General features: G+C 42.9%; 5 protein-coding genes and 1 long non-coding RNA gene across 12 annotated transcripts; 2 read left to right on the forward strand and 4 right to left on the reverse strand.

Annotated features, from left to right (window-relative positions):
* Window positions 1–8,406: 8,406 nt before the first annotated feature.
* dcps (decapping enzyme, scavenger) lies at window positions 8,407–17,881 on the reverse strand. Its single transcript, XM_021617623.3, has 6 exons — window positions 17,590–17,881; window positions 16,977–17,127; window positions 12,519–12,664; window positions 11,678–11,791; window positions 11,386–11,496; window positions 8,407–10,943 (listed from the first exon to the last, which is right to left on the reverse strand). Exons 1-6 carry the CDS (start codon window positions 17,791–17,793, stop codon window positions 10,677–10,679), a joined length of 993 nt encoding a protein of 330 aa, XP_021473298.1. The 5' UTR covers window positions 17,794–17,881; the 3' UTR covers window positions 8,407–10,676.
* A 2,138-nt stretch (window positions 17,882–20,019) lies between these two features.
* Window positions 20,020–25,487, reverse strand: LOC149979948 (uncharacterized). Its single transcript, XR_016483596.1, has 2 exons — window positions 24,789–25,487; window positions 20,020–21,859 (listed from the first exon to the last, which is right to left on the reverse strand). It is a non-coding gene; the product is annotated as an uncharacterized LOC149979948 (long non-coding RNA).
* Window positions 25,488–27,893: 2,406 nt separating this feature from the next.
* Window positions 27,894–32,397, reverse strand: LOC149979949 (uncharacterized). Its single transcript, XM_090186042.1, has one exon. The coding sequence runs from the start codon at window positions 32,284–32,286 to the stop codon at window positions 31,531–31,533; it is 756 nt and encodes a 251-aa protein (XP_090042168.1). The 5' UTR covers window positions 32,287–32,397; the 3' UTR covers window positions 27,894–31,530.
* Window positions 32,398–37,898: 5,501 nt separating this feature from the next.
* On the reverse strand, window positions 37,899–46,855 carry LOC149979950 (uncharacterized). Its single transcript, XM_090186041.1, has 2 exons — window positions 46,663–46,855; window positions 37,899–39,220 (listed from the first exon to the last, which is right to left on the reverse strand). Exons 1-2 carry the CDS (start codon window positions 46,853–46,855, stop codon window positions 38,409–38,411), a joined length of 1,005 nt encoding a protein of 334 aa, XP_090042167.1. The 3' UTR covers window positions 37,899–38,408.
* Window positions 46,429–56,371, forward strand: nhlrc3 (NHL repeat containing 3). 2 transcript variants are annotated; one of them, XM_021617624.3, is made up of 7 exons: window positions 46,429–47,178; window positions 49,440–49,595; window positions 49,813–49,963; window positions 53,005–53,205; window positions 53,462–53,553; window positions 54,718–54,830; window positions 54,974–56,371. In XM_021617624.3, the coding sequence occupies exons 1-7, from the start codon at window positions 47,086–47,088 to the stop codon at window positions 55,227–55,229; spliced, it is 1,062 nt and encodes a 353-aa protein (XP_021473299.1). In that variant the 5' UTR covers window positions 46,429–47,085; the 3' UTR covers window positions 55,230–56,371. The 2 variants fall into 2 exon arrangements, 1 of the variants encoding a protein (XP_021473299.1); XR_016483595.1 differs by having other exon boundaries at window positions 46,492–47,178; window positions 53,462–53,983.
* Window positions 56,372–59,104: 2,733 nt separating this feature from the next.
* On the forward strand, window positions 59,105–94,598 carry emsy (EMSY transcriptional repressor, BRCA2 interacting). 6 transcript variants are annotated; one of them, XR_016483597.1, is made up of 22 exons: window positions 59,892–60,077; window positions 61,011–61,198; window positions 65,999–66,107; window positions 66,246–66,345; window positions 66,489–66,563; window positions 68,949–69,124; window positions 69,713–69,862; window positions 70,051–70,310; window positions 70,534–70,777; window positions 70,999–71,223; window positions 71,342–71,491; window positions 72,206–72,379; window positions 82,083–82,219; window positions 82,589–82,765; window positions 84,131–84,320; window positions 84,661–84,834; window positions 85,486–85,592; window positions 85,691–85,849; window positions 89,493–89,650; window positions 92,166–92,735; window positions 93,373–93,801; window positions 93,982–94,598. XR_016483597.1 is itself a non-coding variant. In XM_090186043.1 (21 exons), exons 2-21 carry the CDS (start codon window positions 61,031–61,033, stop codon window positions 94,177–94,179), a joined length of 4,023 nt encoding a protein of 1,340 aa, XP_090042169.1. In that variant the 5' UTR covers window positions 59,672–60,077; window positions 61,011–61,030; the 3' UTR covers window positions 94,180–94,598. The 6 variants fall into 6 exon arrangements, 4 of the variants coding, with proteins under 4 accessions (XP_036845711.2, XP_090042171.1, XP_090042169.1 ...); XR_016483598.1 differs by lacking the exon at window positions 61,011–61,198 and having other exon boundaries at window positions 59,105–60,077; XM_090186043.1 differs by lacking the exon at window positions 85,486–85,592 and having other exon boundaries at window positions 59,672–60,077.
* Window positions 94,599–132,446: the final 37,848 nt, after the last annotated feature.

Consider the following 132,446-nt stretch of genomic DNA (forward strand, 5'->3'; position numbering starts at 1 on the left):
CTACATCTATGCTTGTGCCTCTTTACTCAACATTGACAGGAGCGCTCCAAACAATGGACAATGACTAAATTGACAAAACTCGTAAATGGAATGAAATAACCTAAACTTGAGCGGGCTAAAACGGAAATAGTCAATTTACCTATTTGTTCAGCACTTTTGAAATGTACAGCGACAGAACTCAGATCATGGGCCAGTTTTACAGTATTCTCTCTGTACACCAGAACCGCAAGATAAATAAAGGGGGCATATAGGCAGACAATGAAAGCTCTTACAATATTCAATGATTACATTTCTCTAAAACAGACTATAGGCTACATGTGCACCACCAAGTCAGAACAGTAGGCTAAGTTATGAGGGGGAAAGGAACCACATTATTAGGGTGAGGCACATGGGCTACTAAAAGCTTACTAGACAACATACACAGTGTTACTTTCTTATCCACAGTATGCATATATCCCTGTCATATTACATCATTTATGCAGCAGCATACAACACATTTTTGGGCTCACCTTGTTGTGATGTGCTCACTTGAACAGGAAGGTGGTGTGGTGGTCCTTCTTGTGGGTAAATTTAGTCATCAAAGATACCCTTAAACCTAGACCATACACCTACTCCACTGAATAGCAGGCTAGTGATTGCTTTCCAATGTATGCAGTTAGCCACTGATTCCTTTCAAACCAATCATTGTTGAATTTGCAATTTCGAAATAGTTGTGTAATGTTTATGTCCAATGACCACCAATACGTTTTATCTATAATTTATCTTCATATGACAAGGATTTAAAAGGATTTGCCAGTAGATTGTGGACTTGATTCATGAGGATGACTACTTGTCTATCTACTTTATAACTACGGTAGATATAACGTGATTTGACGTAATTTTATCTGTGACATTGAGCCTTCTTGGATTGGCACTTTTAATGTAACTCTATGGTAGCAAGGGGCTTGAATTTCCGAGCTCTCCCCGTAGGTTTTGTGGTGACATAGTGTCCCCATGAGTGACATAACACTGAGCCAATCACGGTGCAACTAGAGATCATTACCAACCCCTACACTCCTTTATTTAACTAGGTAAGTCAGTTAAGAACAAATTATTATTTACAATGACGGCCAAACGGACGACGCTGGGCCAACTGTGCCCGCCCTATGGGACTCCCAATCCCAATCACGGCCTGATGTGATACAGCCTGGATTCTAACCAGGTTACTGTAGAGACGCCTTTTGCACTGAGATGCAGTGCCTTAGACTGCTGCACCACTCGGGAGCCCCTAATAGCATACACATCATTCATAAACCAAGCACACATCTCATTTATGCTCCTATATCCATGGCCTACTCCTATGCTCTCTCTACACACCGTCCTTTATCTACAAGTTTTCATGCAGCCTCACATGGAAATAACATGTTTGGCAACAAACAGTTGGTCCATAAGAGAAGGGCTGACTACATCATATCCCAGTGTATAGAACAGATAAAGGCTACACTTACAGTACCATTCAAACACATGGCGACAAACTGTCCATAACACAAAGACAAGGCGGACCTATAATCTGTCATTGTCGCCTATAGAAAAGGGGTCCAATGCTTTGCGGTTCTGCTTCGGGACGGCCTATGTTAAGATTGAAGATTAGTTGGGATTTATAGTGTCATTGGAGTCACACGTGGCAGTTGGTATCGTACAGAATACCGTTTGGGATTGAATATTAGGCTATATCATCCATTCACTGTAATTTCTAGACAGACAGTATGGCACAAAGCCAATACAAAAAAAAAAAATAAGCAAAATAGAATTAATGCATGTTGTGTGGTACCCTAAATTAACACATAACTGTTGTACTTGTTGTTATTGCACTTAATAGCACCACCGCCAATTTTGCTAATAACTGCTGTTTTTTAGGAAGATTTTACTTGCAATAACTGTGATATGTAGTTGTTTTACCTTCCTTATCTGAATGCACTGACTATAAATCACTCTGATATAAACTAAATGACCAAAATGGAAATGAATGTTACACTGCTGAAAATAACAAATTACCCGTATAAGAAAGAAACACAATTAACTATCGTTTTGTCAGGTGGATGTGAAACAGTGACTAAACCGGAAATCACACAGAGGAGGAAACAGCACTAAGACCACACTTTACTTTAAGAGCATTGGGCCAGTAACCGAAAGGTCGCTAGATTGAATCCCAGAGTCGACTAGGTGAACAAAAATCTGTTGATGTGCCCTTGAGCAAGGCACTTCACCACAACTGCTCCTGTAAGTTGCTCTGGATAAGAGCGGTTGCTAAATGACTAAAATGCCAAATGTCTCTGTCAAAAAATACTAAAGGTGATGCAGAACCCGGCATCAAGCACATGGCTCCCCACTGGAAACAGGGTTCATTTCCTGTCTCCACCCTTCCTCCTGTGTCTCCCTCATTTCTATCTCCCCATATGTGTCCATGCCTGTCTTAACAAAGCATGAAAAAATACCTTAAAGTAGAGTGGATATCCACTCTCTTTAAAAAACAAAGGTGACTTAAACGTTCAATATGCAGAAATCGCTCCCGCCATTTCCTGGTAGCGAAAATTCAGATAGTTCGCCTAATTTCAGTTTATGTGACAAAGCAATAAATGTAAAGAATTATTGTACCATCTAAACTTCTTTGAAATATCCTTTCAATAACAAACAATATTGCATTTTCAGCTGTTTGAAGTTGCTGTACAAAACAAAGTAAAAGACGCAAAAACTAAACTTAAGAACAGAAAGCATATAAATAACACACATAGAACAGATCTACCACTTCTTAGACTTGCTTTCAATGAGAATGACAGATCTATAACTAAACATTTCTATGTGAAATTGGTCAGATTAATGGTGTTTCACAATGAAGACAAACACTGCACCTTGAATCTGTATCTCTACATCAGATAATAATTTTGTAGTCACTCCCTATCAGTTTCTTGGGAAGCACCTGCATCAAGGATAAGATGACTTCAATGTGACTGTTCACAAACAACCTAAAAAACGTTGTCACTTAGTTGACTGAAATTCACCCCAGTTGACAAGTCAGAATTGCTCAGTCTCACTTTATGTGATTAGTCACATTTCTTTAGGGATTATGACAAAATGTGATTCCTCAGGATATATCAAAGGTTATGGTGTTCATTATTGTTTAAAAAAAATTATGCACGTTAAAAGTGGTCTTCTTTTGAGGTCTCACAATTCTCTCTGGGCTGATACCCAAGCAATGACTCTACACCAAGACTCTCCAACACTGTTCCGGAAGAGCTACCGTCCTGTAGGTTTATTCCAACTCTAATCTAGCGCACCTGATTCTAATAATTAGCTGGTTGTGTTGCTGAATCAGGATGGTTACACCAGGAGTTGGAGCGAAAACCCACAGGAGGGTAGCTCTCCATGGACAGGATTGGGGAGCACTGCAGAGAGATAAGCTGACACGGGACTTAATATACACCTGCTTACAAACTAAAAAAGAACAGCCTTAAGGTGACATTTAATTTTTGAACTATCCCAACACAGTTAAAACAGTATGTGTGTGTTAAATGTGTGAGAGAGAGTGTCTGTATGTCCTGTGAGAAAGTGAAGTGGATGTGAGGGAGACTACTCTTGTGGTGAATGTGTGAGAATAAATGTTTCCACCACCATCACTACAGGCACACTACTGTGTGCACAACAAAGGGGTTTGAAATGAGTATTATTGAGTTGTCTGTTGACTGAGCCACACAGGAGCTCCCAAATACCTATAGATTGTAGTGAGATGTTGGTCCTAGATGCTGATCTTGGGTCAGTTTAGCATTTCTCACATGAAAGGTTAAGGTTAGGATTGAGGGAGGGGAAGCTTATCCTAGAGCTGTACCTAGGGAAACTTCACCTCAGCAAACCCGATGTCTGTAGCAGTGAACTCCTGGATGAAGACCTATAAAGTTTACGGCATGGAACTAGCCCATTGTGACGGAGCACGCATCAACAAGATTAGGCTTTAAGGCCTGCTCTGTGATCACTTATTTTGACCAAGGCCCAGTGCACTAATTTATAGGGAATAGGCCATTTGGGACAGAGTCGATGTATCATTTCAAAAGAAAATGAATACAATACAATGTAGCAAAAGTAACCTCTTTAGCGTCTATCTGGCTGCTATAGGCCTACACACCATATTTAATGTTTCCCCAATTAGCACCAGCTAATTACATGTCTGTAATGGATTGGTGAGTCTGCATTGAATCAAACTACTATTCACCGTCCCTTCTTTTATCTAGCATGTCACATTTGAGTTGTGTAAAAATAAAGTCAATTTAATACTCTTATATCCTTCACCAGTCTGATAAATGTAGTCTGATAAATCCAAACATCATCATATAAATTAGTGTAGGCTAGATTAGGTAAAATGTAATGCTGCAATTTTGGTAGCCTAACAAAAAATTGCATGAATTCGATAAATTATACACATTATTCAGTGATGCCATCCCAGCTAGCACAGTGGATCTGGGCCGATTCCCGGTTGAGTTGGGGCACTTGGCGGAAATAGGCAGTATTACTTATGGCTAGTATGCAGGGATTGTGCTCGGGCCAATTCCGGTGTGAGTTATCTGGTCCAAATGTATTACTTGGGGCTCGGGCCGAATGGGGCTACTATCTGGCAGATGATTACACGGGCTGCTTTATATAATTAACATTTCATTATTTCTTTTTCCTTATTTTCTCATTGTTTCTGTGATCAAAAAATAAAATTAACATTTAAATGAAATTCTTAAAGAGTCCTCTGTAGTATTTTAGTATTTTGATACTTTGTGCAAGCCAATTGATAAGCATAAATAATGTTGTGGATCGAGCCTCCCTCTAACACCATATCCAAACCTGACTCAAGCATGCGGCATCTTGCGCAAATTGATTTTGACCCCCACACCAAACGCGATCACGACAAGCAGGTTGAAATATCAAAACAAACTTTAAACCAATTATATTATTTTAGGGACAGGTCGAAAAGCATGAACACACCGCTCGCATCGTAAACATAGATGTTATTCAATTATTGCACATCAACAAGCGTCTGCGTTGCCAGGCACTAAAATAGAAGTTGCTTCAATTTGTGGTGCAGAACGCACTGCAAGTCCTGCCTCTCCCAACTCCTCATTGGCTTTTAGAAGCATATGTCCACGTGCCATCTCCTCATTGGTTATACCCACTTTGGTGATTTAAAGATGAACTGAGTTTGGTCGGTTGTCGTGGTAACTATGAAAGTTAGATGCCAATCGCCATATAAAGTCAAAAGAAAAATCCTGAAAGGAGGAGAGATGACTAGAAACGATTCGGCTGACCGTTTTGTGTGGATTAATTGTCATAGTAGAGGACCTTGTGCATTTGAGGTAAAATAACAACGCATAGTTTATATCCCAGAACAAATTAGCTAGCAACAGCAAGCTAGCTAAAACGGACAAATTAGCTAGCAACTACAAGCTAGCGAGCTAAATTGCCATGAATGTTCAATGCTTTTCAACCTGTCCCCAAATTAATATAGTTGGTTCAGAGATTGTTTTGATAATAAAACCTGCATTGGCCCAGCGCCGTTGGAGGGTTTGGCCGGCCGGGATGTCCTTGTCCCTACATGCTGTAGCGACTCTTGTAGCGGGCCAGGCGCATGCAAGCTGACACGGTCATCATGTGTATGGCGTTTCCTCCAACACAAAATGTTTTTTTGTGGATGGGTCTAATTTGTATGTATAAAATGTGTAATAGTCATATTTAAAATTATTACAATTGGGTCATTTTGTATACATGTATTTAAATGTGCATCAGCTGGGGAGATTCTGGTAAGATGCCGGCAAAGTCGGCTCAATTCTGTTAGACAGAAACGCTCAGTGTACTTGAATGACTGCCCAGAATAAATTCAATCAGTTCTGGCCCCGGGAAGAGGGCCACTTCAGGCCGATTCCTCATTGCTAACTGGGATGTTTTTTGCACACACATTGCCAAAGATTCAGAATTTTATCAGCAGTCCACAACTTGTTACATATAATAAACATGTATTATAACTCATGTCTTACGGTAAATAGATTTAGAAAACCAAAGAAAAGCATAGAACTTACCTTGGAAAACCACAAATATTGTTCCCTGCAGCTGTCAGCTGAAGGTAATTCTATACAGTGGGTAAATGCATACAAGACTGAGGATGCGTCTATGCGTCACACTATTCTTTAGGGTCAAATCTGACAATTCAGAAAGATCACAATATTTGAAGACAGATGTAGCCAAAAGTACACACCTCGAAACGCTGTTGTCAAGCAACTGCTTTTATACAGATAGACATTCCTGATGACTTCTAGGCTACACTTAAACGCATGCGCCATGCACTGTAAAATGGTCATGCAGAAGAATCGTTTGGTTATAACCAACTGTACTAGGTCGAGTCGGTCCATCCCTTCTAAATACCCGTTATTTAGAAATGTTTCCTAAATATGCTATTCAGGTATTAAAATGGTTTCTCTAAACTTGGTTGTTTTTCCTCCCAAAATGTTTGTTAGTGTAGTCAGTGGCACACGATCATATTCCACCTAACCAGTGGTGTAAAGTAAAAATACTTTGAAGTACTAATTAAGTAGTTTTTTGGTGTATCTGTACAGTCGTGGCCAAAAGTTTTGAGAATGACACAAATTTAAATTTTCACAAAGTCTGCTACTTCAGTGTCTTCAGATATTTTTGTCAGATGTTACTATGGAATACTTAAGTATAATTACAAGCATTTCATTAGTGGCAAAGGCTTTTATTGACAATTACATGAAGTTGATGCAAAGAGTCAATATTTGCAGTGTTGACTCTTCTTTTTCAAGACCTCTGCAATCCGCCCTGGCATGCTGTCAATTAACTTCTGGGCCACATCCTGACTGATGGCAGCCCATTCTTGCATAATCAATGCTTGGAGTTTGTCAGAATATGTGGGATTTTGTTTGTCCATCCGACTCGAGGATTGACCACAAATTCTCAATGGGATTAAGGTCTGGGGAGTTTCCTGGCCATGCACCCAAAATATAAATGTTTTGTTCCCCGAGCCACTTAGTTATCACTTCTACCTTTATGGAAGGTGCTCCATCATGCTGGAAAAGGCATTGTTCGTCACTAAACTGTTTCTGGATGGTTGGGAAAAGTTGCTCTCGGAGGATGTGTTGGTACCATTCTTTATTCATGGCTGTGTTCTTAGGCAAAATTGTGAGTGAGCCCACTCCCTAGACTAAGAAGCAACCCCACACATGAATGGTCTCAGGATGCTTTACTGTTGGCATGACACAGGACTGATGGTAGCGCTCACCTTGTCTTCTCCGGACAAGCTTTTTTCCAGATGCCCCAAACAACCGGAAAGGGGATTCATCAGAGAAAATGACTTTACCCCACTCCCCAGGAGTCCAATCCCTGTACCTTTTGCAGAATATCTGTCGGTCCCTGATGTTTTTCCTGGAAAGAAGTGGCTTCTTTGCTGCCCTTCTTGACACCAGGCCATCCTCAAAGTCTTTGCCTCACTGTGCGTGCAGATGCACTCTGCTGCTGCTGCCATTCCTGAGCAAGCTCTGTACTGGTGGTGCCCCGATCCTGCAGCGGAATCAACTTTAGGAGACGGTCCTGGCGCTTGCTGGACTTTCTTGGGCACCCTGAAGCCTTCTTCACAACAATTGAACCGCTCTCCTTGAAGTTCTTGATGATCCGATAAATGGTTGATTTAGGTGCAATCTTACTGGCAGCAATATCCTTGCCTGTGAAGCACATTTTGTGCAAAGCAATGATGATGGCACGTGTTTTCTTGCAGGTAACCGTGGTTGACAGAGGAAGAACAATGATTCCAAGCAACACCCTCCTTTTGAAGCTTCCAGTCTGTTATTCGAACTCAATCAGCATGACCGAGTGATCTCCAGCCTTGTCCTCGTCAACACTCACACCTGTGTTAACGAGAGAATCATTGACATGTCAGCTGGTCCTTTTGTGGCAGGGCTGAAATGCAGTGGAATTTTTGGAGGGGGGGATTCAGTTAATTTGCATGGCAAAGAGGGACTTTACAATTAATTGCAATTCATCTGATCACGCTTCATAACATTCTGGAATATATGCAAATTGCCATCATACAAACTGAGGCAGCAGACTTAATATTTGTGTCATTCTCAAAACTTTTGGCCACGACTGTACTTTACCATTTATATTTATGACAATTTAGTACTTTTTGCACCACTAGACTTAAGTACATTTAAAACCAGATATTTTTGGACTTTTACTCATATAGTATTTTACTGGGTGACTCCCTTGAGTCATTTTCTATTATGGTACCTTTACTGAAGTATGGCAATTCAGTTATTTTTCTACCACTGCACTTGTCCAAATACATCAAGCATATTCAGATAAGTCACAACTGACAAACAAAAATGGTTGTACAATTCTTTATTTCTGTTCAACAAATATATTTTTAAAAAGTTTAACAAAAAATGAGCAACTGCAAATTCTGAATCCACCAAGGCAATACAGTACAACTACAGTTGAACCTCAAGCCTCAGGACGTATTAAAAACAAAATAATCTATAGGCTACAGAGAAACAAATACAGTGCTTTCAGAAAGTATTCACACCCCTTGACTTTTTCAACATTGTGTTACAGCCTGAATTTAAAACAGATTAAATAGATTTTTGGGTAAAAATGACAAATTAAAAGCTTGAATGTCGAGTCAATAAGTATTCAACTCCTTTGTTATGGGAAGCCTAAAGTTCAGGAGTATTTTTTTTTGCTTAAGTCACAGAAATTTCATGGACTCACTCCGTGCAATAAATGTTTAACATGATGTTTGAATGGCTACATCTCTGTACCTCACACATACAGATAATTGTAAGGTCCCTCAGTCGAGCAGTGAATTTCAAACACAGATTCAACCACAAAGACCTGGGAGGTTTTCCAATGCCTCACAAAGAAGGGAACCTATTGGTAGATGGGTAAAAAAAAGACATCAAATATCACTTTGAGCATAGTGAAGTTAATAATTACACTTTGGATGGTGTATCAACACACACAGTCACTAAAGTTACAGGTGTCCTTCCTAACTCAGTTGCCGGAGAGGAAGGAAACCGCTCAGGGATTTCACCATGAGGCCAATAGTGACTTTAAAACAGTTAGAGTTTAATGGCTGTGATAAGAGAAAAGGGAGGATGGATCAACAACATTGTATTTACTCCACAATACTAACCTAATTGAGTGGGAAAAGGAAGCCTGTACAGAATGAAAAATATTCCAAAAACATACATCCTGTTTGCAACAAGACACTAAAGTAAGTGCCAAAAAATGTGGAAAAGCAATTCATTTTTTGTCCAGAATATAAAGTGTTGTATTGGATTTGCCCCAAACATATTACTGAGTACCACTCTCAATATTTTCAAGCATATTGGTGGATTCATCATGTTATGGGTATTCTTGTAATCGTTAAGGAGTGGGGTGTTTTTCAGGATAAAAAATAAAAACATCATGGAGCTAAGCACAGGCAAAATCCTAGAGGAATACCTGGTTGTTTGCTTTCCACCAGACTGGGAGGTGAATTCCCCTTTCAGCAGGACAATAACCTAAAACACAGGGCCAAGTCTACACTGCAGTTTCTTACCAAGACACAATGTTTGAGTGGCTGAGTTAGTTTTCACTTAAATCTGCTTGAAAATCTATGGCAAGACTTGAAAATGGTTGTCAAGCAATGATCAACAACCAACTTGAGGTTGAATAATTCTGAAAAGAATAATGGGCAAATATTGTACGATCCAAGTGTGCAAAGTTCTTAGAAACGTACCCAGAAAGACTCACAGCTGTAATCGCTGCCAAAGGTGATTCTAACATGTGTGAATGCGTATATAAATGAGATGCATTTCATTTGAAACACATTTGCAAAAATGTTGTTAAAAAAAATATATATATGTTTTCACTTTGTCATTATGGGCTATTGTGTGTAGATGGGTGAGACTTTTTTTTCTCCATTTTGAATTCAGGCTGTAACAAAATGTAGAATAAATCAAGGGGTATGAATACTTTCTGAAGGCACTGTATGTACAGTATCTGGCTAAATTATTAGAAAACAAAATCTGCATGAATATTTTCTAATACTGATTTTTGGTTTGTAAGTGAATGTCAAAGTGACGGACATTTGTGGCCTTTTCTCATTTGGGGAAAGTCTGTCCTCCACCCTCTCTCCTCCATGACCAGGAACCCGATAAGTGGTTGAGGAGATGTCAATTCGTTAATAGGTGAGGATAAACTTGCAAGTCCTTCGTGGAAGAGTTCTGAAATCTGCCAAACCCGCTTTGAATCAGCGTTAGTTTTTTCTGAGGAGAAAAGCATGCACACGTTGAAAATCAATATGCTACTTATCGTTTTATCTATAAAATGTCTGGCACAACTAACTTTATTTGTCTTTATCACTTAACACATGTATTTTTGGATTTACCCCTGTAAACGTCATTCATGCAACACGCGAGTGGAGGAGTAATTTCATACAAGCATATTTTCCTTTTTAAAAAGGAGGCGAGAGAGGACGGAGAAGAGAAGATACAGGATTTTAGCAAATTCAATTGCGAAAAGGCCAGAGTTCCAAACCACCACCATTCCCAACGTGTTCATCCCTCTGAGGTCCTTCCATAGTAGTGTTGTCGTGTTTGGGCATCTAGACACTACAGCTTGCCAGCATCCTTGAACTTGCTGAGCAGGCCTTGGTCAGCCCGCAGGGGGAAGGAGAGGGAGCGACTGTGATAGTACTGGGAGTCTGCCTGGAGGTTCTGGATGACGTCCGAAAGCAGGTGGGCATGCTCCACCCCACAGCCCGGGGCATCGTAGCTCAGGGCGTTGAAGTGGATGTGGAGGTGGTAGTAGGACGGTTGGTAGTGGAGGTACACCTTCAGCTTACTGGCTGCCACACCGTACCGCTTCAGAATGCTCTCCTGTGATAGGGGAAAGCACCATGAAAAACAAGCACAACTATATGACAGAGTAAGGAGTAGTTGCCCCAAGACCCATCAAACTCAACTCTGGACCTCAAAGACAGTTCAACTGCAGTTTTTCCATTGTTCCCCTCTAATCAAGGACTGATTTAGACCTGGGACACCTGGTGTCTGCAATGAATTATCAGGTAGAACAGAAAACTAGCAGGCTACAGACCGTGTAGTGTAAGAGTTAAGTAGTGAGGCTGATCATTAATCTGTACCTATGGGAAACTTCACCACGGAATGTATTTGACAGGAAAAGGAAATGGTTTAATGACAAGAAGGTTGCTAAATAAACAGTCAGTATTCCTAGGCAAATCCCATCCCTCAAACAATCGCAATACGCTCAACAATAAAATGTAAATATGAAAATATGTATGTATTATAGGATCTTTCTCACCTCTCCCTTCTTGTGGATGTTAGTCAGCAATGGCAGATGCAGCGCTGTCAGGTCTCGCAAACTTTTGATGTCCCTTCGATGAACGATGGCAATCAAATGCAAGTCATCCAACTAGGAGGGGGGGGGTGAAAGTAACCATGTGTTCAAGAATAGGCTTGAATGGCATCTCCATTGTCCACTTTGGCCCTATGTATAAAGTGTCTCAAAGTTGAAGTTCTGATTTAGGATAGGTTTAGACTTTTAGATCACAATGAATAAGATTACTTGGACAGGATCATACAAGGTATCTCACCTGCTTTTGATCCCACTTGAAGTCTGGGAGCAGGACAAAGCCGACGTCCTGGTCTGGGTCCTCATAAACGATGCGCTCTGCCTCCGCTTTCTTCTCCAAGATGTTGTACACCCACTGGAGGGGAAAAACACAGCAACAAGAAAATCATTACCACATAAATCATAGAAGTGCAGGTTTACAAATCACAATCTTTCAATATTGGCAACCATTAATTGGATATTTGAGTGATATAAAAGTAAACTATACCTGACAAGTATGAGAAGTTTAGGTTAATTTCCCCATCCTTTGTGGGCTCTGCCTGTCAAGCAGCAGAAGGGCGTATTTGCCGATGTACTGTTAATGTACACTGTTTCAAATACCTGCCATTTGTTGAAAATTGCCCACTCGTGTTCTATGTGGTGATGCAAAGACCTTTATTAGTGAAAGGCATTTCAAGTCTTTTCAGTTAGCCTTTTCATTCCTCTTTGTTCACCTAAAAGAGCCGGCTCCAAACACCTCTTTGTTCAGTAGCCATGATTGTGTTAAATAAACATGGGTGGGGCCTCAGACTGGCCTCTGACAGAGGCCTCCAAATAACTAGTCTGCCCCTGACAGCGGCATCAGGTTAACCCTTTAAGATCGGAGGAAAGCCCTTACTAATGACCTCTCAAGCATCCGTGACGCATTGCCCAATCTGGCTCTTTTATATGGATGGTATTGTAATCCCAGATTGAGGATGATCACCTGTAAGAACCGTGCATTTACTGAGTCGACAATCAAGGCCTTCGGATGTGGAGTGGGAGACTGTGTAGTGGGATACTGTGGGACTAATATTTTCACCTTGATAGCAATGAAATGCTACCTGTACACTGAAGCTCTGACTCTGAATGTAAGGTAGGGTGATAGAGCGGTAGTCCTCCCCAGTCTCCTGCACCAAGTAGGTCTCCTGGCGCAGGTATTTCTTCACATGCTTCTCTGTGGCCGGACACACCACTGTGGTCTTCATCTCTTTGGAACCAAGAAACAAGACAAGGATCAATATCACATCAAATTTCAGTCAGAGATTTGAATTCCATTAGGAAATGATAATGGTGCCACTTCGCATTGCAGAATTATTTGATTTGGTCCAATGTATTGAATCTACAGCTGTCCCCGACTGAAGCAAATCTTGGTCGACCAAGAGTCGTTCTGTTCCAATCGATTGGTCAAGATGTTTAAACTTGTTTTTCCATTTATCGACAGACACACCTTGTGTTTGAATAAAACCAACGACATATGAACTGAGCTTGTCTGATGCTTTAAGCACACTGTTTGATTAAATAATTAGGACACATACACACGACTCAAGAAAGAGCCTGATGGTCACACGCAGTTTTAAAAAATGACAGCGATTGCCTGTGTGACTGGTGCACGTTTTCTCGCTCTCCTCCTAACTGCAGCAAAAAATGCACAACAAGTCTTTATTGCGCTGTCTGTGTTGAAGCTGCAACAATTTCAGCCATTTAGTTTACTTGTTTTTGAATTAGAAATTTTATAGAAATCCCTCATTTATTTAGGAAAAAACATTCCCTATTCCCTCAACCCTTGCTGTCTTTACTCGAAACGTGAGCATTGCATGCGACCAATAGGGCATGACCTATAGCCAATCAGTCACATCAATGAACTGGTTATAACCAACTCCGAACACAGTAATGTTGACAGCAAAATGGATGGGGAGGATGTGAAAAATAAACTTGAAATGGACAAATGTTTACAGGTTGTTCAGGAGGGAAAGAGGAAGTCAGATCTGTGGAAGACATTTGACTTAGTTGTGGAAACTACTGGAGATCTAGAAAAAGTAGGGTTTTGGAGCAAGTGTTGCGTGAGTATTGTGTGCCAAACACTTGCTTTTAGATTACAATATTTTTTCTGACCGGTTGGACCAGTGTAAACGGTAAATACATTTGTGTACTAGAGAGTCTAGTAGATTTGGATAGAAAACACTCTGAAGTTTCTAAAACTGTTTGAATCATGTCTGTGAGTATAACAGAACTTATTTAGCAGGCGAAACACAGGACAAACCATTCAGATTTTTTTTTTTTTAGGTCACTCTTTTCAATGGGTTTTCTTTGGGAATCCAGATTTCTAAGGGACCTTATTGGACCTTGCAGTTCCTATCGCTTCCACTGGATGTCAACAGTCTTTAGAAATTGGTTGAGGTTATTCCTTTGTAATGAAGAAGTACGGCCATCTTGAACGCGGGTCACTTGAAGTGTACTGTTAGATAGAGGCGTGTGACCAGAAAGCTAGCTACAGTTGTTTTCCTCCTGTATTTAACACAGATCATCCAGTCTTCAATTTTATCGAATATTTACGTTAAAAATTACCTAAAGTTGTATTACAAAAGTAGTTTGAAATGTTTTGGCAAAGTTTATAGGTAACTTTTGAGATATTTTGTAGTCACGTTGCGGAAGTTGGAACCGGTGATTTCCTGGATCCAACGCGCCAAATAAATGGACATTTTGGATATATATCGACGGAATTAATCGAACAAAAGGACCATTTGTGATGTTTATGGGACATTTTTGTGTGCCAACAAAGAAGCTCGTCAAAGGTAAGGCATGCATTATATTTTTATTTCTGCGTTTTGTGTCGCGCCTGCAGAGTTGAAATATGGTTTCTCTTTGTTTACGGTGGTGCTATTCTCAGATAATAGTATCGTTTGCTTTCGCCGAAAAGCCTTTTTGAAATCTGACATGTTGGCTGGATTCCCAACAAGTGTAGCTTTAATTTGCTATCTTGCATGTGTGATTTAATGAAATTTTGATTTTTATAGTAATTTATTTGAATTTGGCGCTCTGCATTTCCCCTGGCTTTTGGCCAGGCGCGTCCCACATATCCCAGAGAGGTTTACTTGCCTAGTTAAATAAAAGGTTACTTTTCCCAAACTGCGTCCTGTAATTCTTAATTTTTTTCCAATGAATTGACAGTTATGATGGAAGCCTGGAGTTTTTTTTCTATACCTTTTCTATACTTCAGAAGTGAGGTAAACAGTGCACTTGGGATGCGTTTTCAGGCCATGCTTGCGAAAGTGAACTTATAATTTCCAAACGTTTAGGTCAGTTGTATGCTGTTTGCGATCTAGTACACAGGAAGGGTTAAGTTAAATAGGCGGAAAAAAAGACTAACACAAAAGGGAAACCCAGCCACGAGCTGCCCAGTGACTCGAGCCACCCAGACGAGATAAATGCCTTTTGTGCTCGCTTTGAGGGTAGCAACACTGAAGCATGTATGAGAGCACCACCTGTTCCAGGCAACTGTGTGATCACGCTCTCCGTAGACGATGTGAGCAAGACCTTTAAACAGATTAACATTCACAAGGCCGCGGGGCCTGACGGATTACCAGGATGTGTACTCAGAGCATGTGTGGACCAACTGGCAAGTGTCTTCACTGACATTTTCCACCTCCCCGTGACCAAGTCTGTAATACATACATGTTTCAAGCAGACCACCATAGTCCCTGTGCCCAAGAACGCGAAGGTAACCTGCCTAAATGACTGCCACCCCGAAGCACTCATGTCAGTAGCCATGAAGTGCTTTGAAAGGCTAGTTATGGCTCAAATCACCATCATCCCAGAAATGCTAGACCCACTCCAATTTGCATACCGCCCCAGCAGATCCACAGATGACGCAATCTCAATCACACTGCCCTTTCCCACTTGGACAAAAGGAACACCTATGTGAGAATGCTGTTCATTGACTACAGCTTAGCGTTCAAAGCCATAGTGCCCACAAAGCTCATCACTAAGTTAAGGACCCTGGGACTAAACACCTCCCTCAACAACTGGATCCTGGACTTCATGACGGGCCACACCCAGGTGTTAAGGGTAGGCAAAGCTACATCTGCCACGCTGATCCTCAACACGGTGGCCACTCAGGGGTGCATGCTTAGTTCCCTCTTGTAAGCACGACACCAACACCAGCGTTAGGTTTGCTGACGACACAACAGTGGTAGGCCTGATCAACAACAACGAGACAGCCTATAGGGGGGGTCAGAGACCGTGTGGTGCAAGGACAACAACCTCTCCCTTAATGTGATCAAGACAAAGGAGATGATTGTGGACTACAGGAAAAAGGAGGACTGAGTACACCCCCATTCTCACTGACGGGGCTGTAGTGGAGCAGGTTGAGAGCTTTAAGTTCCTTGGCGTCCACATCCCCAACAAACTAACATGGTCCAAGCACACCAAGACAGTCGTGAAGAGGGCACGACAAAACCCCTCAGGAGACTGAAAATATTTTGCATGGGTCCTCAGATCCTCAAAAGGTTTTACAGCTGCACCATCGAGAGCATCCTGACAGGTTACATCACTGCCTGGTATGGCAACTGCTCGGCCTCCGACAACAAGGCACTACATAGGGTAGTGCGTACAGCCTAGTACATCACCGGGGCCAAGCTTCCTGCCATCCAGGACCTCTATACCAGGCGGTGTCAGAGGAAGTCCCTAAAAATTGTCAAAGACTCCAGCCACCCTAGTTATAAACTGTTCTCTCTGCTACCGCACGGAAAGTGCTACCAGAGCGCCAAGTCTAGGTCCAAGAGGCTTCGAAACAGCTTCTACCCCTAAGCCACCCTGAACAGCTAATCAAATGGCTACCCAGACTATTTGCATTTGCGCCCCCCCACCCACCCATCTTCTATGCTGCTGCTACTCTATTATTTATGCATAGTCACTTTAAGAACTCTACCTACATGTACATATTACCTCAATTACCTTGACACCGGTACCCCCTGTATATATCCCTGCTATAGTTATTTTACTGCACTCTTTAATTATTTGACATTTCTCTCTTTTTTTAAAGTATTTTCTTAACTGCATTGTTGGGCTTGTAAAGTAATCATTTCACTGTGTCTACACCTGTTGTATTCGGCGCATGTAACATAACAGATTTTAATAAGATATCAAATGTTCATATACATCCCCAGGAATATTGACAGCTTTTTTTACATTTTCTGACAAGCGAGCACTTAGATATGGTCATTTTCACATTCATATGTTTGAGAATTACTTACATTAAGGATTTGTGAAAACACTATAGCAATATAGAGTGGGAAAGCGGCCGTGCATTTGGACAATTAATAGACACTGCAGTAAATACGACATAATACATTTGTCATGTCCAGGCCCGGATTCTACACAGACCAGTGAGCCATAGCCAATCATAGGTACAGTAGGACCTATATGCAAATAAGCTCCCTCTCAAGGGAATCACGAATTTTCATATCATAACTGTTCATGTCATTTTGGAACAGATCTAGCCTATGTATCCTAGGGCATACCATTCAAATGAGCAGGGGGTTGGAGTTGATACGTGCTGTAGATATCATTCCTCATGTCCAATTTCAGTCTGGAGCCATTGAAAATCTCCAACAGGGTGTCTTCCCTGATAGGGGTCTTCTCCAGAATGATGACCGCATCCTGGTCGTTCAACTGATAGGGTATCAAGGAAATAATACATTGTTGTTTGAGATTCAATGGACTGTACACCTTGTTAACTAGCTACCTAGACAATCGAACGTTAACAAGGTTAAGTATTTAACTACATGTATTATTGTCATATAGTTGGACAGGACATGCATGATACAAATAAACAATTTTATTCAACAAACGACACCTCGCGACCCTGGGCAGCCATCGCTAAATTGGTTCGTACACTGACGACTGGTCACTTTGACAACAGGCAAGCAAGACGAATTATGCGATGCGAGCTTCTACCAAGCTACTAACATTTGAAGTTTAAGTGGCCGCAACCACAGATTTCCAACCTATAAAATATAGCTATTTAACGTCACCACTTATAAACATCTATACGCTTTTTGGTTTTAGTTTAGCTAGCTATTAGCCAACATTGACTAACTAGTTAGATACCTAGATAGCAGTAACGTTAGCCACCTTTCCGTGTATGAACATATTTTTCTCCCGTGCAGAGTCCCGCAGAACCGTTGTTGTTTTAAATCCGAACAAAGGATTTGCAGATGCTGATTCATTGTGATTATCTTGGTCACTATTCGGGTCATTCTTTAGTCGTTTGGCCTTAACAGTATCAGTTTCATTTCTGTCCGCAAAATCAACCTCACGTTTACCAGCCTCCGCCATTTTTATTCTGAGGCACTTCTTCTTCGGTGGGGTTTTACGACAGACTGACTACATGCTTATTGCCTCGACCTACTGGTTGGGGAGAAAACTGAGAAACTTTAACATAGGAAATAAACGAAGGGTGACTTATTTGGACAATATTCCTTGCAATATTTCAGCTGATTAGTCATGTAGATCCAAAAGCCTTTTAGACCCTTTCACAATGATTTCCAATTTCTGCTTGTTTGGCCAGTACAATTTATCACCTGCTCAATGAATGCAACAAAATACACTTTCTTCACGATCATTAAGGCCTATATCAGGAAAGCAACTGTTGAACAACATTCTCAGCACACTGTGGGGCATACATTGCCATGTCTTCCTCATCTTCATTTGGTCTAACTATGTCCACTGCCTCCTGATATTTGCTACTTCAATCCAGTAGCTATGTGTGGGTAAAATCACTGAGGAAGCCAAGCCAAGCCAGTAAAAAAGCCAAAGTGCAACCTGTTGTGATAATTGCATTGTTTGCTCTATAACCCATTTGTGCATAAGCCATCATGATATACAATAAGGTTGTGACAACAAAAAGACGACAGCCACACAGTAGGGGAATAAATTAAACTACACATACATTTGTTTCATCACAAAACCAGAGAGCAACATCTGTCCAATAGCAAATATTGCATGTAACAAACAGGTATATCACCTGCAGCATGGTCAAACAAGTTCATGTTTTCGCCAGTTTACTAAACAGTGTCGTGTCTTTGGCTATGCCGGATTAAGTGATATGACATGCTATTCTATAAAATAATTTCTCTGTCATTAATATTACCTGATTGAGCTAATCATGTAAATGTAATTAACTAGAGAGTCGGGCACCACAAAATAATATTTATAGAGCTGTTATCTTCCGAATAAACTGTTAAAGACCTAGTAATATTTTACATCAATAGCAGTCAATATTAATCGTCATCTTAATTCAGTCTCATCTGAAAGTTGTGAATTCTTAGTTATCTGCACAAACCCTGGCTCACAAGTTGAATCAGCAATACAAAATTGGGTTTAATTATATATTTACTAAATACCTAACTAATCACACAGAATTACACATACACATAATTAAATCATAACATGATTACAAATTACGTCATAAAGGAAAATGTCCCTAGCGGGCGGAACCGATATGACAGCTTGTTACAGAAAATAAAAGGGTCTGGGTTTGAGTGAAAGAGCGGGAGACTGGGGAACAAAGGGAAGAAGCTGTGCTATCGTAAATACAGTATCTTATGCATTCTAAATTACCACCCATTTGGAATAGGAAAATGCTATAAATATTTACTCTGAACTGCGCTTCGGTAGGTTGGTGGTAGATGGCAGGCCGTGTTGCCCAACCGAGTCCTTTGAAGAATGTCTCTGCTGGTAAATTGTATACGTTGTAGTAACGTCGTTGTGTGGTAGACAGGAAACTCTGCTATGCATTTGCAGCTGCGGTTGCTAACTCAACTGCTAGGAGGTATCACTTCTGTAGTGAATAAGAGTTCAAAGTTCATACCATTCGCAACCAAAGCTCACGCTGATGTTGGCTTCGTTCTGTAGTTATTATCTGAACCATTCTGACATAGGACCGTCGTCCTCACGTCCTCGGAACAGCTATTATCTGAACCCTTCTGACATCGGACCGTCATCCTAATGTACCCGGAACAGGAGGTTACATTTTCGTCAAGGGCTTATATAGTGGAGGGAGAAGGGTGTAGTTTACAGCCCATGTCTCTTCACAGGGGCGGGCCACTGATTGAGCAGAGCCCTAACCTCCATCCATGGCGTAGAAAGGGCCGATTTAGCAAGCTAGCTACTGCAGGACAATAACACAAGTAGACCAGAAACAGAAGTTTTTCTGAAAATGCCATTTTGCTTAGGAAGTGATTTGATTGGTTTGAAGCTAAATCCAAACTGGCCTCCCTTGGTGGGTGTTTTGCTGCACCAGGACAACCCTAAGTTGAGCTCACCTGAATGCTTATTGGCTAAATATTTATATGTTTTTTTTATCAAGGGAGGCCAAATGCTTGCTGGCATCAATCAATCAAATGCTACGACAGCTACATGTTATGTACTGTACTCTTTTGGTCAGACAGCATCAGATACCTGGACTACACATACTGAGACAGAAGAGGGGCGCTGTTTCCCTCACTCAGATGATTTCTCCGGTGAGATTCAGGAAAATTAAGAAAACAGAGAGAGAGAAGATAAATTATTTTATCATTTTATTGGTAAAAAAAAATTGGCAAACCTGGCTTCCCTTGGCATCCATGAATACACACCACTACTTCAATCTCCTTCATCCTAACCGGACACTCCTGGAACAATGATACTTTTGTAACATTGTTGATCCTTAGACTCTACTTAAGTGATAATGCCCGCGAAGCCGGTGTTTGTAGGATATATTGGCATGGGTGTTGTTAGGCTCGAGACAAAGTCGAGGGACGGCAAACTGTGCCACTATATCCTCCAAACACCGGCTTTGCGGGCATTATCACTTATTTTGATTAATTTATTCATACTATTTCATCCTTCCACAAAATATAGTCCCGACACAAATCTAGGGTTTCTACCCAAGCCGGCTGGTCATTTGTTCTATTGGTTCGGTTGTCAGAGACGCAAGCCAGTCGTTCAGTCTTTTTGTTCTGTATCTGTAGACGCTACCCAGTCGTTCGTTCTAAATGTTCCATTGCCATACTGGCTGGCAACATTCTCATCCCTTGCTTGCTAGCTCGCCAACTACGGCTAACTTACAGTCACGTCAAACAGTGCAGCCAGAATAACAGCAAAGTAGACACTTGCCAGGAGTCCAAACTTCCTACACTTGCAACATTGTAGTGGCTTTTGCACATATGCTCTCACCACATATTTTATATATGAGCCATGATTACATGGAACTCTATTCCACAACAGGTACCTGATGCAAGCAGTAGAATCAGATTTTAAATTTAAAAAAAAAAAATATATATATATATATATATATATATACACACACACACACACCTTTTGGAACAGTGGGGACTGTGAAGCAACAAACATAGGCACAGACACATGCATACACACACATGATAACATACGCACTATACACACACGTACACATAGATTTTGTGTTGTAGATATGTGGTAGTGGAGTAGGGGCCTGAGGGTACACAGTGTGTTGTGAAATCTGTTATGAACGTATTGTAATGTTTTTACAATTGTATAACTGATTTAATTTTGCCAAACCCCAGGAAGAGTAGCTGCTGCCTTGGCAGCAACTAATTGGGATCCATAATAACTACAAATATATCTCGAAAACCCTTCTCTGTAGGGTTTTTGCTTGCCAAACATTTTTTTTAGAAACATGTCGATATGCCCCTTATCTTTCATATCAGCAAGAAATACAATTTTAAATAAAAATATACACTTACTGTAGCAGTTTTGCACAGATTAATACATTATGTGTGCCTCCAGTTGAAGAAACTACACTTCCTTCCTAGTTATGCTAACACACAGCCATGTGTTCAGAGAACTCTAGATCGCTAATCAGCACAAGTTGGCACCTTTGCCTTCCTTCTGTCTTCCATAAACAAACACTGTAACATGGAGATATGGCCGTGTGGGAACACTAATCCTAACCCTAGTTAGCTGGGTTAATATACCCCAGCATTACATCTGCAGGGGGAATGTCATCAAACATCACTAGACCCCTGGTCCTTGGAGCCTTAGTGCCTTCTTCTTCTGCTCTTTGGGTAGCCAATCACTCGACTTCAAAAGCAGTACCTCTTGTGGCAAAACTGCAGATACTGCATTTTGTAATGCATTGCTAGGCTACTGTATTTTTTAAGGGTGGCTGAACTTCCTGACTTTAAATTTAAAAAATGTATCATCGACATTTGGAACTATGGACATTTTACAATATTGTCCCATTGTGTCATTTACTGATGGTCCATAACTAGCCCCATAGGGATTACAATTGGATCAAGTGCAGCTGCACTTCGGTGTCTCCAGCTGTGGAAATGTGTCCAGAATTGAAATAAACCCAACCTAAGGAAAATTGTTACAGTACCTGTAAGGGCGTTCGTCTGTAGGAGGAAGAGAAGCGGACCAAAGCGCAGCGTGGTGGTTATTCATGTTTTAATAAATCACTCCACATGAACAAACTAACAAAAACAAGAAATGTGAAAACGCAAAACAGTCCTATCCTGTGACACCAAACACAGGATAGGACTGTTTTGCGTTTTCACATTTCTTGTTTTTGTTAGTTTGTTCATGTGGAGTGATTTATTAAAACATGAATAACCACCACGCTGCGCTTTGGTCCGCTTCTCTTCCTCCTACAGACGAACGCCCTTACAGAATCACCCACCTCTCAAGGACCAAGCGGCGTGGTAAACAGAGGCTGCAGCAACAGCAGCAGCAGGAGAAGCGACTGGTGCAGCAGGAGCAACAGCAGCAGCAGCAAAGGCAGCAGCAGGAGAGGCGACTGGTGCAGCAGGAGCAACAGCAGCAGCAGCAAAGGCAGCAGCAGGAGAAGCGACTGGTGCAGCAGGAGCAACAGCAGCAGCAGCAAAAGCAGCAGCAGGAGGAGCAACAGCAGCAGCAGCAAAATCAGCAGTGGGAGAGGCTGCACTACTTGGAGAAATGGACTTGGGAGGAGATTCTAGACGGGAAAGGACCCTGGGCAGAGCCAGGAGAATATTGCCGCCCTAAGGCCGAGCTGGAGGCAGCAAAAGCAGAGAGGCGGCATTATGAGGAACTAGCACGGCAGAGCGGATGGAAGCCCGAGAGTCACCCCCAAAAATTTCTTGGGGGGGGGCACAGGGGGAGTGTGGCAGAGTCAGGAGTCAGACCTGAGCCAACTCCCCCCGTTTATCGTGAGGAACCAAGGAGGAGCTCAGAACCAGAGCTGGTGTTGGAGGTGAGCGAAGCAGAGACTGTGAAGGAGTTAATGGGGGAATTGGAGGAGAGTGATATGAGGGACTTGCTGGTTTGGTGCATGAGGCACGACATTCGCCCGACGGAGCGTGTCAGGGATTTAATGGCACCGGGGTCAGCTCTCCATACTCATCCTGAGGTGCGTGCGAGGGGTCTGGTGAAGACTGTGCCAGCCTCACGCACCAGGCCTCCTGTGCATCTCCCTAGCCTTGCACGTCCTGTGCCATCTCAGCACTACAGTGCTCCTAGCAGTGCTAACTGTGGCGGGCGTGGTGCTGGTCAGGCACCGTGTTATGCAGTTGTGCGCACGGTGTCCCCAGTACGCGTGCTTAGCCCGGTGCGCTACATCCCAGCTCCCCACATCTGCCGGGCTAGGGTGAAGATCCAGCCAGGGCGGTTGGTGCCAGCCCTGCTCTCAAGGTCTCCAGTACGCCTTCACGGTCCGGTCTATCCGTCACCACCTCCACGCACCAGCCCTCCGGTGGCAGCCCCCCGTACCAGGCTGTCTCTCCGGCCCATCCTTACAGGGGCTCCCTCCTCTCCAGCGCTGCCGGAGCCTCCCGCCTGTCCGGCGCCTCTGCCGGAGCCTCCCGCCTGTCCGGCGCCTCTGCCGGAGCCTCCCGCCTGTCCGGCGCCTCTGCCGGAGCCTCCCGCCTGTCCGGCGCCTCTGCCGGAGCCTCCCGCCTGTCCGGCGCCGCTGCCGGAGCCTTCCGCCTGTCCGGCGCCGCTGCCGGAGCCTCCCGCCTGTCCGGCGCCTCTGCCGGAGCCTCCCGCCTGTCCGGCGCCGCTGCCGGAGCCTCCCGCCTGTCCGGCGCCTCTGCCGGAGCCTCCCGCCTGTCTGGCGCCTCTGCCGGAGCCTCCCGCCTGTCCGGCGCCTCTGCCGGAGCCTCCCGCCTGTCCGGCGCCGCTGCCGGAGTCTCCCGCCTCTCCGGCGCTACCAGGGCCTTCCTTTTCTCCAGCGTTGCCGGAGCTTCCCGTCTGCCCAGCGCCAGCTGAGCCTCCCGTCTGCCCAGCGCCGCCAGCGCCGCCAGCGCCGCCCGTCTGCCCAGCGCCGCCAGCGCCGCCCGTCTGCCCAGCGCCGCCAGCGCCGCCCGTCTGCCCAGCGCCGCCAGTGCCGCCCGTCAGCCAGGGGCCGCCAGTGCCGCCCGTCAGCCAGGGGCCGCCAGTGCCACCAGTCAGCCAGGGGCCGCCAGTGCCGCCAGTCAGCCAGGGGCCGCCAGTGCCGCCAGTCAGCCAGGGGCCGCCAGTGCCGCCAGTAAGCCAGGGGCCACAAGTAAGCCAGGGGCCGCCAGTGCCGTCAGTCAGCCAGGGGCCGCCCGAGCTGCCGCCCCTCTGTCCCGAGCTGCTATCGCCCCTCTGTCCCGAGCTGCTATCGCCCCTCTGTCCCGAGCAGTTGTCCCTCTGTCCCGAGCAGTTGTCCCTCTGTCCCGAGCAGCTGCTTCACCTCTGTCCCGAGCTGTCCCTCTGTCCCGAGCAGCCCCTCTGTCCAGTGGGATCATTGAGAGGGGTGGCCATGGTGAGTAAGCCAGGGAGGCGGACAATAAGGCGGACTAAGACAATGGTGAAGTGGGGTCCGCGTCCCGCGCCAGAGCCGCCACCGCGGACAGACGCCCACCCAGACCCTCCCCTATAGGTCAAGGTTTTGCGGCCGGAGTCCGCACCTTTGGGGGGGGGTACTGTCACGTTCTGACCTCTATTTCCGTTGTTTAGTATTTATTTAGTATGGTCAGGGCGTGAGTTGGGTGGGCAGTCTATGTTTGTTTTTCTATGTTTGGGGCATTTCTATGTTTTCGGCCTAGTATGGTTCTCAATCAGAGGCAGGTGTCATTAGTTGTCTCTGATTGAGAATCATACTTAGGTAGCCTGGGTTTCACTGTGTGTTTGTGGGTGATTGTTCCTGTCACTGTGTTTGTTGTCACAGGATAGGACTGTTTTGCGTTTTCACATTTCTTGTTTTTGTTAGTTTGTTCATGTGTAGTGATTTATTAAAACATGAATAACCACCACGCTGCGCTTTGGTCCGCTTCTCTTCCTCCTACAGACGAACGCCCTTACAGTACCTTTCATTCCGTAACAGAATTTTTTTTCCCATCATTACACAAATCTCCGTTTTTGGACGAGACTAACTTTATGACCAAAGTTAACCTATTTCAGCTGGGTAGTCAATTTTTACGCAATAATAAAGGTTTCGGATTGATATTGATGACACATAGGTCATTTTCAAAATGAGAAGTTGTTTTTTACGGGCAATCACTCATTAAATGCATAGCTGAGTGTTCTAAAATAAAATGTAATTTGTCAAATGCTTTGAAAACAATATGTGTAGACTAACAGGGAAATACTTACTTACAGGCCCTTCCTAACAATGCTGAGAAAAAAATAATAGAAAGACAATAACACAAGGAATACATATGCAATGAGTATCTACATTGTAGAATAATAGTGAAGACATCAAACCTATCAAATAACACATGGAATCATGAAGTAAGCAAAAAAGTGTTAAACAAATCAACATATATTTTATATTCTTTAAAGTAGACACCCTTTGCCTTGATGACAGCTTTGCACACTCTTGGCATTCTCTCAACCAGCTTCAACTGGAATGCTTTTTCAACAGTCTTGAAGGATTTCCCACATACACCTTAGCCAAATAAATTTAAACTCAGTTTTTCACAATTCCTGACATTTAATCCTAGTAAAAAATTCCCTGTCTTAGGTCAGATAGGATCAGCACTTTATTTTAAGAATGTGAAATGTCCGAATAATAATCATCACACTCCCAGTGGGTCAGAGGTTTACATACACTCAATTAGTATTTGGTAGCATTGCCTTAAAATTGTATAACTTGGGTCAAACATTTTAGGTAGCATTCCACAGGCTTCCCACAATAAGTTGGGTGAATTTTGGCCCATTCCTCCTGACAAAGCTGTTGTGACTGAGTCAGGTTTGTAGGCCTCCTTGCTCACACACGCTTTTTCAGTTCTGCCCACAAATTGTCTATAGGATTGAGGTCAGGGCTTTGTGATGGCCACTCCAATACCTTGACTTTGTTGTCCTTGTCCTTTGTTGTCCATTTTGCCACAACTTTGGAAGTATGCTTGGGGTCATTGTCCATTTGGAAGACCATTTGCAACCAAGCTTTAACTTCCCGATTGATGTCTTGAGATGTTGCTTCAATATATCCACATAATTTTCTCTCCTCATGATGCCATCTATTTTGTGAAGTGCACCAGTCCCTCCTGCAGCAAAGCACTGCAACAACATGATGCTGCCACCCCTGTGCTTCACAGTTGGAATGGTGTTCTTTGGCTTAACAAGCCTCCCCCTTTTTCTTCCAAACATAACAATGGTCATTATGGTCAAACAGTTCTATTTTTTTTCATCAGACCAGAGGACATTTCTCCAAAAAGTACGATATTTTTGGAGAAATGTGTGCTGTTGCAAACCGTAGTCTGTCTTTTTTTATGGCGGTTTTGGAATAGTAGCTTCTTCCTTCTTCCTCGTTTTACTGTGGATATAGACACTTTTGTACCTCTTCACAAGGTCCTTTGCTGTTGTTCTGGGATTGATTGCACTTTTCGCATCAAAGTACATTCATCTCTATGAGACAGAACGCGTCTCCTTCCTGAGCGGCATGACGGCTGCGTGGTCCCATGGTGTTTATACTTGCGTACTATTGTTTGTACAGATGAACGGGGTACCTTCAGTCATTTGGAAATTGCTCCCAAGGATGAACCAGACTTGTGGAGGTCTACAATTTTTTGTCTGAGGTCTTGGCTGATTTATTTTGATTTTCCCATGATGTCAAGCAAAGAGGCACTGAGTTTGAAGGTAGGCCTTGAAATACATCCACAGGTACACCTCAGTTGACTCAAATTATGTAAATTAGCCTGTCAGAGGCTTCTAAAGCCATGACATAATTTTCTGGAATTTTCCAAGCTGTTTAAAGACATAGTCAGCTTAGTGTATGTAAACTTCTGACCCATTGGAATTGTGATACAGTGAATAATATGGGAAATAATCTGTCTGTAAACAATTGTTGGAAAAATTACTTGTGTCATGCACAAAGTAGATTTCCTAACCGACTTGCCAAAACTAGAGTTTGTTAACAAGGAATTTGTGGAGTGGTTGAAAAATGAGTTTTAATGACTCCAACATAAGTGTATGTAAACTTCACACTTCAACGGTACAACTCATCCCAAACCATCTCAATTGGGTTGAGGTCAGGTGATTGTGGAGGACAGGTCATCTGATGCAGCACTCCATCACTCTCATGCTTGGTCAAATAGCCCTTACACAGCCTGGAGGTGTGTTGGGTCATTGTCCTGTTGAAAAACAAATGATAGTCCCAACTAAGCGCAAAACAGACCATAAGGACAGATTTCCACCGTTCTAATGCCCATTGCTTGTGTTTCTTGGCCCAAGCAAGTCTCTTCTTATGATTGGTGTCCTTTAGAAGTGGTTTCTTTGCAGCAATTTGACCATGAATGCCTGATTCACACAGTCTCCTCTGAACAGTTGATGTTGAGATGTGTCTGTTACTTGAACTGTGAAGCATTTATTTGGGCTGCAATTTCTGAGTGGCAGTTAACTCTAATGAACTTATCCTCTGCAGCAGAGGTAATTCTGGGTCTTCCTTTACCAGATTGACTGAACTTCATGTCTTAAAGTAATGATGGACTGTCGTTTCTCTTTGCTAATTTGAGCTGTTCTTGCCATAATATGGACTTGGTATTTTACCAAATAGGGTTATCTTCTGTATACCACCCCTACCTTGTCACACACAACTGATTGGCTCAAACGCATTATGAAGGAAAGAAATTCCACAAATTAACTTAACAAGGCACACTGTGAGATTGGAGATTCCCTAAAAACATGCCACTTCGATACATCTACGACTGCAAGTGAGTATTTCGTAGCAGGTTAGGAGAACTTACGCAGCAGGTTAGGATAATTAACGTAGCAGGTTAGGAGAATTAGGTTTAAAAAAGGGTTAGGTAAAATGCTCTCCTAAACTGCTATGAAAAGTCCCTTCCGCTCGTAGCTGTATCAAAGTGGCATGTTTTTAGGCAATCCTGTGTGATTTTTGGATACTGAACATAACATCCGCCTCACAACTTATAATGAATGGAGTTTGCATGAAGGAAACAGACACAAACTTATGATCAATTTTGATGGGAATTACTGGGACAGTGATTATCCCCAGATTTAAAATGGCAGATTCAATGGTAATTTTAACACACAGCAAAATATAATGTTCCACAAATGCAATATTCTAGAATGCCGCGGTGGGGTAATGTATTTGACCGACACATTTCATTTTTCAATACAAATTACAACTTTGTCTACAAATTACATGTAATGTAGAAAGTTGCTGGAGACTGCTTAGAAATCCTTAATATATCTTCAAAAACAACAAATGAGGCCTTCAGAAAATGTAGATTCGTCACATCATACAGATTTGAACAAAGGGCCAGAGACTAGAGTGGTATGTCCTTCCTATTCTCTGACATATTTCTCACAAATCACATTGTCATGCTTCCTCCCTCTGGACCAAAAAAGGGCTGGGCAATATGCTAAATTTAGTATGCATGGAAAGGGTGAATGGGAAAATAAGTTTGAAGTTTCCTCAGCTGTCTGTGTCTTATGTAAAATAAATTAGAAATTCCATAACTTGAAAGCCCCCATTGCTAAAATTAATTTTGGGATGGCAAGCTTTAATATCAGTTCAGCCATTTTGGCACAGTGACTCACTACCCAAACCAGATGCAACTAGTTTCATGTAGCCATGAGAAGTCATGTGATCTTCTACTGCTATCTTGTGGATGAACTGGGAATCAGGAGATATAGACTACATGACCAAAAGTATGTGGACACCTGCTCGTTGAACATCTCATTCCAAAATCATTTGCATTAATAAGGAGTTGGTCCCCCCTTTGCTGCTATAACAGCCTCCACTCTTCTGGGAAGGCTTTCCACTAGATGTTGGAACATTGCTGCCCGGACTTGCTTCCATTCAGCCACGAGCATTAGTGAGGTTGGGCACTGATGTTGGGCGATTAGGCCTGGCTCGCAGTCGGCGTTCCAATTCATCCTAAAGGTGTTCGATGGGCTCTGTGCCAGGCAGTCAAGTTCTTCCTCACCGATCTCAACAAACCATTTCTAAATGGACCTCGCTTTGTGCACGGGGGCATTGTCAGGCTGAAACTGGAAAGGGCCTTCTCCAAACTGTTGCCACAAAGTTGGAACAGAATCATCTAGAATGTCATTGTATGCTGTTAAGATTTTAAGTTAAGATCTTCCTTCACTGGAATTAAGGTGTCTAGCCCAAACCATGAAAAATAGCCACAGCCCATTATTCATCCTCCACCAAACTTTACAGTTAGCAGTATGCATTAGGGCAGGTAGCGTTCTCCTGGCATCCGCCAAACCCAGATTTGTCCGTTAGACTGCCAGATGGTGAAGCGTGATTCATCACTCCAGAGAACGTGTTTCCACTGCTCCAGAGTACAATGGCGGCGAGCTTTACACCACTCCAGCCGACGCTTGGCATTGCGCATGGTAATCTTAGGCTTGTGTATGGCTGCTCGGCCATGGAAACCCATTTCCTGAAGCTCCCGACTAACAGTTTGTGTGCTGACATTGCTTCCAGAGGCAGTTTGGGACTCGGTAGTGAGTGTTCTAACTGAGAACAGACGATTTTTACCTTCAACACTCGGCAGAATCTTTCTGTGAGCTTGTGTGGTTTACCACTTCGCTGCCGATAACACAATAACAGCATTTACAGATGACCGGGGAAGCTCTAGCAGGGCAGAAATTTGACAAACTGACTTGTTGGAAAGGTGGCATCCTATGACGGTGCCACGTTGAAAGTCACTGAGCTCTTCAGTAGGGCCATTCTACTGTCAATGTTTGTCTATGGAGATTGCATGGCTGTGTGCTGAAATAGCCGGATCCACTAATTTGAACTAGTGTCCACATACTATTATATATATATACACTGCTCAAAAAAATAAAGGGAACACTTAAACAACACAATGTAACTCCAAGTCAATCACACTTCTGTGAAATCAAACTGTCCACTTAGGAAGCAACACTGATTGACAATACATTTCACATGCTGTTGTGCAAATGGAATAGACAACAGGTGGAAATTATAGGCAATTAGCAAGACACCCCCAATAAAGGAGTGCTTGTGCAGGTGGTGACCACAGGCCACTTCTCAGTTCCTGTGCTCCCTGGCTGATGTTTTGGTCCCTTTTGAATGCTGGCGGTGCTTTCACTCTAGTGGTAGCATGAGACGGAGTCTACAACCCACACAAGTGGCTCAGGTAGTGCAGCTCATCCAGGATGACACATCAATGCGAGCTGTGGCAAGAAGGTTTGCTGTGTCTGTCAGCGTAGTGTCCAGAGCATGGAGGCGCTACCAGGAGACGGGCCAGTACATCAGGAGACGTGGAGGAGGCCGTAGGAGGGCAACAACCCAGCAGCAGGACCACTACCTCCTCCTTTGTGCAAGGAGGAGCAGGAGGAGCACTGCCAGAGCCCTGCAAAATGACCTCCAGCAGGCCACAATTGTGCATGTGTCTGCTCAAATGGTCAGAAACAGACTCCATGAGGGTGGTAATGAGGGCCCGACGTCCACAGGTGGGGTTGTGCTTACAGCCCAACACCGTGCAGGACGTTTGGCATTTGCCAGAGAACACCAAGATTGGCAAATTCGCCACTGGTGCCCTGTGCTCTTCACAGATGAAAGCAGGTTCACACTGAGCACATGTGACAGACGTGACAGAGTCTGGAGACGCTGTGGAGAACGTTCTGCAGCTTGCAACATCCTCCAGCATGACCGGTTTGGCGGTGGGTCAGTCATGGTGTGGGGTGGCATTTCTTTAGGGGGCAACGCATAGTCCTCCATGTGCTCGCCAGAGGTAGCCTGACTGCCATTAGGTACCAAGATGAGATCCTCAGACCCCTTGTGAGACCATATTCTGGTGCGGTTGGCCCTGGGTTCCTCCTAATGCAAGACAATGCTAGACCTCATGTGGCTGGAGTGTGTCAGCAGTTCCTGCAAGAGGAAGGCATTGATGCTATGGACTGGCCCGCCCGTTCCCCAGACCTGAATCGAATTGAGCACATCTGGGACATCATGTCTCGCTCCATCCACCAATGCCACGTTGCACCACAGACTGTCCAGGAGTTGGCGGATGCTTTAATCCAGGTCTGGGAGGAGATCCCTCAGGAGACCATCCGCCACCTCATCAGGAGCATGCCCAGGCGTTGTAGGGAGGTCATACAGGCACGTGGAGGCCACACACACTACTGAGCCTCATTTTGACTTGTTTTAAGTACATTACGTCAGTTGGATCAGCTTGTAGTGTGGTTTTCAACTTAAACTTTGAGTGTGACTCCAAATCCAGACCTCCATGGGTTGATAAATTTGATTTCCATTGATAATTTTTGTGTGATTTTGTTGTCAGCACATTCAACTATGTAAAGAAAAAAGTATTTAATAAGAATATTTCATTCATTCAGATCTAGGATGTGTTATTTTAGTGTTCCCTTTATTTTTTTGAGCAGTGTATATACACATATGTATGTATACATGTGTTTTTACATCAATGGATGATGGATGAGAAAAGAGACTTCCTTTTCATTCCTGTAAGACAAAAAATGAAGGCATGGCCCAAGCCCTGCACTTTTAAAATGGCTGTGTTCCTATGGGAATTTGCACATATCTAGAGAGCGCCATGATTCGGTAAAATACTTTTTTTTGTCCTTTCAGCACGACATCGTTAAAATCTCTTATTTCCCAACAATTGGAGGACAATTATGTCGTTTTAACTGGAATGATGTGGTAAAGCCTTTTTTGCAAAAAGAACATCTATATGGTCTTTCCCCTGTGTGATTCCTCATATGCACTCGCAGGTGTCCAATTTGACCGTAGCATTTCCCACATTCATTGCAGAAATAAGGTTTCTCCCCTGTATGGGTCCTCATATGCCTTTTCAGAAAAGATTCCCAATTGAACCTTTTGCCACAAACATGACACCTGTATGGTTTCTCCGTATTGTGAGAAACCATAAGCACCTTTCTCATATGAATCTTGTTCTTCATATGCCTCTTAAGATCCCAGTTCCGTTTGAAACATTTGCCACAAATTTGACAAGTAAATGTTTTATTTGATACTCTGTAGCCGTCTCCATCAGGTTCTGTTTTCATCTCAGTCGTGTTGGTGGGCGAATCCACAATTCGGATTTGGAAAAGATGAGAGGGCTGAGGTGGTTCCTGATTTTTCCCAGAGGCAGGAGTTAATATGAACTCTTTGTTATCAGAATTCAGTCTTTCAAGCAGCTGTTCCCCTTGACTGGTCCAGAGTTCCTCCTGTTCCTCTTTAACCTGAGTGGGCTCTGGGTCCTCCTGCCCCAGACTGGAGTTCCACTCCTGCTCACAGTGCTGCTGCTCAGTTGGAAGCTCCTCTTCAGAGACAGGGAAAGAGAGCTGCTGGAGGTCTGGAGAGAAGGATAGGTCATTAAGAATCGTACAATTTGTTTGGGACATATTTTCAGAATTAATGGGACCCTACGGCCTATGGTTATACTAAGGCAACAAAATCTATACAGTGCATTTCAAAGTATTCAGACCTCTTGACTTTTTCCACATTTTGTTACGTTACAGCCTTACTCTAAAATTGATTAAATACTTTTTCTCCCTCATCAATCTACACACAATACCCCATAATGACAAATTAAAAATCAGTTTAAGACATTGTTGCACATGAATAAAAAATAAAAAACAGAAATACCTTATTTACATAAGTACCCTTTGCTATGAGACTCGAAATTGAGTTTAGGTGTATCCTGTTTCCATTGATCATCCTTGAGATGTTTCTACAACTTGATTGGAGTCCACCTGTGGTAAATTCAATTGATTGGACATGATTTGGAAAGGCACACACCTGTCTATATAGGGTCCCATAGTTGACAGTGCATGTCAGAGCAAAAACCAAGCCATGAGGTTAAAGGAATTGTCCTTAGCGCCACGAGAGGATTGTGTCGAGGCATAGATCTGGGGAAGGGTACCAAAACATTTCTGCAGCATTGAAGGTGCCCAAGAACACAGTGGCCTCCATCATTCTTAAATGGAAGAAGTTTGGAACCACCAAGACTCTTTCTAGAGCTGGCCGCCCGGCCAAACTGAGCAATCGGGGGAGAAGGGCCTTAGTCAGGGAGGCGACCAAGAACGTGATGGTCACTCTGACAGAGCTCCAGAGTTCCTCTGTGGAGATGGCAGAACCTTCCAGAAGGACAACCATCTCTGCAGCACTCCACCAATCAGGCCTTTATGGTAGAGTGACCAGACAGAAGCCATATGACAGCCCACTTGGGGTTTGCCTCAGAGTATGAGAAACAGATTCTCAGATTCTCTGGTCTGATGAAACCAACTCTTTGGCCTGAATGCCAAGCGTCACATCTGGAGGAAACCTTGCACCATCCCTACAGCAAAGCATGGTGGTAGCAGCATCATGCTGTGGGGATGTTTTTCAGTGGCAGGGATTGGGAGACAAGTCAGGAGAGGGAAAGATGAATGGAGAAACGTACAGAGAGATCCTTGATGAAAATCTGCTCCAGAGCGCTCAGGACCTCAGACTGGGGCGAAGGGTCACCCTAAGCAAACAGACAAGACAACACAGGAGTGGTTTCGGGACAAGTCTCTGAATGTCCCTAAGTGGCTCAGCCAGAGCCCGGACAAACATCTCTGGAAATACATGAAAATAGCTGTGCAGCGACGCTCCCCATCCAACCTGACAGAGCTTGAGAGAATCTGGAGAGAACAATGGGAGAAACTCCCCAAATACAGGTATGCCAAGCTTGTGGCGTCATACCCAAGAAGACTCGAGGCTGTAATCGCTGCCAAAGGTGCTTCAACAAAGTACTGAGTAAATGGTCTGAATACTTTTGTAAACTTATTTTTTCTGTTTTTGCTTTGTCATTATGGGGTATTGTGTGTAGCTTGATGAGGGAAAAAGCTATTTAAATCAATTTTAGAATAAGGCTGTAAAGTAACATAATTAGTATTTCATTCTGTAACAAAGCCCTTTTGTGGGGAAAAACTAATTCTAATTGGCTGGGCCTGGCTCCCTAGTAGGTGGGCCTGGGAGGGAATATGCCCACCCACTTGGGAGCCAGGCCCGGCCATTATTTATATAAACTCAGCAAAAAAAGAAACGTCCCTTTTTCAGGACTGTCTTTCAAAGATAATTAGTAAAAATCCAAAGGGGTTTTAAAGGGTTTAAAAACTGTTTCCCATGCTTGTTCAATGAACCATAAACAATTAATGAACATGCACCTGTGGAAAGCTCATTAAGACACTAACAGCTTACTTAGGACACTAAAGAGGCTTTTCTACTGACTCTGAAAACCCAGAAAAGAAAGATGCCCAAGGTCCTTGCTCATCTGCGTGAATGTGCCTTAGGCATGCTGCAAGGAGGCATGAGGACTCCAGATGTGGCCAAGGCAATAAATTGCAATGTCGGTACTGTGAGAGGCCTAAGACAGAGATACAGAGAGACAGGACGGACAGCTTATCGTCCTTGCAGTTGTAGACCATGTGTAACAACACCTGCACAGGATCGGTACATCCGAACATCACACCTGCGGGACAGGTACAGAATGGCAACAACAACTGCCCGAGTTACACCAGGAACGCACAATCCCTCCATCAGTGCTCAGACTGTCCGCAATAGGCTGAGAGAGGCTGGACTGAGGGCTTGTAGGCCTGTTGTAAGGCAGATCCTCACCAGACATCACCGGCAACAACGTCGCCTATGGGCACAAACCCACTGTCGTTGGACCAGACAGGACTGGCAAAAAGTGCTTTTCACTGACGAGTCGCGGTTTTGTCTCACTGGGGGTGATGGTCGGATTCGTGTTTATCGTCGAAGGAATGAGCGTTACACCGAGGTCAGTACTCTGAAGCAGGACCTCAACGCTATGCGTTACAGGGAAGACATCCTCCTCCTTCCTGCAGGCTCATCCTGACATGACCCTCCAGCATGACAATGCCACCAGCCATACTGCTCGTTCTGTGTGTGATCGGAGGGTGGATCGGAGGGTGAGGGCTAGGGCCATTCCCCCCAGAAATGTCCGGGAACTTTCAAGTGCATTGGTGGAAGAGTGGGGTAACATCTCACAGCAAGAACTGGCAAATCAGGTGCAGTCCATGAGGAGACGCACTGCAGTACTGAATGCAGCTGGTGGCCACACCAGATACTGACTGTTACTTTTGATTTTGACCCCCCCTTTGTTCAGGGACACATTATTCAATTTCTGTTAGTCACGTCTGTGGAATTTGTTCAGTTTATGTCTCAGTTGTTGAATCATATGTTCATACAAATATTTACACATGTTAAGTTGGCTGAAAATAAACGCAGTTGAGAGTGAGAGAATGTTTCTTTTTTTGCTGAGTTTATATATATACAGTGCCTTGCGAAAGTATTCGGCCCCCTTGAACTTTGTGACCTTTTGTCACATTTCAGGCTTCAAACATAAAGATATAAAACTGTATTTTTTTGTGAAGAATCAACAACAAGTGGGACACAATCATGAAGTGGAACGACATTTATTGGATATTTCAAACTTTTTTAACATATCAAAAACTGAAAAATTGGGCGTGCAAAATTATTCAGCCCCTTTACTTTCAGTGCAGCAAACTCTCTCCAGAAGTTCAGTGAGGATCTCTGAATGATCCAATGTTGACCTAAATGACTAATGATGATAAATACAATCCACCTGTGTGTAATCAAGTCTCCGTATAAATGCACCTGCACTGTGATAGTCTCAGAGGTCCGTCAAAAGCGCAGAGAGTATCATGAAGAACAAGGAACACACCAGGCAGGTCCGAGATACTGTTGTGAAGAAGTTTAAAGCCGGATTTGGATACAAAAAGATTTCCCAAGCTTTAAACATCCCAAGGAGCACTGTGCAAGCGATAATATTGAAATGGAAGGAGTATCATGCCACTGCAAATCTACCAAGACCTGGCCGTCCCTCTAAACTTTCAGCTCATACAAGGAGAAGACTGATCAGAGATGCAGCCAAGAGGCCCATGATCACTCTGGATGAACTGCAGAGATCTACAGCTGAGGTGGGAGACTCTGTCCATAGGACAACAATCAGTCGTATATTGCACAAATCTGGCCTTTATGGAAGAGTGGCAAGAAGAAAGCCATTTCTTAAAGATATCCATAAAAAGTGTCGTTTAAAGTTTGCCACAAGCCACCTGGGAGACACACCAAACATGAAGGTGCTCTGGTCAGATGAAACCAAAATTGAACTTTTTGGCAACAATGCAAAACGTTATGTTTGGCGTAAAAGCAACACAGCTGAACACACCATCCCCACTGTCAAACATGGTGGTGGCAGCATCATGGTTTGGGCCTGCTTTTCTTCAGCAGGGACAGGGAAGATGGTTAAAATTGATGGGAAGATGGATGGAGCCAAATACAGGACCATTCTGGAAGAAAACCTGATGGAGTCTGCAAAAGACCTGAGACTGGGACGGAGATTTGGCTTCCAACAAGACAATGATCCAAAACATAAAGCAAAATCTACAATGCAATGGTTCAAAAATAAACATATCCAGGTGTTAGAATGGCCAAGTCAAAGTCCAGACCTGAATCCAATCGAGAATCTGTGGAAAGAACTGAAAACTGCTGTTCACAAATGCTCTCCATCCAACCTCACTGAGCTCGAGCTGTTTTGCAAGGAGGAATGGGAAAAAATGTCAGTCTCTCGATGTGCAAAACTGATAGAGACATACCCCAAGCGACTTACAGCTGTAATCGCAGCAAAAGGTGGCGCTACAAAGTATTAACTTAAGGGGGCTGAATAATTTTGCACGCCCAATTTTTCAGTTTTTGATTTGTTAAAAAAGTTTGAAATATCCAATAAATGTCGTTCCACTTCATGATTGTGTCCCACTTGTTGTTGATTCTTCACAAAAAAATACAGTTTTATATCTTTATGTTTGAAGCCTGAAATGTGGCAAAAGGTCGCAAAGTTCAAGGGGGCCAAATACTTTCGCAAGGCACTGTACAAACAAAATGCCCCCCAAAAAATATCCAAGAAGGATGTTAAACTTTTAAACATACATTTGTTTTACAATGTACACATTGTCTGTCCCAGAACACTAAGACGGTTGGATGCCGGTTATGTTTGAGGACATCTGTAAATACATCCACCTCGCAACCTCTATGTGAATCATAAAATGTCAGTTTTTCACACAGATTGTAGTTCTTGCTGCATTAACTGCTCCTGTGCGATTCCTCATATGCCATATCAGGCTACTCTTCTGCCTGAAGGATTTGCCACATTCCTTGCACTGATAGTTTTTCCCTAGTCTCTTGATTGTTACCAGAACACACACACACACACACATTGTTTTCTCCTGCGTGTGAATGATCATGGGATTTTTAATTGGGATGCCTTGATTAAGTATTTTCTACACAAAGAGCATCTGTATGGTCTCTCCCGTGTGTCCCTTCATACGCCTTTTCAGATCAGATTCCCAATCGAAACGTTTGCCTCAAACATGAACACTGAACTGTTGTTCACTTGTGTGTTCCCTCATATTTTGCGAGTTGTGACTGAAACATTTGCCACATTCACTGCATCAGTAAGGTTTCTCCCCAGTATGGGCCCTTGTAGGACTTGCAATAAGAGTTCAATTTGAAACATTTACCACACGAGGAGGGTCACAAATGTGACTATCCAGATATCAGACACAAGTAATTTCACACACACTGCTACATTCTGAAACACCATTGCAGTCTCCATCTGGTTCTGTTAAACTCTTCAGTTGTGTTGGTGGGATAAAGATATTAACCAATTTGGATTTGGTTAATATCTGATCACATTTACTTTTCACACAGGCAGGAGTGAATTTGAACTCTTGGTATGAGACTTCAGCCCTTCCAGCTGCTCTTCTGCCCGCCTCATTGGTCCAGAAATCTTCATGTTCCTCTTTAATCTGTGTGGGGTCTGAGTCCTGCTGCGTTCCTGCTAACAGTGCTGATGCTAAGGGGGAACATCCTCTGCAGAGACTAGGAGAGAGACCCGCTTGAGGTCTGCAGAGGATAGGAAAATAATCTTTCACAAAAAATGTATTCCTTATTCAATGTTTAATATGGTACATTTATTGATTATAAATCACTCAGAAAATGTCCTTACACTTTCACAGCTTGAATATATTTCAGCATGGTCATTTGACACCGTCAGAGAGAATAAAGGACATATGCATTTCTTTCCTTAATGAAATAATGTCCACAGTTATCTGATTACAGCAAAGTGGTGAGCTTACTGTACAGCGTGCATACCATAAAAGAAACAGACACCAAAAACCAACGTAAACAATGGAACAAATGGCAACAAATGGGACGGCAGGTAACCTAGGTGTTAGAGAGGCAGGCCAGCATTTCAACCCCACATAACACAATCTGAAAAAGTCAAAAGGAGTGAATACTTTTTTATACCCACTGTATATTGTTCTCTCCAGTGTGAATAATCAAATTGTCAGTTTTCCACTCAGGTTGAAAAAGTTGCTGCATTATTTGCTCCGGTGTGTGATGCCTCATATGGTTGCTCAGAGTTCCCTTCTTCCTGAAGGATTTGCCATTCCTTGCACTACTTTAATTTCTCCCCTGTGTGTGCACTCAAATGTTTAGTCAGACTTATTTTCTGGTTGAAGCATTTACCACAATATTGACAGCAATACCGTTTCTCCCCTGTATGACTTGCTGTGTGTAATCTTAATTGAAATGCTGTGGTAAAACATTTTCTGCACAGAGGACACTTGTGTGGTTTCTCCCCTGAGTGTCGCCTCATATGCACAGTCAGATGTCCTATCTGACGGAAGCATTTGCCACATTCATTGCAGCCATAAGGTTTCTCCCCGGTATGGGTCCTCTTATGCCTTTTCAGATCAGATTCCCAATAAAACAGTTTGCCACAAATATTACACCTAAACGGTTTCTCCCCTGTGTGTCCCCTCATATGCACTGTCAGATGTCCGATCTGACTAAAGCATTTGCCACATTCACTGCAGCAATAAGGTTTCTCCCCAGTATGGGCCCTCATATGCCTTTCCAGAGCAGATTTACAGTTGAAACATTTGCCACAAACAAGACAAGGGTTTTCACCAATGTGACTTGGTTTCATCTTGATCTCTTTAGTTGTACTGGTAGGGGACTCCACAATTTGCATTTGGAAAAGATGTGAGGGCTGAGGTGGGCCCTGATTTTCGACAGAAGCAGGAGTAAATATGAATTCTTTGGTATCAGACTCTAGCTCTTTAAGCTGCTCTCCCCCCTGACTGGTCCAGAGTTCCTCATGTTCCTCTTTAACTTGTGTGGGCTCTGGATTCTCCTGCTTCAGACTGGGGCTCCACTGCTGCTGTTCAAGTGGGACCTCTTCTGGGAGACAGAGCTGATGGAGGTCTGGAGAAAAGGATAGGAAAGAAGAATCTTTCAAAAACTATTAATTCCTTAACCATTGTCTTACATGGTTAGTTGGTACACTTACAGTCCATTTATACTGGATAGACGCATGGTTGCTTTGAGTTGGGAGCAGTCTGACCGCATGCCTTTTTATCGGATTCTCCCAGAGAACCTTGAAGCCTCTGTTGCCTGATCTTCCATCATTCTACACTCAAAACGACTAAGTCCTACAATTTAAATAACGCTAATACGTTAAACATTGTGAACACCACTTTTTATTTCTTTACTGTAACAAGCTTGGAAAATACCTATTGAAAAAAGATTTGAAACTCTGTTGGCGCTCAAATCAATGACAAAATCCACAACCCAATGCTCTTTCTGGAAAAAGCCATGGGCCAGCTGTTGCTAGCCTAGTCTGCGGCATGCTGATGGCTAGCTAAATGGTACTTTCAGTGTCCAAATGTTGACAAAATGACTAATATGCTGACCAAACCAGGCTCCGCACGTACGTCTGTGTGCGCCATCGTGCGAGTGTTGATTTTGTCTATCCCCATCAAAATATCAAAACCAACTGTGAACCAACTATATTAATTTGGGGACAGGTTAATATGCTGCCCAAACCAGGCTCCGCACATGTGTCTGTGTGCGCCATCGTGCGAGTGTTGATTTTGTCTATCCCCATCAAAATATCAAAACCAACTGTGAACCAACTATATTAATTTGGGGACAGGTTGAAAACACACATGAAAAACCATTCAAGAACATTTAGCTAGCTTTGTTGCTTTTTTTTTTGCTGGATACTAGTATAAATTGTTATCCATTTTAAGTCCTACAAAATTGTGTGTACTCCAACAATTTATCCACTGTTAAAAAGCTAAACCTTGTTAGTTTTCTTTGAATAATTTCTTCAAATGTTTTATGGCAGTTGGCAACGAACTTGAAAGTGCATTACAGCCACCAATTGGACTGGAGTGTGGACCTTTTTCATCTTTTAAATCACCCACATGAGTATTTGCTAGAGGTCAACCGATTAATCGGAATGGCCGATTAATTAGGGCCAATTTCAAGTTTTCATAACAATCGGTAATCTGCATTTTTGGACACCGGCTTGTCACCAAAAACACACAATCGAGAGCATACTGTCGGGCTGTATCACCGCCTGGTACGGCAGCTGCTTCGTCCATAACCTGTTAGTTTTTCTCTAAGAAGCCCTCCTGTTCTCCACTCATTACCTGCACCTGTTTGAACTCATTACCTGTGTAAAAGACAACTGTCCACACACTCAATCAAACAGACTCCAACCTCTCCACAATGGCCAAGACCAGAGAGCTGTGTAAGGACATCAGGGGTTAAATTGTAGACCTGCACAAGGCTGGGATGGGCTACAGGACAATAGGCAAGCAGCTTGGTGAGAAGGCAACAACTGTTGGCGCAATTATTAGAAAATGGAAGAAGTTCAAGATGACGGTCAATCACTCTCGGTCTGGGGCTCCATGCAAGATCTTACCTCGTGGGGCATCAATGATCATGAGGAAGGTGAGGGATCAGCCCAGAACTACACAGCAGGACCTGGTCAATGACCTGAAGAAGGCTGGGACCACAGTCTCAAAGAAAACCATTAGTAACACACTACAGAAAGAGCTGCTATCTGAAAAAGCTGCAAAACCTGGACCGGTACAAATCAGCTGGGCTAGACAATCTAGACCCTCTCTAAAATGATCCGCCTCCATTGTTGCAACCCTTATTACTAGTATGTACAACCTCTCTTTCGTATCGTCCGAGATTCCTAAAGATTGAAAAGCTGCCGCGGTCATCCCCCTCTTCAAAAGAGGGTGACACTCTAGACCCAAACTGTTACAGACCTATATCCATCCTGCACTGCCTTTCTAAATTATTTTGAAAGCCAAGTTAACAAACAGATCACTGACCATTTCGAATCCCACCGTACCTTCTCCGCTGTGCAATCCAGTTTCCGAGGTGGTCACGGGTGCACCTCAGCCACGCAAAAGGTACTAAACGATATCATAACCGCCATCGATAAAAGATAATACTGCGCAGCCGTATTCATCAACCTGGTCAAGGCTTTCGACTCTGTCAATCACCATATTCTTATCGGCAGATTCAACAGCCTTGGTTTCTCAAATGACTGACTCGCCTGGTTCACCAACTACTTCTCAGAGTTCAGTGTGTCAAATCGGAGGGCATGATGGACGGACCTCTGGCAGTATCAATGGGGGTGCCACAAAGTTCAATTCTCGGGCCGACTCTTTTCTCTGTATATATCAATGTCGCCACTCTTGCTGCGAGTGATTCCTTGATCCACCTCTACGCAGACGACACCATTCTTAATTTTTTTTTTCATTTTACCCCCTTTTCGTGGTATCCAATTGTTAGTAGTTACTATCTTATCTCATCGCTACAACTCCCATATGGGCTCGGGAGAGACGAAGGCCGAAAGCCATGCGTTCTTAAAAACCTCTCTGGGATATGTGGGACGCGTCCCACCTGGCCAAAAGCCAGGGAAAATGCAGAGTGCCAAATTCAAATAAATTACTATAAAAATCAAAATGTCATTAAATCACACATGCAAGATAGCAAAATTAAAGCTACACTTGTTGTTATGGATACAAGTATCCTGTGTGTGTGTGTGTTTCTTTTCTCTCCTTCTCCCCTCACAGGTGAAAATCATCACTCCCCAATCAGTCACCAATCAATCATCAATCAGAAGACACACCTCCTCCTGTTTCCTACCCAATCACAGTTCCTTTCCCTTGGTTTAAAAACCCTGTCAGTTGTTTGCTCTGGAGCTCAATCTCTCTGTAAATGCCATGTCTGTAGATCTCTCTGTTTCACTCTTTATGTATTGAGCACCTTCATATCACTTTGTCCTCACCTGTGAGTATTGTTTTTGGTGTTTGTTTGCTGGTGGGAACCAAGACAAGTCACCCATGGGCATACACTACCCGTAGGTAAACTTTGTTAAATACACTAGTTAGAACTGGGCGGATCACCCACTGTATTTTTTTGGTTAGTTAGCTGTTGTTGAAATAGGCTAGTCTAGCTTAGGGGTGTTTTTGAATACTTATTATTTCTTTCCTTGGGTCCAGCTCAGCCCCTTTTCCTGCTCCCCCCAGTGTTTTCCAATAAACCCTGAGTTTGACGGTAGATTTCAGTAGTCGTGGTTAGTTCGTTCTCACTTTTACCTTGTCACTATTATAAATTGCGTGAGTTATGTTACGGGTCTCATTACCCCCCCCCCCCCCCCCCCCCCCCCCACCTAGACTGTCGGGCCAAAAGGGATTCGTAACACTTGTTGTGAATCCAGCCAACATGTCAGATTTCAAAAAGGCTTTTCGGAGAAAGAAAACAATGCTATTATCTGAGGATGGCACCTCTGTAAACAAAGAGAGAAACCATATTTCAACCCTGCAGGTGCGACACAAAACGCAGATATAAAAATATAATTCATGCTTTACCTTTGACGAGCTTCTTTTGATGGCACTCCAATATGTCCCATACTTCTTCATTACACAAAGGAATAACCTCAACCAATTTCTAAAGACTGTTGACATCCAGTGGAAGCGCTAGGAACTGCAAGAAGGTCCCTTATAAATCTGGATTCCCAAAGAAAACCCATTTGAAAAGAGTGACCTATAAAATAAACATCTGAATGGTTTGTCGTCGGTGCTAAATAAGTTCTGTTATACTCAGACATGATTCAAACAGTTTTAGAAACTTCAGTGTTTTCTATCCAAATCATATGTTATTATCATACTAATAATATGCCAATCTTATCTTCTGGGGATAAGTAGCAGGCAGTTGAATTTGGGCATGCATTTCATCCGGAAGTGAAAATGCTGCCCCGTCACCAAATACTGCCCCCCGCATCCAACCCGGAAACCAGCCGCACCAATGTGTCAGAAGAAACACCGTGCACCTGGTGACCTGGCTAGTGTGCACTGCGCCTGGCCCGCCACAGGAGTCGCTAGTGCGCGATGAGACTTCTTTTTTTTTTTTTTTTGAGTGAAAACCTCCTTCCATCAGCAAGAGCATTGTGGCTGGGTCTTTCAGCATGACAATCATCTCAAACACACCGCCCGGGCAACAAAGGAGTGGCTTCGTAAGAAGCTTTTCAAGGTCCTGGAGTGGCCTAGCCAATCTCCAGATTGCAACCCCATAGAAAATCTTTGGAGGGAGTTGAAAGTCTGTGTTGCCCAGCAACAGCCCCAAAACATCACTGCTCTAGAGGAGATCTGCATGGAGGAATGGGCCAAAATACCAGCAACAGTGTGTGAAAACCTTGTGAAGACTTACAGAAAACATTTGACCCCTGTCATTGCCAACACAGGGTATATAAAAGTATTGAGAAACTTTTGTTATTGACCAAATACTTATTTTCCACCATAATTTGCAAATAAATTCATTAAAAATCCTACAATGTGATTTTTATGGATTTTTTTTCTTTTCATTTTGTCTGTCATAGTTGAAGTGTACCTATAATGAAAATTACAGGCCTCATCTTTTTAAGTGGAAGAACTTGCACAATTGGTGGCTGACAATACTTTTTTGCCCCACTGTACCACCCACCACTGCGACCTGTATGCTCTCGTCGGCTGGCCCTCGCTACATATTCATCACCAGACCCACTGGCTCCAGGTCATCTATAAGTTTTTGCAAGGTAAAGCTCTGCCTTATCTCAGCTCACTGCTCACCATAACAACACCCACCTGTAGCATGTGCTCCAGCAGGCATATCTCACTGGTCATCCCCAAAGCCAACACCTAATTTGACCGCCTTTCCTTCCAGTTCTCTGCTGCCAATGATTGGAACGAATTGCAAAAATTGCTCAAGTTGGAGACATATCTCCCTCACTAACTTTAAGCATCAGCTATCTGAGCAGCTTGCCGATCACTACAGCTGTACACAGCCCATCCAACTACCTACCTCATCCCCATATTGTTTTTATTAACTTGTTTTGCACACCAGTATTTCTACTTGCACATCAATCACTCGTTAATTTGCTAAATTGTAATTACTTCGCTACTATTAGCCTATTTATTGCCTAACCTCCTTACTCCATTTGCACACACTGTATATAGATTTTTCTATTGTGTTATTGACTGTATATTTGTTTCTCCCATGTGTAACTCTTGTTGCTTTTTGTCGCACTGCTTTGCTTAATCTTGGCCAGGTCGCAGTTGTAAATGAGAACTTGTAAAAAATAAAAAATAAATGTATAGTACGTGGAAAGTATTCAGACCCCTTGACGTCTTCCACATTTTGTTACGTTAAAGCCTTATTCTAAAGTTGATGAAATTGCCCCCCCCCCCTCAATCTACACACAATACCCCATAATGACAAAGCAAAAACAGGTTTTTAGAAATGTTTGCAAATGTATTAACAATAACAAAAAGAAATCACATTCACATAAGTATTCAGACCCTTTACTCAGTACTTGGTTTAAGCACATTTGGCAGCGATTACAGCCTCATGTCTTCTTGAGTATGACACTACAAGCTTGGCACACCTGTACTTCGTGAGTTTCTCCCATTGTTCTCTGCAGAGCCTCTCAAGCTCTGTCAGGTTGGATAGGGAGCATTGCTGCACAGCTGTTTTTAGGTCTCTCCAGAGATGTTCGTTGAATGTGTGACTTCAAACAAGGTTCAGAATGTCCACTCAGTGGGCCTACACATTGCACACCCTTTAGATTGTCCATTTTCATCTTACAGGGTTTTACATTAATTTCTCAATGTAGAATTTCAATAGCTCCTTGGTCATGTGACATACTGACCTCAAACAAGGTTCAGAATGTCCACTGACTATACCTTCATATCGCACGCTCTGATGTTTGACTCCTTTCATATCATGCTATTAGAATTAAATATGTAAGCTTTGCAGGCCTTCATTTTACATGAGTATTAAAAAATAATAATAATTAAGTCAACAAAATGTTCCATCCTCGCGATAACTATCTTTCACATGGACACTGAAAAGATCCGCAAATGGCTGTATGTGGTATGGATCAAGGACAGAAGAGGTGTTCAAACAGAGGTGCTTAAAGGAAGGAGCACAGGTAGGCCTTATGAAAAACAGTGTTTCATATGCTCTTTTTAATTACAGTAATAGGCCGTGATTTGAAGGTCACAGTGAGCTTGATAACATGAAAGAATCCTTTTCATAGCATCACTTTCATATACTGTACATTAAGACAAATCCTTCTACGTTGAGTATTAGAACGCAGTTTACATAACCTGATAACTGGATATTTTAGTGTATTCACAAGACACCAGCAGACAACTTACAAAATGCAATTTTGCATTTGAGGGTAAGTTTTTCTGATGAATAGTTATTTGATGCATTGCCTACTATCTCTAGCTGGGAAAATAAGTTATTTTGTGAGTAAAATCCTTTTTCCAAAACTGATTTAGGTAAATTTTTGTGAAGAGGTATGAGGGTTGTGATATGGGTCATTTAATATTAAAATCAGCGCCCTTAACCACTGCGCCACCCGGGAGGCCACTCCCACACTATCTTTAAGCATCAGCTATCAGAGCAGCTTACACCGGCCGCACCTGTACATAGCCCATCCAACTACCTGATCCCCATATTGCTATATATTTTATATATTTTATCTTCTTTTTTTGTGCTCATTTGCACCACAGTATCTCTACTTGCACATTCATCTTCTGCACATCTCACTCCAGTGTTAATTTGCGAAATTGTAATTATTTCGCCACTACGGACTATTTATTGCTTTACCTCCCTAATCTTACTTCATTTGCACACACTTTATAGACTTTTATATTGTGTTGACTGTACGTTTGTTTATTCCATGTGTAATTCTGTGTTTGTGTCACACTGCTTTGCTTTATCTTGGCCAGGTCACAGTTGTAAATGAGAACTTGATCTCAACTGGCTTCAATGTAAAACCATGTGAGATGAAAATAGACAAACTAAAGGGTGTGCAATGTGTAGGGCCACTGAGTGGACATTCTGAAACGTGTTTGAAGTCACTAGGTCACATGACCAAGGAGCTATTGAAGGTTTACATTTTGAAAAATTCATGTAAAATCATGTGAGATGAAAATGGACAAACTATAGGGTGTGCAATGTGTGCCTGTGTCATCCGGTTAGCTACAACCAATTTTGAAAGTGTTAGGAGTAATGGTTAAAGAGCTATTGAAATTTGACAAATTTGATTTGTCACTATGTTGATGGTCCCTAACTGCTGTTGGTGGACGTAAGGAAAACTACAGGCGAATATCCAAACTGAAACTGTCTTTACCTCGGTTTACAGGGACTGTTTGGGAAACCGTTATTCCCAATCCCACTTTCTCCCCATGGCCGCAACCATAGTACGATAAACGGTAATTTTGGCCATTAGGGTCGTAGCCTAAATTACATGCTTCAAACCATGACTCGACACAGTAGTTGCTACAAACCTGATCGATGTAATTTTATCTCCGGATTGAAAACCAAATCAAGCAGCCGTCGTAAACGCTTGATCTCCTCCTTTGAATTGGAAATTTCGTCCTGGTATTCTGTTATCGTTTTTTCTACTTCTACGTATATCTCCACAGCAACCGCGGTTAGTCGCTTGGTAAGAAACCCATTCAACAACTGTAGTTTGGACATTTTTGCAAGACCTAATGTAAAAGACTTGACCACTTCTAGCTAGTAGACTGGCTACGTATGGAGAAAAAAAACCTCTCAGACAAAATGTACCCAAGACCACGTGACCTCAACCACGAACATCGTCATGTGATCAAAATAGGAAGTGGCGTTAGTCTTTTCGTCTGATTCAAAGGTGCTAGGTTGGGTGGAAGCGCCCGATATATTTGATTGTTAACCTTCAAGGTTTCCCCATGAAAAGACGAAATCATTTGTGTTTAATAGTGACGACCATGGGGACACTTTTTCTGCTTATGGTGGTATTATATGGTTCAATAAATTCACAGGTACGTAGCTCCTTTCAATAGTTTTTTTATGGTATTGACTTACCTGTTTTGCTGACTGTCAGCATCATATCCTTCCTTGCCCTTGTTGAGTTAGCTAACAGTTGCCAGAATCAATAGTTACTTGTCATATGTGCCCTAATGCATAGATTACACAATTATTTCTCACTTAAAACCCTGTTAAGAACTGTCTGTTTTAGAACAGGATCCTTCCTGTCTGTCTTGTTCATAAGATACCCTGTCAAAATACTGGTCTGCATTCAGTACGTCTTTGTACTGAACGACCAGTTGAACAACGGGATGGGTTGTGGTAAAGGCCCTATTTGAGGCAATCAAATCAATGATGTACTGTGGGTAAATGGTGACTGACTGATCTATAAATAATAATGGGTAGTTCATTATTGTGCAAAATGATTTGGAGATGAATCAGTCGGCTGCAATGTAGAACAAGCCCAAAGACAGTACAGTATAAAACCCCACAGTGGAGGTGTCATAATACCCATTAAACCTTGCGGCCAAACAGGGAAATGGTTCCAATCGTTTTCCAGCATTCATTTTACCCATAGAGGATTTTAGAAACACTTCAAGTAAGGGCTGTGTTTTGTGTAGACTGACCCTGGCGTGACATTTTGATAACCATGTAAATCTCTCTCTCGGGCAAGGTGACTTTTATCAATATATTCGGCTCTATTTAATCTCAAATTCGAAAATGCTAATTCGCATCAAAGTAGGCATGCATGTCATCTCAAGCTGACACCTTTGCTAACAGGTATTATGTAAATTTAAAACTTGCGCAAGACAGTTAACAGAATTGTCAATTTAAAGAAATGTAGCTAATTTATTAATTACTATATTTAGATAATTCAGATATTCTTACCTTTGCCTCAATTCAGCAGTCTCTTCCAAATCATGGTATTTATGGTTCTTAATGATACTAATTAGCTGCTAATGTGGCTATTTCATTTTAGGGGGGTAAATACAAGTGAATATATTGATAAATCACCTTGTACTAGAGAAATTTAAACGTTTATCAAAACGTCACGGCAGGGTGATGGCGACCGCTTGCTTTCCAGCAGAAACAGTTTGTGCATATATTATGACAACATTTTGTGTATTAATTACACTTTGGATGGTGTAGCAATGCATCCAGACACTACAAAGATATAGGCGTCCTTCCTAACGCAGTTGCCAGAGAGGAAGGAAATCGCTCAGTGATTTCTCCATGAGGCCAATGGTGACTTTAAAACAGTTATAGAGTTTAATGACTGATAAGAGAGAACTGAGGATTGTAGTTACTCCATACTAACCTAAATGACAGCTTGAAAAGAACGAAGCCTGTACAGAATAAAAAATATTCAAAATCAGGCATCCTATTTGCAATAATGCACTTAAGTAAAACTGCAAAAAAATTGACGAAGTAATGTCCTGAATACAAAGCATTATCTTTGGGGCAAATACAACACATCACTGAGTACCATTCTTCATATTTTCAAGCATGGTGGTGGCTGTATCATGTTATGGGTATGCTTGTCATCAGCAAGGACTAGGGAGTTTTTGAGGATAAAAAGAAACGGAATAGAGCTAAGCACAGGCAAAATCCTAGTGGAAAACCTGGTTCAGTCTGCTTTCCAACACACACTGGGAGACAAATTCACCTTCCAGCAGGACAATAAGCTAAAATTCAAGACCAAATATACACTGGAGTTGCTTACCAAGACGACAATGAATTTTCCTGAGAGGTCTAGTTACAGTTTTGACTTAAATCGACTTGAAAATCTATGGCAAGACTTGGAAATGGCTGTATAGCAATGGTCAACAACCAACTTGACAGAGCTTGAAGAACTTAAAAAGAATAATGTACAAATATTGTACAATCCAGGTGCGCAAAGCTCTTAGACTTACCCAGAAAGACTCACAGCTGTAATCGCTGCCAAAGGTGATTATAACATGTATTGACCTAACTTTTTTTTATCAATATTAGTATTTTATATTTCATAAATTCTAACATGTATAAAAAAATATATTCTACTTTCACATTAGAGTATTTTGTGTAGATCGTTGACTAAAAAATGACAATTAAATCAATTCTAATTCCACCCTGTAACACAACAAAATGTGGAAAGAGCTTTTTCTGAAGGCACTGTACCAGCAAGTTTATGACATATCAATCCATATCAACAGTAATCAAATACAGTAAAATAATTAGCCCTAATCAAATAATTTCCCATTAGAATGCATAAGGCAATGTTTTGTTTCTTTGGCAGCAATCGGAAACATCTGGCCTAAAACCAGATTACAGACTTCTTGGACGACCACTGTACAAATTGGATATCAACTGGCCCAAATATCCCGAGCTTTTCAGCGGCGAGGTATTTGGAGTGGCTGTCAACCAGTATGCCGGTGTGGTATATGTTGCACAGGTCAGTATGTTATCTTGAAGTCCTGTATTTGATTTAAAACCAATGGTGTTATGATACAAAACTTAAAGAGACAAAGGGAAAAGAAAAAGCAAGGCTTAAAAAAACAGATTAACATAACATTGTCATTGTAAAAACAGTGCTGAGTACAGATGTGCTGTACAAAATAGATGACAATGTAGGATATTAGGTATTAAATAACCAAACTTCTATGTCCCAGAGAGGTGAGACGGTTCCAAAGGTGCTGGTGTTCACAACAGACGGAGAGTTCCTACAGGCCTGGAACACGAGCACCCTGGAGATGCCCCATGGGATATTTTTGGCCGACGCCGCCACCAACCCCACCGTGTGGGTCACGGACGTAGGAAACGGTGAGGCCTCACAGCAGATCTAGGCCCGGTTTCCCAATAGAGATGGAACTTAAGCTTATGAGTGTAACGATGCACCTTTCCTACAACGGTCGAAGATGTAGCATGCGTTTCCCAAAACACCATGCAGAGAGAAAGGTTGCTAAGTGCGTCGTTGGAGTATGTGTCGATACTGATAGGATCGAAAGGAAGAGAGTGCTGCTTTCGGATCAGCTTCATTCAGCTCTTTCCTCAACATTGTAATTACAGTGCATTCGGAAAGTATTCAGACCCCTTCACTTTTTCCACATTTTGTTACATTAAAGCCTTATTCTACAATGGATTAAATAAAACATTTTCCTCATCAACCTACACACAATATCCCATAATGACAAAGCAAAACAGGTTTTTAGAAATGTCTGCAAATTTATAAAAATATATAAAAAATACCTTATGAATATAAGTATTCAGACCCTTTGCTATGATACTTGAATTTGAGCTCAGGTGCATCCTGTTTCCATTGATCATCCTTGAAATGTTTTTACAACTTGATTGGAATCCATCTGTGGTAAATTAAATTGATTGGACATGATTTGGAAAGGCACACACACCTGTCTGTATAAGGTGCCACAGTTGACAGTGCATGTCAGAGCAAAAACCAAGCCATGACGTCAAAGGAATTGTCCGTAGAGCTCCGAGACAGGATTCTGTCGAGGCACAGATCTGGGGAAGGGAACCCCAAAATGTCTGAGGCAATGAAAGTCCCTAAGAACACAGTGGCCTCCGTCATTCTTAAATGGAAGAAGTTTGTAACCGCCAAGACTCTTCCTAAACAAGAACCCAATGGTCACTCTGAAAGAGCTCCAGAGTTCCTCTGTGGAGATGGTTGTCCTTATAGGTTCTCCCATCTCAAGATAGATCTCTTTGGCCTGAATGCCAAGCGTCACATCTGGAGAAAACCTGGCACCATCACTACGGTGAAGCGTGGTGGCAGCATCATGCTGTGGGGATGTTTGTCAGCTGCAGGGACTGGGAGACTAGTCAGGATCGATGGCAAGGATGGACGGAGCAACGTACAGAGATCCTTGATGAAAACCTGCTCAGGACCTCAGACTGTGGCGAAGGTTCACCTTCCAACAGGACAATGAACCTAAGCACACAGCCAAAACAACACTGGAGTGGCTTCAGGACAAGTCTCTGAGTCTCTGAATGTCTTTGAGTGGCCCAGCCATAGCCCGGACTTCAACCCTATCAAACATGTCTGGGAGAGAACATAAAAATAGCTGTGCAGCGACGCTCCCCATCAAACCTGACAGAGCTTGAGATGATCTGCAGAGAAGAATTGGAGAAACTCCCCAAATATAGGTGTGCCAAGCTTGTAGCGTCATACCCAAGAAGACTTGAGGCTGTAATCACTGCCAAGGGGGCTTTAACAAAGTACTGAGAGAAGGGTCTGAATACTTATGAAAGTGAGATATTTCCGTTGGTTTTTTTTTCTATTCTAAAAACCTGTTTTTGCTTTTTTTTAATGGGGTATTGTGTGTAGATTCATGAATAAATCTGTAATGTAACAAAATGTGGAAAAAGTGAAGTGGTCTGAATACTTTCTGAATACGCTGTATTTCACAATACTGATGCCGTATCAGCTCCTATAGAGATATTACTATCTACGGCTGCAAATATTCTAATGCTTACCCAATAAAAATGCTCTAAATCACAGATTTTGCACATTGCGCACATGTTCGGCTGCACCATTAATATTTTTTGACAAATTACAGATCGTAGCTTACAAGTAGCAAATAGAACTCAGTTGATTGAACATAATTTACTTGTTTTATCTTTTAATGCAGTCATCTCGGTTTTTATTTGAATCATATTTGTATATGTTGCTTGTTTGTATCAATTGCAAAGACATTGGCAACTTTGTATATGTAGTCAACTTTGTTCTGAAGGTATTGAGGTCACAGAGAGAAGGATAAACCATGCTATGTTTAGCAGAGATCTTCTGTGCATGTGACGTGGGAGGGCGTAAAAGCATCTAACAAAGCACTTAGCTGTTCTACAAGTGGTCTGATGTAGGGTTCAGATTCGAGTGTTTTCAAGTGCAACGTTAACGATAGTTTTGGGAAACCACTCAAGAGATTTAACGATTGTCATACGAAGGCTCTAACGATGAATTTAGCCATAAAGAGCCCTGAACAGGTCGATTGGCACGTGTTTTTCTATTGCTCATTAGAAAACTAGATTTCAGTCTTAGAGGTGTGTTTCTTGACTGATTCCGCATTTGGTTAATGAAGTTTGCTCCCTATGAGACACTGTATATATATATGAACTCATGAAATCTGTAATACATTTTTACATTTTGGTCGAGGATGTTTTAGATGCAAAATTGTACATCTAACTAAGGTGTTTGGTGCAGTATTTCTCAAGTAAAAACATTTACGAAGTGTTGTCTTATGTAAACAGTCGGAGCTGCTGGGCAGATCTGTCTCACTGACTATGCTATTCGATAGAGAGCAATAATTTACCTAGTGTGACACACAGATGTTCCAAACTCTGTTTTAGACCAGACTGACTTTATGACCAAAATCATCCTATTTACACTTTGTAGTCAATTTTGACTCTTAAAATAACTGTTTCTAACTCATATCGATGCCACATAGGCCATTTTCAAAGGGATTTGTTGCTTTTTAAAGGCAGATGTTTTTTTAAGATGCTTTTGGGAAACCGGGCCCTGGGTCGTGTTCATTAGGACACGCAACGGACAACATTTTGCAACAGAACTGAAACAAGCCCTATTGTGAACGTATTCTATGTACTAAACACTTTAGTGTTGACAAAATACGGTGTATTTACTTTGTTAGTCATACACACATCTGGCTGATAAACATTGGATCCAGCTAAAGTGCCTTGCCTAATAGAAAAGTTTTTATACAACCTCATCACTCATCTATTTCCCAAAATATGAGCCTCCTTGACCTGTCTGCAGTCTCATTGCTTAGAACGCTGCTGTAGTCTCAGTGTTTTGAGTGACCACTGTATTTTTCCTATCCAATCTGTTGTAGGCCCGTATGGTCACTCCATTAAGCAGTACTCTCCCTCGGGCAAGCTGCTCCAGGTCCTGGGCTCAATGGGGGAAGCCGGCTCTGGGGTCAACCCGCTCCAGTTTGACCAGCCCGCTGAAATCTTTGTCCACAGCTCTGGGGAGATCTACATAGTGGACGGGGACGGAGGGATTAACAACCGCCTCATCAAACTGTCCAAAGGTGATGGTGACATTATAACCACAGGGAGCCTAGAATAAGTTGTATATGTCATTCTGTGGTTATAACATTACGTTCTATGCCAGAGCCACACTTCCAAAATGCCAAAATATAATTTCTAGAACGGACATTCCCATTAAAGTTCTGGTAATTCTATTTGTATGGCCATTCATAGAAAATGGTGATACTACCCATTGAAATAACATAATGCTATAGCCATGGTGTGATCCATGTTATAAACTCTATGGTTTCTCTATAGACCTGGAGGTGCAATGGATGCACGGAGAGAAGGGCCAGGGCCTTGCACAGTTCTACATCCCCCATAGTGTGGCAGTAGATAACTATCAAAGGGTAGGTACATTGTGCAGGACTCTGCTGTACAAGCAGTGCTGTGTTAAAGACAACTTCAAGTTCAAAACCTTATTGTCCAATATTGTGAAGTGATGTCTAAGCAGGCATCTCGTGGTTGAAATGCTTCACAAGCTGAAATCCAAGTCTCATCTCACTCAACTTCATAGAACTGTACCTGATACAGATTGATAGTGACATTTTTGTAGTGCAAACTAATTGTGCAAAGTGCAAGAAGTACTGTAAACTGCAGTGTAATTTAATGTGAAACTTTTCTTCAATTATATGCGTTATATGGGCTACCGAGTGGCGCAGCGGTCTAAGACACTGCATCTCAGTGCACGAGGTGTCACTGCTGCATCACACCCGGCTGTGATTGGGAGTCCCATAGGGCGGCGCACAGTTGGCCCAACGTCGTCCTGGTTTGGCTGGGGTAGGCCGTCATTGTAAATAAGAATTTGTTCTTAACTGACTTGCCTAGTAAAATAAATAAGGAGGTGATTAATTTAAGTAGAGTTTATAAGCTGGGCTTTACATAAATACACTGAGTGTACAAAACATTAGGAACACCTGACACCGACTGTCCAGGTGAAAGCTATGATACCTTATAGATGTCATCTGTTAAATCCACTTCAATCAGTATAGATGAAGGGGAGGAGACAGGTTAAAGGAGGAGTTTTAAGCCTTGAGACATGGATGTGTGCCATTCAGAGGTTGAATGGGCAAGACAAAAGATTTAAGTGCCTTTGAACGAGGTATGGTAGTAGGTGCCAGGCACACCGGTTTGTGTGTCAAGAACTGCAATGCTGCAGGGTTTTTCACACTCAACAGTTTCCTGTGTGTATCAAGAATGGTCCACCACCCAAAGAACATCTGTCCAACTTGATACAACTGTGGGACGCATTGGAGTCAACATGGGCCAGCATCCCTGTGTAACGTTTTCGATGCCTTATAGTCCATCCCCCGACAAATTGAGGCTGTTCTAAGGGGAAAAGTGGGTGCAACTCAATATTAGGAAGGTGTTTCTAATGTTTTATACACTCTGTGTAGTCTCCTCTTTATAATGCATATTATTTAAGAAAAGTTTCAAATTAAATCACACTGCTAGATTGAGGTTTATGGTAAGCTTTGGATTTTGTGGTAAGTGTGTGTTGTGGTGTTGCGTAGGTGTGGGTTGCTGACAGAGGAAACAAGCGAATCCAGGTGTTTAATTCTGTGACTGGAGACTGGCTTGGAACATGGGGAAGCTGTTTCAATGAGGATGCACCCTACTCTGTCAGGTTGGTAGTGATAGTCCCAATATTTACCTGTCAGTCTTATTTTGTTATCTTTCATGGACACACTGGTTTTGCTAACTGCAACTCAATATTAGGAAGGTTTCCTTAATGTTATGTACACTCAGTGTAATTAATTATCCCCATAGGTTGACACCAGACCAGAAGTACTTTGTGGTGGTGCAGCTGAACACCAATCAGATCTCCCTACTGGAGGCTCCACCTGTGGGTGTGATTGGTCAGTGCCAGGTGGTCAGTGTCATCCAATTGGCTGAAGACGTCAAGCCCCACCTAGTGGACCTGGACCTGAAGACGGGGGCTCTGTATGTGGCTGAGATTGGTGCACAGCAGGCTCAGAAGTTTACCCCATTCAGCCTGGGTACTGGCTTCCTGCAGGATGGTTGATGCACTCTATTATAGGCCGTGTTCCAGGCGGACAACATTGCAGACACATGACAGATCTCAGAACGCCTGGATTGGTGTTTAACATATCAGTTAACCACATCATATGATAGCAATCTGATGCTCGACTGTGCAGTCTATGATCTGGGCACAGAACCACTGGCTGATGCAGTGCAACGTCTGCAATGTAGTTGGCCTGGACCACGACTATAATCTTTTGATGAGAAGTTAACATGTATATTTAAATAGATTCAAATGAGCCAGGCCACTTATTGGACAAATCAAAGATGCCATTTTCTCCTCATACTGCTCATTTGAATAATTATTTACCCCAGGCTCACTAAGGTATAAAGTCCTTTGTATGTAACGTGCTACGCCAATCATTAACTCTTAGCCAGCTCCATGTTTACTGTTTAGTTCTTATGGAGGTATAGAAAAGTATTGCATGTCCAACTAACCAATCTCACTGGTCACTTACGTTAGCGGCTTGATGTTAACCAAATCTCATGATCCTGTTACTTAATTGCATGAAAGAAATGATTGTAAGAACCATAATTTGAAATTCTTTAAGGCAGCTATGTTTTAAAAGCGTCAAAGTGACTTGTGCTGTATGAGGTACTACTACTATCAAGTGAGAAACTTGTTTTCTTACTTGCAGTATGTTTGATCACAGTAATATGACCAGTGCTATTCAGATTAGATTTGAAAGGGTTCGGTGTCATCCGCTAGCATCTTTTGCCAGGGGAAGTGTTGTGATATATGAAATGTGTGGTTTAGCATTGAAAGTGTATAACATAAGCTTTCAATGCAAAGCATAACATTATTATGCTTGTGTGTGTATATGGTTTCATTGGGATTACAAGTCCTGTATTTTTTTGTGTTTTTACCCTGGGGAACAAATCTAATTTTATGGGGAAATGTTTACATTGCTTGCTCCTGAATATTGTTTATGGTCATATGCATATTTTGTTAAATTTGATTGTATGAATATACTGTGATTTGTTTCTGCTGCTTTTTATTAGTGCCATATCTTAGTCATGCTCTGCATCATTGAATTTTAAATGTTTTATGTTGCTTGTTATTCTTTCATTTTCAAGGGTAAAGATTGACAGAAATAAGATCTAAATAAACTTTTTGAAAACCAATATTGTCATAGTGATATAGCTTCCCCTGGCTTTAGTCTGTCATTATTTTGATGCATGAATACCAGGGGAGGATAGCTCATAATAATTTCTGGAGTGGAGTGTAATGGCTGCAATAGAGTGAATGGAATGGTATCCAAAACATTATTGCTGTCCTCAGCAGTCTTCACTGATGAATCCACAACCCCTTCATGTAAAGGGATTCTGAAAACAGCAAGGCAAAGAAAAACAGACCAAAAACAGGAATTACAGTCTGAGTGACAAATGTAATTAGATTATCAATCCACAGCAATTGCAAACAAAATGTTGTTAGAAATCACACGGAACCCAAACCGGCTGCGCACGTGCGCTATCGTGCATTCATTTATTTTGCCCCCCCCCCCAAATGTATTTGGCTAAGGTGTATGTTACTTCCAACTTCAACTGTAGGTGCTCCTTTTGTCCAGGTGGGAAAGGGTAGTGTGGAGTGCAATAGAGATTGCATCATCTGTGGATCTGTTGGGGCGGTATGCAAATTAGAGTGGGTCTAGTGTTTCTGGGATAATGGTGTTGATGTGAGCCATGACCAGCCTTTCAAAGCACTTCATGGCTATAGACGTGAGTGCTATGAGTCAGGAGTCGTTTAGGCAGGTTACCTTAGTGTTCTTGGGAACAGGGACTATGGTGGTCTGCTGAAAACATGTTGGTATTACAGACTCAGACAGGGAGAGGTTTAAATTGTAAGGGAAGAAACTTGCCAGTTGGTCAGCGCATTTTCGCAGTACACGTCCTGGTAATCCGTCTGGCCCTGCGGCTTTGTTAATGTTGACCTGTTTAAAGGTCTTAATCACATTGGCTGCAGAGAGTGTGATCACACAGTGTTCCGGAACAGCTGGTGCTCTCATGCATTTTTCAGTGTTATTTGCCTCGAAGCGAGCATAGAAGTAGTTTAGCTCTTGTCACTGGACAGCTCTCGGCTGTGCTTCCCTTTGTAGTCTGTAATGGTTTGCAAGCCCTGCCACATGCGACGAGCGTCAGAGCCGGTGTAATACGATTCGATCTTAGTCCTGTTTGATGGTTAGTCGGAGGGCATAGCGGGATTTCTTAGAAGCTTCCGGGTTAGAGTCCCGCTTGAACGCGGCAGCTCTAGCCTTTAGCTCTGTGCTGATGTTGCCTGTAATCCATGGCTTCTGGTTGGGGTATGTATGAATAGCATTCTCATATACAAATACATTTGATTTGATTCATATAGGTGTTCCTTTTGTCCAGGTGGGAAAGGCCAGTGTGGAGTGCAATAGAGATTGCATAATCTGTTGATCTGTTGGGGCGGTATACAAATTGGAGTGGGTCTAGGGTTTCTGGGATAATTGTGTTGATGTGAGCCATGACCAGCCTTTCGAAGCACTTCATGGCTACAGACGTGAGTGCTACCGGTTGGTAGTCGTTTAGGCAGGCTACCTTAGTGTTCTTGGGCACTATGATGGTCTGTGCCCATGTTGGTATTACAGACTCAGACAGGGAGCGGTTGAAAATGCCAGTTGGTCAGCGCATACTCGCAGTACACGTCTTTGTAATTCATCTGGTTTGGGTACGTAAATACTGATGAAGCCAATGGCTGATGTGGTGTACTCCTCAATGCCGTAGTGTTAGGGTTGCGTCAATTTGAATCTGGTATCAGGATAAATATGACACTGAGTCACCGATTGTATGCTATGTATTTTTTATTAGCTAAGCAATAAGTGGTAAATGCAATTTTTGTATATACGGGCTCTCTGTCCCACCTCGCAGGGCAAACAGAGAACTGACTTGTTCCTGACAAAGATAATATAATATACTCTGATGACAGAAGTAGTTCCTGCTTCCGAGTCGCCTGTCAGAGTAGAGACTGGGCGTGGTTAAGACTCACCCAGCCTATCATTGATTGTTGGCGCAGAGGCTGGTCCCAGCCCCCTAAGCGCTTCAGCGGTCAGTCGTTGTAGCTGTGTAGAATATACAGTTATCAGGCACCTGGGTCCTGTTATCTAACAAAAGACAGTTTGTTCTCGCAACACTACGTTCTGAATGTTCCCCCCCAACTCATTGCACAGTTCCTGTCTTCATGTTATTCTGTATTTTTCCATCATGAGAAAGGCCCATGGCCCTGAAACTGTTAACAATGTCTCAAGTCAGCTATGTTGCATAACACATACATCCACACAAGCCAACAGCAGATAATATTCAATCACATATATGGTAACGACTATAGTGTCTAACACAGAATCCTCATAGTAGGATTCCCGGAACATATTCCAGTCTGAGCTAGCGAAACAGTCCTGTAGCTTAGCATCTGCTTCATCTGACCACTTTTTTTTATTTATCTCATCACTGGTGCTTCCTGTTTTAATTTTAAGCAGTTATCACCAATCTCCTGTTATGGATATACTGACAATATACATGTCTCTCCACACAATGGGAGTCGTTGTCCACAAAGCACCATGGCGGGCTGTCTAGCTCCCGCCTACCCTTTCTTTGGAGTGATTGATACATCTCCTTATTGTAATCTATTTTTTTAATCTTCAATCAGGGTTGTCGACGTCAACTGCTTCATTTCAACGGAGAGACGCTATGCTACTAGCCTCATGGCATGAATATCTATAGCCATCTCTGATATAAAGTTTTTTTTTAATCAAAGTCGCCGGGGTGTCACGTGCCCTACTTAACGACCCTGGGTTTATAAACGCGGAAATTGACTCTGCGGCACGAGCATACTTTTGCGGCACAGTCGGTAGCGCGCTGTAGTTCGGGCCTGAAGGTCGAGGGTTCGAGAGTGTTTCAATACACTGGTGTCAGAAGTGGGATCGGACCTTGCATCCACGACAGTGCGTGTGCTTGACCGGTGAGCGCGTTCCTGTAAGACTTAGAGTCGCAAGCTAGCGAGAGGACGCGCTCTTTGAAAGGATTGGTGTAACGACCCTGGGTTTATAAATGCGGATATCGAGTCCACCGCTCGAGCAAGCTTTTGCTGCGGAGTCGATATCCGCGCTTATAAACACAGGGTCGTTACATTATATTAGTACACTCGTAACAATTTAAGCATTACGAAACTCCTATTTGAGCAAATAAGCCATTCATTTTTGTTGTTGACCAAATTCGATCCTCATTGACTTTGACGCCAACTGCTGGAGGGAGACAGATTTTTCCGCCGAGTTGAACATCTCCCTTCCTCCAACCCAACCACTGTTTAAAAATGAAATTGAGAGAAATGGTATGAATGGGCGGGATTTATAACTTGTGACTGTGGTAACTAGTGACGACCAATGCCAAAACCAGTGCACAAAGAATGTCAACAGTGACGTCATTGGGTCCTAAAAAAGTGTTAGAAAAACCGCCTATCTGGATTTATGTTTCTTGGTATATCTGTATGGGTTTATTTTTAACCGTTTTTCATGATTATTCCATATGTGAAAAAATAAGGGGGTAAGATCCCCAAATTATCAATATTAGATCTTAACTTTTCAAATTCATGTCAATCCAATCCAGGTTTATTTTTGGACAGCATTATTTCAGGCCCAAGTGTTTTGGCGTTGTTCAATCATGGCGGAATTGAAGGTCTTTGGAACTGAGGTGGATCCTTAGTAAAGAAAAACATATTTTTCATATTTTGGTGTGTGCAACTTCCGTTGGATTAATATGTAATAATGTACTGATCCTTTCAATCAGGACTGTCATAACGACGTTGCAACACTGCATGGTAAGTTGGCTGAAGGAACGCTACCAGCTAGCTGAATAGCTAGCTATCAAACGTCGTTAGCTTACTCCCAGGGGGATGCTTGCACAACTTGAAATGCTTGATAGTATCTAGAACTATGCAAACAGTTTATCTTAGTGTTAGATATTATACAAATACTTATTTATTTGCTGTAATGTTGTATTTTGAGTGTCATGCAACTCTCAATTTAGTAGTTAACGCGTTACCTCGCTAATGTTGTTGTGCAGGCTAACGCTGGTTTTGCAAACCAGAGTAAGTCATTTGGCACCCGTAGGCTTCTTCTAGCTATCTAGTGTCACTGTTTAGCCACCCAACTGAATGCGTTTTCTTCCTATGTCAATGATATTAGGACGGTAGAATAGGAGTATATAAGCCTTTTATTGAAAGGATGTCAACAGGTACCAACCAATGATATGTATTAGGGGGGCGCTATTTTGAAGCTACCGGGCAGCCATTCTGGTACGATAATCTCTTTTCACGCCACTTCCATTCCAGGTTCGGATAATTTATGCAGCAGGCTAGGAGACTGAGGTTAGGAAAAGGGTTAGTGCTCTCCTAACCTGCTACGAAAATAGCTTCTTAAAAGTGTGTCCCATTTGGTGCTCCTCTGTTGGGGGGAAAAAAAACATAATAATTAGACGAGGTACGATCATGAATATCTTACCAACGGGACATCAAAAACTGTAATATCCTATGTTTCACGGAATCGTGGCTGAATGGCGACGTGTGTATGTATATACGCTGCACCGGCAAGATAGAACAGCACACTCCGGTAAGACGAGGTGGGCGGTCTTTGCATATTTGTAAACAGCCGGTGCACGAAACTTCCTTAGTATTGTGATAAATTGCAGGCCACACTACTTGCCTAGAGAGTTCTCTGCTATACTTTTCGTGGCTGTTTATTTACCACCACAGACAGATGCTGGCACTGTCAGATGCTGGCACCACAGACAGATGCTGGCATCCCCAGCCGCATCCTCAGAGCATGTGCAGACCAGCTGGCTGGTGTGTTTACGGACATATTCAATCAATCCCTATCCCAGTCTGCTGTTCCCACATGCTTCAAGAGGGCCACCATTGTTCCTGTTCCCAAGAAAGCTAAGGTAACTGAGCTAAACTACTACCGCCCCGTGGCACTCACTTCCGTCATCATGAAGTGCTTTGAGAGACTAGTCAAGGACCATATCACCTCCACCCTACCTGACACCCTAGACCCACTCCAATTTGCTTACCGTCCAAATAGGTCCACAGACGATGCAATCTCAACCACACTGCACACTGCCCTAACCCATCTGGACAAGAGGAATACCTATGTGAGAATGCTGTTCATCAACTACAGCTCAGCATTTAACACCATAGTACTCTCCAAACTCGTCATCAAGCTCGAGACCCTGGGTCTCGACCCCGCCCTGTGCAACTGGGTACTGGACTTCCTGACAGGCCGTCCCCAGGTGGTGAGGGTAGGTAACAACAATCTCCACCCCGCTGATCCTCACCACTGGGGCCCCACAAGGGTGTGTTCTGAGCCCTCTCCTGTACTCCCTGTTCACCCACGACTGCGTGGCCACGCACGCCTCCAACTCAATCATCAAGTTTGCAGACGACACAACAGTGGTAGGCTTGATTACCAACAACGACGAGACGGCCTACAGGGAGGAGGTGAGTGCCCTCGGAGTGTGGTGTCAGGAAAATAACCTCACACTCAACGTCAACAAAACTAAGGAGATGATTGTGGACTTCAGCAAACAGCAGAGGGAACACCCCCCTATCCACATTGATGGAACAGTAGTGGAGAGGGTAGTAAAGTTTTAAGTTCCTTGGCGTACACATCACAGACAAACTGAATTGGTCCACCCACACAGACAGCATCATGAAGAAGGCGCAGCAGCGCCTCTTCAACCTCAGGAGGCTGAAGAAATTCGGCTTGTCACCAAAAGCACTCACAAACTTCTACAGGTGCACAATCGAGAGCATCCTGTCGGGCTGTATTGCCTGGTACGGCAACTGCTCCGCCCACAACCGTAAGGCTCTCCAGAGGGTAGTGAGGTCTGCACAACTACCTGCCCTCCAGGACACCTACACCACCCGATGTCACAGGAAGGCCATAAAGATCATCAAGGACAACAACCACCCGAGCCACTGCCTGTTCACCCCGCTATCATCCAGAAGGCGAGGTCAGTACAGGTGCATCAAAGCTGGGACCGAGAGACTGAAAAACAGCTTATATGTCAAGGCCATCAGACTGTTAAACAGCCACCACTAACATTGAGTGGCTGCTGCCAACACACTGACTCAACTCCAGCCACTTTAATAATGGGAATTGATGTAAAATATATCACTAGCCACTTTAAACAATGCTACTTAATATAATGTTTACATACCCTACATTATTCATCTCATATGTCTATGTATTTACTGTACTCTATCATCTACTGCATCTTTATGTAATACATGTATCACTAGCCACTTTAAACTATGCCACTTTGTTTACATACTCATCTCATATGTATATACTGTACTCGATACCATCTACTGCATCTTGCCTATGCCGTTCTGTACCATCACTCATTCATATATCTTTATGTACATATTCTTTATCCCTTTACACTTGTGTGTATAAGGTAGTAGTTTTGGAATTGTTAGATTACTTGTTGGTTATTACTGCATTGTCGGAACTAGAAGCACAAGCGTTTCGCTACACTCGCATTAACATCTGCTAACCATGTGTATGTGACAAATAAAATTTGATTTGATCAGGGGCGGCAGGGTAGCCTAGTGGTTAGAGCGTTGGACTAGTAGCGAGTTCAAACCCCCGAGCTGACAAGGTACTAATCTGTCGTTCTGCCCCTGAACAGGCAGTTAACCCACTGTTCCTAGGCCGTCATTGAAAATAAGAATTTGATCTTAACTGACTTGCCTGGTTAAATAAAGGTAAAATAAAAATTAAGTCACTGGTTCTATCAATAAGTGCATTGAGGACGTCGTCCCCACAGTGACTGTACGTACATACCCCAACCAGAAGCCATGGATAATAGGCAACATTCGCACTGAGATAAAGGGTAGAGCTGCCGCTTTCAAGGTGCGGGACTCTAACCTGGAAACTTACAAGAAACCCTGCAATGCCCTGCGACGAACCATCAAACAGGCAAAGCGTCAATACAGGGCTAAGATTGAATCATACTACACCGGCTCCGACGCTCGTCTTATGTGGCAGGGCTTGCAAACTATTACAGACTACAAAGGGAAGCACAGCCACAAGCTGCCCAGTGACACGAGCTAAATCACTTCTATGCTCGCTTCGAGGCAAGCAACACCGAGGCATGCATGAAAGCATCAGCTGTTCCGGACGACTGTGTGATCACTCTCTCCGTAGCCGACGTGAGTACGACCTTTAAACAGGTCAACATTCACAAGGCTACGGGGCCAGACGGATTACCAGGACATGTGCTGACCAACTGGCAGGTGTCTTCACTGACATTTTCAACATGTCCCTGATTGAGTTTGTAATACCAACATGTTTCAAGCAGACCACCATAGTCCCTGTGCCCAAGAACACGAAGGCAACCTGCCTAAAGGACTACCGACCCGTAGCCATGAAGGGCTTTGAAAGGCTGGTAATGACTCACATCAACACCATTATCCCAGAAACCCTAGACTCACTCCAATTTGCATACTGCCCAAACAGATCCACAGATGATCCAATCTCTAATGCACTCCACACTGCCCTTTCCCACCTGGATAAAAGGAACACCTATTTGGGAATGCTATTCATTGACTACAGCTCAGCGTTCAACACCATAGTACCCTCAAAGCTCATCACTAAGCTAAGGATCCTGGGACTAAACACTCTGCAACTGGATCCTGGACTTCCTGACGGGCTTCTCCCAGGTGGTGAGGGTAGGTAGCAACACATCTGCCACGCTGATCCTCAACACAGGGCCCCCCCAGGGGTGCTTGCTCAGTCCCCTCCTGTACTCCCTGTTTACCACGACTGCATGGCCAGGAACGACTCCAACACCATCATTAAGTTTGCAGATGACACACAATGTGATCAACGACGAGACAGCCTATAGGGAGGAGGTCAGAAACCTGGCCGGGTGGTGCCAGAATAACAACCTATCCCTCAACGTAACCAAGACTAAGGAGATGATTGTGGACTACAGGAAAAGGAGGACCGAGCACGCCCCCATTCTCAACGACGAGGCTGTAGTGGAGCAGGTTGAGAGCTTCAAGTTCCATGGTGTCCACATCACCAACAAATTAGAATGGTCCAAACACACCAAGACAGCCGTGAAGAGGGCACAACAAAGCCTATTCCCCCTCAGGAAACTTAAAAAGATTTGGCATGGGTCCTGAGATCCTCAAAAGGTTCTACAGCTGCAACATCGAGAGCATCACTGCCTGTTACTGCAATTGCTCGGCCTCTGACCGCAAGGCACTACAGGCACTACAGAGGATAGTGCGTACGGCCCAGTACATCACTGGGGCTAAGCTGCCTGGCATCCAGGACCTCTACACCAGGCGGTGTCAGAGGACGGCCCTAAAAATTGTCAGACCCCAGTCATAGACTGTTTTCTCTACTACCGCATGGCAAGCGGTACCTGAGTGCCAAGTCTAGGACAAAAAGGCTTCTCAACAGTTTTTATCCCCAAGCCATAAGACTCCTGAACAGGTAATCAAATGGCTACCCGGACCATTTGCAATGTGTTCCGCCCCCCAACCCTCTTTTACGCTGCTGCTATTCTCTGTTTATCATATGCATAGTCACTTTAACTATACACTCGTACGTATTACCTCATTTGGCCCGCCCAACCAGTGCTCCCGCACATTGGCTATCCAGGCTATCTGCGTTGTGTACCACTCGCCAATCCCTCTTTTATGCTACTGCTACTCTCTGTTTATCATATATGCATAGTCACTTTAGACATATGTACATACTACCTCAATCAGCCGACTACCCCGTGTCTGTATGTAGCCTTCCCACTTTTATAGCCTCGCTACTGTTATTTTTCACTGTCTTTTTACTGTTGGTTTTTATTTCTTTACATACCTATTGTTCACCTAATACAATTTTTGCACTATTGGTTAGAGCCTTTAAGTAAGCATTTCACTGTCAACCACTGTTGTATTTGGCGCACGTGACAAACTTTGATTTGAATAATAATAGTAATAATACAAAAATTAAGATTTTGGAAGCTATAGAAATGCTTTTATTATTAATTCGTTTTTGACAAGTATATTCCATTATAGACACCTTAATTAATGGATAATTCAAAATTATGTTAACTGAGAACATAAACATGTATAAAAATATACTCCTTAAAGCAATTTCTTTAGAGAATACTGTTACTGTCCCCACTCCAACAAATAAATACTTAAATACATGTAATTCTGTCCTTGAAACATTTGATTGAAATACTGTAGAATTCCATTATGGAGGACTGCGCCTTAGGAGTACCAATATGGCCGACAGGTGGCTTCAAAGCCTCTCATTGGCCGTTACATAAAATCCGTAATCCAGGTTTTACACACGTAATTGGTACCAACTCAGGGAATAAGCTTACTAATAACAATAGACCGGTGGCTTAGGTTACTTAACTAGATTGTATCAATCCTGATTTAGAAGCTGCTGACAATGCTTGTTTATGGTTTAATAATATCCATATTCAGATATGGAACTTCTATTACTGACAACCATATTGCATTATCCAATTCTGATATATTATGACTTCTTGGTACACAGTGCTAGACCTTCTTCTACCATTACTTTGTACATGAAAGGTACCCTGACACTAAGAGTTGGAGAAACGTATTCATATTTCAAATAAAGTAATTGTAGTGCATGGATAATCTAGATGATTACATATTTGACATGTCCTCTCTTCTGCTCACTGTCAATGTAGTTGATGATTCAGCAGGAGAAACCGCAGCTGGCCTGCACCATGCCTGTGGTGTGGCCCACTCTCCTTGACTTGGGCAGGGATGAGTGTAAGAGAATCCTCCGTAAACTTGGTAAGTGCCTTTGAACTTATCCGGCCTCTCTGGCTTGCCTTATGCATGAAGTGATTTGTCACTTTCAAAGAACCCCAAATGTTACTGCTATTTCAGAGTGAAAGTTGTTTTTAATGATAAAACATATTGTTTCAACAGAGCTGGAGGCGTATGCCGGTGTTATCAGTGCTTTGCGAGCCCAAGGCGACCTCACCAAGGATAAGAAGGATCTCCTTGGAGAACTCACTAAAGTCCTCAGGTAAACCAGCAAAGTCACTATATTTTTCTCATAGCTAGAGGAACCTATGAAATATTGGACCCTTTTCTTAATAAAAACAAACTTGGCTTGTGACTTAATTGCTCATACTTTCTTTGCTAATACTGTATGGCTGTCTCCCACAGCATTTCAACAGAGCGTCATCGTGCAGAGGTCCGTAGGGCAGTCAATGATGAGCGCCTTACCACCATTGCCTATCAGTAAGTCAAGTTACCCTCGTAAGGTGGTCAATACTAAAACTACATACACATTATGACCAACTACTACATACTAGTACACGCTTCAGCCCCTCAATTTATCATATTTTTACCATGAGGAGTACACCACATCAGTCACTGACTTTATCAATAAGTGCATCGAGGATGTCGTCCCCACAGTGACTGTACGTACATACCCCAACCAGAAGCCATGGATTACAGGCAACATTTGCACTGAGCTAAAGGGTAGAGCTGCCGCTTTCAAGTTGCGGGACTCTAACCCGGAAGTTTACAAGAAATCCTGCTATTCCCTGCGACGAACCATCAAACAAGCAAAGCGTCAATACAGGGCTAAGATTGAATCATACTACATCGGCTCCAACGCTCGTCTTATGTGGCATCGCTTGCAAACTATTACAGACTACAAAGGGAAGTACAGCCGAGAGCTGCCCAGTGTCATGAGCCTACCAGACAAGCTAAATCACTTCTATGCTCGTTTCGTGGCAAGCAACACTGAGGCATGCATGAGCGCATCAGCTCTTCCGGACGACTGTGTGATCACGTTCTCCGTAGCCGACGTGAGCAAGACCTTTAAACAGGTCAACATACACAAGGCTGCGGGGCCAGACGGATTACCAGGACGTGTGCTCCGGGCATGTGCTGACCAACTGGCAGGTGTCTTCACTGAAATGTTCAACATGTCCCTGATTGAGTTTGTAATACCAACATGTTTCAAGCAGACCACCATAGTCCCTGTGCCCAAGAACACGAAGGCAGCCTGCCTAAATGACTACAGACCCGTAGCACTCAAGTCTGTAGTCATGAAGTGCTTTGAAAGGTTGGTAATGGCTCACATCAACACCATTATCCCAGAAACCCTAGACCCACTCCAATTTGCATACCGCCCAAACAAATCCACAGATGATGCAATCTCTATTTCACTCCACACTGCCCTTTCCCACCTGGACAAAATGAACACTTATGTGAGAATGCTATTCATTGACTACAGCTCAGCTTTCAACACCATAGTACCCTGAAAGCTCATGACTAAGCTAAGGATCCTGGGACAAAACACCTCCCTCTGCAACTGGATCCTGGAATTCCTGACTGGCCACCCCCAGGTGGTGAGGGTAGGTAGCAACACATCTGCCACGCTGATCCTCAACACTAGAGCTCCCCAGGGGTGCTTGCTCAGTCCCCTCCTGTACTCCCTGTTTACCACAACTGCATGGCCAGGAACGACTCCAACGCCATCATTAAGTTTGCAGATGACACACAACAGTGGTAGGCCTGATCACCGACAACGACGAGACAGCCTATAGGGAGGAGGTCAGAGACCTGGCCACGTGGTGCCAGAATAACAACTTATCCCTCAACGTAACCAAGACTAAGGAGATGATTGTGGACTACAGGAAAAGGAGGACCGAGCACGCCCCCATTCCCCGTGTCCACATCACCAACAAAAACGAAAATGGTCCAAACACACCAAGACAGTCGTGAAGAGGGCACGACAAAGCCTATTCCCCCTCAGGAAACTAAAATGATGGCATGGGTCCTGAGATCCTCAAAAGGTTCTACAGCTGCAACATCGAGAGCATCACTCACTGCCTGTTACGGCAATTGCTCAGCCTCTTACCGCAAGGCACTACAGAGGGTAGTGCGTACGGCCCAGTACATCACTGGGGCTAAGCTGCCTGCCATCCAGGACCTCTACACCAGGCGGTGTCAGAGGACGGCCCTAAACATTGTCAGACCCCAGCCACCCCAGTCATAGGCTGTTCTCTCTACTACCGCATGGCAAGCGGTACCGGAGTGCCAAGTCTAGGACAAAAAGGCTTCTCAACAGTTTTTACTCCCAAACCATAAGATTCCTGAACAGGTTGTCAAATGGCTACCCAGACTATTTGCATTGTGTGTGTCCCCCAACCCATTTTTTTTACGCTGCTGCTACTCTCTGTTTATCCTATATGCATAGTCACTTTAACTATACATTCATGTACATACTACCTCAATTGGGCCGACCGACCAGTGCTCCCGCACATTGGCTAACCGGGCTATCTGCATTGTGTCCGACCCGCCAACCCCTCTTTTATGCTACTGCTACTCTCTGTTTATCATATATGCATAGTCACTTTAGCCATATGTACATACTACCTCAATCAGCCTGACTAACCAGTGACTGTATGTAGCCTCGCTACTGTATATAGCCTGTCTTTTTACTGTTGTTTTTATTTCTTTACTTACCTATTGTTCACCTAATACCTTTTTTGCACTATTGGTTAGAGCCTGTAAGTAAGCATTTCACTGTAAGGTCCACCACACCTGTTGTATTCGGCTCACGTGACAAATACAATTGTCATCAAACCAAAGTTTATTTGTCTTGTCAAGCATGTCAGGTCCCAACAGCTCCTCAGAGTGGTCCATCGAGGGGCGTCGGCTGGTCCCGCTGATGCCCAGACTGGTCCCCCAGACTGCCTTCACTGTGACCGCCAACGCAGTAGCCAGCGCCACAGCCAATCAGAACGCTTCGCTTCTGCTGCCTGCCGAAACAGGAAATAAAGAAGGTAAGATCAGACAGCTCAAGGTGGAAATTGCTCTTAACCACAGATCTAGGATCACATTACCTTGCTCCTAATCTTAGCCTGAAGGTTAATCCATTTGAATTCAATCACTTTTTGACAGCACCTCTTTCGATTTGAACTGAACCTTCCATATGTATTTGCCCATTTAAATGGACTTTTTGAACCTGAATACCAACATTTTCAAGAGATGAAAGTGCTCAAACTTGACCTATTTGACATGCCTCCACCATACCATGAGACAGACATGTATCATCACTGGAAAAGATAAACTATTGAGATTTGATATCATTTAAAAGCTTACAAACAGGGTTGTCAAACTGTTTTATCATTTCTGGATTTTTTTAACTTACATTTTTACCTTTAAGTCAATTGTGTAAAATCAGACATTTCAAAATATTAGCATATGTTGTAGCTTAGACCCTATTTTACGTCATCTGGCCCTGTCAGTAGTTAGGAGTAACTTTCTATCTGCAACATCAACTGAAGAGGGAGGAAGACATTAAATGATGAATCACTTATGTCTTCTTATAGTGTCTTTTTATATGAATTATGGTTGTTATTTGTTTGCAGTGGTTGTTTGCTACTCCTACACAAGCACCACGTCCACCAGTGCCACGGCGCCCAGCAGCAGTGCAGCAGCCATGGTGAAATCCCCCCGTCCGGCCAGCCCCGCCTCAAACATGGTGGTGCTGCCCAGCGGGAGCACAGTCTATGTGAAAAGTGAGTGTCAGAACAGAGATTTTATGTTTGTTTATTATTTTACTTTGGAAAGAAAAATAAGTGTTTATTTAAGAATTTTGCATTGGTTAAGGAGTCTCCGGTGCGACACTCACTAAACAGAACCTGAAGTCTGTCAATGTATTGCTGCATTCTTTGTCTCCGTCTGTATGTTTCTCTCGCTCCCCCAGGCGTGAGCTGCTCGGATGAGGATGAGAAGCCGCGTAAGCGGAGGCGGACTAACTCCTCAAGCTCCTCCCCTGTGGTGCTGAAGGAAGTGGCCAAGGTGACCCCGCCCATGTCCAAGACCATCACTGTGCCGGTGAGCGGCAGCCCCAAGATGAGCAACATCATGCAGAGCATCGCCAACTCCCTGCCACCGCACATGTCCCCCGTCAAGATCACCTTTACAAAGCCCACCACCCAGACCACTAACACCACCACGCAGAAGGTGAGCAGGACAGAACTGACCATTGTTCAGTATAAATCCTCTTGTTCTATAGGCAAAGAGTCAATATAGTGAGGTGTGAGCCAGATAATATAGGAATGTATGGATATGTTTGAATGATCGTAAGTGATTGCATACTGTTTGCAAACTCGATTGTAAGTGATTGTGTATAATAACTTGATTGTAAGTGGCTGTGTAATTTACTGTATAATGTATGTTTTGTCAGGTGATCATTGTGACGACCTCTCCAAGCTCCAACTTCGTTCCCAACATCCTGTCCAAGTCTCACTCACACAACTACGCGGCGGCCATGTCCAAGTTGGTGTCCACCTCCATGCTGACCTCGGCCAACCAGAAGCAGACAGTGTTAATCCCGGCCAGCTCCAGTCCCTCCTCGGCCTCAAACACAGTCGCTGTGACCACCATGGTTTCTTCCAGCCCGTCTATGGTCATGTCGACAATAGCGCAGGGTAGGTTTGAATGTCCCACTTCCTGCAGTGTTTTCAAATAGTTTGTTTACTCAGGATTTATTACCGGCCTTTGCCCAATTTAGACAAAGATTGTCTTGTTCTAGCAACTAAGACCTTTCATGTATACAACATTTTATTGAAACAGGAATTGTACTGAATTGTGTGTATCTGATTGGTCTTTGAAACTGACCACTATATTGCTTGTCCTCTCCCTGTGCCAGGTGGCTCGTCGACGGGCATGAAAGTGGCCTCCGCCAGGCTCCCCTCTCCTAAGACCATGGTGGGCTCTCCAACCCAGATTCTGGCCCAGTTCCCCAAGCAGCACCAGCAGTCACCCAAGCAGCTGCAGCAGGGCTCCCCCATGGGGGCCGGCGTCATGGGCCAGGCCCAGTCCTCTACCACTCTCCCCGGCTCCAAACCCACCATCCAGATTAAGCAGGAGTCAGGTGAGTACAGGGAGTGATACCCAACTCTACTGGTGTTAGTACTCTACCCTGAGTATGCAAGTGTACAGAAAGTCTTAATCATGTATTTAACTAATGATTTGTCTAATTGGACCTGTAGGTGTCAAAATCATCACCCAGCAGATGCAGCCCAGTAAGATCCTGCCCAAGCCCTCCTCTGTAGGCATGTCCAGCAGCAGTTCCTCCCCCATCATGGTTGTCAGTAGCAACGGGGCCATCATGACCACCAAGTTGGTGTCTCAGCCCACAGGTGTGCCTTCTCACATACTGCTTTTCGACTGTAACACAAGTGTTACACTAGTGTATACACACTGATGTTTTACTAGGTAAACAGTGTTTCCAAAGCTAGGGCTGACAGTGAGGACTTGTGAAGAACAAAATCAACAACCTCTGCATAATCAAAACAGTTGCTTTGTGAGGATGTCTTAACCATTGATGGTGTAAACCCATGTTCAGTTAGCCATTATGTAAATGCTGCCAGAAAAGCCCCAGTGGCTTTCTTGGTCCCAGGTTAGAGCAGGTCCACCGAGGCCATGGCCCAGTGAGTCCCAGGAGCCAGGCTGTGGGGGTGGAAACACAAAAGTCTGAGGCTGTTTGGTAAAATACCAAGGTAAATCCTCAGTGTAAATGCACCAAAAGTAAACTCACAAAACAGACAACTGTCGTCCAAACATGTAAATAATACACAAGGACAGTAGATGTCTGCACTGGTTTGGATAATCTTTTTTTTTTTCATCCATTATTCTATTTTACTTACTTAGTGTATTTCTTATTTCTCGTTGGCTTTTTATTTATTAATACATTGTTATAGATTTCTTGCATTGTTGGGTTTTGGGTTTGCAAGAAAGGCATTTCACTGTACTGTGCATGTGACATGAAACTAGATATTGATATGAAGAAATACTTAGCAAAGCCCCGTCATTTTATTTTCTTTAAATTGAGGAAAAACATTGATTTTGTGCAGGCACCCAGGCCACATACTCAAGGCCCACTGTGAGTCCCTCCATTGGCGCCAGGATGGCGACGTCAACCAGTGGTGCCACCTACGTCAAGACCACCAGCGGCAGCATCATCACGGTGGTCCCCAAGTCTCTAGCCACACTAGGCGGCAAGATCATCAGCAGCAACATTGTGTCTGGTGAGTTTGAAAGTTCTGTAGTGTTACTAGGGTTTCGGGGGGGATTTACCAGTGATGTTTACATTTACCAGTTAACTACTGGAATTTTGGATACTTTAAAGGATTTTAAATAATTGACGTAACATGTAAAATATATATTGCTAATAATTTTTTTTAAATTCATGTGAAAAATAGAATCACAAAGCTGTCAAACATCCTCAGTATAACCTATCAACTTAGTGCTGTTGCTGTTTTAATATGAAGGTTTCTGTCTGGATTAAATTTGTTGTAAATACTTTGGGGCTGAACTAGTGGAAGTTGTGAAATAAGTCAATAGTTGGAAGCGTTGCAGAGTAAATTGCAGATTTCATTCTTTTTTCTTTTTAAAATTTTTTACCCCCTTTTCTCCCCAATTTCGTGGTATCCAATTGTTAGTAGTTACTATCTTGTCTCATCTCTACAACTCCCGTACGGGCTCTGGAGAGACGAAGAAACACAACCCAACCAAGCCGCACTGCTTCTTAACACAGTGCGCATCCAACCTGGAAGCCAGCCGCACCAATGTGTCGGAGGAAACACCATGCACCTGGTTAGCGTGCACTGCGCCCGGCCCGCCACAGAAGTCGCTAGTGTGCGATGAGACAAGGATATCCCTACTGGCCAAACCCTCCCTAACCCAGACGACGCTATGCCAATTGTGCGTCGCCCCACGGACCTCCCGGTCACGGCCGGCTGCGACAGAGCCTGGGCGCGAACCCAGAGTCTCTGGTGCCCTAGACCACTGCGTCACCCGGGAGGCCAGATGATTTCATTCTTGAGTCAATGTTCTTCTTTTGTTTTTATTATTAGGCTATTTTCTCCTAAACCATATTGTCCTTCTACTAGAAACTCATAGACGACATGGACACGGATATAAAAATGTATATGAATATATACAATGGTGTAAAGTACTAAAGTGTTTTTTTGGGGTATCTGTACTTTACTATTTACAGTGCCTTGCGAAAGTATTCAGCCCCCTTGAACTTTGCGACCTTTTGCCACATTTCAGGCTTCAAACATAAAGATATAAAACTGTATTTTTTTGTGAAGAATCAACAACAAGTGGGACACAATCATGAAGTGGAACGACATTTATTGGATATTTCAAACTTTTTTAACAAATCAAAAACTGAAAAATTGGGCGTGCAAAATTATTCAGCCCCCTTAACCTGTTAGAGCTCTAGGGGCGCTATTTCATTTTTGGATAAAAAACGTTCCCGTTTTAAGCGCAATATTTTGTCACGAAAAGATGCTCGACTATGCATACTATGCAGTTTTGGAAAGAAAACACTGAAGTTTCAGAATCTGCAAAGATTTTGTCTGTAAGTGCCCCAGAACTCATTCTACAGGCGAAACCAAGATGATGCATCACCCAGGAATTAGCAGAATTTCTGAAGCTCTGTTTTCCATTCTCTCCTTATATGGCTGTGATTGCGCAACGAATGAGCCTACACTTTCTGTCGTTCGCCCAAGGTCTTAGCAGCATTGTGACGTATTTGTAGGCATATCATTGGAAGATTGACCATAAGAGACTACATTTTCCAAGTGTCCGCCTGGTGTCCTGCGTCGAATTCGGTGCGCAATTGCCAGCTGCTTCTACTTTACCATTTGATTCAGGGGAGAAAGCATGTGTCCAAGAACGATGTATCAATGAAGAGATATGTGAAAAACACCTTGATGATTGATTCTAAACAACGTTTGCCATGTTTTCAGTCGATATTATGGAGTTAATTTGGAAAAAAGTTCGTGTTTTGAGGACTGAATTTTCGGATTTTTTTTGGTAGCCAAATGTGATGTATAAAACGGAGCTATTTCTAATACACAAGGAATCTTTTTGGAAAAACTGAGCATCTGCTATCTAACTGAGAGTATCCTCATTGAAAACATCAGAAGTTCTTCAAAGGTAAATGATTTTATTTGAAGGCTTTTATGTTTTTGTTAATGTTGCGTGCTGGATGCTAATGCTAACGCTAAATGCTAACGCGAAATGCTAACGCTAGCTAGCTACTTTTACACAAATGATTGTTTTCCTATGGTTGAGAAGCATATTTTGAAAATCTGAGATGACAGTGTTGTTTACAAAAGGCTAAGCTTGAGAGATGGCATATTATTTCATTTCATTTGCGATTTTCATAAATAGTTAACGTTGTGTTATGCTAATGAGCTTGCTGATTAGATTTACACAATCCTGGATACAGGGGTTTTTTCATAGCTAAACGTGACGCAGAAAACGGAGCGATTTGTCCTAAACAAATAATCTTTCAGGAAAAACTGAACATTTGCTATCTGAGAGTCTCCTCATTGAAAACATCTGAAGTTCTTCAAAGGTAAATGATTTTATTTGAATGCTTTTCTGTTTTTTTGTGTAAATGTTGCCAGCTGAATGCTAATGCTAAATGCTACGTTAGCCATCAATACTGTTACACAAATGCTTGTTTTGCAATGGTTGAGAAGCATATTTTGAAAATCTGAGATGACAGTGTTGTTAACAAAAGGCGAAGCTTGAGAGCTAGCATATTTATTTCATTTCATTTGCGATTTTCATGAATAGTTAACGTTGCGTTATGGTAATGAGCTTGAGTCTGTATTCACGATCCCGGATCCGGGATGGGGAGATCAGAAAGGTTTTAAGTTAATACTTTGTAGCGCCACCTTTTGCTGCGATTACAGCTGTAAGTCGCTTGGGGTATGTCTCTATCAGTTTTGCACATCGAGAGACTGAAATTTTTTCCCATTCCTCCTTGCAAAACAGCTCGAGCTCAGTGAGGTTGGATGGAGAGCATTTGTGAACAGCAGTTTTCAGTTCTTTCCACAGATTCTCGATTGGATTCAGGTCTGGACTTTGACTTGGCCATTCTAACACCTGGATATGTTTATTTTTGAACCATTCCATTGTAGATTTTGCTTTATGTTTTGGATCATTGTCTTGTTGGAAGACAAATCTCCGTCCCAGTCTCAGGTCTTTTGCAGACTCCATCAGGTTTTCTTCCAGAATGGTCCTGTATTTGGCTCCATCCATCTTCCCATCAATTTTAACCATCTTCCCTGTCCCTGCTGAAGAAAAGCAGGCCCAAACCATGATGCTGCCACCACCATGTTTGACAGTGGGGATGGTGTGTTCAGGGTGATGAGCTGTGTTGCTTTTACGCCAAACATAACGTTTTGCATTGTTGCCAAAAAGTTCAATTTTGGTTTCATCTGACCAGAGCACCTTCTTCCACATGTTTGGTGTGTCTCCCAGGTGGCTTGTGGCAAACTTTAAAATACACTTTTTATGGATATCTTTAAGAAATGGCTTTCTTCTTGCCACTCTTCCATAAAGGCCAGATTTGTGCAATATACAACTGATTGTTGTCCTATGGACAGAGTCTCCCACCTGAGCTGTAGATCTCTGCAGTTCATCCAGAGTGATCATGGGCCTCTTGGCTGCATCTCTGATCAGTCTTCTCCTTGTATGAGCTGAAAGTTTAGAGGGACGGCCAGGTCTTGGTAGATTTGCAGTGGTCTGATACTCCTTCCATTTCAATATTATCGCTTGCACAGTGCTCCTTGGGATGTTTAAAGCTTGGGAAAACTTCTTCACAACAGTATCTCGGACCTGCCTGGTGTGTTCCTTGTTCTTCGTGATGCTCTCTGCGCTTTTAACGGACCTCTGAGACTATCACAGTGCAGGTGCATTTATACGGAGACTTGATTACACACAGGTGGATTGTATTTATCATCATTAGTCATTTAGGTCAACATTGGATCATTCAGAGATCCTCACTGAACTTCTGGAGAGAGTTTGCTGCACTGAAAGTAAAGGGGCTGAATAATTTTGCACGCCCAATTTTTCAGTTTTTGATTTGTGAAAAAAGTTTGAAATATCCAATAAATGTCGTTCCACTTCATGATTGTGTCCCACTTGTTGTTGATTCTTCACAAAAAAATACAGTTTTATATCTTTATGTTTGAAGCCTGAAATGTGGCAAAAGGTCGCAAAGTTCAAGGGGGCCGAATACTTTCGCAAGGCACTGTATATTTTTTTACTTTTACTAAACTACATTCCTAAAGAAAATAATGTACTTTTTACTCCAAACATTTTCCCTCACACACAAAAGTACTAATTCTATTTTGAATGATTAGCAGGACAGGAAAATGATCTAATTCACACACTTCTCAAGAGAACATCCTGGTCATCCCTACTGCCTCTGATGTGGCGGACTAAATAAACACAAATGCTTCATTTGTAAATGATGCCTGAGTGTTGGAGTGTGCCCCTGGCTATTCATTCATTTATTTATTTTTAAGAAAATGGTGCCATCTGGTTTGCCTAATATAAGAATGTGAAATAATTTATACTTTTACTTTTCATACTTAATAAGTATATTATAGAAATTACATTTACTTTTGATACTTAAGTACAGTACCAGTCAATAGTTTAGACACCTATTAATTCCAGGGTTTTTCTTTATTTTTACTATTTTATACATTGTAGAATAATAGTTAAATCAAATCAAATCAAATTTTATTTGTCACATACACATGGTTAGCAGATGTTAATGCGAGTGTAGCGAAATGCTTGTGCTTCTAGTTCCAACAATGCAGTAATAACAAGTAATCTAACTAACAATTCCAAAACTACTGTCTTGTACACAGTGTAAGGGGATAAAGAATATGTACATAAGGATATATGAATGAGTGATGGTACAGAGCAGCATAGGCAAGATACAGTAGATGGTATCGAGTACAGTATGTACAAATGAGATGAGTATGTAAACAAAGTGGCATAGTATAAAGTGGCTAGTGGTACATGTATTACATAAGGATACCGTCGATGATATAGAGTACAGTATATACGTCTGCATATGAGATGAATAATGTAGGGTAAGTAACATTATATAAGGTAGCATTGTTTAAAGTGGCTAGTGATATATTTACGTCATTTCCCATCAATTCCCATTATTAAAGTGGCTGGAGTTGAGTCAGTGTCAGTGTGTTGGCAGCAGCCACTCAGTGTTAGTGGTGGCTGTTTAACAGTCTGATGGCCTTGAGATAGAAGCTGTTTTTCAGTCTCTCGGTCCCAGCTTTGATGCACCTGTACTGACCTCGCCTTCTGGATGATAGCGGGGTGAACAGGCAGTGGCTCGGGTGGTTGATGTCCTTGATGATCTTTATGGCCTTCCTGTGACATCGGGTGGTGTAGGTGTCCTGGAGGGCAGGTAGTTTGCCCCCGGTGATGCGTTGTGCGGACTTCACTACCCTCTGGAGAGCCTTACGGTTGAGGGCGGTGCAGTTGCCATACCAGGCGGTGATACAGCCCGCCAGGATGCTCTCGATTGTGCATCTGTAGAAGTTTGTGAGTGCTTTTGGTGACAAGCCGAATTTCTTCAGCCTCCTGAGGTTGAAGAGGCGCTGCTGCGCCTTCTTCACGATGCTGTCTGTGTGAGTGGACCAATTCAGTTTGTCTCTGATGTGTATGCCGAGGAACTTAAAACTTGCTACCCTCTCCACTACTGTTCCATCGATGTGGATAGGGGGGTGTTCCCTCTGCTGTTTCCTGAAGTCCACAATCATCTCCTTAGTTTTGTTGACGTTGAGTGTGAGGTTATTTTCCTGACACCACACTCCGAGGGCCCTCACCTCCTCCCTGTAGGCCGTCTCGTCGTTGTTGGTAATCAAGCCTACCACTGTTGTGTCGTCCGCAAACTTGATGATTGAGTTGGAGGCGTGCGTGGCCACGCAGTCGTGGGTGAACAGGGACTACAGGAGAGGGCTCAGAACGCACCCTTGTGGGGCCCCAGTGTTGAGGATCAGCGGGGAGGAGATGTTGTTGCCTACCCTTAAGACATCAAAACTATGAAATAACACATGTAATCAAAAAAGTGTTAAACAAATCAAAATATATTTTTAGTTTCTTCAAAGTAGCCACTCTTTGCCCTGATGACACTTTAGCACACTCTTGACATTCTCTCAACCAGCTTCACGAGGAATGCTTTTCCAACAGTCTTGAAGGAGTTCCCACGTATGCTGAGCACTTGTTGGCTGCTTTTCCTTCACTCTGCGGTCCGAGTAATCCCAAACCATCTCAATTGGATTGAGATCGGGTGATTGTGGAGGCCAGGTCATCTGATGCAGCACTCCATCACGCTCCTTCTTGGTCAAATAGCCTTTACACAGCCTGGAGGTGTGTTTTCGGTCATTGTCCTGTTGAAAAACAAATGATAGTCCCACTAAGTGCAAACCAGATGGGATGGTGTAGCCGTGTTGGTTAAGTGTGACTTGAATTCTAAATAAATCAAAGACAGTGTCACCAGCAAAACACCCCCACACCACCACCTCCATGCTTCACAGTGGGAACCACACATGTGGAGATCATCCGTTCACCTACTCTGCATCTTACAAAGGCACTGCAGTTGGAACCAAAAATCGAATTTGGACTCATCAGACCAAAGGACTTCCACCGGTCAAATGTCTGTTGCTGGTGTTTCTTGACCCAAGCAAGTATCTTCTTCTTATTGGTGTCCTTTAGTAGTGGTTTCTTTGCAGCAATTCAACCATGAAGGCCTGACTCACGAAGTCTCCTCTGAACAGTTGATGCTGAGATGTCTGTTACTTGAACTCTGTGAAGCATTTATTTGGGCTGCAATTTCTGACTGATAACTCTAAAGAACTTATCCTCTGCAGCAGAGGTAACTCTGGGTCTTCCTTTCCTGTGGCGGTCATCATGAGAGCCAGTTTCACCATAGCGCTTGATGTTTTTTGCGACTGCACTTGAAGAAACTTTGAAGAAAGTTCTTAATGTTCTGTATTGACTGAGCTTCATGTCTTAAATTAAAGTAATGATGGACTGTCCTTTTCTTTGCATATTTGAACTGTTCTTGCCATAATATGGACTTGGTCTTTTACCAAATAGCCCTATCTTCTGTATACCACCCCTACCTTGTCACAATTTCTTGAACCCTTTTTTGGGGGGTTTATGACATCATTCCATGTGTTATTTCATAGTTTTGATGTCTTTACTATTATTCTTCAATGTAGAATAGTAAAAATAAAAACAAACCCTTGAATGAATAGGTGTATCCAAATTTTTGACTGGTGTGTGTGTGTATGTATATACTCTGCTCAAAAAAATAAAGGGAACACTAAAATAACACATCCTAGATCTGAATGAATGAAATATTCTTATTAAATACTTTTTTCTTTACATAGTTGAATGTGCTGGCAACCAAATCACACACATTATCAATGGAAATCAAATTTATCAACCCATGGAGGTCTGGATTTGGAGTCACACTCAAAATTAAAGTGGAAAACCACACTACAGGCTGATCCAACTGATGTAATGTCCTTAAAACAAGTCAAAATGAGGCTCAATAGTGTGTGTGGCCTCCACGTGCCTGTATGACCTCCCTACAACGCCTGGGCATGCTCCTGATGCGGATGGTCTCCTGAGGGATCTCCTCCCAGACCTGGACTAAAGCATCCGCCAACTCCTGGACAGTCTGTGGTGCAATGGCGTTGGTGGAGCGAAATATGATGTCCCAGATGTGCTCAATTGGATTCATGTCTGGGGAATGGGCAGGCCTGTCCATAGCATCAATGCCTTCCTCTTGCAGGAACTGCTGACACACTCCAGCCACATGAGGTCTAGCATTGTCTTGCATTAGGAGGAACCCAGGGCCAACCGCACCAACATATGGTCTCACAAGGGGTCTGAGGATCTCATCTCGGTACCTAATGGCAGTCGGGCCTCCTCTGGCGAGCACATGGAGGGCTGTGCGGCCCCCCAAAGAAATGCCACCCCACACCATGACTGACCCACCGCCAAACCGGTCATGCTGGAGGATGTTGCAGGCAGCAGACCGTTCTCCACGGCGTCTCCAGACTGTCACGTCTGTCACATGTGCTCAGAGTGAACCTGCTTTCATCTGTGAAGAGCACAGGGCGCCAGTGGCGAATTTGCCAATCTTGGTGTTCTCTGGCAAATGCCAAACGTCCTGCACGGTGTTGGGCTATAAGCACAACCCCCACCTGTGGATGTCGGGCCCTCATACCACCCTCATGGAGTCTGTTTCTGACCGTTTGAGCAGACACATGCACATTTGTGGCCTGCTGGAGGTCATTTTGCAGGGCTCTGGCAGTGCTCCTCCTGCTCCTTCTTGCACAAAGGCGGAGGTAGCGGCCCTGCTGGGTTGTTGCCCTCCTACGGCCTCCTCCAGGTCTCCTGATGTACTGGCCTGTCTCCTGGTAGTGCCTCCATGCTCTGGAAACTACACTGACAGACAGAACCTTCTTGCCACAGCTCGCATTGATGTGCCATCCTGGATGAGCTGCACTACCTGAGCCACTTGTGTGGGTTGTAGACTCCGTCTCATGCTACCACTAGACTGAAAGCACCGCCAGCATTCAAAAGTCACCAAAACATCAGCCAGGAAGCATAGGAACTGAGAAGTGGTCTGTGGGCACCACCTGCAGAACCACTCCTTTATTGGGGGTGTCTTGCTAATTGCCTATAAATTCCACCTGTTGTCTATTCCATTTGCACAACAGCATGTGAAATTTATTGTCAATCAGTGTTGCTTCCTAAGTGGACAGTTTGATTTCACAGAAGTGTGATTGACTTGGAGTTACATTGTGTTGTTTAAGTGTTCCCTTTATTTTTTTGAGCAGTGTATATATCTCTCTCACACTCATGGCCATAGGTTTGTGGACATGTGCTCGTCGAACATCTCATTCTAAAATCATGGGCATTAAATGGAGTTGCCCCCCCCCCCCTTGCTGCTATAACAGCCTCTACTCTTCTGGGAAAGCGTTCCACTAGAACATGACTGCAGGGACTTGCTTTCATTCAGGCATGAGCATTACTGAGGTCGGCATTTCGGCCTGGCTCGCAGTCGGCGTTCCAATTCATCACAGAGGGGTTGAGGTTAGGGCTCTGCAGGCCAATAAAGTGCTACCACACCAATCTAAATTGTCATGCTGAAATAGGAAAGGGCCTTCTCCAAACTGTTGCTACAAAGTTGGAAGCACAGAATCGTCTAGAATTTCATTGTATGCTGTAGTTTTAAGATTTCCCTTCACTGGAACGAACAGGTCTAGCCCGTTGCTTGAAAACAGCCCCAGACCATTATTCATTCTCGCATGCTTCTAGAGGCAGTTTGGAACTCGGTAGTGAGTGTTGCAACCGAGGACAGACTATTTTTACGCACTACTCTCTTCAGCACTTAGCGGTCCCATTCTGTGAGCTTGTGTGGCCTGCCACTTCACGGCTGAGCCGTTGTTGCTCCTAGACGTTTCCACTTCACAGTAACAGCACTTACAGTTGACCGGTGCAGCTTAAGCAGGGCAGAAATTTGACAAAATTAATTTGTTGGAAAGCTGGCATCCAATGATGGGGCCACGTTGAAAGTCACTGAGCTAATTCAGTACGGGCCATTTTACTGCCGCTGTTTGTCCATGGCAATTGCATGGCTGTGTGGCTGAAATAGCAGAATCCACTAATTTGAAGGGGTGTCCACATACTTTTGGCTATGTAGTTACTCCAGTATACATTTACTAAAGTTTACATAGATTAGCAAAATTACCAAACTTTTGCAACCCTAATGTTACCAATTTTGACTGAACATCTAGTTGTCCAATTATAGTGACTTCAATATGTTGTGTTTTGGCAAACCTTTAGATGTTCTTTCCCCCTCCATTGCAGGTACAACAACTAAGATAACTACCATTCCTATGACGTCCAAGCCCAATGTTATTGTGGTGCAAAAGACCACTGGCAAAGCAACGACCATCCAGGGCCTGCCTGGCAAGAATGTGGTCACCACACTATTGAATGCAGGGGTCAGTTCAACATGATTGTTATTATAAATGAAACCATTTTAATTAAGACATTTTTTTATGTTAAATAAAATCTATCTAGATTCTAAGTAATTATTTCAGAAGTGTTCAAATGTATTGACCCCAAAACGTATTTTTACGTTTTTTTGATAGTTCTAGTTTAGCCTTTCTGTCTGATCAGTCTATTGCGTTCAGCTCCATATTATGCATTTACATGTTAATGTTTTCAGTTGTCATTTAGCAGACGCTCTTAATTCATAGTGACTTACAATTAGTACATTAATCTTAAACTCTGGTCAAAAGTAGTGCACTATATAGGGAATAGGGTGCCATTGGTTACAGAACCAAAATATGAATGCCTCTGTGCCATAGGGCGAAAAGACCCTGCAGGGTGTGCCGGGGTCCAAGCCAGCCATCATCACAGCCTCCAGACCCATCACCAAGATGATCGTGACCCAGCCGAAAGGCATGGGCTCAGGGGTGCAGCCCAACACCACCACCAAGATCATCCCCACCAAAATAGTGTACGGCCAGCAGGGCAAGACCCAGGTCAGTAACAGTCCAACGCTGTCTATGTAGGGTGAAGTTGCCCCTAGACGTTGGCTCTTGGGTCAGTTTTGCCTTTACCCCTCTAATGCTTAGGTTTGGGGAAGCTGATCCGAGAGCTGTCTGTACTCTGGGGAAACTTCACCCTGGAGCGTCTCAGCCACTCAACGAGTAGTGTGAACGAGATCATTTCGTACTAAAAGCTCTTTGTCTTGGATACAGTTCTTTCGGAAAATATTCAGACCCCTTGACTTTTTCCACATTTTGTTATGTAACAGCCTTAACTTAAAATGGATTTAAAAAAAATAAGAATTCCTCGTCAATCTACATGCAATACCACATAATGAAAAAGCAAAAACAGGTTTTTAGACATTTTTGCAAATGTATACATTGAATTAACCACAGGTGGACTCCAATCAAGTTGTAGAAACACATCAAGCATGAGCAATGGATACAAGATGCACCTGAGCTCAATTTCGAGTCTCATAGCAGAGGGTCTGAATATGTATGTACCTAAAGGTGTTTCTGTTTTTATTTAGCACATTTGCAAAAATCTCTCAACCTGTTTTCGTGGCCTCCGGAGTGGCGCAGTCGTCAGTTGAACGGTGTTTCCTCCGACACATTAGTGCGTCTGGTTTCCAGGTTAAGCGAGCAGGTGTTAAGAGGTAGCGCGGCTTGGCAGGCCATATTTCGGAGGGTGCATGACTCGACCTTCGCCTCTCTCTCTCTCTCGAGCCCGTTGGGGGAGTTGCAGCGATGAGACAAGATCGTAACTACCAATTGGATATCACAAAATTGGGGAGGAAAAGAGAGGTAAAATTACAATAAAAAAAAATATATATATATATATATATTTAAAAAAAACTTTCGCTTTGTCTTTATGGGTTAGTGTGTGTGTGTGTGTATGTATATATGTATATATGTGTGTGTGTATATATATATATATATATATATATATATATATATATATATATATATATATATATATATATATATATATATATATATATATATATATATATATATATATATTTATTTAACATTTTTAGGATAGGGCTGTAATGTAACAATGTGGAATAAAGGAAGGTTTCTGAATACTTTCTGAATGCACTGTATATTTTAACTTCTGTCCTGAATTACCAATGCATCAGGTCAGTGTAACTTTAGGATTGCAAGACCATACCACTTTAAATAGGCACATTAATTATATGTATGATGTAAAAAAGGAACACCAGGACACTTGACATTGGTCTCGGCTGTGCTGTACTTTATGGAGCAACAAAAACTATTTCTCTAGTGCCATTCACTGAGCTCTTCTAGGTGTGTAATATTGAATATAACGTTTTTTAAACATTGATTCGTGTCCAGGTGCTGATCAAGCCCAAGCCCATCTTCCAGACTGCAGTGTTGAGCGAGCAGACCAGGCAGCTGGTGAGCGAAACACTGCAGCAGGCGTCCAGGGTGGCTGACGCACAGGAGGGGGCGCTGAAGGATGAGTCAGGTGGCATCGCCGAGGGCAGCTTTCAGCCCGCCGATGGCTCCAACAGCAGCAGTCACGGTACGTCGTGGCACTCCACATAACAGCAAGAAGTACATGATATAGCCTGCAGTCTAACTACGAGAACAAAAAAGACACTCAAGTTAAAACTGTGTATTGTAGTCTCACACAGCTATTGACTACCTCATCTGTAGTATGAAAGTGTATCTATTCTCACAAGTATCCAGCTAAGTTCAATTCCCTTCACTTTCAAATGGTAAATGGCTCCACTCGCATAATATAATTATTTCAATTCCCTTTTACTTGAATGCCATGTCCAATTTAATTCCCACATCGACTGGAATCTAAAGGGAATCCGCACAATTCCATATGACTTGTTTTGGTTGTTGTCACCGGTCAGACTCCCAGCCCGTAGTGCACATCATCTCCTCCAGAGGGCAGGAGTGGGCTGAGCAGCATGAAGTGTCGGTGGAGTCCGGCCCCACCATCATCTACCAGGACGTGTCTACGGGGAACGTGACCCAGTCGGCCACCTCAACCATTAAGGCCCTGCTGGAGCTGCAGCAAACCACAGGTGACTAACAGAGTGACCACCGTCACCATGACAACTACCATACCACTTACCAGGGTTGGGGTCAATTCCATTTCAATTCAGAAACGGAGTAATCTTCCTGGCAACAAGGCTAGTCACCTGTTAATAGTGCTTGTTATTATGGCTGGGATTCTATCCCAGAAGTCAGTGCAAGAACTCTGGGGGGTTTCCAAACCACTTCCCCTTTTGTAATCTTTATTGCTGTGGACCTTTCACTGACTTCTTGTAAAAGGCTGTTTGTTGCTTGATATTGAGCGTGACTGTGTTGAGTGTGACTGATGCCTGATATACAAAAACATCCCCCTTTTAGTGTTTGCAGATAGAAACGAGATGGAGCCATCGCCATATTGCACCTATCTAGTCCTTGCTATAGTGGTAGGGTTGGCTAATCTTGGCAGGGTTAGCCTGACCTGACTCAAATAATATAGATATTAAATTTGTACACCGCGATTAGTTGAATTAGGTGTGTCAGTTGCTGTGCGAATATCCTGACACTGCAGCCCCTAAAACGATGTTTAATACAAACGACTTGAGAAGAAAGCCCCAGCTTCTGACACCTCAGTTTTTCCACGCATACAAACACACAATTTCTTACCGGTGCAATTAATGGGCCTGTGGCGCATTCAAACACAGCCTGATCACAGGTCAAGTGACTGGACTCTCTGGGACCTGATTCTGGGAGAATCGGATGTAAAAGTGTTCGTCGTTGGGGTCAGACTGCTCTGAACTCTAATTCTCATGTAAGTGACGGTACTTTCTTGTCCCGCGTCTTTCCAAATATAAATGGAGTAGTTGTTTATTAGATGACTGATAGTGACAGTCTCTGTTGCCTTTACAGTGAAGGACAAGGGTGAGGCGAAGCCCAGGCAGCACACCATAGACCTGAGCCAGATGGCTGTGCCCTTTCAGATGGCCCAGGACAAGAAGCAGCAGGATCCAGTCTCCCCTGGGACATCCACTGTAGAGACTGAACCGTCCACTGAATACATAACTGCTGGTACATGAACTGACCACTCGGGTTTCTTCCCAAATGGCACCCTATTCTCTATATAATGCACTACTTTTCACTGAGGTCCAGCCCTGTTCAAAGGTAGTGCACTATATAAGGGATAGGGTGCTATTTGAGAAGCGAGCTCACTGAAACATTTCTCCTTGGGCATTACACACAGCCAAGACACTATAATCTCTTACTTTTTAGTTTCTCAGATTTGATCAATTGTCATATTACACTGTATTGTCATCACTTTAGGAGGACACCTAAAATGATCCCCAAAGTGATATGATGTTCACTTTCTTTTCATACTGTTTCATTGCGAAATACATTGATGTACAGTACCAGTCAAAAGTTTGGACACACCTGGGAATTTTTTCAACCAGCTTCATGAGGTAGTCACCTGGAATGCATTTCAGTTAACAGGTGTGCCTTGTTAGAGGATACGTTCATTAGAGTTACCACCCAGAGGATACGTTCATTAGAGTTACCAGCCTCAGAAATTGCTTCAGAGTTCAAGTAACAGACACATCTCAACATCAACTGTTCAGAGGAGACTGCGTGAATCAGGCCTTCGTGGTTGAATTGCTGCAAAGAAACCACTACTAAAGGACACCAATAGAAGAAGAGACTTGCTTGGGCCAAGAAACATGAGCAATGGACATTAGACCAGTGGAAATATGTCTTTTGGCCACAGCATTCTGCAGCAATATACCATCCAATCAAGGTTTGGGCTTAGTCCCACTATCATTTGTTTTTCAACAGGACAATGACCCAACCCACCTCCAGGCTGTGTAAGGGCTATTTGACAAAGAAGGAAAGTGATGGAGTGCTGCATCAGATGACCTGGCCTCCACAATCCCTCGACCTTAACCCAATTGAGATGGTTTGGGATGAGTTGGACCGCAGAGTGAAGGACAAGCAGCCAACAAGTGCTCAGCATATGTGGGAACTCCTTCAAAACTGTTGGAAAAGCATTCCAGTTGAAGCTAGTTGAGAGAATGCAAAGCTCTCATCAAGGCAAAGGGTGGCAACTTCGAATAACACTTTTTTGGTTGCTACTTAATTCTATATGTGTTATTTCATAGTTTTGATGCCTTCACTATTATTTTACAATGTAGAACATATTAAAAATAAAGAAAAACCCTTTAATGGGTAGGTGTGTCCAAACTTTTGACTGGTAGTGTATATCATATTTCGTCACCCCTTAATGATATTACACCTTGGATGGAAAATTATACACTTTCCTACTCATGTATTCAGGGGTTTACACACAATTGTAGCCCTTAACCACGCAGAAATAAGCAAAGTGAAAAACAGCAGGCTGTTCTATACTTAGCTGTACTCACTAAAGAATGTCTCGAAATAATGCAGTTCCGAGTAATTGAGAGCAATTCCATGTTAAAAACAAGGTTTCCATCCATAAAACATTTTAATTACAGGCAAAACAAAATACAATAGACAAGGTGGGATATTTTTGTGTCAGGAAAATTAATTATGCGATAAATGGTGGAAACTATTTTTTTATCCACAAATATTGATATAATAACCCTTATATTAAATTAAACTAGGAGTCACCCGATGACATGTGTGGTCCTCCCAGCTCGTCGGGAAAACATGCAGTTTATTAGGCTACAGATTAAATAAGTTATGATGAACTTCAGAGGGCGGTGAAAGTGCAAGGTGATGAGCTTGATTCTCCTTTCCAATAAATATTGAGGGTCTTATTCTGGTGACATGATTGATGCTTGGCTGCCGTTTGACAAATAAAAATCATTTTGTCCATAATGATCTCATCATGTACAGTGCCTTGCGAAAGTATTCGGCCCCCTTGAACTTTGCGACCTTTTGCCACATTTCAGGCTTCAAACATAAAGATATAAAACTGTATTTTTTTGTGAAGAATCAACAACAAGTGGGACACAATTATGAAGTGGAACGACATTTATTGGATATTTCAAACTTTTTTAACAAATCAAAAACTGAAAAATTGGGCGTGCAAAATTATTCAGCCCCCTTAAGTTAATACTTTGTAGCGCCACCTTTTGCTGCGATTACAGCTGTAAGTCGCTTGGGGTATGTCTCTATCAGTTTTGCACATCGAGAGACTGAAATGTTTTCCCATTCCTCCTTGCAAAACAGCTCGAGCTCAGTGAGGTTGGATGGAGAGCATTTGTGAACAGCAGTTTTCAGTTCTTTCCACAGATTCTCGATTGGATTCAGGTCTGGACTTTGACTTGGCCATTCTAACACCTGGATATGTTTATTTTTGAACCATTCCATTGTAGATTTTGCTTTATGTTTTGGATCATTGTCTTCTTGGAAGACAAATCTCCATCCCAGTCTCAGGTCTTTTGCAGACTCCATCAGATTTTCTTCCAGAATGGTCCTGTATTTGGCTCCATCCATCTTCCCATCAATTTTAACCATCTTCCCTGTCCCTGCTGAAGAAAAGCAGGCCCAAACCATGATGCTGCCACCACCATGTTTGACAGTGGGGATGGTGTGTTCAGCTGTGTTGCTTTTACGCCAAACGTAACGTTTTGCATTGTTGCCAAAAAGTTCAATTTTGGTTTCATCTGACCAGAGCACCTTCTTCCACATGTTTGGTGTGTCTCCCAGGTGGCTTGTGGCAAACTTTAAACAACACTTTTTATGGATATCTTTAAGAAATGGCTTTCTTCTTGCCCCTCTTCCATAAAGGCCAGATTTGTGCAATATACGACTGATTGTTGTCCTATGGACAGAGTCTCCCACCTCAGCTGTAGATCTCTGCAGTTCATCCAGAGTGATCATGGGCCTCTTGGCTGCATCTCTGATCAGTCTCCTCCTTGTATGAGCTGAAAGTTTAGAGGGACGGCCAGGTCTTGGTAGATTTGCAGTGGTCTGATACTCCTTCCATTTCAATATTATCGCTTGCACAGTGCTCCTTGGGATGTTTAAAGCTTGGGAAATCTTTTTGTATCCAAATCCGGCTTTAAACTTCTTCACAACAGTATCTCGGACCTGCCTGGTGTGTTCCTTGTTCTTCATGATGCTCTCTGCGCTTTTGACGGACCTCTGAGACTATCACAGTGCAGGTGCATTTATACGGAGACTTGATTACACACAGGTGGATTGTATTTATCATCATTAGTCATTTAGGTCAACATTGGATCATTCAGAGATCCTCACTGAACTTCTGGAGAGAGTTTGCTGCACTGAAAGTAAAGGGGCTGAATAATTTTGCACGCCCAATTTTTCAGTTTTTGATTTGTTAAAAAAGTTTGAAATATCCAATAAATGTCGTTCCACTTCATGATTGTGTCCCACTTGTTGTTGATTCTTCACAAAAAAATACACTTTTATATCTTTATGTTTGAAGCCTGAAATGTGGCAAAAGGTCGCAAAGTTCAAGGGGGCCGAATACTTTCGCAAGGCACTGTAGGCTATACGTGCGCTCTAGCCAACAGTGCTATCTGTGAACACTGTACTGTATCTGTTGGCTGGAGTGCACGTGCCTTTTATCTGCAACAAGTCAATTTAATGGAATCACCACCCTGGTGGGAAAATGCGCACATTGTTATTAAGTGGATTTTAGAATATTCACATGCAAACTCTGTTGCCAATTGGATGGGAACCTAACTTATGATGATCTCTCTTTGTGCAGTTAAAGCCAGCCGGGCCGGACCATCCTCTGGAGGCGACATGGTCATGTCCGCTAGCCAGCAACTGGCGGCGTCCTCACAGAGCACAGGTCACACCCCCATGGTGGTCAAGTCCATCCCAACTTCCTCTGCGGTCACCGTCACACGCATTGTCCAACTGGTGAGACAAACGCCTACCTAGTATATGAACTTAAAAATCACATACATGAGGCCTCCCGGGTGGCGCAGTGGTTAAGCTGTACTGCAGCGCCAGTTGTGCCACCAGAGACTCTGGGTTCGCGCCCAGGCTCTGTCGTAACCGGACGCGACCGGGAGGTACGTGGGGCGACGCACAATTGGCCTAGCGTCGTCCGGGTTAGGGAGTGTTTGGCCGGTAGGGATATCCTTGTCTCATCGCGCACCAGCGACTCCTGTGGCAGGCCGGGCGCAGTGCACGCTAACCAAGGTTGCGGCTGGGTTGGATGCGCGCTGTGTTAAGAAGCAGTGCGGATTGGTTGGGTTGTGTATCGGAGGACGCATGACTTTCAACCTTCGTCTCTCCCGAGCCCGTACGGGAGTTGTAGCGATGAGACAAGATAGTAGCTACTAACAATTGGATGCCACTAAAATTGGGGAGAAAAAAGGGGTAAAATTCAACAACAACAAAAAAAAAATCACAAATATATGTTCGTCTTTGTATTCTTCTTTTTCTGGCATAGGATCTCACTGTTCATTAGGAAAGTGTACATCCTTAAAATAAAGTGGTGAGGACGCATGAATGTGAAATATCAGAATAATAGTGAGTGATTTATTTTATTTCAGCTTTTATTTCTTTCATCACATTTCCAGTGGGTCAGAATTTGTAGTATTTGCTAGCATTGCCTTTAAATTGTTTAACTTGGGTCAAATGTTTCGGGTAGCCTTCCACACAAGCTTCCCACAATAAGTTTTGGCCCATTCCTCCTGACAGAGCTTGTGTAACTGGGTCAGATTTGTCGGCCTCCTTGCTCGCACACGCTTTTTCAGTTCTGCCCACAAATTGTCTATAGGATTGAGGTCAGTGCTTTGTGATGGCCACTCTTGAGATGTTGCTTCAATATATCCACATAATTTTCCCCCTCATGATGCCATCTATTTTGTGAAGTGCACCAGACACTCCTGCAGCAAAGCACCCCCACAACATGATGCTGCCACCCCGGTGCTTCACAGTTGGGATGGTGTTCTTCAGCTTGCAATCCTCCCCGCTTTTCCTCCAAACATAGCGATGGTCATTATGGCCAAACAGTTCTATTTTTGTTTCATCAGACCAGAGGACATTTCCCCCAAAAGTACGATCTTTGTCCCCATGTGCAGTTGCAAACCGTAGTCTGGCTTTTTTATGGTGGTTTTGGACCAGTGGCTTCTTCCTTGCTGAGCGGCCTTTCAAGTTATGTCAATATAGGACTCATTTTACTGTGGATATAGATACCTTTGTACCTGTTTCCTCCAGCATCTTCACAAGCATCTTCACAAGATCTTTTGCTGTTGTTCTGGGATTGATTTGCACTTTTCGCACCAAAGTATATTAATCTCTAGGAGACAGAAGGCGTCTCCTTCCTGAGCGGTATGATGGCTGCGCGGTCCCATGGTGTTTATACTTGCGTACTATTGAACATGATACCTTCAGGCATTTGGAAATTGCTCCCAAGGATGAACCAGAGTTGTGGAGGTCTACAATTTCTTTTCCGGGGTCTTGGCTGATTTCTTTTGATTTTCCCATGATGTCAAGCAAAGAGGCACTGAGTTTGAAGGTAGGCCTTGAAATACATCCACAGGTATACCTCCAATTGACTCAAATTATGTCAATTAGCCTATCGCTTCTAAAGCCATGGCATCATTTTCTGGTATGTTCCAAGCTGTTTAAGGCACAGTCAACTTAGTGTATGTAAACTTCTGACCCACTGGAATTGATACAGTGAATTGTAAGTGAAATAATCTGTCTGTAAACAATTGTTGGAAAAAATTACTGAACAAAGTAGATATCCTAACCGACTTGCCAAAACTATAGTTTGTTAACAAGACATTTGTGGAGTGGTTGAAAAAAAAGTTTTAATGACTCTAACCTAAGTATGTAAACTTCCAACTTCAACTGTATCAATATGCACCAATATTCAGGTAACTGCCAAAATAATGGAAACATGAGGGATACAAATAGTGTTGAATGCAGGTGTTTCCACACAGGTATAGTGTGAGTTAATTAAGCAATTAACATCCCATCATGCTTAGGGCTATGTATTAAAATGCTGGGCAGGCCATTATTTTGGCTACCATGGCTATGTCTCCATAGGATGACAATACCCCCATCCACAGGGCACTAGTGGTCACTGAATTGTTTGATGAGCATGAAATCGTTATAAACCGTATGCCATGGCCGTCTGTCACCAGATATCAACCCAATTGAACACTTATAGGAGATTCTGGAATGGCGCCTGAGATAGCGTTTTCCACCACCATCAACAAAACACGAAATTGCGGAAGAATGGTGTTGCGTAGAGTTCCAGACACTTGTAGAATCTATGCCAAGGTGCATAGAAGCTGTTCTGGATCATGGTCGCCCAACACCCTATTAAGATACTTTGTTGGTGTTTCCTTTATCTTTAGCAGTTACCTGTATTTCTATATATACCACTATTGTTAATGAAAGTATGTCATTCCAGGCGTCGGAGGGCCAGCTTATCCACAGTAAGCAGGCGGAGGAGATGGTGATGGAGGAGGGTGAACTAGAAGGGGACACCCTGGACCCCCAGACGGGCCTGTTCTACCGTTCCATCCAACTCGCGGCAGCCCCTGCCCCTCAGCACCACACACTCCCCCAACCCCAAAGCCAGTCACACTCTGAGCCCCAGTCGGAGCAGGGCAGACACATGCCCCACTCCACCCAGCCCATGCCCCACTCCACCCAGCCCCCACAGCTACACAGCAAGCCCCAGATGAGCCAGCCTTCCTCCACCTTGGTGAAGAAGCCACCCCAGCTCCAAGAGCAGTACCAGCCCAAGCCCCAGGCTCCAGGGCAGAGCCTGAAGGAGAGGCCCTCCTCTGCCTCGGGATGCCCCCAGCTGGTGGGCCTGGGCACCCCTACAAAGCCACCCTCCCTCACCCCCCAGCTCCCCAAGCTGCAGCAGGCACCCACCTCCCACCACAGGCCCATCCACACACAGCTGTCCCAGCCGCCACCCCTGCAGGCCCACCACCCGGTGGGTGCAGACAAGACCCCTTCCACAAGCCTGGTGAGCACCATCCCTCTCTGATGGACCTCCAGGCCCCAGTGACTATTTTATTTATTGGTCCGTGACAGATCAGGTTGACACAGTGAATCATCAACTGTCAGATGCATTGTGCCATAATGCTTTAGAATAGAACTTCATTTAAACTTTATTTGCCCTCTAGATGGATTTTGCCTTAAACATTTAAAAGCATTTACACCGAGTGCACATTCCATACATGTAAATCTTGTCCTGATTCACAGCACTTGTACCTTGATGGGCCTTTTAAGATCAATAAGATAAGACAAAGCTCTGGGCATCATGCCACAAATTCCCTTCCCATCAGATCAGTGTTGTTTGTACAGTAGCGCAGGAAGCCTGACAAAACCTTCACAGCCCTGTATGACAACCTGAAAATAAATTACCATTGTTTTTCATTCAAAAGGGGGCATGAGTTTCCCCATGCCCTACACTAGTTCCAACCATAGAAATGGAAGGGGAAGCCCTTTCAGACCATGGCAATTTGACTAACACTCATGGGTACATTCAATATGGCCGCTGGTCTACATATTACAGAACATTGACTTGAATTGCAATGTCTGTTCTATTAATTTCTATAGTTCCAACCAAATCCATTTTTCCCCTCTCTCCCCCGACATAGCCGCCAATCATCACCCAGGGCGCCAGCATCACCAAGATCACCTTCGGCGGTAGCAGCAGCCACCAGTCCCCGCCCGTGTCCAGCAGTGGCGAGGCCACAGCAAAGCTGGTCCCCGCCGAGCCCAGCAGCTCGGGCCCGTCCGGCAGCGAGAAGCCCTCCGTTTCGGACATCCTCAAGATTTCCATGATGGAAGCGGAGATAGACCCTAGCGCCGAGCCAATGGTGGTGGACTCGTCCAGCGACTGCAGCCCCTACGGGAAGGGTGTGGGGGCAGGGGGAGATTTAGGTGTGTTGGGGGGCTCAGGCCCGGTCATCAGCAGCTCGGGGGCCTCCCTGCACCACTCATCCCACTCCAAGCCCCAGCACAGCCAGTTTAGCCGCATCCAGGGCCTAGTGGCCAAGGGCAAAGAAGACCTGGACGTCATTGAGGTACATTTCTGTGATTTCAAAGATGTATGTTATAGCATAGCAAAGCCTTACTAATTACATATTCTGAGCCATATGATTAACATCTCTTAAACATTGCTTATTATAGGACAACGGTCATCTAAGCTTTTAACATCTATAGACAATAAAAGCTAAATAACATCCGTTTACTCCCCTCCCCAGGTGATCCCTCGGTACTCTATCATGCCAGACTCCAGCCAGTCCAACGTGGTGGTGGAGCCCAGCGGCTTCCTGGAGATCAGCAACTACACCAGCCAGCGGCTGGACGAGGAGAGCGCCATGGAGCAAGAGGTGGACAGCAGCAATGACGAGGCCACCACTGTCAGCCCCATGGAGGGCTGTGCCGACCAGTCCCAGTGACCACTACACATGTCAACTCCGTCACACACGATGTGTGGCAGAGATGAGGGTGATTACGGTCATCACAGTGACTTGTGGTTATCTCCCGACTTAGTTAGAACCCTAATCACGTTACGGCAAACGAATAAATGAGGTATTTGCATAACGGTATTTGATTCGACAATGTAAATTTTAATACATGATAGTACAGTTTGAGTTTCTGACTTGTAAAAAATAAGTTTGATGGCCTTCAGATTACTTCAGTTTGTTTTAAAGTGGGCACATGCAGTGATTCAAGATTTGTCACAGACAATAACGGCTGACCATAAAGGGATTGTAGTAACCCTTGAGGAATTAACACTTTGAAGTTGAAACAGTTGGTAAGAACAATTGTTGGAAGAAAAAAGAAATACAAACAAATAAATACACATTCAACCTTGTTAGTTTGAGTTTTTCTGTTTTGTGTTCCCTGTGTAACTTTTTAGAAGTTTAACTAAACTTTTATACAACAGCTTAAAACTGTTTTTCTGTTACAGGACTGCACACAATTTGGCATTCCCTTGGTGAATGTTGTTTTGTACATGACCTATCAGTCCATCTTAATGAATTGAACTTTCAACATAAGGAAATCGCCAATGTTTCCACCAAATGTTTATTTTCATTAAATCATAGGGGTAAAAAGAAAGGCTTAATGTGAGGGCTAGATGTAAGCTAGGCTAGTGTGTGTGTGTTGGGAAGTTTCTGTGAATACCAGCACCCTTTTGTTAGTGCCGTAATTCTGGGTTGTATAAATTACATTTTTGTCATTTAGCAGATGATCTTATCCAGAGCAATTTACTGTTGTGAGTGCATAGATTATTTTTTTTTGTACTGGTCCCCCATGGGAATCGAACCCACAGCCCTGGCTTTGCAAGCTCCATGCTCTACCAACTGAGGCTATACAGATTTTGTGAGTGTGTTTACACAATGTGGTTGGTCTAACTGCAGTGTAGTCAGCGATGGAGATGGAGGCTAGCCATTGTGCTAACTAGCCTACAGAGCATCTGTGTACTGGACTGGCTGAAAGGGGAATCTGTCATTCATTATAGGGTGCTTTTGCTCTCTCGTCGGTCTTTGGCGAATCTTCTCATGTTATCCACACAGAGGGACTTTGTGTCCGGATATTGCTAAAGCCAGGAGTATGCCCAAGCCCAAGGGAGGATGATGTAGACCTACAACTAGCTCTCCCCTCATTTACTCCTTTGAGTGGTTAGCATTGTGTGCTAACAAACCATATTAGTAGCCAAAAGATGATTAAACGGTTCATTTCTGGATACAGAAATTGACATTTTGGGCATTGCTTTGAGGTTGTTTCAGGCTGAACATGTGACAAGCATCTGTTTTGCTAATTGAAATTGTAAATGATTCTTCAACTCACATGGATTCTAAATCATGCCTTTGTAAAACTGAAAATATGTAAGCATTGGCAGCACATACCATAATAAATCAGGTGTGTTTTGTAAGAATGGGGGACCACAGACATAATCATTGTCCTTTTATTTAGCCTTTGGTTGTTTTGTATTTTGCCCTAATTACATGCACAAGGTGTTTATAACCCATTATCAGTCACTATTTACAAATGTGCTTCATAATATTCCACAAATTTCCATTTGAAAATCCCTTTGTATATATATATCATTGACACCATGCGCAAACTGTCCGTCTTGTTTGCTGCACCTGTTTTATAACTGTATCTACTCATTACAGCTAATGGGGAAACTGCACTCTGACAACAATCGATTTACAGGGGTGTATTCACTAGGAACCACCCGGTTCGAAACGGGACGGACTAACCTGAACTTGTCCAACAAACACTCATTTTGGTTGCAAAATGTTTCCAGTTGCAAAACGTTTTGCTACGGTGTGCATTAATAAATGCACCCCCGAATTTCTTTTTCTATTTTAGTACAATTAGATAAGGAAGTGAGGTCACACGGGAAGCCCCTTGTGGGATACCATAGCAAAAAACTGTCGTAACCTCTACGCTAGAATTTCCATGAATAATAGATTCTCTTTAAATTCTAAATAGACCTTAAAAACCCCTTGACGTTGTCCGCGCCCCGCGGAAATGTAATTAGCGTAATAAAAAAATCCCCATAAAAATCTCTGTTTTAACTAGAGACATCTGTTTTTTTTGCATGGGCTGCAATCCACCGCATCCACGGTTGTCGGCCATGCGCTACTGTGGTGAAAAGTTGCAGAGCTATAGTGTGTTTGTCAGACGATGAAATATCCCGAAAATTGGTATTCTCACGAAAACGTCTGTAGCATCCAAACTGATATGACCCCTCTGTGGAAAGATGAGACTCTCACGAACACGTCCTCTGTTTTGCTATACGATCCCCGACTCGTCTAGTCGGTTCTCCCAACTTCTATTTGTAGCGTCTGAAAAGTACGAACACGTACATTTCAGGGTTTTTGACGTGGACGCCCCACAAGACTGAAGGTAGCCTGGTACCAGTTTAAAAAATAAATGGGAGCATATATGGAAGTAGTTTAGTGCGTAAAACCAAAAAATGGGTTTTATTATATTGTCCCCTGAAATAAAAATAATACCCTGATCGTTCTCTCAAATATAGAACAGACACTTCCAAACAAAAGTTTTTCCATGTATGAATCTGTAATTTAATGTGTTTCTATTTGCTATAGCAGAAAGGTCAAATTCAATGTTTCATCAAATATTTTTGTTTATGCCTAAAGGGGTCTTAAAATTCTACATCAAATCTCCAAATGAGCATTGTTATGACCATCTTAAAAAATGTCATACGTTAGCTTAGTAGACCCCATTTTGAATGGGGTCTACTGTATCTGAAACCTGTGCTAGTTGATTCCATTGAATACAACCTTTTTCAAATGCAATCCCCAACAAAAATATGCATAGTGGTACTTGAGAAGTCTCAATTGCTGAATGTAACTTCATAAAAGAGGAACTGAGAGAACTTTCACTGCCAGGCTTGTGGTTCAGGCTCCCAAACATCTGTGTGTGTTTAGACCTTGCAACCACAGATCGACCAGCGCAACCACAACTAGAACACAACCACTCAACTCCGCTACCCACCTCAGCATGGGAGCAAGCAAGTCTGTGCCTCAATATAGGAATACTCTTTTTACCCAACCGTGCTGACCCGAACCGTACTATACTGGCTCAGATCATTTCCTTTCACTATGTCCTTTCCATTACTATTCCAGCTACTCTGGTGGATGCATACCCAGCCCAGTCCAAATGGTTTGGCTTAGCTAAGTAGAGTGAAATCACAACTTGTGCATTTATTTCAGTCACACAGATCATTTTTCTTAAGTTCAGATCATTTAATTTAGGTTCCCTATAAGGTAGACTGTATCTCTGCATGCATATGTTAATTAAAATGGGATACATTCTTGTTGTTGGACACGTCCTTCCTTCTAAGACGTCTACTGGCATCACTAGAATAAGAATCTTTAAGATACACACTCGGGTTGTACATCTATCTGCATTTAATTTTCACACAATGGTTGTGCTATTTTTTTGTGATAAAACCATTGTCCAACCAATGTTTGTGACATTGTTTTTGTACAGAAACATTCCACTTTAGCACAACCATTGTGCCAAAAGCATTGTATATCAGTTCAGTGTGTGCGGAGTGGAATCCAGCCAGAATCTGGTTTGTGGTAATACTCCTGGTTAACCTGATCCCTCACTTTAATACTCACTGTGGTGTCCATGGAGGGAGTTGAATGGGCATTTGGGGCCATATGTATTAAATGTCTCAGAATACGAGGGCTGATTTAGGGTCAGGTTTTCCTTTTAGATTATAATGAATAAGACTACATGGACAGGGTGGATCTGATCCTACTTCAGTACAGAGTGAATATGTTTCTAGATCATTATGCTGTGCCTCACTCGCTGGTAGATTTGTGGGTGTCATCTGTTTTTCTACCCTCCTATCGATGTCTGACCGGGCTTAGTTGAGGTGGTAGGGTCACTCCGACTCCTTTTTCAGTGACTGGTCCTCTGGCTATTCCTGTATTCATCAACCTGGCCTGCTTTTGGTCTGCCTTTCTCCTGCTTTGGAATTGATATCCTGGGTTGAGGGTTGATTGTGCTCAGGCTGAGATCTGTCCGGCAGCCCAGACGTATTTGGACGTGGCCCTAGGATATGTGACTTTATATAGTGGCGAAGTAATTACAATTTAGCAATTGACACTGGAGTGATAGATGTGCAGATGAGGATGTGCAAGTAGAAATACTGGTGTGCAAAAGAGCAGAAAAAAACACATGAGGTAGGTTGGTTGGATGGGCTATTTACAGATGGGCTGTGTACAGCTGCAGCGATCGGTAAGCTTCTCTGGCACCCAATGCTTGAAGTTAGTGAGGGAGATACAGTGGGGCAAAAAAGTATTTAGTCAGCCACCAATTGTGCAAGTTCTCCCACTTAAAAAGATGAGAGAGGCCTGTAATTTTCATCATACGTACACGTCAACTATGAATTTATTTGCAAATTATGGTGGAAAACTTTTGTTAATGACCAAATACTTATTTTCCACCATAATTTGCAAATAAATTCATTAAAAATCCTACAATGTGATTTTCTGGATTTTGTTTCTCATTTTGTCTGTCATAGTTGAAGTGTACCTATGATGAAAATTACAGGCCTCTCATCTTTTTAAGTGGGAGAACTTGCACAATTGGTGGCTGACTAAATCTTTTTTTGCCCCACTGTGTAAGTCTCCAACTTCAGTGATTTTTTTCTTCTTCTTCTATTCGTTCCAGTCATTGGCAGCAGAGAACTGGAAGGAAAGGCGCCAAAGCAGGGGTTGGCTTTGGGGATGACCAGTGAAACATACCTGCTGGAGCTTGTGCTACGGGTGGGTGTTGTTATCGTGACCAGTGAGCTGAGATAAGGCGGAGCTTTACCTAGCAAAGACTTATAGATGACCTGGAGCCTGTGGGTTTGGCGACGAATATGAAGCGAGGGCCAGCCAACGAGAGCATACAGGTCGCAATGGTGGGTAGTATATGGGGCTTTGGAGACTAAACGGATGGCACTGTGATAGACTGCTTCCAATTTTCTGAGTAGAGTGTAGGTTACAGCCAGGTCTCATGTCACTGATGCCCCCCCCCCCACACACACACTTCGAGGAGACGTGCAGGTGTGTGTGTGTGTGCGTCTGTGTGTGTGTATTTCCATATTTATGTATTTATGTGTGTATGCTGCTACATGACAACTCCCATCTTTTCTTGTATAACATCAGAAAACGGTAGAACACCACAGAGGTTCTTGTCAACATGTGAAGTGTGTGTCAACATCTGTCACCAATATGGACTGCGCTGGTGAGGTAGGCATACTGCATCTGGTAGGGCATTTTTTAAATCAGTGCCCTTTCTGGATTTTACAGCACTTTACTGCTGCAACTGAAATAACAATTTATTGTTAGAATTTCTGATTGATGTCGATTTAAAAGTGAATGAGACACGTGCCGGACAGAGCAGCCAAAGCCATCAAAGCCATGTGCTAGGCATCTGATGAGATAAAGTTAAACATTTTACACCTCATCAGCGAAGACAGTTATTATAGTGCCCATTTATAACACAATCTATCAACGGCTAAGCATTGTCAGACAGTTTGTCAATGCTTCTGATGTTTAAAGGCCTCAAATCCACATCAGTCCAACATCGAGCCTCTCTGTAGCCAGCTCAACTACACTACTGTTCAAAAGTTTGGGGTCACATAGAAAGGTCCTTGTTTTTGAAAGAAGAGCACATTTGTTCTCCATTAAAATGACATCAAATTGATCAGAAATACAGTGTAGACACTGTTAATGTTGTCAATTACTATTGAAGCTGTAAACGGCTGATTTTGTATGGAATATCTACTGAGGCCCATTATCAGCAACCATCACTCCTGTGTTCCAATGGCACGTTGTGTTAGCTAATCCATGTTTATCATTTTAAAAGACCAATTTGATCATTATCAAACCCTTTTGCATGTATGTTAGCACAGCTTAAAACTGTTGCGTTGATTAAAGAAGCAATAAAACTGGACTTCTTTAGACTAGATGAGTATCTGGAGCATCAGCATTTGTGGGTTTGATTACAGGCTGAAAATGGCAAGAAACAAAGACCTTTCTTCTGAAACTCGTCAGTCTATTCTTGTTCTGAGAAATTAAGGCTATTCCATGTGAGAAACTGCCAAGAAACTGATGAACTCGTACAACTCTGTGTACTACTCCCCTCACAGAACTATGCAAACTGTCTCTAACCAGAATAGACAGAGGAGTGGGAGGCCCCAGTGCACAACTGAGCAAGAGGACAAGTACATTAGACTGTCTAGTTTGAGAAACGGAGCCTCACAAGTCCTCAACTGGCAGCATAATTAAATAGTACCCGCAAAACACTAGTCTCAACGTCAACAGTGAAGAGGCGACTCCGGGATGTTGGCCTTCTATGCACAGTTCCTCTGTCCAGTGTCTGTTCTTTTGTCCATCTTAATCTTTTCTTTTTGTTGGCCAGTCTCAGATATGTTTTTTTCTTTGCAACTCTGCCTAGAATGCCAGCATCCCAGAGTCGCTGGCATGCTGTAGATATTCCATAAAAAATCTACCGTTTCCACAATAGTCATTTTCAACATTAATAATGTCTATACTATATTTCTATACTAGTATTTCTATACTATAATAACTATAGTTATTTTAATGGGCAAAAAATTGGCATTTCTTTCAAGAACTTGGACATTTCTAAGTGACCCCAAACTTTTGAACGGTAGTGGAAATAAATCATTGGTTTTGCCCAGCTGAATACAGCCCTGGATTGGTCAGAGAGAGAGCATGCTGGTTGGCCAGGAATGAGGCTGTGCTATGCTGTACTCCCACAGTGAAATCCTTGGTTTATGTTCAGGGCCAGCTCCAGGCATAAGCGACGTAAGAGGTCGCTTATGGCCCACGGCCGCTAGTGGGCCCCTGCCAAAGACAAAACAGTTGGGGTCTAAACTTACTGTTGAGAGTTAGAATAGTAGAATACACAAGGTGCAATTTCAAAATTTGGTTGTGCAGCAGCAGTTTTTGTCCTGTTATATCAGTCACTGAAGGTCACTAAATTCACAATGTCAGCTAACAATTTTTTGATTGGTAAATTAGTCTAGCCAGCTGCTGTATCTAAACTTGTAGATGTCCAGTAGAGTTTCATGAATTTTGTTATTAAATTGCTAAACTTCTGTCTGCCCCATGGCAAGATGTGTAGAATTGCAGAAAGCTTGCTTTAAAACTCCAAAACTTTCTCTACTCCCCATGGCAAGAAGTATAGAATTGCAGAAAGCTTGCTTTAAAACTGCAACACTTTCTCTACTCCCCATGGCAAAATGTATAGAATTGCAGAAAGCTTGCTTTAAAACTGCAACACTTTCTCTACTCCCCATGGCAAAATGTATAGAATTGCAGAAAGCTTGCTGTAAAACTGCAACACTTTCTCTACTACCCATGGCAAAATGTGTGGATTTGCAGAAAGCTTGCTTTAAAACTGCAATAATTTCTCCAAGATGAAAGGAGGAGCAGGGGTAAGGAGGATGAGGAGGATAAGGATGTACTGTAGATAGAAGAACCCCCCCCCCCCCCAAAAAAAAAAAAAACAAACAACTGAGTCTGCCTGGGAATGTTAGGAGCAGAGGACATAAATAATGTTGGCTGAAGGTCACCTTTGATCTCTCGGTTTCTCATGTTCCCTCTCAGAGACAGACTGTGTGCAAAACCCCTGACCGGCGTATCAGTTCTGGGTTGTGTTCATTGGACACACTATAGCAAAACAGTTTGCAATGGAAAACAGAATTAAGCGTTTTAATTAAGCGTACCTAAACTCCATTTCAGAGCATCTTCTTTCCATTTAGTGCCTACTGAACACAGCCTTCCTCACAGAGATTATCAGAGTTTGAACATGACTCATCTTCATTGGAAACATCCAGGAAGCAATGAAGAAATTAAATAACCTATGGTGTCAGTATATGATTAATTGCTAAAGTTTCCTAATTATTGTTAACGTTTCCTAATTTAATACACATTATTGTTTGCCAATGTTGCCTCGTTTGTTGTAATCCAACTCTGGGTCATATTCACTAGGAACTAAACTGTAGCAAACAGACCTAAACATGGAGGGATTACCTTAATTTGTCAAATGAGAAACGCATGTTTTGTTTTCAGTTGCAAAACGCTTTTCTACGTTGTGCACTATTGAATTTGACCATGGGTTCCATCTGACCAATGAGGTTGGACATACACAGACCAAAATAGGTCAGACAGTCAGCAGTGTTTGATAAATGTCAGTGTATAATTTCAATGTTTTTGTCATAATAATGCTGCCATCATATCGCATTGTCTCGAAAATGTGTTCAAAATGTCGTAGTCTGTAATTTCAGGTCTTTGGTAGAATTTAACCTTGAATTTTTGAGAAACAGAACGTATTGAATGATTTCCTCCCTCTCTAGTAATGTGCGTTTTGTGTTATTTGCTATCTGGCAGAACGATCATACTGGAATAACTTCCTCAACTCTCTCAAGTGTCCCATCATTGTTTTGAGGGAAGGTGGCGGATCTCTGCCAAAGAGGTAGCAATTGTCAGAAAAGTCAGTTAATTGAGATTAGTCCACCAAGAAAGCATACCTTATTTGTGTCCCAAATGGCACACTATTCCCTACATAGTGGACTACTTTTAAAAAGTAGTAGGGAATAGGGTGTAGGGAATAGGGTGCCATTTGGGACATTGCACCCACTGTTAACAATGAGGAAGTCCCCTTATAGCATCTGTAGTCCATCCCTATGTGAGAAGTACCCTTCACACACTGCTATCAGGTTCCCCTCTCCCACACACTCAATAAAGGCCACAGACAGAGGGGCGGTACACTCTACTTAGACAGATAGTGGGTGTACATTTCACTTCGAGTGAATAGCCTAGTGGAACAAAGTCAGGGGCAGTACGAGCGAAAGATAAGCAAAATGTCAGTGACGCAGCACTTCTCTAAACTATGATAGAGCAAAAAGAGTGTTTGTTCTATATCGGTTTTACCACATCTCCATCTGCCGATGAGTATTGATGTCATGTTATTTCCACATTGTCTCTGTATGCCTCAACACTGGTATCAAAAACATTAGGGACCCAGTTTAAATGATAACAACATAAAAATAGTTTTATGCAGCATTCATAGTCTTCATAAACACTACGTAGAAAGATGCTTCACAAATCAAGCAAAATGTTGCCAAAGGTGGCATAAACCTTTTGCCAAGTATTTATTTAAGAGCAAGTTAAATTTACCAAACCATCCAGTTTCTAGTACTTTCCCACCAGTCCAACCATTGCTGTCATGTGTAATTGTTTGAGTATTTGTATATTATTTATTATGAATTCCCATTAGCTGCTGCCACTCTTCCTGGGGTCCGGAAAAATTATGTCAGTTATACAATTTTAAAAACATTACAATACATTCATTACAGAATTCACAACACACTAAGTGTGTGCCCTCGGGCCCATGTTCCACTACCACATATCTACAACACAAAATCTGTGTGTGTATAGTGCATATGTTATCATGTTTGTGTATGCATGTGTCTGCCTAGCTTTGTGTTGCTTCACAGACCCTGCTGTTCCATAAGGTGTATTTTTATCTGTTTTTTTTATCTGATTCTACTGCTTGTATCAGTTACTTGATGTGGAATAGAGTTCCATGTAGTCATGGCTCTATGTCGTACTGTGCGCCTCCCATAGTCTGTTCTGGACTTGGGGACTGTGAAGACACCTCTGGTGGCATGTCTTGTGGGGTATGCATGGGTGTCTGAGCTGTGTGCTAGTCATTTAAATAGACAGCTCGGTGCTTTCAACATGTCAATACCTCTCACAAATACAAGTGGCGAGGAAGTCAATCTCTCCTCTACTTTGAGCCAGGAGTGATTGACATGGATATTATTAATGTTTTCTCTCTGTGTACATCCAAGGGCCGTGCTGCTCTGTTCTGAGCCAATTGCAATTTTCCTAAGTCCCTCTTTGTGGCACCTGACCACAAGACTGAACAGTAGTCCAGATGCCACAAAACTAGAGCCTGTAGGACCTGACTTGTTGATAGGGCTGTTAAGAGCAACGCTTTATTATGGACAGACTTCTCCCATTCTTACCTACTGTTGTAACAATATGTTTTGACCATGCCAGTTTACAATCCAGGGTTACTTCAAGCAGTTGAGTCACCTCAACTTGCTCAATTTCCATATGATTTATTACAAGATTTAGTTGAGGTTTAGGTGAATGATTTGTCCAAAATACAATGCTTTTAGTTTTTTAAATATTTAAGAAATATTTAAATATATCTAACTTATTCCTTGCCACCCATTCTGAAACTAACTGCAGGTCTTTGTTAAATGTTACAGGCATTTCAGTTGATGTAGTAGCTGTAGTAGCTGACGTGTATAGGTAACTAACATGTATAGTCATTCACATACATCGACACACTGACTTTACTCAAAACAAGTGGCATGTCGTTAGTAAAGATTTAAAAAGTAAGGGGCCCTGGGAAATTCCTGATTCTACCTGGATTAAAATGTAACCTTTATTTAACTAGGCAAGTTGATTAAGAACCAATTTGTATTTACAATGACGGCCTACCGGGGAACAGTGGGTTCAGGGGCAGAATGACAGATTTTATCTTGTCAGCTCGGGGATTCAATCCAGCAACCTTTCAGTTACTGGCCCAACGCTCTAACCAATTGGCTACCTGCCACCCCATGTTGGAGAGGCTTCCATTAGACAGGTAAAACATTATCCACAATATAGCAGCAGACTAAGATCAATAATGTCAAAAGCCACACTGAAGTCTAACAAAACAGCCCCCACAATCTTTTGTCATCAATTTCTCTCAGTCATTTGTGTAAGTGCTGTGCTTGTTGAATATCCTTACCTGTAAGCGTGCTGAAAGTCTGTTGTCAGTTGGTTTACTGTTGCATTGTATCTAGTCAAACGCTATTTTTTCAAAAAAAATTCTAAGGGTTGGTAACCAGCTGATTGGTCAGCTATTTCAGCCTGTAAAGGGGGCTTTACTATTCTTAGGTAGAGGAATTACTTTTGCTTCCCTCCAGGCCTGAGGGCGTACACTTTCTCGTAGGCTTAAATTTAAGATATGGCAAATAGGAGTGGCAATATCGTCCGCTATTATCCTCAGTAATTTTCCATCCAAGTTGTCAGACCCCGGTGGCTTGTCATTGTTGATAGACAACAATAATATTTTCACCTCTTCCACGCTCACTTTATGGAATTAAAAATGACAATTCTTGTCTTTCATAATTTGGTCAGATATGTGTCGTGTCAGCATTTGTTGCTGAATGATGGAGCTGAAATTGTCACGAATCCCGCTTCCTGAGTCTGTGTTTGCATGTGTTTCTGTCCTGGAGTGTGTCTCCGGTGTCCTGGAACGCACCCTGTCTGGTTGCCGGGCGAATTAGCTTGTTGGGAGATCGATGTTCACCCGCACCTGTATCCCATCAGTAATCTGCACACCTGTCCTGATCATCACCTCTCCCCTTCAAAAGCTCTGACCTGACATCCATTCCCTGCCGGATCGTTAGCCATGAACAGTATGTTGTGCCATAGTATCAGCCTCAAGTTGGATAGAATTTGTTTTGTTGTTTTTTATGTATTGCTTGCCTTAAACTTACCTCAGTTTGTTCTGTCTTCAGTTACTCATCTGGATCATTTACCCCATTCCCGCCTGGTCGTCGGAGGATTCCGCTACCCCATTCGATCCACCTATTTACTCCCATCAACTCACCGCCGCTGCCCGCTACGCCACCTGGATATATCTACCCATTCACATTCACTTGTAAATAAATACTCACCTTCTTCCTACTCTCCTTGTCCTGGTCTGCTTCTGGGTTCCATTTTGAAAGAACTTAACAGAACGATCCGGCCAAGGATGAACCCAGCGGACCTGGACTCCGTTTGCCATGCCATTACCCAGCAGGGGAAGACATTGGGACAACACAAGACGGCGCTACAGGAGATAGCGGGTTCAATCCAGAACTTATCTGCTAGCTTGACACAAATCCAGGATCAGCTCAGTTTGCCGGCGATTCATTCACCACCTGTTTCACCCATCTCACCTGCCGTGTCTGGTGCGGTTTCCTTCCGTGAACCCAAGGTACCGACGCCTGATAAATATGAAGGGGATTTGGGAAGATGCCGTTCTTTTCTTATGCAGTGTGGGTTAGTGTTTGATCTGCAGCCCCATTCTTACGCCACTGACAAGGCTAGGATAGCCTTTGTTATTGAACTGCTGCGTGGAAGAGCTCTGGAATGGGCTTCAGCCGTTTGGGAACGACAGGAGACCTGCATGGCTTCATACCAGGAGTTCACGGGAGAGATGAGAAAGCTTTTTGACCATCCAGTCCGAGGTAAGGACGCAGCTAAACGTTTGTTCACTCTTCGCCAAGGAGCTCGCAGTGTGGCAGACTTTATGATCGAGTTCAGGACATTGTCTGTGGAGAGTGGTTGGAATGAGGAGTCATTACAAGCGGCTTTTTACCAGGGGTTGTCAGAGCAACTCAAGGACGAGCTGATATCCTATCCAGAGCCTAGTGATCTAGACAGCTTGGTCACCTTAGCTATTCGGGTAGATAAGAGTCTGAGAGAGGAGGGAGAAGCAGTGGGGTCCATCAAATCAATCTGAGACTCGGTTACCATTCGGGTCAGGAAGTGGACCAGAACGGGTTGATCATTTTCCTTCACACGGGATTAGTGGAGGAGTCCTGCCGCCAGATCCTGAACCTATGCAAGTGGGGCGGCACGGGTTAACTAAGGACGAGAGCCAACGTAGACGTGAGACCAACAGCTGCCTCTACTGTGGTAGCTCGGGACATTACATCTCCATTTGTCCTCAGCGCCCGTTAAACTGCTCGGCTCGTTAAGTTTGGGAGGTTTGTTAGCGAGCCAGTTTCAACCTCTCAAGAGCCCTGTCAGACCTCGTTTTCCTGCTACCCTCATAAATAAGAATCAGAGTTTAGCGATTAACGCTTTCATCGATTCAGGTGCCGATGACAGCTTCATTGATGCCGACTTAGTGGAACAGCTGGGGCTTTCCAAGGAGCAATTACCGAAAGCCATTGAAGCAACCACTCTGAACGGCAGTATTCTGGCACGGATCACTATGAGGACTGAACCGGTTAAGATATTGTTGTCGGGGAATCATTCAGAGGTTATTTCTTTTTTCATTTTGCCTTCCCCCCCATGTTCCTCTGGTTCTTGGATACCCCTGGCTAAGAGAACACAATCCTTTGTTCGATTGGGTGACTGGTAAGGTAACTAGTTGGAGCATTGAGTCCCATGCTAACTGCCTCAGGACTGCCTGTTCTCATGCTGTCCCCAGTCGGGTCAGTGAGTCTGCTCCTCCTGATTTGTCCTTGGTTCCTGAAACATATCACGAGTTGGGTGAGGTGTTCAGTAAGCAGAAAGCCCAGTCACTTCCTCCCCACCGACCTTATGATTGTACAATTAAGCTGTTCCCTGGAGCTGCCTTTCCCAAGGGACCTATATACAGTATTTCTCGACCTGAGCGGGAAGCCCTGGAGACCTACATAAAGGAGTCTCTTGCTGCAGGTCTCATTTGTCCCTCATCACCCCAGGGAGCTGGATTTTTTTTTTGAGTAAGAAGGATGGCTCTCTTCGACCGTGTATTGATTATATTGAATGATATTACGGTCAAGAACAAGTACCCCTTTCCCTTGATGAGCTCCGCTTTCGATTCTTTACAGGGTGCTACTGTGTTTACGAAGCTTGATCTACGCAATGCGTATCATCTGGTTCGGATCAAAGAGGGGGATGAGTGGTTGACTGGATTCAATACACCTATGGGACATTTCGAGTACCAGGTGATGCCGTTTGGACTTTCCAACGCTCCAGCAGTGTTCCAAAGTTTGGTGAATGACGTGCTGAGGGATATGATCGGTCTGTTTGTGTTCGTTTACCTGGATGACATCCTGATTTTCTCCAAGGAGCTTTCCAGCCACATCCAGCATGTTAAGCAGGTCCTGCAGCGGTTATTGGAGAACCGTCTGTTTGTGAAGGCAAAGAAGTGTGATTTTCACGCCCACACTACATCCTTCCTCGGGTACATCATCTCCAGGGGTGAGATCAAGATGGACCAAGAGAAGGTTCGGGCGGTTCGGGATTGGGCCCGGCCCGGTACGAGATTGCAGCTCCAGAGATTCCTGGGATTTGCAAACTTCTATCGGAGGTTTGTCCATGATTACAGCCGGGTGGCCGCCCCTTTAACTGCTCTGACGTCTTGCACCAGAATTTTCTGTTGGACTCCTGAGGCAGACCGAGCATTTCTGAACTTGAAGAGCTGATTTCACCAACACGCCGATTCTCTCTCAACCTGACACTTCCCGTCAGTTTGTTGTTGAGGTGGACGCGTCTGATGTGGGGGTGGGCGCCATCCTGTCCCAGCGTAGTTCCACTGACGGTAAACTCCATCCCTGTGCCTTCTACTCTTGTCGTCTTTTACCAGCTGAGAGAAACTACGATGTGGGTAACCGGGAGCTTCTCGCTGTGAAGCTTGCCTTGGAGGAGTGGCGTCACTGGTTGGAGGGAGCGGAGCAACCGTTTGTGGTCTGGACTGACCACAAGAATCTGGCTTACGTGCAATCGGCTAAACGTCTCAACTCCCGTCAGGCCAGGTGGGCTTTGTTTTTTGGACGCTTAAATTTTTCCCTGACGTTCCGACCTGGGTCGAAGAATGGCAAAGCGGACGCCTTGTCCCGGATATTCTCCAAGACGGATGAGTGGGGCCAAGACTGAGACGATTCTTCCCCAGAACCTTGTCGTGGGAGCCGTTACATGGAGGATTGAGGAGGATGTGATGGCGGCCCTTCGGACGCAGCCCGGCCCCGGTAACGGTCCACCCGGTCGGTTGTTCGTGCCTGAGTCGGTCCGTTCTGCTGTTCTTCAGTGGTCCCACGCCAGCAAGATAGCTTGTCACCCTGGCGTTGCTCGGACTATGGCGCTACTGCACAGACGATTTTGGTGGCCTGCCATGGGAGAAGATACCCGGAGGTTTGTTGCCGCATGTCCTGTTTGTGCTCAGAACAAAAGTACCAATCGGCCCAGCTCTGGGCTTCTTCACCCCCTACCTATTCCTCGGCGACCTTGGTCGCATCTGGCCCTGGATTTTGTCACAGGATTGCCCCCTTCTGTTGGGAACACGGTCATTCTGACCATTGTGGACAGATTCAGCAAGTTTGCTCATTTTGTCCCTCTCTCCAAGCTTCCATCTGCCACGGAGACGTCCGAGATCCTGGTTAGGGAGGTTTTCAGGGTCCACGGATTGCCAAGTGACATTGTTTCTGACGTGGTCCTCAGTTTACCTCTGCTGTCTGGAGAGCCTTCTGTTTGGCCATTGGAGCTACAGTCAGTCTCACTTCTGGATTTCACCCACAATCTAATGGTCAGGCGGAGAGAGCCAACCAGAAGATGGAGTCCACGCTGTGTTGTCTTGTCTCCTCTGATCCCACCTCTTGGTCATCTCAATTACCCTGGGTCGAGTATGCCCATAATACCCTTCCTTCATCTGCCACTGGGATGTCCCCCTTCCAATGCCTGTATGGATACCAACCTCCCTTGTTTCTTTCTCAGGAGAGGGATCTTTCGGTTCCTTCTGTCCAGGCCCACATTCGTCGTTGCCACCGGACCTGGCATCGGGCCAGGAAGGTCCTCCTTAGAGTTTCTGACCGGTATCAGATCCAGGCGAATCGTCGCCGTATTCCTGCTCCCGCTTATACCATCGGAGATAAGGTTTGGTTGGCAACACGGGATCTTCCTCTACGGACTGAGTCGAGGAAACTGTCACCAAGGTTCATTGGTCCGTTTGTGGTGGAGAGAATCATTAACCCTGTTGTGGTCCTACTCAAATTGCCGGCAACGCTTCGAGTACACCCCACCTTTCATGTCTCCTGCCTCAAGCCGGTTCTCCTCAGTCCTCTGTTGCCCCCTCCTCCTCGTCCTCCTCCTCGGATGATCGGAGGTGGTCCTGCCTACACGGTGCGCCGCATAATGGATTCCAGACGGCGGGGTCGAGGTTTCCAATATCTCGTGGATTGGGAAGGATATGGTCCAGAGGAGTTGGATTCCTCGGCGTCAGATCCTTGATGACGACCTGCTTCGTGACTTCTACCGCCTCCACCCTGGCGCTCCAGGTAGTCCGCCCGGTGGCGTTCGTCGGAGGGGGGGTACTGTCACGAATCCCGCTTCCTGAGTCTGTCTGCCTGTGTTTCTGTCCTGGAGTGTGTCTCCGGTGTCCTGGAACGCACCCTGTCTGGTTGCCGGGCGAATTAGCTTGTTGGGAGATCGATGTTCACCCGCACCTGTATCCCATCAGTAATCTGCACACCTGTCCTGATCATCACCTCTCCCCTTCAAAAGCTCTGACCTGACATCCATTCCCTGCCGGATCATTAGCCATGAACAGTATGTTGTGCCATAGTATCAGCCTCAAGTTGGATAGAATTTGTTTTGTTGTTTTTTACGTATTGCTTGCCTTAAACTTACCTCCGTTTGTTCTGTCTTCAGTTACTCATCCGGATCATTTACCCCAATCCCGCCTGGTCGTCGGAGGATTCCGCTACCCCATTGGATCCACCTATTTACTCCCATCAACTCACCACTGCTGCCCGCTACGCCACCTGGATATATCTACCCATTCACATTCACTTGTAAATAAATACTCACCTTCTTCCTACTCTCCTTGTCCTGGTCTGCTTCTGGGTTCGATTTTGAAAGAACTTGACAGAGATTGCCTTTTTTCCACAAAATTAATTTAAGGTGCTCGCTCCAAAGCTTTTTACTATCATTCTTTGTCATTTATCCTTGTTTCATAGTATAGTTGTTTCTTCTTTTTATTCAGTTTAGTCACATAAATTCTCAATTTGCAGTTTGCCAATCGGTTGTGCAACCAGACTTATTTGCCATTCCTTTTGCCTCATCCTTTTCAACCATACAATTGTTCAATTCCTCATTAATCCACAATGATTTAACCATTTTTAGTCATTTTCTTAATGGGTGCATGCTTATTAGTAACTGGGATAAGCAATTTCATAAATGTGTCAAGTGTTTGCTCCTCTTTACACATCACGGACCAACACATTCTTTACATCAACAACATAGGAATCACTACAAAAATTATTGTATGACCTCTTATACACTATATTAGGCATAGCCTTTGGAACTTTGGTTTTCCTAGATATGGCTACGATATTGTGATCACTGTAGCATATTACTTTAGCAGTATTTAACATGAGATCCTCTCTAATTTTCACAGGAATGTGGTTCTGAATATAAATATCAACACCTCCACCACTGGCATTTCTGTATTTTCTGTACATTTTATAAGCTTGTATTGCTACCACTGTATCAACAGTATTGTCTAAGTGAGTTTAAGAGAGAATATGAATGTCTGTTACTGGCAAGATACTAATTTCATGAACCTTGTTTCTTAAGCTACATATGTTAACGTGGGCTATTTTTTGTTCAATTTTCTGGCATGGTTGCTTGATTTCATTGCTTTACTGGGAAGCTTTGCGTAAGTAGATACAGTTGAAGTCAGAAGTTTACATACACTTAGGTTGGAGTCATTAAAACTTGTTTTTTCAACCACTCCACAAATTCCTTGTTAACAAACTATAGTTTTGGAAAGTCAGTTAGGACATCTACTTTGTGCATGACACAAGGAATTTTTCCAACAATTGTTTACAAACAGAATATTTCACTTATAATTCACTGTATCACAATTCCAGTGGGTCAGATGTTTACATACACTAAGTTGACTGTGCCTTTAAACAGCTTGGAAAATTCCAGAAAATGTCATGGCTTTCGAACTTCTGATAGGCTAAATTACATCATTTGAGTCAATTGGAGGCGTACCTGTGGATGTATTCAAGGCCTACCTTCAAACTCAGTGCCTCTCTGCTTGACATCATGGGAAAATCAAAAGAAATCAGCCAAGACAACAATTGTAGACCTCCACAAGTCTGGTTCATGCTTGGGAGCAATTTCCAAATGCCTGAAGGTACCACGTTCATCTGTACAAGCAATAGTATGCAAGTATAAACACCATGGGACCGCTCAGGAAGAAGACGCGTTCTGTCTCCTAGAGCTTTACGTACTTTGGTGCGAAAAGTGCAAATCAATCCCAGAACAACAGCAAAGGACCTTGTGAAGATGCTGGAGGAAACAGGTACAAAAGTATCTATATCCACAGTAAAACGAGTCCTATATCGACGTAACTTGAAAGGCCGCTCAGCAAGGAAGAAGCCACTGGTCCAAAACCGCCATAAAAAAGCCAGACTACGGTTTGCAACTGCACATGGGGACAAAGATAGAACTTTTTGGAGAAATGTCCTCTGGTCTGATGAAACAAAAATAGAACTGTTTGGCCATAATGACCATCGTGATGTTTGGAGGGAAAAGGGGGAGGCTTGCAAGCTGAAGAACACCATCCCAACCGTGAAGCACAGGGGTGGCAGCATCATGTTGTGGGGGTGCTTTTCTGCAGGAGGGACTGGTGCACTTCGCAAAATAGATGGCATCATGAGGATGGAAAATGATGAGGATATATTGAAGCAACATCTCAAGATATCAGTCAGGAAGTTAAAGCTTGGTCGCAAATGGGTCTTTCAAATGGACAATGACCCCAAGCATACTTCCAAAGTTGTGGCAAAATGGCTTAAGGACAACAAAGTCAAGGTATTGGAGTGACCATCACAAATCCCTGACCTCAATCCTATAGACAATTTGTGGGCAGAACTGAAAAAGCATGTGCGAGCAAGGAGGCCTACAAACCTGACTCAGTTACACCAGCTCTGTCAGGAGGAATGGGCCAAAATTCACCCAACTTATTATGGGAAGCTTGTGGAAGGCTGCCTGAAACATTTGACCCAAGTTAAACAATTTAAAGGCAATGCAACCAAATACTAATTGAGTGTATGCAAACGTTTGATCCACTGGGAATGTGATGAAATAAATGAAAGCTGAAATAAATCATTCTCTCTACTATTATTCTGACATTTCACATTTTTAAAATAAAGTGGTGATCCTAACTGACCTAAAACAGGGAATTTTTACATGGATTAAATGTCAGGAATTGTGGAAAACTGAGTTTAAATGTATTTGGCTAAGGTATATGTAAACTTCCCACTTCAACTGTATTTGTCATGTTATTTATGTTAGTGCAGGATGTACGCCACACATAGTGTACCTCCTACTAAGGCACACTGCATAACAGCATAAATCTGGTTTATAGACATGATTGCTGCATACAATAGCTGTAGGATCAACAGAGGAATTAAGGGCAGTTAGAAGGACATAAATTAGGTTACTTACATTGTGTCTACCAACACCCCTGGTATAATGTACATTTGCTAAAAACATCATGATGACTCTGCGACACAATGGTAGGGATTAACTGAGCTGGACTTGGGTCATTGACAAGTCATTGTCTCAACAAAGCCTTATAATGTTGTGAAAGGATCCAGGAACCCAAATGATTTGGTTGGATCCCATCCTCCTTATAAAACGTGTTTTGTTTCCAAAAGGTATCAAAATTGTCAACAAAAGTTCCACCCATTGAACTGCAATAATCACGTAGCCAGTTGTGAAGAGAAAGAATCCTGCTGAAGCGTTCAATACCACGATTCATAGAGGACACAGGGCCAGATATGATGGGTCTTTTATACGTGTCTAGCAGAGAGTCAATCACCTCTTTGATATCCAGTTTCAACCGTTCAACCCTTCGTAATGTAATTAAAACCCACATGGACTACGATAGAATCAATGTCCATATCCTGGCGTAGTACATTTGGGAGCAGCTTAGTAATGTAATTTACTTGAGCTCCGGGATAGGACATTGTTTTTGCACAGAGGAATAGTCACATTTCTTACCATGGAGCCTCCCAAAATCACGGCTGGCGAAAAGGACAAGGATATCCGCCCACTCCCATGCTCCACAGGATGTTGCAGGCCTCCGACAGATGGAGAAGCGCCACTTGATCCAGAGCAGGGACAGAAGGTTGCCAACGTTGACTTCGAAATCGTAGGGGAAGGAGTAGGCAGAGAGGCCACAGACACAAGTACACACAGCGACGAAGGTGCAGGAAGATCAGGCTCCAGGGGGCGAAACTATTAGATGATTGTATCTGCTCCGGGCCTCTCGTTGGGAGTGTAGACTGCTTTGCGGGAGGCCGCTGTCTTCGGCTTCCATGGCTCATGACATTTGCCCATTGCTGATTGCCATGCTCCACTGCTGTGCTCCTTCGACTCCGCTATCAAATGGGGGAGGAGACGCAGGAGATGACTCCCCAGGCAAATTATCTCCGGGCAACACCGGCCAGTCGGATAACGACAAACGACAAGACGGAGATGCATCCAACATGTGCGAACACCGTCCAGCCACGGGCGTAGAAAAGGTAAACATTCCACTCTGCGTTTTCCCCAGTTTCTTATGTAGGCTGGTTACCTTCGTGATCAAGGAAGCCACCTCAAGCCTACAATCCTCACAAGCAAACAATTGTAACATTGGAACTCTGAGTGATCCAGTTTGTCCCAAAACAAAGCGTAGTAGATACAGCTCCTACAGGACTAGAACCGTTCATTTACTTCTCCAGACAAAGAGGGCTCCATTGGAAAACTCATCTGGGACTAACTTCCTTAGCTTGATGGCAGTCCTAGCTGTTAAAAGCTAACCGCGTCAAGGAATCCATGCAGAAACAAGTTTGGTATTTATGTTTAACAAAGATTTGTTGTTTTAGTTAAAATAACAAACCAAGTTTTTCCAGTATACAGTGTTCAGCTGCACATTCTGATTGGTTAGCAAATTTGTTTATTTAACACGTGTTTAAGCTTAGTTTTTACCGCAGTCCTTCTTTTACAGTCTTTTAAATGTTTGAGTAAGGCCAGCTATCTCGCATACTGCATAACATTTGCAGTATGCAAATGTATAGGCCTTATAAAGGGTTTATGAAGTCTTAATTAGGTCTTAAAGCGCCAATATGTAACTTTGGCCAACCCAACCAAATGCACATATGTGTTACTACTTTTGAAATATGTGTTACAGACATGTCATTTGCATTGAAAGCAAGTCTAAGAAGTGGTAGTAGATATGTTCTATGTGTGCTATTTCTATGCTTCACATTCTTACGTTTTGTTTTTGCATCTATTACTTTCGGTTTTGTACAGAAGCTTCAAACAGCTGAAAATACAATATTGTGGGTTATGGAAAATATATTTCACAGCGGTTTACATAGTACAATGATTGTCTATACTATACTTGCTTGTTTTGTCACATAAAGGGAAATGAGGCAAACTATTGCCTAATTTTAGCAACCAGGAAATGCCGGACGGATTTCTGCATAGTGCATCTTTACATTTTTTGTTTCTTTTCAAATTAGACTGGCACTAGTCGTGAAACCCAGAACACACCAACATCCGGTGGGAACCCTGACTGTATGTGAAAAGGAGTTAACCACGTGTCTTTGGTTTTAATGTTACATTTCTCTCTCACTTATGTCCAAGGACTTATGGACACCTGCTAAAGGGAGGATACAGTAGAGCCCCAACTATTTGGTCTCTTACTGCTACTCACCCTATCTGAGCTGCCTATTCAACCTACCACGATCCTGCACCTTGTCTAGGCAGATCCAAGATGGCCGATTCCAAGGTGGGATTCAAACCTTGTTCTGTCAGCTGCCAATGTAAACACTATCCAGCTAACTAGCAGCCGGCTCCTCACAGAATGTTGTAAATATATATATTTAGTACCCTTCATCACTGTTTTATAAGTATGTCACAGTGCTGCTCACAAACTTTCTCTAAATCGCTAAATCTGGCTATCGTTAGCCACGCTACTCTCCATGACTTGTCCACATCCCTTTAGATCCACACACACATTGTTTGCACGTGGGTGATTAGCCTACAGCCAAATAAACGTTCATGCACTTGTGAACTTTGCTGGAGTTTCTAGCTGGCTAGTTGTTTTGTCTTAAATATGGAATTTACTATTGCAACCTTTTGATGGCAAATGTATTCAATTCTATAGTTGCTGAGGGTATACTTTTCCAGGCAGGTGTTTCCACTGCAAGAGCACAAGCCGATAAGGGCGTTACCGTTGCACAGCAGTAGATTACCTATATTGTTGAACTTGTCTATGTAAATGATATCGAATTACATTTGAATTCTGTAACGTTCATAGCTGACTCCACTTGTACATTTTGGGTTTGTTTACGTTATGTCTTGCCTGGGTTTGTTTTGTCGCCCTGACAGGTTGATATTTCATAATCACAAATGACGTAAATGAGACTTACTGAGTCTGGCTTTAAACAGGCAGCGTAATCCTCATGTACATTCTCAGGATCATTGACACTCTTGCCAGAATGAGTTAATGGTGCACACTAACCAGCAATGGCTGGCTCAAGATATGTAGCTACCGCACATGAAACCAGTTAAAACTCTCAAAAGGACTTCATGGGAAACTTCTGTAACATTCTTCAGAACAGGAAATGTATTGGTCATCCTGGAGAGAAAACAAGGCTCTGTCTCCATCCCAAATAGCACCCTATTACCTAGATAGTGCACTACTTTTGATCAGAGCCCTATGGTAGGTTTAATTTGCGTTATGGGCCCTGGTCAATAGGAAATAGGGTGTCATTTGGGACACAACCTCTGTCTGACATATGCAAACTTTTGAAATTCTGCCCTCCATAAACTCTCATCTCTGACCAGGGGCCCTCCTAGATCACTAAAGAGCTGTGGAGCGCAGCTCTGAGGGCCATTTTTTAAGACTGCTTTAAATTTTTTTTCCTGGCTCGAATGACTGTGAAACAAAAGGATGTCTAGCTCAATTTGTTGAGACATGGTCTAGTTCTCTAGTAAATGTAATCAGCCAGTGCAGCAAAGTAAAGGTTCATGGTCTCAAGCAGACCAAATGTAGTTTTCACCTGTAACCACAAAGCAATTGTTGGCGTTGCAGAACTCCATGGATTACAAGCTTAATATGCAGCATTAACTGACAGACACTGGGCTACCTTCAGAAAGGTGATGATGCACTTTTACATGCTGTCACCCGCTGAGATCCCCATCGCAAAATGAAAAAAACAAAAAATGAAGGGAAAAAAAGCTCCCTGTTGCTGTACCTTTGTTTTCGTAACCATGTTAGGCAACATTTTGCTATGGACCTACTTATCTTCAGTCGGTCAGTTGTCCGCCCTATTTGGTATTAATTGTCCTTGCCAAATTGTTTCATGGAGCAGGACAGCATCTGTTTCCCGTTTACAGCTCCAAGTCATCATAATACAGTAAAGGAGATAGAATACGAGTTCTGGTGAAAAGTTAATAGGCTTCTATAGGGGGAGATAATGTTTGCATCTCAAATGGCACCCTATTCCCTATATGGCGCACTTCTTTTGACATGAGCCCTATGAGCCCAAAAGAAGTGCACTACATAGGGAATTGGGTGACATTTGGGAAGCAGCCGATGATAATGAAATGGAAAGTAGTACCCCTTTTCACAGCCTATCTGGGTGGTTGGGTTCTGTTACTGTAGGTCTCTTTTCCTGGGAGGTCTGGTCTCCAGACCTGGGGGAGGACTAGGAAGAAATACACACATCACAGCTCTGTGAGCTAGGCAACCATAGAGGACAACGTGGTCCTGATCGTGTGTGTGGTGTGTGCGTGTGCGTGCAAATGAGTATACTTACGAGTGCGTGACTGGGAGAAGGTTCTGAGTCCATGACTGATGATGACTCGGTCCACCACCAGTCTTATTTCACGTCAGGAAAGTGTGTGTGCTAAGCTTTGGCTGTGTCTGGCTCTCTGCTCTCCGGCCCCCTGGCTCTGATTCCCTCCCTCATAAGGTTGGCTTGGCATATACAGATTCACATTATTCTCACAGCGCAATCCTAGTTCTCCTCATAGCATTCTATCACACTGCTCCCATACTCACCCCTTATTCCACTGCTTCTTACCCCATTTATCTCTGAGGAGCATGGGAGAGGTCAAGGGTGACCAGTATGGTGTAAACTCTGTCCCTGCTCACTGAAAACACTATTTTACTTGTATAACTAAGATTAAGTGTTTTATTCTAAACTCCATCTGAAAAAATGAAATCCCTGCATCTTTGAGACTATAGTTACTAGGGGACAGCTGTTGTGTCTCATGTCCATATTCAAACATCGGGATGGGAGGGTGGATATGAGAACAGAACACAAACAAAAAGACTCAGGACAATGGAATCAAACCATATGCTGCTCAGTTTCCTTGGTAAATAAGTTGTTTGCATGAAAAACATAACACCATTACAAACATTTGGCTTTTTCACTTTGAGGTGTTATGAAAACCAGGGTGGGTCGGTCTTTTCATTGTTTGCAGTTCGTTTTCTAGTCATTTACCAGGGTTAGGAAAGTGATGTCTCCTAAATAAACTATATATTTTTTCCAAATCACCCAGCCTATGAGGATTTCATTTAATAGTCACATTTTGGAAGAAACGGGACTAATCAAAAGTCTTTCTTAAAGACGCTACACAGAACTTTTGCCTCTGTATGTGGGTGCTCTTGCACCAAAAGGGGTCCCATAAAATGGAAAAAATATTGTCTAGAAATGACCTCTATGGACAGAAAGGGGCACGTCCTAAGACTAAGTGGGGTTGGAGTTTATTTGCCGGGTGGGAGATAGAATGATGGTCGAAGATAAAAGTATAAAAATGGTTGAGGGGCAGCTATTGGGGAACTGTGGGGGGGATCTTGGAGGGTTTGGGTCCCCATTTTTGGCCTTGTGGGAGATCTGTCGACATGCCCTTGAGCAGGGCATTGACCCTGGATACTTCTGTGTGTCGTTCTGAATGGGAGTCTGTTGACTGGTGTGGTGTAGTTGTGTGTTTCATTAATTGATATATTTGATATTATACATGTATATGAACCATTCAGGAAAGATTCAAGCCAAAATTTAAGGTAAACAATTTGCAACTAAACTTCGTAAAGCGTCTCTTAACAGAGTTACCTTGGGTTGTTTAACCTTGTACAGGTTTTATGGCTAAACAGGCTGTTGGGGATAATGAAACAAATACCACTTTGAGGAGTGAGTCACCAACATATTGCTCCTCCAAATCTAAACAGATGCAAAGTATGATCATAATTCAAGTTTCATACCCAGACTGACTTCGGTGAACAGTTTCAGGGGGGAAAGCTGGAAAGGAGTGTCTACGTCTCTATAACATGGGATTGTTGGATTATCAATAGCAAAATCAAACAATCTGGTATTTTTTTATTCATAAATCACATCATTATTTATTTACTCTATGTGAGTGGTTAGCTACAGTCCGTATGCCAGGTTTCCTCAACTGGCAGCCCACGGCCGAACTTGGTGGTTTTATTTGGCCCCCAAAGTTTTCTGAGCAAAATATGTTTGATTTTTATTTGTTGTTGGACATAAAAGACTGTAAAGACACCAGGAAATAAGCTCCAAGTGATATTAATTTAAGGAATCTGTTTCCAAATATTCCTTTGCATATTAGAGAGACGTGATTGTATACAAACGTAAGCAAGGTTTGAAATTATTGTTTTAGTCAAACATTATCTGTTTGGGCTTCTTGCGGTCAATTTCCAGTCTACAAATGATTTGTAATTATGTTCCGGCCCCCCGACCATCCGCGACTCAATCTAGTTGATGATCCCTGACGTATAGTCTTGGTATTTCATTCTTCCCTTTTGTAAATACAGTTGGCTACAAAAAGATCAACTTTGACGTGGTTTTGGAATTTCCTTGCGTCCCATGGAGACCAGGTCCCCTCTTCAGGGAATAGTATATTACCTGTCTGGACAGTTTGTTAACGGGTCGTTACAAAGTTTAAAACTCATTTATATAAAGGACTTTTATAAGGAGGTGGAGCTCACTATTTTAAAGTAACTTGTATCATTATGACACAGTATTATTAGAAACAAGTTTTGTTCAGTGGGCCGCTCATCCTTAAGTTGAGTATAGAGGCAGAGACGGACTGGCCATAGAGCAATTATGTCAAATGCGGGGTGGCATGGAATTGCCAACAACATCTGTCTGGTAAAGGAACAGAAAAACAAGGTGTGAGTGTTGTGCACTTGGTACATGTGTGAGCCTCAAAGAGAGTTTTTGGTACTTACTTTTACAGGCCATGAGGAGAATTTCAATAGATAGCCCTAGGCTATTTAACTCACTTCAACAAAAAATGTATTTGAGTTACATAGATATGACATGATAACCATAGATGATGTATTGATTCAATGTTTTTGTCTATCTTAAGCACTCAATCAGAGTCAATCATATTGTGAAAGGGAAACCCTCACTTTATTCATAGGTCCAGTACCAGTGTGAAAAGAGCAGTGGAGGGCCTTTTAAATAATGCTCAGAACCCTCCCACTCCCAAGATGTCTCAGACAGATGGAAAAGTAATCTGAGCCATGGGTTGTTTGTGGAGTTTGCTCTCTCCTTATGCAACAGCTGACCACTCCACGTGCAGTTACAGTAATGGATCCCCTGCGACGGGGCTATGCCTGTTCCATATGAGGGACGAGAAACAATTATTCTGCTCTGGCCTTGGGCCTTTAATACTCCATCCATGATAATGCTCTCCTGTAGTATTTAATTAAACATTGCTTAATTCTGCTGAGCTGGGGTGTCATCTGGTCTTCTGTCCTCCTCTCTTTCTCCAAAGCTAGCCAAGAGAATGACATTCAAGAGTGCAAACCCTGAGAGACACCAAAATGAATCGAAATTGTGGGGAATATTTCAATTGGCAAGCCAACAGTCGAGCATAGTTCGTTGGCTGTACTTACTGTAAGACAGTCAAAACAAGGGACTGAGTTCTGCAGATACCAAAATGTCTTCTAAGAATGGTGGCGGCGAGTGTGCGAAAAGTCTATGTGTGTGTGACATCCCTTTTATATTAGCCGTGAACAGAAGAACAAGATTAAGTTTTAGCACAGGCTTTAGCGCTGGACACCTGTCAAAACAGAGGGTCCTGAGGAATTTGTGTTCATCTTAAGGGGAGGCTAGGAGAAAGGGCCCTCTATTGTCTGTCTGTCTGTCTGAGCACAGCCCTGGGGAGGTCATGTCATGGAAGAAAAATAAATCAGGCTGCTGTGGCAAGTCTCTAATTGATTCCACTTGTGCTTGTTATCCAGCTAACGGCACTCTTTTGCATGAGGCCTTACTGTAGTGTAGGGTGAGATGGGAGCACAGAAGAACTGGTTCATCTATAACATTTTTACAGGACAAAGGAAATAACAATAACAGAAGCCTAAGACTGAGATTTGGAAAGTGTCCACTGAAATGTTGGTTCAATGGAGTCCCTTATCGACTCTAGCCGTAGACTAGATCAATGTAATTTTGATGGTTATGTAGGGTTTCCTTTATCTACTAAGAACATTGGAATTGAGCTTGTTTTTGTTTCAAAACATACAACAGTTAAAAATAACTGAAGTCCTCCAGCAATTTTCAGTGCCTATTAACTGGTAGAATTGATGAATATGCCGAATCTGCCTCCACTTTCAGTTTAAGCCAGTAATTCAAAAATAGACCTCATTCCTAAAACCTATCAAAAGTAGGCAATATTAGTTTTCAAATGGTTAGATCATTTAAAATCTGTTGTGGAAATTAAATGTAATTCGTTAAAATTAAATGTAATTTAAGGTACTTTTCGAACTGTGATCTGAAAGTTATCCACAATATGATTTATGTTTAAAAAAAATATGCATTTGATAAAGTACATACCTTAAAATAAATACTGTTCCAGACGAATTAGTGTGGGTTGGCTGTGGCATGAGGACACATAGGACATCTGTTAGGGATGAAAGAGGAGTAAAACAAATGTTAAGGAGTGATAAACCTCTTTGCTTTCCACAGAAAATAGCCACAAACCACAATGTCTATCCAGCCTCTGTTCTCTAGCACTAAAGTTGTTTGAGGATGCAGACAGAGTTTTCACAGTCACACGACAGCGGTTTTGAGGGATAAACAACACATTTAGGGTAACTAATTCACACGCATGGAGGTCTTGGGGACCAGTAATGAACAACCCTTGGCCATGTAAATACCTCCGTATGAAGCAACAAACAGAAAGATGACCTTGCCGCCTTGGCTTTGATGTTCTTTCAGCTTCCCAAGATTCACCCAGTAAACAAAAACAATATCCTGGGGCCCCATGTTGTTTTGTCTGGAGAGGAGTTTTGCTTTAGGGTCAAACATGGAATGGGGTCAACTCGTCTGGGGCACGAGAAGGGGTTGCTATCTTTGAGAGAGGCGTTGGAGGGGGAGCTCACACTGCTACAGAGCCTCTGCCTCACTGTGTATTTGAACTGGCAAACATAGAGCGGGCCAGAGTGGACCCACTTTTAAATCCAGAAAAACAAGTGAGAGAACTTGAGCCTGAGGGGAGTTTTGTACTGTGAGTTTTAGTCTGGCTGATTGATTTCCTTTCCTCAGTTATCAAGGGAAATGTTGAATTCATGGAATTGCAAAACACAAGACATTCTCTCTGCTTTATTAAATATCAACTAATATGAGTTTTGAGTTTAGGAAAACAATGAGGCGGCTTACATCCTGACCTTTTGTGTAACACAGTGTCATTTGAATAGAATTTAGACAGTCAACCATATAGGGGCCTATTTTTCCCTCAAACTCTCACAGTATATCAATCGCCTCTGGGAGAAAAACAGAACAGGCACTGTAAATTAATAGGGATCAAGCCATGATCATGAATGGCTAATACTTTCATCTGCCAGGGAACGCATTTGTTAGCTGTTGGTTTGCTGCCAAAATGAAACAGTTAAAAAAAAACTTGACTGATGTTCTTCTACAGGGAGGAGGTGAGGGCTCTCTGAGTGTCAGAAAAATAACCTCTCACTCAACATCAACAAAACAAAGGAGATGATCGTGGAGTTCAGGAAACAGCAGAGGGAGCACCCCCCTATCCACATCGACGGGACAGCATTGGAGAAGGTGGAAAGTTTTAAGTTCCTCGGCGAACACATCACTGACAAACTGAAATGGTCAGAATTGGCACCTCTTCAACCTCAGGAGGCTGAAGAAATTTGCCTCGTCAACTAAAACACTCACAAACTTTTACAGATGCACAGTTGAGAGCATCCTGTCGGTCTGTATCACCGGCCTGGTACGGCAACTGCACCACCCTCAACCACAAGGCTCTCCAGAGGGTGGTGCGGTCTGCACAACACATCACCGGGGGCAAACTACCTGCCCTCCAGGACACCTACACCACCGGATGTCACAGGAAGGCCAAAAAGGTCATCGAGGACAACAACCACCCGAGCCACTCCCTGTTCACCCCACTACCATCCAGAAGGCGAGGTCAGTACAGGTGCATCAAAGCTGGGACCAAAAAACAGCTTCTATCTCAAGGCCATCAGACTGTTAAACAGCCATCACTAGCACAGAGAGGCTGCTGCCTACACACAGACTTGAAATCATTGGCCACTTTAATATATGGAACACTAGTCACTTTAAATATGTTTACTCAACTCATATGTATATACTGTATTCTATACTATCTATTGCATCTTAGCCTATGCGCTCTGACATTGCTCATTCATATATTTATATATTCTTATTCCATTCCTTTACTTAGATTTGTGTGTATTAGGTATTTGTTGTGGAATTGTTAGATATTACTTGTTAGATATTGCTGCACTGTCAGAACAAGAAGCACAAGGATTTCGCTACAATCGCAATAACATCTGCTAACCATGTGTATATGACCATTACATTTGATTTGATTTGATTCATGTTTTTGGACCACACATCTTAATAATTTGTCTGTTAAAAACAATTGCTCTGTGGACTGTGGGTCTTTAAACGATAAGAGACCTTTGCAGGGTCGTAAATAATGTCAGCTGGATGAGCTCAACCATGAGGGACATATTGGCCCAGGCCTCAACCCCACTCTCACTCCCTCACCGGACACATAAAAGCCTTACTTTGACACTGTGTACAAGGAAGTAAACCTACATTTACACAAGCCAAATACAATCCAATGGCTATCTCATAGTATGAGAGTTCACTGTACTCTAAATTGGCTGACAAGAATAACATCCATCTGACATTATTGTCTGGACTAGCTCTTGAATGGGTGTGATTTAGCTTTGGGCTACTCGGAGGAAGTTCACAATGTCAGCCGTTTACGTTAGTTCCAGCATTGGAGGAGCACGAGCCTTTGTAGGTACAAGCTGCAACAACAGTACAGGTTTTGATTTAAGGCACTTGTCAAATGTCTCTCTGGTCTTAATCCTTTCAGGGTTTTGAATATTATTAAAATATAAAAAAGCTATGGAGTGTGGCAGCGATTTGTATTGGTGCCAGGAACATGGCTAACATCTGAGGATAGCAGTCCAATTCCACCACCAATTCCAGAGAGTAGTAAGAACTTCAACTCTACGACAGACCTCCAATGGTCCTCAAGCAAAGGGGTGAAATTCAAGTCTTTCCTCGATTCCTGTTTTGGATTCATTGACTCTTCAACCTTCTCCTCAAAATGCAATGAAGGAGATGTGTTTTAATAAGGAAGCCAAGGAATCATGGACGTAAGGAATTGAGAAAGGATTTTTAAGATTCACCCAAGGTCTTTCTGATGAAGGGTTGGAGTGTGAGATGCACGTACAGACTGGTGATTGTTGGCTACATAACAGAGTTAAGTCCCCATGGTGGGACAGCTACACAGCAGAGGGAATTGGGAATGTCACATTCGGTGAACGGAAGACACAATTTTCCCATATACCAATAAATAGAGTCTGTAATGGTTGTTTGGATCTTCCTGCCTATCAGATTTTGGATTCTGAAGCAGGCTAGGATGTAAATGGTTTATTTGTAAGAAACATAGAAGTCCACCAATATGCCATCAAATCCCCTTGTGTTGACATGTCACTGGCATTCCTCACATTGTTTAGGTTGGATAGGAAAAACCACGGAATCCTGGTATTTGCTGGGCAGATATTAACATGGCATTTACTAGAGCAGCATAGATGTAAAATGAGCTATTGTGTTTGAGAAATGTATTGTCTGCTTTGCAGCATAACATTATCCACCCACCTCACTCTGCTGTTCTTGAAACAGTACAGTACTGTTAAAAACTTCTTATGGCTGGGGGCAGTATTGAGTAGCTTGGATGAATAAGGTGCCCAGAGTAAACTGCCTGCTACTCAGTCCCAGTTGCTAATATATGCATAAAAAACACGGAAGTTTCTAAAACTGTTTGAATGATGTCTGTGAGTATAACAGAACTCATAAGGCAGGGAAAAACCTGAGAAAAAATCCAACCAGGAAGTGGGAAATCTGAGGTTGGTTATTTTTCAACTCATTCACAATTGAAGATACAGTGGGATATTGGTCATGTTGCACTTCCTAAGGCTTCCACTAGATTTCAACAGTCTTTAGAACCTTGTTTGATGCTTCTACTGTGAAGTGGGAAAGAATGAGAGGGGAATGAGTCAGAGGTCTGCCAGAATGCCTTGAGCTCGTGACGCTCGTTCACGTGAGAGCAATTCTACAAAGGAATTCTCCGGTTGGAACATTATTGAAGATTTATGTTATAAACATCCTAAAGATTGATTCTATACATCGTTTGACATGTTTCTACAGACTGTAACAGAACCTTTTGACATTTCGTCTGCTCCTAGTGAACGTGCTTCGTGAGTTTGGATTTGTTTACAAAACGCGCTAACAAAAGTAGCAATTTGGACATAAATGATGGACATTATCGAACAAAACAAACATTTGTTGTGGAACTGGGATTCCTGGGAGTGCATTCTGATGAAGATCATCAAAGGTAAGTGAATATTTATAATGTTATTTCTGACTTCTGTTGACTGCAAAATATGGCGGTGTCGTGTCTTTACTATCATTAAATTGAAGATTTATAGTTTTTATCAAAGATTCTCTGTTACGCGATCAACTGATTAATCATGTAACTGTAATTAACTAGGAAGTCGGGGCACCAAGGACAAATATTCAGATTACAGTTAAGTTATAATTTTCAGATATTTTATCTGATCAATTAGTCTTTGAATTAATTAATTATTTACTTTACCTCACGTTAGTCTCATTCCAAACGTCGTAAATTCTTGGTTATCTGCACGAACCCAGTCTTCACTATCAGTCATCCATACATCAATTGTCTTAAATCATTTATTTGTTACTAACTAAGTAATTCACAGAAATGCATAAACAAACAGTAAATATGGTTAAAAGAAATGATAGGATAATGTGCCCTAGTGGGCTAAACCGGCATGGCGGCTTGTTAGGCCAAAGGGGAATTGGGGGTCGACTAAGAAGTCACTACAGAGTGATAATTATAACAATTGAAATGCTAATCCTTTGCACACGAACGCTCACTCATTCGGGAACAATTGCAATCAATATATAAATTTACGGTCAGTGTGTCTTCTTGATCGCTGGTGAAAAGTTTGTTTCTATTGGAGAGTTTCGTCCTCTCTCTCTCTCTGTCTTGGTTAGCAGGGATAGTTCAGAGTGACATTCATTCATTTGTTATAGAATGGATGTTTCAGCGGTTGTCGTTCTTCGCGTTCAATGATACCGAATTCCTAGCTGCAGACTAGTAATTAATATCAAAGACTTGTTCTTATTCTGTCGGTATCGATAGTCTAAGAGTTTAACCACGTGGTATGGTTAAAAGATTCAGCAATGGTCTACAACCTTTGTCCTCTCCTAATGGAGAAAAACATGGTCTGGTGATAATTTCTCAAAGTTGGGTTTTATTCGGAATTGCAGAAAAGGGGCTGTCCCAGGATGCCTGACCCTAACTGGGCTCAGGGGCGGTCCTCTGATTTAGTTCAAATCAAAAGGGAATGGTATTTTCCTTCATTAAACAGTCCAAAATCATATTACACAATTTTACTAACAGTATCATACTCACTCATTCATCTTATACAACAATTAGATGTAAACCTCATATCTGAGGCTATTATATAAACAGCGTTATGGTAATGTGGCCACACCATCTCCCATGAGCTTCCCCAAGTTGTAACAAATGGACCAGTTCGTAGCTGGATTCTTCACTGATCTTTTATACTTTCTCCGGAACATGACATTTGTTCATACCTCAAGTTCTGTGAAGTGGAAGAAATTCCTTTGTGCTCTATGAAAATTTACTCTCTCTATACTGTGTTTCCATGTGGAGATCCTTAGGAATTTACGATGTCTCTCTAACCACAGCAGCCAAGTTGAAGGAGGAAAGGGGGAGGCAGGGAAAGGGGGATGGGCTTTCTGTACCCAAAGAGGGCAACGTCAAGACATACCCCCCCTGGTGGTTTGGATCTTGTTTGTCCTGCAAGTTACAAATCAACATAAAATCATGAACACATGATGTCCTGTTTGTAGATCATCATTGCAGTCCCCTCTGGTCGTTGAACTTGGTAGGCTTCTCTGAAAGCGGAGCAGTCCACCACAAGGATGGCAGTTGATGTCCGGTTGGTGTGATGTACCTTGGTAGGCTCTCTGACAGCGGAGCATGCCGCCACAAGGATGGGCCGTGGGAGTCTGGATTTGGGGTCGCCGTTCCGGACCCGTAGTCTGGTCGTCGTCCAGACTGGAAGATCTGGGCAGTAACTTAGGCAGATGTTAACAACGTACACACACTCATGAAATATATATAATTACATTCATTCCCCAATGAGCGGCGTTGTGGCACTAAGTGATGGTTGTATGGGGACTTTGTTTATGGCTTTATCACTTCCTAAGTGTCAAAGGAACTGAACCGAAAAGGAATGAAAGCATAAACAAAAGATATGCAAAATATAGTTCTCACACAAAAATCATCTAATTGGACTGTATTCTATATACGTCCAATGTTATGGCAAAATGACTATCATGGCATTGTCTCTAATGCCATATCTAGGGTTTTCCTACTTGGTGTGTTGCTTAGGCACTATCCTAAGTTGATAACTATATGATAAGTTTACAGCTGTAAGGCGCTAGTTTTGGGCAGTCTACAGGGATGACCTATGGACTTCTGGGAAGAAAACTGGTTGAGTGCTGTAGATTCAAAGGCCTAGAAGTAAATGTTCAACTTTACTAAGGCTGGTATTTTGCTTGGACCCTTAAGTGATCCTAGCATAAATCCTAATTGGATGTTCCGTTGTGCATGTGCGTTTATGCTTACACAAGCATGTCAAGGGAAGAAAATCAAGTATCCTGGCAGATTACAACTTGTTCAGAATGAGTCTGAGGTAATTTGGTAATGAATGAGAATGAGAATGAGGTGATTTTCAGGTCAATGCCTGGAGGTCAGTCAGAATTGGTGTCGAGGGAGTCTAGTAGTCTTTTTTACAAGTCACTGTGTCTTCCACTATCGTAGTGGCGATAGGTATGAAGTCTATTTCATAGCTATGTTATCCACGGAGGAGCTTCTAATAATTTTCCTCCTGAATTAAGGATTATATTTATTAGTGGCATGTGTGTTAACCATTGGAAGAGTGCACTGGAGATTCCCTTCCACGTGCTGCACTCTGAGTGACTCCTATGTCGCTATTGTCAAGGGTAATTTGATTGGTTAGGTCTCTAACCTCCTTACTGATTGTTGCTGGTATTGGTACTGGTGCTCAAAGGGACCAGTTATCCTACCAATTTCTTCTGAAATATTATACTACCGGAACACATGATTGGAGCATTTTACTAGTTGTATTGTAGTTGAACCTACACATGGCAAGGAATGATTATTGTTGCCATTTGTTTTGGAGGTGGACAAGTCCATTGGACTTCCTTTATGACCAGTGTGGTACACCTCAGTACTATCTTAGACGTGTTCTAAGATAATCCCCGTCTAGGGGCCTGTCTGCTCCTCACTGTTCTCATAGGGGAGTTTACAACTAGATTTGTTTTATGCTCTGGCGGCAACGTACGGTGTTGTCCGTAGTCTCGAGATTGATTAGATTGATGGTTAGTGGACATATTCCCCACAAAGTGGAGTGGTCATTCGCAACGACGTGATGTGCCATTTCTGTTCAAGGTGGAAGCAGATTGACTTTTCCGATTTTGAGTGGGCTTGGCTTTAACGAGGCGTTTGACCTTTTTCTTCACTACCTTTGTATCAGAGTCCATAGACAAAGCCCGGGGGCTTGTTTCTTTATCAAGCGGGCCCTGGATAGGGTCTTGAATGAGAACGGGAGAAATTTGAACTTTAATGTCCTTGCTATGGGTGTTAATTCCTGCGGACCTGGTGTCCGGTAATTCCTCGTCTAGTCCTTGTGATTTATCTTTTTGGCTTGTTTGGGCGCCGTACTCAGATTATTGCATGGTTTGCTTTTTCCGTAAAGCTTTTTTGAAATCTGATACAGCGGTTGCATTAAGGAGAAGTGTATCTAAAGTTCCATGTACAACACTTGTATTTTCATCAACATTTATTATGAGTATTTCAGTAAATTGATGTGGCTCTCTGCAAAACCACCGGATGTTTTTGGAACTACTGAACATAACGCACCAATGTATACTGAGATTTTTTTATATAAATATGAACTTTATCAAACAAAACATACATGTATTGTGTAACATGAAGTCATATGAGTGTCATCGGATGAAGATCATCAAAGGTTAGTGATAAATTTGATCTATATTTCTGATTTTTGTGACTCCTCTCTTTGGCTGGAAAAATGGCTGTGTTTTTCTGTGACTTGGCTCTGACCGAACATAATCATTTGTGGTGCTTTCGCCGTAAAGCCTATTTGAAATCGGACACTGTGGTGGGATTAACAAGAAGTGTATGTTTAAAATGGTGTGAAATACTTGTATGTCTGAGGAATTTTAATTTTGAGATTTCTGTTGTTTTGAATTTGGCGCCCTGCACTTTCACTGGCTGTTGTCATATCGATCCCGTTAGTGGGATCTCAGCCCTAAGAAGTTTTAAGGAAAGCATTATTCAAGACCACAAAACTGGAACTATCGTGAGACATTACATCTGACTTATGAGTAACATCTGAATCAAGGCACTATTTACATCTGTTAAATACACTCACCATTACTTATACATTTGGGGTCACTTGGCAGAAAGTGAAAGCTTTAGTGTGGCTTCAATATTTTTAACACCCTCACTAATATGTGAATCATTTTGGTCATCGACTGCGGGTTCCTAACTCCCAGTTGTGGAAAAAGTATGCAAATGTCATAGTTAAATAAAAGTAAAGATACCTCAATAGAAAATGTTGCAAGTAAGAGTGAAAGTCCCCCAGTAAAGTACTACTTCAATAAAAGTCTAAAGGTATTTGGTTTTAAATATACTTAAGTATCAAAAGTAAATGTAATTGCTAAAATATACTTAAGTATCACAAATATAAACCATTTCAAATTCCTTATATTATGCAAACCAGATGGTACCCTTTTCTTGTTTTTTAAATTTACGGATAGCCAGGGGCACACTCCAACACTCAGATATCATTTACAAATGAAGCATTTGTGTTTAGTGAGTCCGCCAGATCAGTGGCAGTAGGGATGACCTGGAATGTTCTCTTGATAAGTGCGTGAATTGGACCATTTTCCTGTCCTGCTAAGCATTTAAAATGTAACGAGTACTTTTGGGTGTCAGGGAAAATGTATGGAGTAAAAAGTACATTATTTTCTTTAGGAATGTAGTGGAGTAAAAGTAAGAGTTGTCAAAAAATATAAATAGTAAAGTACAGATACTCCAAAAACAACTTAATTAGAACTTAAAGTATTTTTACTTGAGTACTTTACACCACTAACTCCATCCGTGACACAGATGCACTAGCATTTTCCTTCCAAAATCAAATACTGCTCCCTCTGATAGCTTCCTGTACCAAATGCTTGCTCAGACAGTAAATTACCTAATTGTCTGTCCTACTCATGGGGGGCCTATAAGTCACAGGGCCCGAGGGCCGAGGGGGAGGAGGCCCTCATTAGTCTGATGGTGAGCCTACTTAGGCCTCACACACAAACAAACACACACGCATACACATGTTTCTATGGCACCAGTCTATAAAAGTGGCCCTGCAGTGCAATCCACAGGGGCCCTTTGGATTGGGGCCAGTGTGAATAATAACATAGAAAACTTACCCTGCTTTCTACTCTAGTGGTAAGTGGTTGCTCCATTAACTTATTTTGGGACTCCGGGACTTCAACAGTTTGTGTTCGCCTAAACACACTACTTAGCCCCAATCAGACATAGAGCTGTCAAGCCCTTGTAGTGCTCATGTTGGAAGAAAGGTGTAGTTTAAATAAATCATCAAATGGTTATTGGTGAGGTAATGGTAGAGTACATGTAACCCAATAAATAAGGTAACAATTTATTTAAGTAGTCAATTGGTAGATGCTCTACAGACTAACAGTAACATTTCAATTATCTCCTAACCCTAACCCTTATTCTAAACCTAACCCTAACTGTTACCTTAGCAAGCAGTTGCTTATCGACAGATAGTTTGTTGATTGTATGAGAAAAATCTACAGATGGAAAATCTAGACTATCCAAAAAAAGTATGACCATATATAACCACTTTTGTTTCTTTATACCTTTCACTGGCCCACAGTTTGGAATTGACCTCCAAAATCTAACATAGGAGTTGATTGAATTTATTTTGATTAAAAGTGTAGAGTCTAAAGTTCAACATTCACCCTAGGCTTTGAGAGAATGCACAAAATAAGTTGTGCACAGTGCTCATTTGGGGTTTAGGATAAAAGAGGATAATGTTACTGGGATGATCCCTGTGCATGCCACATCCATGAACACTTGCATTGTTTCACAAATACCTCAGAGACAGTGGTGCATCTTTAACACACACACCCCTGGTGTTGCTGGGTAATCATGATCACTTTTGATCATGACAGACTCTAAACACACTATTAGAAATGAAATCTTGCACCACATCTTTTCACCAGGCTTAAAACCACAGTGAAAGTTTAATAAGAAAACATCAAAAGAATGAAGCAACCCAAAACAAAACAGATCTATAGTGGTCGGTCCATTTGGAAATGTTGGTCTTTCCGGCCAGACCTGCATGCGTCAGCCTGCATCCAATAAGTTGTCAGTTTATATATCTGTGTCCTGAGGTATTTCCTGTGAGCCTGCATCCTGTTATGAGGGGTCAGAGGGGGCTGCTGTATGGCTGCTATCTCAGAAAATCTCAGTCCCTTAAGTTAAAAAGAAAGAGATGATAGAGCAGTGTTCTTGGTGGAGAATAGTAATACACTGTGCTATCTGTGCCC

Source organism: Oncorhynchus mykiss, chromosome 10 (genome assembly GCF_057628025.1).
Source record: "Oncorhynchus mykiss isolate SJ-2025 chromosome 10, ASM5762802v1, whole genome shotgun sequence".
NCBI classification, from domain to species: Eukaryota; Metazoa; Chordata; class Actinopteri; order Salmoniformes; family Salmonidae; genus Oncorhynchus; species Oncorhynchus mykiss.

What these genes read in the sequence shown, in the direction of transcription:
- dcps (XM_021617623.3), bottom strand. Translation starts at nt 17,793, where the DNA reads ATGGCGGAGGCTGGTAAACGTGAGGTTGATTTTGCGGACAGAAATGAA. An exon ending in ATATGTTCATACACGGAAAG is followed by an intron (nt 17,128 to 17,589) that starts GTGGCTAACGTT and finishes ATACCCTATCAG; the next exon opens with TTGAACGACCAGGATGCGGT. An exon ending in ACATCCACAAGAAGGGAGAG is followed by an intron (nt 10,944 to 11,385) that starts GTGAGAAAGATC and finishes CCCCTATCACAG; the next exon opens with GAGAGCATTCTGAAGCGGTA.
- LOC149979950 (XM_090186041.1), bottom strand. Translation starts at nt 46,855, where the DNA reads ATGTCCAAACTACAGTTGTTGAATGGGTTTCTTACCAAGCGACTAACC. An exon ending in GATAAAATTACATCGATCAG is followed by an intron (nt 39,221 to 46,662) that starts GTTTGTAGCAAC and finishes CCTTTTCTCCAG; the next exon opens with ACCTCCATCAGCTCTGTCTC.
- emsy (XM_090186043.1), top strand. Translation starts at nt 61,031, where the DNA reads ATGCTGGCACCACAGACAGATGCTGGCATCCCCAGCCGCATCCTCAGA. An exon ending in CTTACCACCATTGCCTATCA is followed by an intron (nt 66,564 to 68,948) that starts GTAAGTCAAGTT and finishes TGTCTTGTCAAG; the next exon opens with CATGTCAGGTCCCAACAGCT. An exon ending in CCACACTATTGAATGCAGGG is followed by an intron (nt 82,220 to 82,588) that starts GTCAGTTCAACA and finishes TCTGTGCCATAG; the next exon opens with GGCGAAAAGACCCTGCAGGG.
- nhlrc3 (XM_021617624.3), top strand. Translation starts at nt 47,086, where the DNA reads ATGAAAAGACGAAATCATTTGTGTTTAATAGTGACGACCATGGGGACA. An exon ending in GGTCACGGACGTAGGAAACG is followed by an intron (nt 49,964 to 53,004) that starts GTGAGGCCTCAC and finishes AATCTGTTGTAG; the next exon opens with GCCCGTATGGTCACTCCATT. An exon ending in CAGTAGATAACTATCAAAGG is followed by an intron (nt 53,554 to 54,717) that starts GTAGGTACATTG and finishes GGTGTTGCGTAG; the next exon opens with GTGTGGGTTGCTGACAGAGG.
- LOC149979949 (XM_090186042.1), bottom strand. Translation starts at nt 32,286, where the DNA reads ATGTCCCAAACAAATTGTACGATTCTTAATGACCTATCCTTCTCTCCA.